At 44.5% G+C, this 144179-nt stretch overlaps 2 protein-coding genes across 3 annotated transcripts; one reads left to right on the top strand and one right to left on the bottom strand.

The window, feature by feature from the left end:
* The first annotated feature begins 47119 nt into the window (after positions 1-47119).
* ODC1 (ornithine decarboxylase 1) lies at positions 47120-56285 on the top strand. Its single transcript, XM_030447143.1, is given in 15 exon segments — positions 47120-47407; positions 50208-50353; positions 50517-50690; positions 50858-50905; positions 50907-51031; positions 51322-51456; positions 51594-51675; positions 51981-52014; positions 52017-52063; positions 53279-53292; positions 53294-53350; positions 53352-53436; positions 53523-53636; positions 53936-54149; positions 55811-56285. Coding segments are annotated over 14 exon segments (1374 nt in total). The 5' UTR covers positions 47120-47407; positions 50208-50251; the 3' UTR covers positions 55954-56285.
* Positions 56286-73239: 16954 nt separating this feature from the next.
* HPCAL1 (hippocalcin like 1) lies at positions 73240-139169 on the bottom strand. 2 transcript variants are annotated; one of them, XM_030448250.1, is made up of 5 exons: positions 138850-139169; positions 122563-122609; positions 78645-79047; positions 77392-77497; positions 73240-74457 (listed from the first exon to the last, which is right to left on the bottom strand). In XM_030448250.1, the coding sequence occupies exons 3-5, from the start codon at positions 79020-79022 to the stop codon at positions 74360-74362; spliced, it is 582 nt and encodes a 193-aa protein (XP_030304110.1). In that variant the 5' UTR covers positions 79023-79047; positions 122563-122609; positions 138850-139169; the 3' UTR covers positions 73240-74359. The 2 variants fall into 2 exon arrangements, with proteins under 2 accessions (XP_030304110.1, XP_030304111.1); XM_030448251.1 differs by lacking the exon at positions 122563-122609 and having other exon boundaries at positions 73257-74457; positions 138850-139005.
* Positions 139170-144179: the final 5010 nt, after the last annotated feature.

Raw genomic sequence — 144179 nt, 5'->3', positions numbered from 1 at the left:
TTTGTAAGTCCCTGTATGCATTCATTCCCCCTCTCAGCTACATTAATTTCTATGTGAAAAATTACATCCCAGTTCATTGAGTCACTAACCATCATGGTTTTCAGCACCCTGGAGTAGGTTGTGATGCTTGGTTTTCCCCCTCTGCTATTGACACTTGCTCCCCCTTTTTCCATTTGCAAGCCTGGGCTTTGCTGTTGCTGTCTCTGGAGCTGCTACTGCCCAACTTCTCCCCTCTGACCCCCACACAACTCCTCTCCTGTGCTTTTTCCTAGTGCCTCACATTTTCCCCAACAGGGAGGTGCAAAGCCTGTTCTATACACAGGGTGCTGGGCCACAGCAGTGTCTTGAAAGCAGGAGGAAAAGACTGAATGTGCCTACTCACTCATCAGAGATCTTCCAGAGGAGCTTTCCAAGCTTAATTCCCCACCTGAATGGGATGGAAAGTGAGATAAGGAGAACTTGCCTGCCCTGCTTGCACAGCATGAGCTCAACATGGAGCTGTGGTCTCTATGTCAGACTGTGTCATTCCTCCACTGAATGCTTCCCTGTGTGGGCTGGGGCTGATGGTAACACTGGAAAGGAGATGTTTATCTCCTGAAAAAGATGTAGATGGATTCTGGATTGTATTTACATTCCCAGCAGATATGTAATGTGGAAATGCTTTGAAATAGGAAATAGTGTCTCGGCTGAATGAGTAAAAGGCATGAGATTAAAAAAAAAATTAATAAAAAAATCACTATCATCATTTCCGAGAGACTTGCCAAATTCCTCATTTTTGCACTTGAATTGCACATCCTGCAGATATGTCTGCCTGAATTTCCCTTCTGGTGTTTTCCTCTTACACGGTATGTCAAGCACAGCACATCCACATGAATGAAGAAGGAGTTCAGTTAATGATAAATGAAACCTCTACTGTCAGTGAGGGTGTGTGAGGAAGGGACATGGCCAGGTGCACACACACGTGCCTGCAGACTGCATGAATGAGCACCCTGTGTGTTGTTCTTACCTTTCTAGATAATGGCAGATGGTTCACTGCTGGGGACAGCAGAGGTTTTCCAAGTGGGAACCAGTATACACAGAGTTCTGAGTGCTGTTATGTGTCCCCTGTGGGATGTTAAGGGCCACCCCTATCAAGGCAAAGATGTGCCTTTGTGTCTTGTCTGGGACCTGAGCTGTGAGATTTTTGGCCTGCAGACCATTTTCAAGTTGATTTCCAGATCTTATTTAAATGGAAAACACCCTTCTTCCTTGTCTCTTGGAGGATATCAGCTGCACCTTCAGTGCAGGTAGTGCAGGTACCACTGGGAAACATTACAAGGGAACTGAGACAGACTAGGAAAGCAAAGAGCTTCCACAAAAATAGACACTGTCAAACCACAATTATTACTTTTTTTATAATAACCTAGGCCCAGAAGAACACAACTTCTACCCCCTATCAGTCCAGATTTGGACCCCAGCCAGATGCTTACTTCCACTTACTCTGGGAGTTTATCTGGATTGAGCTCAGGGCAGAGGACACCTAAGTGTTCACATAGAGTGACACTTCTAACAGGACCTTGACCTCACATTGAATCAGTCAGAGTCATCTGCTCAAGTAAAGGTGACAAGTCAACAGGCTCAGCAGCACAGGACCTGGAGCCAGGGCAAGTAAATACCAGCTCCTTACAGCCACAATATCCCCCAAATCAAGATCAGTGTTCCCACAACACTGCTTCCAGACTCCTGCTTCTTGCAGGGATCATTCTTATTTCCTTGCTCTGTGTTTTATTTGGAGGTGGGACAGCACTGTGGGGTATCAAGTGAGGACTGGCATGGAGTGGAAGTTTCTTGGTTTGTGAGGGACAGCAAGGACTTGGATGGAGTGAGCAACTGTAGGGAAGAAATCCTTGTTGGCATGGCACAATATCTTGTGCACAAGCAAGTGTGGTGGGATTACCACGAAGAACAGAGCTGCCCAGCATGGCAGGTCTGGGTGGGAGTCAAACAGATCTCCTCAGTAGTCAGCAGAGAGTGAGGGATGGGCAGTGTTGCATAACTCTGTAACAGATATGGTGATAGAATGGGATTCTCCACATTTCTCAAAAAAATTTGGTTGCAAGGCCTGTCAAAGGCAGGAGATGCAATCTGACAGCTCAGTGGTGTGATCTGGTGTATTGAATCCCATCATTCCTGCTACTGCTGGAGAAAGGAACTCTTTGTCAGAACCACTGTGGTTATCAGGACAAAGAAATCACCAAGAAGCACGAGGAAGATCATATCAAGGGAAGGAAATAAATTAAGGAGACACATGTTGAATATTAAATTTGAGTCTTATGGGCTGGAAATATCGAATCTAATATTGCCTCAGGGAGCTGGAGTGCAAGTCCAATGCCAGCCACAAGTGGAAATTAATTCTTAGGGTAGCTCTCTGCTCCTCCAAAGGAAGCCATGCACCTCACTGCCATTAGTGCTTTTGGCTGCCATGAGGCCCAGGCCAGGAGGAACAATAGCAAGAAGAGATTAAAAAGAGAGATTGAGGACTTGTCTGTACAAGAAAAGTTGTGTCGATTTATCTGGGTGGGTTTGGAGTGATGTAGTTAAACTGGAGAAAACCCCAAGCACAGGCTGCTTCATCTTCAGGCTGCAATTGGTGCAACTCGAGATGTGGTGTAGCATGGCCTCAACATCTTTGAAAATCTGGGGCCAGATGTCTATCTAGACATCTGAACACTCCTGAAAAGGCCATACCCTCAGTGCTCTGAAATGGGACAATACCCTGCAGAGCTGGGGTGAGGACAGGCACATTGGAGACTGCAAGACACCAGGGTGTTGCAGTGGCTGGGGCACGTCAGGACACACCATCCTCAGCATGTTCCAGGTGCAGGTGCTGGGGGTGAGAATCTCTGGAGTACTTCAGGACATCTCCCCATCCTCCCATCCAGGCACGAGGACCATGGGGCAGGTGGTGAAGCACAGCATGGGCAGCTGTGCTGGTGCATGGGGAATTTCCGTAGCAAGTCCTTTCATGCCATCTGGCTCAGGGGTTAGAGGTTTTTTTTCTCCTGTGTCCACACAGGAAAATGCTGTCAGAGAGGTAAAGGATCAGGCATTCCCTGAGATGTTGAAAGAGACATTGCCCTGCTTGGTGAAGTTTCCACACATCTGTGCAGACCTTTTTTCATGTTCTGTGTGGTTATCCACTGAAGGTGATTAGGATTTTATTTTGCTTTCCAAGCTAACTAATTAATGAGTTACCCTCTCGTATTCTGCCAAAAAGGGCAGTATTCTCTCCTTTAAAATAATGCACCAGCCATTCATTTCCAGCAGCTGAGCCTTGGGCTGTTACAATTAAGTTATCTGAACGCAGTGGGCAATCTGCAGCAAAGGGGACAGCACAAGTCACGGTGACCTCATTGACAGCTCTGCATCTCTCTGAGAAAACGATTCACTATTTTTCTCAGTCTGTTGCAAAGAAAAAAACTATTTTTGGCGGGCTTGATCCTGTCAGACGCTGAATATACATTTGTATGCACAGTGCTGAGGGCTTGCACCTCTACTGACATTAATTACATTAATGAGAGCATTGGCTTGATGGTAAATCACTGAGCGACACTTGGCCCTGGGCAGAGGCCAGCACCCGCTCCACTTGCAAGCACATACAGAGCTTGCACAACTCCTTCACAGTGAAAGCAAATGCTATTATTAGTTTATAAAGCAAGTTTTGTTGAATTTGGCAGACAACATGCATGTGTAAATTCCCCCAAATTAATTAAAACGTTTAGAGCGATGGGGGAGATAGCAGCACTTCTCATCTAATAGATAGTTTTAACAGGTTCACAAATGCTTTTATGTAATTAATTAATGCTTGGCTACCTCGGGTGAAATAATCTGGGCACACGTTTCCTTAAATCAGAGCAAAGGTAGAGGGGCAAATTCATGTTCTGTTTAAGCAGCTTCCATCAAAATTGGTCTGAAGCCCATTGCGGGCTCTGATTTATCTCTGGAAGACAAAATGTGATCTGAACTGACTGTACAAGAAGAAGAAAGAAAAAGCATGAAGTAATAAATAAGGCCATTGAGCTTGCCAGGACAGAATGCCAGAATTTTCTTCTTACCTGGTTTTGCTCCTCTCCTTTTGTATTCACAGAGTGCAACCAGGCTCAGACCTGGTTGCTGGGGAGTTGTTCTAGCCTGGTCACAGGCATGGTGGCATTGTGGAGGTGCTCAGCAGTGAGGAGGAGGAGGCATGGGTCACACGAGCTGCTTAGCATTGGTAGCTTCCTGCAGGTGAAAGTGTGGGATGTTTGGGTGCATGAGCCAGCACGGTCCATGTGGTGAACAAGACACCTCAATTTTACAGGACATATCAGAAGTGCTGCAGTCCCACGAGGGCAGGTAATAAATATGAACCTGCCACAACTCAAATGAATCTGCTTTGCCTTCTACCCAAATTCCCTGGCTCAGGACTCTAGATCCTGATCAGGATCTAAAGATCAGGACACAGTCCTCCATCTGCCCTGTGCATGGGGATATGAGTACATGCAAAGCTTGAGATGCTGCGAAGAATGAAGACCTCACAGAGAAGAAAACCCATAGCTTAATCTGTAGAAGACTTGCTGAAATGACTGGGTAATTCTAGTGTGCCTGCAAACATGATTGAGGAAAATAACCTTTTTTTTATCAAAACCCAACTATATTATGAGTGTTACATAAGTATGCACTTATTTGCTTTCTGTTAGTGCTCACTCATGTCAATTAATACTCATGGAGGATTGCCCCTATTCTGATAGATAGAACACTCTATTTTAGTTTATATTTTTAGTTCTTTACTGTATCATCAGCATCATTCTTTGATAAATGTCTGTTTTCAGAATTAATGACTGGAATCAACAACCAGCTTAGCTCAAAGGTGAAGGTGAGTGGAGAACTTCCCTCCCATCTTCCTCTGCAAGCAAGTAATATCTGATCTGAGGCACTTAGGGAATCAGCTCAGAGACCTACCAGCCCATTTTCACCTCCTTGCTTCTCCTTGCAGGCTCACACTTTAAAAATCTTTCTTATATAAAGCTTCCCCAAGTACCTGAAACGCAGAGTTATGTGGCTTCCAGAGAAGGGGGAGGTCCCCAGCTGACTCAGACTCACTTCTGTCCCACCAGCCCTCACGGAGATGTAGGCACAGCTCAGAAACACATCCAGCTCTCTATCAAATATATTTCCAAACCAGTGTAATCAGTCTCTGGGTATAGCCCAGTCTAACACAGTTCTTCTTCTAATGTTTATCTTATGACTTTAGGAGAGTTGCAGTCCAGGCTGCATGTGGCCCACCTTTAACATAAAAACATGAATAAATATATGAACCTCTTTCCTGCCCTCTGAACACCAGGGGTAAGGAACAGCCTGGTGGCCAGGACAGCCTCCTCTGAGAGAAGAAGTCAGTGATAGTGAAAGCCTGGTTTCACACACTCACTGAGAAACTGTTCTAGCCACGGGGATATTACTCAGAAGAAGATAAAGCAGGTAACATGCATTCTGGACTGATTTTAATACTCTTGCTATGGGTTTACTTCCCTTGAGCACAAATGCCAAATCAGATCCATTAAAAGTTTTAAGGGTTTCTAACGCTTAAGCCTGAGACCATGTCCAATCTTCCCTACATTTCTGTACAGATCTACATTTCTGCATCATGTATGGCCATGACAATTATTGTAGAAACTTCCAAGTTATCAGATATATTCCCAGTGAATAGTCTGTAAGACTGACTGCTGCTGAAGAGCAACTTTAGGTGATCTGCATTTTATCCCAAGTAGCTTGTTATGACCATTAAGTTGATGCACTTTCCCTGGATGGAAGTAGCTGGAACTCATCTTGTTTTCATGCAGGTAGTCACCTAGGGATATCTTCTCCAATTAATTTTGTTTTTGAATGGATGCTAAATGAGAATGCCAGCATTGTTACTTCCTGCATCACGTTTGGAATTTTGTTTTCCATGACTGTGATGCCTAACAGACGAGCTCACACCCTGGAAAAAAGTCTTGTAAAGTAGATATCCTGCACAGCTGTATGCAAGAGTATTTCCTATTTATTGTCTAAAGAAAATCTCTGGAGTAAATTGTGGAAGAAAAACACTGGAATAAATGTGGGTCAGGTTACTCCCTCATAAAAGACACAACATTTCAAAGAGTGTGAAGCAGAGTGCACACGTTCACCCTTTGTTTCTGCTTTGCTTCCTTTGACCAAATCCTATTCTTGGATTACATATATCCCCATACATAACACAGAAGATTTTATCTCTGCTCACACGAGTACAATTCTGGAGTAACTCCATTGGCTTCAACAAAGTTGTTCAAGTCTGGAGTTGTGAAAGAGAGCAGTCGGTTACCCATTCTCAGTGACCACGTTGGGTGTTGCTGCAGCACGTGGTGGATCTAAATCCAAATCAGAGCCTGTTGTGTTCAATGCTGCTCCCTTCTCTCTCTGATAGAAGGAGTGTCCTGGCCACATGGGCTGTATGATAGAACTCAGATTAACAGTTTCAGTAGCTCCATGGCTTTCTTGATTCTTCTTTACTGTTCTTTGTTTCACTTCTTTCTTCCTTTCCCTCATGGTATTTTCCATCTCTTCTTTCTCTGTCTGTTTATTTATAGAGATTAATGTATCTGTACATACATTTGTATGGCCCTGCATGGAGTTACACTCTTTCTGTTCTCTTGTACTTTATGAATGAATCTCATTCTAACCAAATATGTATACATGTATTTGTATGTCTATTCATATGAACATATAAAGAAATATTTCCACGACACTGCTCTTGCACTGGGAAATGGATTTCTAAAGTATTCTGACTTTGCTTGCCTTGCACATCAAAATTTCAGCCAAGCAACAAGTAAACACCATCTCATTGTGAACTAACTGCATCCAGCCTTTTATTCATTTGAAAATGTTTCTAAGAGTCCACCTTGCTCACCCTAAAGGGATGTTTGTTGATAGGTGCAAGCTCTGCTTGTGGCCTTCTGTTTAGTGGAGCCCAACACACCCCTCAGTGGGGTTCAGTTTCCTTACCAAGGGGAATGTATCCCCATAGCAGAGCTGAGAAGCTCAGTGCTATGGAACAACTTGGAGAAATAAAGGTCTATTAAGCTCAGTGGCTGCTCAGGAAGCCATAATTACCCTCCTACAACTACAGAGTAGGATTACTGATTTTTGATGGTTGGGTATCAGTTGCACCATAGTTACAAATTATAGGGCCTGATGTGCTTGCTACTAAGAGCCCAACAGTTTGGCTAAATGTGGAGTGGTGCAAAATGCACTTTTTGTGGAGATGTTGGAATTAAGGAGACTTAATTACATACTCCTCAACCATGTTTTTGATCTTGAAGTCTGGCATTGAAGAAATTACTCTCAAAACAGCCTGTACTTCCTGATTGGATTAAGAGGAGAGTCTGCTCTACTTTTGGATCTCTCTTCTGTGGCAGCAGTTGAATTTGGCCTGAAATCATGGTAGTCTGCAATTAGTGTAGGAAGCAGACCTTCAGGTTTCTTTTTCTTGGCTTTATAAATGGACCTGAACAGTGTCATTCAGATAGCAATATCAACCATGGGGAAGGTGGATTCTGTACAAAAGGCTGTGTTTCAGCCTTGTGGGGAAAAACAAGGCAGTCCTGAACACGGGGAAGCAGCCATCTCACTCTCTTCACTGGAAGTCTTCCAGAAGAGAGACAATCTGTGGCCGTGTCCTGGAGGGAGACCTTACTTTTGTTCTTTCTTGTTGTATTCCTTCATATAAACACATCCAAGACTGAAAGTATTTGGCTGTTCTTCCCGTCTGGAAACATAACAGGAGTTAGGATGATTAGGTAAGTTAGCTGTGGGGGTGATGCATCTCACTCTGTCTTATCCACATGGCAATTAGGCATCTTGGCTCCACGAGTTTTCTTGGCTACAGGGGCCAAGGGAGTTTTAAAAAAAATCACCTTTGCTGGGCAGTTCAGACCCTGCCTTAAGCACCTGTCTTAGGATGGGATGACTTACTCTCAGGAAGTATTTGCTCCTCTGCCTTACCTACAGAGGGAACATATACAAACAGCTCAGACTGAATGCAGGACTTTTAAAATGGTGAAATTATCTGTCCTTGTATGCCTAGTCCCCTAATCTGTGCTCCTGCTGTCCTCTCACTCTGAGCACTTCTGCTTTATGACCAATTTCAGTGATAATTTCTATCTCCAAGACACTCCATCTAACAGGCAAATTTTCCACACCTCTGACTTTTCACAGACAAGTTCAGTTCTCTTTTTTTTGAGCATGAATATTATGCAAGGCGTCTAAAAAACCTGTCAAACAGGGAGAGGATTCACTCTGAGCTGTGTCTAGCAGCTCTGCATCGAAACATCCTCACATACAGCTTTATCAGCTGCTTCACAGCTGTTGTTTTATATCAGACATTGTTATGCTTTGGGACAAATATACATTGGCGCCTCCTGGACAACTATTTTTATGCTATTAAAAACAGAACTGCTTTTTTTTCCTTTCCTAAAAGCAAGCTCCAGTGGAAGTCTTTTCAAAAAATAGATAAATTGCTGTCGACTCCTCATTAATGCCTGATTTATGCTGTTGTTACTGGGCCTTGTAAAAAAGAGCTGCTCCCATCACAGCATTTCTAGATACATAAACAGTCAAGACCAGCCATTTGAAAGTCCCCTGCTCTGTAACCCAATATTATTCAGCTTTTACTTTGATCTTTCGCCTGGAGAGAAATCTTTTCCTTGAAACCCTGAAAGTTTTCACAATTCTGATAATGCATCAAAGCCCATACAGTATGCAGTGGAGCCAATCCTCAGCTCACTGCGGGAAGCCAAATAAGCGTCTTTCCCCTCCTTCTCTCAGCTTTAATTTCGTGTGTTCTTTGCAGTGATTCTGGGGAGCAGTGTGTGGCTGGTGCTGGGGGAAGTGAGAGGGTGAGAACGTGGCTAATGCCAGGCTCAGCACATCAGATGCTTCCTCCCAGAGGACTGCCAATGCCCTGAGCACCTCTAGACGTCTCGTGAGCACAGACTGTGGCTCCTGCCAAATTGCATGGTGGTTTTGGGGATGGAGACGAATATCCATTGAGTATTTACTTGATGTTATCAAACTCATTTGTCTTGTAACCAAAGTCAGAGTCCCTAGAGGTGAAATTCAGTGCATCAATCCACTGCTCCACTTACCCATCTTTGAAAGGAACATCATTAACATGCCTTACACATGAACAAATGTGGCTTTGTTCCATGTTACTTCATTAATGCATTATTTAGGATGATAGATTCGAAAGCCAGAGGCACCTTTGTGATCACCTAGTCTGATCTCATGAGTACCACAAACTAGTAATCTAGGCAGTAACCTGTGGTTGATCTGTATCATGTATTTTAGAAAAATAGCCAGTTTCCCATGGCAGTTTGGACTGATCTCCCTTGATGTGTTGATTTCCAGAGACATTTGCCAAAGGGAGAGCAGAGAACACAATAGCAAAGCTGGTGTTTGCTGTGCAGATCTGGAAGAGGAGTTTCACCCTAGGAAGCCAGACAGGCCCAAATACAAACAAAGATGGAAACAGCACTGTTCTGTAGATCTGGATTTAGATCTAACCTTTGGCTAAGGGCCTATTTCCCCTTTTAAGTCAAAGTGGAAAGCAGTCTGATAAAGGAAGAGGATTTGCTACTTGGATAACATGGGTGGACTCTGAAAAAGTACATCCTTTGGCACTTATTTGCCCTGGAGGAAAATAAATGCTCTGAGAAATGTTTGCCATTTTATGTTTCAATTGGGAAGTCTGTTCTGAAGTGAGTTCAGAGGAGGGCCACAAAAGTGACCAGAGGTCTGGAGCACCTGTCCGATGAAGACAGACTGAGAGAGTTGGGGTTGTTCATCCTGGAGAAGACCCCAGGGAGACCTTATAGCAACCTTCAAGTACCTGAAAGATCCCTACAGAAAAGCTGGGATGCACTTTTTACAAGAGGGCACATGGTGATAGGACAAGGGGTAATGGCTTTAAACTGTAAGAGCATAGATTAAGATCAGATATAAGGAAGAAATTCTTTACTATGAGGGTGTTGAGACACTGGAACATGTTGCCCAAAGAAATGGTTAATGTTCTGTCCCTGGAAGTGTTCAAGACCAGGCTGGATGAGTCTTTGGGCACCCTGGTCTAGTGAGAGGTGTCCCTGCCCTTGCACGGGGGTCGGAACTAGACGGTCTTTAAGGTCCTTTCCAACCCAAACCATTCTAGGATTCTATAATTCTTGGTGTTGTATGCACAGTCAGAAAAGACTGACCTATGGAAATGTATTTGTTTCAGTGAGGGACTGATGAAACATGCTTAGTCTCAGGAACCTGCCTAAGGTTTTTTTTCCAGCTCACTTTGTGGATTCCTGAAAGTACAGGATTTTTTTAAAGGAGGCTAGGGAAGAGTGAAGAAGCCAGTGTCCATCCCTGGAAACAGCCACCAGGAGGTGGCTTGCTCCAGCAAAGTTCTGCAAGGCTTTCCTCACCTGGCTGATACCTGACATGTCACACCTGGAGCTGGATACTGGCTACCTGGTCCCAGCCCTGGCCTCAAAAGGCTGCTTGGGGAAAATGATGAGCTGACTGTAACACAAGTGTGATTTGCCATGTCAAATGACTGTTTAGGGACGGGGCAGAAGCACTCTTTAAAGGGATGCTCCAATTAATCTGTCTTAATTGGTCAAGAACAGCTCAGTAATTTTATATTCCACCAAAATTCCAGACAAGCTGTTGCTGAAGCACTGTGGAAAAGTAAGTGCTGGGGAAAAAGGCAGAGGCAAAGTTGGGAGGTGGGGGACAGGGCAGGGAGGGAGCTGTGGTGATTAAGTTCTGGGAAGATTATTGATTTATTGAATGAAGGTCAAAACTACTCAGCAAAAAGGCAGGAAATCTTAGCACAAAGAAGCTCAGTGTGGAAACGAGGAACTTCAGTGTTGAGCAGGAAAAAGCAATGCACACAAGTGTAAATGAAGCATTTAGAAAAACTAAATAAGGAAGGTCAAGGCTTTCCATGACACACATGGACTGGTACAGCACAGCAACAAGCAAACACATCTCAGCAGGCGTGACTGGCAGCACTGCTCCTTGCATGATGAATGACAGGGAAAAACGGAATGACGCATGATGGATTAGCTCAAGTGCCAAAGGAGGCTGGAGCTCCTGGGATAAATCTATCCAAAGAAATTAGACAGGCCAAGGTCTGGCCTCTACCACTGGAGCTGCCTGGCACGGACATACCACAGCCTCCTTGTTAAGTTCTCTTACTTTCCAAACCACAGTGGCCACATCCTAACTGCCTGCTCGGTATGATCCCTCATGTAAACTCCCAAGTAACACTTGGGAAAAGACAAGATGGTTTGGGTCAAAATCTCAGCAGGGATTATGTTAGTGATTCTGACCTGTTGCTAAGTATGGACACAGGGGGTGTGAGGACAAAGAAAGCCCTCTCTCTGCAGCATTGCTCAGCAGAGGTAACACCAAAGCTGCTTCTCTCCTGCACAGTTCATGAAGATTTCCTCATTGCCCACTGCACCTGGGAGGTTTGTACACCAGGATGAACTCACACATCCACTCAAAATCCAGCCAGGAGAACATCAGAGGATTCCCTTGGTGCTTAGATAAAGCAGAGGTTGCAGGTGCCTAAACTCTCTCATAGATTCCTTTCTGCCACCCATCAGCTCCAGGTTTACCAGGCTGTGGCTTTCCCAAAGTGAAGGTGTGGGACAGCCATGGGAAGGTGGTTCCAGCAGCACCAGAAGCTGGGGTTACAGAGCAGCACACAGACCACTGCAGTGTTTTGGCATGGGGCTCCTCACTCACATCTTCTCTGTTCTCCAAAAGCAAGCAGAGAGTGTTAAAACCTCTGTGGTTACTCGCCTCAGCAGTTCTCAGGACAGGCATTCCAGGCTCCTGCTGTCTCCCTGCAGCAGGCAGGCTTCTGCTCCAACCCACCCTGCTTTCCTCTGGCCTGTCTGGTTATGAGTGTGGCTTACCTGGCCACAAAACTGTCAGTGTACATGCAATCATTTCTTCACTTGTGTGCATTCATGAAAAGACAACACAGAAAGTAGCTCTGGCACAGGCAGAGAAAAGCTGGCTTTAGGGGAAAGCTGTGTACATTTATTTGCTTGTGTTTTATTATGCAAAGTTGTACTGGTGATGCTGAGCAGGGTACAGAGGAGTTCACCTGAAGGTGCCTGGTGCAAGGCAAGAAGGAGCAAAGCTCTAGAGGAAATTTTCTTTGCAGTGCTTTTTACTAGAACTAGTAAAGCATTCATTGAAATGCTGCTTTGTTGGGCACAAAGTGCTAAAAAATACCTTTGGCTGTCAGAGCTGAGAGCCTGAGAGCCACAAGTGAATGCTCATGTGAAGAGTTTAGGGTCCAGAGCACACACAGAGGACATAGCAGTAGCAGTCAGTGTTTTAGTAACTCACTCTTTCAGAGCTCGGGACAATGGGGTGGGTGGATCTGTCCCTCATGAATTTGTCTCTCACCCTGCAAACTTTAAATCCCTGTGTTGAACCCTGCTTTGGGCTCTGCAGAAGCTTGTGGTAATGAATTCCATTATGCAATTAGTCAGTGGGTAATAACGTGCTTTTGTTTGGTCTGAACCTGCTGCACAATGATTTTTCCAGATGCCCCTTAGTTCTCACCTTATGAGAAGACTTACTCAATACTTGCTCTTAATCTATCTGCTCCACAAGATTATCCTTTCAGAAATCTCTGTTTTCCAGCACCATTTAACCTTTCCCCATAGGCAAATATAGGTCAGACCTATGTTCATGTCTGTAATCTTTCTGGGGAAGCTTCCTGGTCCTACAGAATCTTTTCCCTACAGGTGACTATGACTGCATGCTTACCAAACACTGAGATAACATTTTCAGAAAGCTACCAGCAATGACTCCAAGTTATGTTTTCTTTGTGGGAAAGCTGAGCCTCCTGCTGCATGTGTATAGTTAGAGCTTACATTTCTGTGAGTGCCACTTTCCTTCAGTCAGCACTAAATTTTTTGGCCAAGCCATTGTCCAGTCGGTTAGCACCTTGGGGTCCTTTGGCTTGTCTTCATCAATAGCTTTAGGGTGAAAATTCTCTGTTTTTCCATCTGAAAACTTTATCATTGCACCTTCCAAAACACCTCATTCAAATTATCTTGGGTTTGATGATATTTCACTGAATCTCAGGTAAAGCATCCCCCTGCAACTATGGCACTGACCATCAGTCTCTGGCCTTCATGCAGTGACTGACAGATCGAAAGAGGCCATGGCAGTGATCTGCTGACAGGTCAAATATGAGTCTGGATCAGCAGGGGAGAGGGTCAGGTGTCAAGGGTGGGGTTGTCCCTCAGCATAAGGACATAACCAGGCTGTTTGCTCCTCCAGCTCTGACACATGTCCATAACTGGGACTGCTTTTTCATCTGTATGGTTTTTCTAACATCCCTGTGTCCAGCAGTACTGGAAAAATGCAGAAAGGGTCACAGGGTTGATCAAAGGTAAGGAATGGCTGCTGTTCAGAAGGTAGAATAGACTGGAAAGAAAGAAGGAGAAAACATTACAAGTCCACAAAATCATGAGTAGCTGGAAGAAAGCACCTAGAGGATCATTGTGTGTTCCAGTAATAGAACTGGGGGATGCCAAATGAAACTCCCAGATGGCAAGGTCAGTGTGAAGGAAAGAGACGGTTGTGCTCCCAGGGAGGAGGTGAAGGTGTGGGACCCAGAGGCATCAGGGGTGGTAGGTGCTCAATGTTTATATGAGCTCAAATTCATGGAAAAATATCCATTGATAGTTATTAAATACAAAACCGCAGTCTCTGCTCCAGGATATCCATGAAGGTTGGTAGAACATCCTGGAGCAGCAGTATTATAAGCCTGTCCTTTTATACTCTTCCCTGGCATCTCTTTTTTGCCAGGAAGGGAAAAGATCCTGAAATAGATGGATCTTTGATCTGGCACACAGGGGCCTTCTCAGGAATGCAGGTGTGTTCTTCACATGAAGGTAAGAGAAGTCACTTTTGGCATTTTGGACGATTGGATCCTGCTAATCTTACAAGTTCAGTGAAATATGGTTACAACAGTTCCTTAGGATACCAGTGCACAAATAACATGTCCCCTTTGTTCGTCTTGGCCCAAGATGGCTGCTGAGTTGCCTATGTATAACTCAGATCCCACGGAGGAGTAACATCTCTGTCTAAAGGAAAGAGTAGAACCTGAGACATTAGTAGAGCTTGTCTAAGACAGCCAGATGTGTTGGATGGCCCTGGATGTTAGTGTCCCCTCTTCAGTGCTCAGGTTGGTCCAGTTGTAGGAGATCATTCTACTCTGCAAATCAGTGTGTGGGGTGGTGTGTCAGTAGTCAAATCGTAGCCTTGTTATCCAAAATCTGTTACCAACTATACATATACGAGACGTGCAGCAGTGGAGCTGTGCACTCAGTGATGCTGGGTGTAGCAGCTCTATTTTTCGCAAAATAATAGAATTTTCAGGGTTAGAAGGGACCTTTAAGATCCTCTAGTTCCACTCCCCTTCCATGGGCAGGAGACCTCCCACGAGATCAGGTTGCTCAGATCCCTGTCCAGCCTGCCCTTAAAAAATTCCAGGGATGGGTCTTCTACCACCTCTCTGGACAACCTGTTCCAGTGTCTCACCACCCTTACGGTGAAGAACTTCTTCCTCCCATCTAATCTAACTCTACCCTCCTATAGTTTGAATGCATTCCGACTAGTCCTATCACTACCTGACATCCTAAAAAGTCCCTGATGGGGTTTTTCCTAATGGAATTTTGTTTGGAAAGAAACACTGTATGAGATGACATACTTTTTAAGGCTGCTGAGATATTTCATGTGTTTAAAACCAAGTAGATGCAACATAAGCAAAGATCAAGGTCACCCAGAGATGTAGGCCACCCAGCCTGAGAGCTTGGCTCAGGCACCCAAGAGTCATTTCCTCAGCCTGCCAAAGCATGAACCAGGGGTTAGCATATGCTCATCTGTGTCATGCTGTTCATCTGATAACACTGTCTGATGATTAATCTCTATAATTATTTGCACACTAATATAGCTCAGTGCAGCATATTGAAACAATGGAGATTCCCTCCTAAGCAAAACAAAAGAGTTCTATGGCTCATAACAGAACAGGTAGAAAAAATTACCTTATTTTAAACTTGTGTGATGCAACATGGTGATCCCATGTGTCAATTGTGTTGTGGCATCTTCCCCTCCCTACCTCCCCTTCAGTTTGTCCCCCCAGTTGTGAGACTTGCTCATTGACATGGAGAGACTGCGGTTATCTCAGGCAGTCTTCTGAAAACAGAAGGCTGAGTAGCTGCACCAAGCCTCCTCTGCAACCCTGGGCAGGAGAGCTGCATTTCTGTTGCCAGAGTTGTATCATGGAGCTGCCATGGGGTGGGAGACTGTCCTGGCTGTGTGCAGATAAGGAACCATGCTCAGCTCTGCCAAAGGGCTGTGAGGCTGCTCTTTGGGCATGTGCACCACTTCTTCTATGGTTCTCAATGAGATTCTCCAGGAGTTTAAAGTCATGATTCAGTCATTTCTTCCTTGAGCTCTCAAGGTGGCTGGCAGTTCTTCACGCTGGGCTGTGATTGGACTGACTCTGGTGGAAGACAAAAACCTTCCTAAACCTTCCTAAGCTGCATTTATTTCATCTATAAATGAAACAGTGAATGTCAGGCTGGGAGAAAGTGAAGTTGCTTCCTGCAGGTGACCAGCCTGTGCCACACATGTATAGTAACAACACTCTTGGACAAACATGCTCTTGATAAAAAGGGATGGAGCCAGAATTGACTAGTGTAGAGAAACATTGTCAACCAGGTGCCTTGAGTTGCCAAAGAGTGGGTGTGAGTCCACCTGTGCCTGATTAGGACAGGCCCCTCTTGGGCATGAGCAAGACCAGGGGGCCAATAAAGGTGGGACACACACCCACAGAAGGCACCTCAGCTCACTCTGGTGCGAGGCATGGAGAGGCCAGCAGCTCGTCGAGCCTCTGGAGCAAGAAAGGCTCTTCCCGCTGCACTTCTACCCTGGAAGCGCTGTGTGGTGGCTGGAGTCCTGGAAGAGACCAGCAGCTCGTCGAGCTTCCGGAGCAAGAATGGCTCCTCCCGCTACATTTGGTGGAAAATGCGGGCAACATAAAGAAGCAGCAGTGTGAGGAGCTGGCGACAGGAACATTCTCCCTGATTTGAAAAAGTGCCTGGGCCAACACTCTCCCTGAAAGGTATGACCAGCAAGCTCTTTGGACTGGAAACCCCTGAACAGAGGGAAGCCAAGATAAGGATTCTCTCTTTGGAAACCCCTGAGCAGAGGGAAGGAAGCCAGGAGGATGGAATCCCACAGAGGAACCAGAAACCCATGAGGGACCCCTGAGCAAAGTGAAGCCAAGATAAGAATTCTCTCTTTGGAAGCCCCTGAGCAGAGGGAAGCCAAGAGAAGAGCAGATACAGGAGGGAGAAGAACAAAAAGTGCCTGGGCTGGGAAAGGTAGAGACTTTGTGGCATTGAACAGTTGCCTGAGGTATTCTGTGTATTCTGTAATCAGTGTTGTAATCAGTGTTAAAATGTTTGTAAATCCTGTAAGTTATAAGTGTATTTTTGTGTAAAAATCCTGTAAAAATCCTGTGCGTCTGCCTCTCGGCACCCCCTCAATGCTCTTAGCTGAGTGTCCCGCGGGGCCCAAAGAAAAATCCTGTGTGTAATTTTGTGTAAAAAATCCTGTATGTCTAAATCCTGTATAAGTTATAAGTGTATTTTTGTGTTAAAAATCCTGTAAGCTAGGGCAAACTGGGAAAGCTTTGAGGGAAAAAAAAAAAAAAAAAGGGGAAATGTAGAGAAACATTGTCAACCAGGTGCCTTGAGTTGCCAAAGAGTGGGTGTGAGTCCACCTGTGCCTGATTAGGACAGGCCCCTCTTGGGCATGAGCAAGACCAGGGGGCCAATAAAGGTGGGACACACACCCACAGAAGGCACCTCAGCTCACTCTGGTGCGAGGCATGGAGAGGCCAGCAGCTCGTCGAGCCTCTGGAGCAAGAAAGGCTCTTCCCGCTGCACTTCTACCCTGGAAGCACTGTGTGGTGGCTGGAGTCCTGGAAGAGACCAGCAGCTCGTCGAGCTTCAGGACCAAGAATGGCTCCTCCCGCTACAGACTAGGTCTGTGAAAAAAATAGCCATGGTACAATAGCTTTGCAATATTCTAATCCTCTGCAGCTCTTTTATTCATTTAAAGATTGATTCTCAAGGTTAGGTGGCATTTTACTGAAAGACAGTCAGATAGAAACTTCTTAAGTAATTGTGAAAGACTTATCAAAATTATATATGAAAATCATGTGAGGCCAGGAAAGGCCTCAGATGTTTTTCCTGACCCTAAAAGAAGGGCAAATTGAAGTACTGAGGAAAGTTCCCATTGTGAAAAACACAGACCAGCTGAATGATAGGGCCCATGTTAGATATGCAAGAAGATGGAGTCCCTAAAACAAGGCTGTGCTAGAAACTTTTGTCTTCTGATTCAAGAAGATATGCACTCAACCAGGTGATCCTGCACAGCCAATCTATTTTTTCTAAGTGGTATCTTTAAGCACATTGCTCTGAAATACAGACTTTGACACAAAAACACCAAGCACAATTATCCCCAGTCCAACTAGGTGGTGGAAAACCTATCAAACTCACAGGAAACAGCTGTAGCAAGACAAAGAGGAGTGGTGGGAAGGCAGACAAATGAAGAAGAAATGTGGGAATGCTTGACAGTTAGGAAATGGAAGTTGTCAGTTTGGAAGGAAACACAAGCATTCCATATATTAGCTAAACTCTGAAGTAGACTTCATCAGGTGGTGAACTAATTAGAGAACTAATAGGAATATAGAAATTCATTTGTGTGGAAACAGGAGGTAGATTTTAGAGAGATGTATCTTGAGGAGACCAATGTACATCTGGGAATCTGAGTCAGGGATAATTTCATTGCAGAGGGACAAGTATAGGAAGCTGCTCTCTGAACATTTACTTCTCACTCGTGAGCAGTTGCTATGAGCAGCAACGATTGTTTTACCTTTGTGGTAAAAAAAAAAAGTCCAATTTGTCCCAGCAAGGGACTTTCTTTCAGTTCTCATCTACGATGCTTTGCTTCACTAAAACTGAACAGTGTTGCCTGGCTTGCCAGAAACCAAGAGCAGGGTCACTGCATAGAGAGCAGAGACAAAAGCAGCTCCAGGAGAGCTGAGGTTTGTGGGACTGCTGCTTCTCAGGGGGGGAAGATGCAGCCTGCCTTTTTGGGTGGTGCAAAAGAAATGCCACAAGCAGCCCTGGAGGTCCTTGGTTGGGTGAGGTTATCCCAGAGGACACATGGAAAACAGGCAACATCTCCTCCAAGGTCAGAACAGAGCCCTCAGCTGGCTGCTTTGCCCAAGAAAGCCTCAGAGGAGCAGGAACCACAGCAGGCTGAGAGAGCTGAGCCCTGGGGCATGGCACAGCCAGAACAAGGGGATTTCTGGTGCATTATAACAGTGGTGCTGATGTCTGGCTGGAGTTTCCTTACATAAGATCTCAGGATATGTACAAAGTACACACACACACTCTGCTCTCTCCCATCTGGAGGTGAGTTGTGTGTGGTACATCAGCTTCTAGCAGGTCACCCCTTATATAAACTGCTATGAAACAAGCTCAAGAAGAATCTTTCAAAAATAATAGGTTTTAAAGAAAGGAGTGGGTAGGGACTTCATTCAGAATTTGGTTGCCAGAAAAATGGACAAGCCTGTGAGCTTTTCTGCTTTAAATACTGAACCTCTCTAGGATACAGCATAACTCATTTAACTATTTTGCCCCTGATTCTCCTCTGTGGAAAACAGACAGTGAATTATTGATGACAGGTGACTTTATTAAGAGTGTAGATTATTTATAACCACCATCAGTGTAGTGTCAGTGCTAACCATGACTGTGGAATGGCTTTTCTGCCAGTGTGAGCACCAGCCCTAAGTAACCAATGCTTTTGAGACTTCTCTAAGCCCCCAAATTCACATGGGACCAGGGGAATAGGAATGCTAATTGCAGAATCAGCAGCAGCTTCACTAGACAAAGCCTTGCACTCCTTTTCTTAGTTTCTTCATCTGTAAAACTAGGATGTCTGTCTGTTTTACAGTCATGTAGTGAGGATTGATTTATTGTTTAATGTGTGGAAAGAATTAAATAAGTGCTAAGTATTATTATCATCAAGCCAGAAGAGTGGGTGAATGACCCATTTCCTATCTGAGTTTGCCTTCAAGGTGTTGATGTTTCTGGCAGATTACAGAAATTGAATATCTGCCATAGGTTATATTCATATAGTGATGCAAATAAAGCACTTTTTGTGGACATTGTGTGGCTTCAGGCCTTGTGATTACAGAAGAAAGATGCATAGATTAAAACTGCTTTTAGATGAAAAGCATCTCCACAGGTTATGCCATTCAGCCTCTCTGGGAATCACAGCAGTAGGTTCCTGCATCCACGTGAAGACAGAGTTCCATGGGGCAGATAGGTAGAATGGAAAATCATGGAATCATAGAATGTCAGGTTGGAAAGGACTTCAAGGATCATGTGATCCAACCCTTCTAATATTATTGTTGATATGATAGATATAATATTGTTTATATCATATAGGGTTTATTTCAACTCCTGCTCTACTGCAGATTTCCTGTAAGTCTTTTGAAGGTAATCTGGTAAAATCCTCACAGACCCACTTAGAAAAGCTCAAATGTCATCCATCTGCTCTGGCTGTTAAGGTAAGACCAGGTAACTGGAATTTACCCCTGTGTCATCTAGACAATACAGAACTGCTGTCTTCTGTTCCTTGACCATAACATCCAGGAGATGTCATCCACCTACCTTTGCCTTTTGGTCACTGAGTATAGCAGTAATGCCAAGGTCATTTATACCGATCATTCATTATTCAGTGAGAAGAATAATTGTTCTGGTATCAGTTACTAAATTTGCTGAAACTGATGGAATGCTGCCTTGAAGCATACCAGCTCACACTCAGCTGTTCATTGGCCTTTCCTGTGTTTTCACTTGTCCCTTTTGGGCATGTCCGTTCTGGTGGGAGTGCTGCTGCTGGCCTGATCTTGTTCGCTATCATGGTTTGACACTGGCCCAGCAATTAAACTGAATGACAGATGCTCTCTATTAATCCCCCTCTCCTCCCTGATAAAGGAAAGAGAGAGAATAAGGGAGAGAGACTTATGGGTTGGAAACTAAACTACACAGCTTTAGTGGAACAGTAATGATAAAAAGGAAAAATTACTAAATATATACAAATATACAGGAAAATTGATACCATGTTCCTCCCCTCCCCTTCCCCAGTAACTCTCATGTCACCAGCGAGGCTGCAGGGCAGCCCTGGGAAAGTCCAGGCTGGACTCCTGGAGTCAGCAGCAGTTGGGAACTGGAGGCAGAAACACACAGATTCAGGTTGGCATGGATCAGGAGCACAGGCAGATGAACGGATGGAATCCTCTCAGGATGCCAAAGCAAACAGGGACAGGTGAAGAAGGAGAAGCAGGAAGGTGTTTGACTCTCGTGATCCCTCAAATTTATACTGAGGATGATGTGTATGGGATGGAATACTCTGTTTGGTCGATTTTGTTTATCTTGTCCATTCCTTCCTAAGGGAGTGTTTGCAGGTGTGACCTCTTTACTCCTTTTCTCCTTCCAGAGGGCAAAATGTTCCTCAGAACTGAGCAGTGGCCTTGGTTCTGCACACCAGTCTCTAGCAGTAAGTATAAACATCGAGTGTTATCTGTCTGAGAAACATGCTGTTAATTTCAGCAAGTGCAACTACTTAAAAGAGACAGCTGAAAGCAAAAGTACACAACAGAAAATTAGCTTTATCCTGGCCCAGACCAGGACATCCCCACTAAAAGCCACGTGATCTTTTACACTGACTTAAAAGTGAGTGTCCTGAAGGTCATACAGCAAGAGGGAGTTTATCTGGATTAAGGTAGATTGTGACATTCAAAGCAGAATAGCCTCTTTCCAGAGGAAAAATATCCAGTCTGAGTACTTGTATACAGGGGCAGCTGAGGAAAAATATTTAACTTAGTCTTGCTCTTTGGGAGTAGGGCCTCATAGAAGCTTTTAGTTGGAGAAACTGTTGCGAGTATTATTTCAAAACTCAAAAACTCATAATTTGTCACTGAAATAAATCTTAAGGATTTTTTTCAATTGTGAGTGCCTAAAATGAAGTTCAGAAGCCATTTCCTAGTAATTTAGGTAACTAAATAGATTGCTGAATTTGTTTTCTAACAGCCTACTGAAGTTTAGTTACTGCTTTCAAAACTCTCAGTAGTTGCCCACTCACATCTTTTGGCACTAAAGTGCCTGTGAAAAGCTGCCCCATGACTGCCAAGGGCAAGAGGTAAGTGGTGGAAGCTGACAGACCACCTGCAGCTTTGGTAAGATCTCTTCATGCATCCTAGGTGTTGAAACTCCTTATTTAATCAAAATAACCAGGTTCTGTTTAGAGAAATATGAAACCGGGTGTTTCAGAACTGACTTTTTTGTTGTGTTCCTTTTCAAGGCTGAGTTTAAACTCAAATACTGAATTCTGAGACAACATGTCCTTGTCAATGGGATCAGCACTGGCACACAATCTTGCCTGATCCTGTTTTTTCACACTCACCTGTTGCCCATGTTTCCTTTAACCACTCCCTTGGCTTTGTGTCTCACTGCTGACTTGGCACCATCATACACACTGTTTTTCCTACAACAGCCTTCCACCTATGCCTGTCAAGTGCCCACCATCCCACATCAAAAACTACCCTTATTGCAAACAAAGTTCTTCCTTTGCAATCTTCCCTCAATGTCTTGAGGTGTGATCATTGCCTTTGTGAGATGGCATCTGTTTCAATAAACTGATGTATCCTGTGGTCATCGAAGTCAGTAGAAGAATAGTAAGATTGATGTTTACTAACTTTTTTTTCACTAACTTTTGTTGTAAGTGGATCTGTAATGGTCTTGTGTATATGTTCTGCAAATGAGTTTTGTGTAGTGTAATAGAGCTTTAACACCTTTTTCCTGTGTTAAGTCTATCAGTATCATAACCATTAGTAAAAGTAATCAAAAAACATAAAAGGGAGAGTCATCTCATTTGGCAAATACTGATGACAACTACTGAGGCAATGTTAGAAGTCACCCTAGAAAGATAGAAAACAATGAAGCTGGAAGTGTTTAAATTCAAAAGCTGCTTGATAAAATAAGTGGAACAAAAGACTTATGGATCTTTTGGAGACTTGGAGACAAGGACATAATTAGGACAAGAATCTGAAGAAGTGATTTTCATCTAAATCTGCCTTCACAGCTGTCCTTCTTTCTAACCAGAGCTCCATACCAATAGATTTTTTGGTGTTACATCCTTCTTGTCCCTGTCCATCTGTTTGGCATATGCCTGTGAATAATAAAGGCAAAGAAGAAAAAAGTCACCAATCAGGAAAAGAGGAAAAGCATTGAAGAAAATTAGCAAACACCAGCAAAACAGAGAGAAAGAACTAATGGAGACAGCAAGTGATCTGCCAATAGAAGGAAGAACAAGAAGATATCCAAAACCTAGGACTTATGTGTGCAAGTGGGCACTGTTAAGCAAGGAGAATTGTTATTCTGGTTGTCTTTGTGTTTTCAGAGAACAGCAAAGCATGCTGGCTTGCCACATAAGTTGTTCTGGGAGTGCTTTTTTACAGATAGTTTTAACATTTGGTCAGAATAAATCACAGACCTGTCAAGCATAATGACAGCTGAGGTGAGATACATGGTATTAGGAGTCAGCAGTAAGCCTACAAAGCATGGGAGAAAGCATGGATCAGCAAGGAAAATGGTGCCTGGGCAGCTGCCAAAATCCAACTGATTTCAGCCTTGTAAGACTGATTGAAACAAACGGAAGACTTCTTTGCTCTATAAATAAAAAGAGAACAAGGAAGAGGAAGTGGTTCTACTTTGCAGTGGAAAGCGGTAGAGATGAAAGATAATACAGGTTTGGCTCTGAAACTAAATGAATAACCTTGCTTGAGTTTCTCATTAGGACACCAGCATAAAACGTGTGGGCAAAGAAAACTTGTCTAATGGGAGAGTCTATGTAAATGGAAATTACAACAGTTGTGGTGGAAGCAAAATCCAAAGGATTTGCTGTGTACAAACCAGAGACCTGATAGTATTTTTCTGGCAATTTAAAAGAAGTGTTTGGTGCTGGGCTACCAAATCCAGCTTGGTGTGTTCTGGCCAGGGACTTGAAATCATAGCATTTATTTTGAAGAGCAGACCAGAAGCCACCTGGGAACTTGAGTCAATAGTCTGAGCACAGAAGTAAATAGGCTTTTGGAAAAAGTGTGACAGAGGAACTAATTAAAGTCGTGCCGGTAAATGGAAATGAAAAAATTTTACAGAGATTAATCTAAAGACATAGAGTGTAGAAATAATATGCTATCTTTTTAGATGAATGATACATTAGGGAACTGCAACAGATCTAGTCTACTTGGACTTCAATAGGGTTTTAGATGTGTACCAGAAGGGATAACATTAATTATAATAGGTTGAAAAATAACTGATTAAAAAGAGAATGGCAACCAGGTATATCAAATGGGGAGGCTGCAGGGAGAAGCCCTTCCATGGAGGCTGAGAATTCAGATGGCAAATACTTAATATCCTTATGAGTGACTGCAGCAGGAACAGCAAAAATCCATAGATAATTATTGAAATAGGATGATGGCCATCACCAGTGCACACAAGGACACTCCTCCCAAGGTCATTTTGCAAATTTACAAGTACTAAAAAAACGGATTTTTTCCTTCATCCATTTCTGCAAACTGGCTAAGGCACCATCCCATTTCTAAAGGGTCTCTCATTGTCTTCAGTGACAAAGAAAGAAGTGGTACTGCAAGAGGTATATATCAGAATGTAGTTTAGCTTTGCTATGTTGGCTTTGCCACATTACCCAGAGGAAAAGAAAGGTAAACATTTATTTTGGCCTCTGTGTGGGACTTGTATAGCATATCTGAAAACAGGATGATATCACTTTTCATTTTCTGATCTCAGCCTGGATGTAAAGGTAACAGTTAGATAAACAGCTCTGAGGCAGGTCTGTAAATCTCTGCAGTGAGATGACGAAAGCCACAGAAAGAAGGAAGAAATGGAGAAGCAAATTTTGTCTGAATAACAGGGAGATCTGTCCCACTATGGGAATAGTCACCGGGGGGTAGACAAACGTGGAGTTTAAGACCAGGCTACCCCAGCGCTAGCTTGGAGTGGCAAGGGGAAATTGCATAAAAGCAGCCATGGCCCCTCTTGGCTTCTATGAAGGTCCTTGGAAACTAAGCCAGCAGGGAGGAATGTCTGAGTCCCATCACTTGCTTTGGCCTGGACTTTCACTGTGTCTTCCTGTGCCAGAGCAGCCAAAACCTGAGACATCATCTGTGGAGACGTCATCAGTTTTGCCTCAACTGATGGAAAGCCTTGGATTAGCTCGGTTCCAGACAAATCTGTATTGAGCAGGCTGTTATGCCAATTAATGTTACAGTATGGGCTATTTTCAGTCTCAGACCTGCTTAATGCTGTTGTCAATACTGAGTATACCTTCTGAAGGTCAAAGGAGCCAGTGATAGCACAGCACAGCACAGCACAGCACAGCACAGCACAGAACAGAACAGAACAAAAAGAATCAATAATAGGCACTGCCCAAAGAACCAGCCTGCACATCAGTGACTGAGCACAGCCCAGCCAGAAACTGGAGAGAATGCCAAGACCACCAACCAGTAGGAGTCACCAGGTGCAGGTGCTGCAGGATGATAGAGATGGGCAGCAAGGGTTTGTGGAGAGGGAGGCAGAGCCTCTTGGGCCACAGGACTTCTGAGGCAACATGGTGCTCTCTGGCTTCCTCTTTGCTCTGCTCAAGGGGAGGATGCTTTATGAACAGTTTTACAAATTCATTCAAACTTTGGCAAGCACTTCTCAAGTCTATGTCCCTTGAAACTTGGAGCCATTGTCCTCCCTACCTACATTATCACTGGAACAACTTGTTCTATTTCTTGAAGTCGTCCTGCAGCAATAGGTGTAGCATTTCTTAACCTCTGCTGGCACTACTCAACAGATAAACTGAAGAGCACCAGGGAGGCTGGCAGGCAGTACACAAAGCAGCTCTTTAAAGGCATGTCAAAGAATGAGTCATTGTCAAGCCTGAAAGAGGCAAAAAGATTGATTACAGAAGAGCTGAGAAATATGTTGTGCTGATGAGTCACCATATCCCACCCTTTCTGCATTCACAGACCTGCCAGCTGATTCATAACTTGTATTCTTCCCTGTCCCTGTCAAGGCAACCAAAATAAGGGTCAATCCATTGAAACTTCCTCTTTAAAGAAGGGTGTTGTGTAAAGAAGCACAATTCTCTGCATCCACACATAGTAAGCCCCTTTTTCTGCTCTTTAGCCTTGGAGCCCATCATTTTGGGCAAAGGAGGTGGTACAGAGTCAGCACATAGGACACCATGAAAACCAAGGGTTAGGAGGTGGGATGGTCATAGAATTATAGAATGATTTGAGTTTGAAGGGACCTTAAAGATCACCTAGTTCCAACCTCCATGCCATGGGAAGGGACACCTCCCACTAGACCAGGTAGTTCAAAGACCCATTCAACTTGGCCTTCAACACTTTCAGGGAGGAGGCAGACACAATTTCACTGGGCAACCTGTTCCAGTGTCTCACCACCCTCACTATAAATAAATTCTTCCTTCTGTCTAACCCAAATCTACTCTCTTCCAGTTTAAAACCATTCCCCCTCATCCTACTACTACATGCCTCTGTAAAAAGTCCTTCCACATCTTTCCTGTAGGCCCTCTTCAGGAACTGGAAGGCTGCTATAATGTCTTCCCTGAGCCTTCTCTTCTCCAGGCTGGACAACACCAGCTTTCTTAGCTTTTTCTTGTAGGAGAGGTGTTCCAGTCCTCTGATCATCTTAGTGGCCCTCCTGTGGATTCACTTCAGAAGGTCCATGTTCTTCCTGTGGGGGGGCTCCAGAACTGAGCACTACTCCAGGGAGGGTCTCAAAAGAGAAGAGTGGGGGGTAAGAATTGTCTCCCTCAACCTGCTGGCTACAGTTCTTTTGGTGCAGCCCAGGATACAACTGGCTTTCAGATTCTGCTGGCTCATGTTGAGCTTCTCATCAGCCAGCACCCCCACGTCTTCTCCTTAGGGCTGTTCTCAATCCATTCTCTGCCCAGACTGTATTTGTGCTTGAGGTTTCCCTGACCCAGGTGCAGAACCTTGCAGTTGGTCCTATTGAACTTCATGAGGTGGGGATGGGACCACCTTTCAGGCTTGTCAAGGTCCGTATGGATGGCATCCCTTCCTTCCAGTGTGTTGATCACACCACACAACTTGTCACTATCAGCAAAACTGGTGTTTCCTTGCTGAGGTTTTATTTTATATCAAGTGAGATTTACCATGATCCCTATCTTCACCATTCTTCTCAGGTCTGAAGGAGATGTTCAGAGGAGTTTGTTTATAGTTCAACAATTGGCACTGAAGCTGCTCTCATGGTCCTCAAAGCTGCATCTCTCCACCTCAGCACTCCCACCCTGCCAGAGGACAGCCCTTTGCCAGGGACATCCTACTCTCCCCATTGGGACCATCCTGAAAAATCCCTCTGTGAGCCCACTTTTGCTTCTCACAGGACGTCACTGAGAAGCCAGGAGATGATGTGGTGGGAAGGGTCAGAGAACACAGGATGGGGAAGCCAGAGGAGCCTCTGCCCTTGGCAGAGCTTTGCCCAGGGGATTTGTTTGCAGGCAGCATAGTGTTGACCAGCTGAGTGCCAGCTGGGCAGGTCCAGACTGGAGCATCCTGCAGTGCAGCCAGCAGCGTGTGGGCAGAGGGCTGGCAATGACTCGGAGATCCCTGGTAAGCGTGCCAAGCCCATCAGAAAGGGCCTTCTTCTTGGCAAGGGGTTTTATCAAGTGGCAGTGGGAAAGAGCAAGCAAGAGCAGCACCAGGACAGGCTAGTCACAGGCTCATTTCACCAGTGTCCACTGAAAGTTGTTGAATTCCTCCAGCAGAAATGCTGCAGAAAGGAGAGGTATATGGGAATGGTATTGAGAAGGAGCTGGATCACTCACTGCTGGCTTCTGAAATCAGAGGAGATGTAAGGAATCAAGAGCAGAAAGCTAAAAAGTGCAAGTAATTGTCATCAGTTGCAACTTGATAGGCAATACAGAGTGGTTCTGAAAACACCAGCCTGCATTTTTAGTATTTTCTGGGGCACCCAGAAACTGGAGTAGACATATCTTAAAATCAAAATTAAAAAAAAAAAAGAGTCAAATTTATTTTATTTTGTTAGGCATAGCCTTTTTGATCTTTTGCCTACTTGCCTGAAGGCTTTCAGAAAAAAAAAAGGTGAAACAGAATTTTCTTAGGGAAGGGAAAATGTGTGTCTTTAACAAGAATCAGTAAAACAAAAGCAATCCTTATCTAGGAGAGGACTCTAAAAATAGTGCTGTAGGGTTTCAGGAGACTCTGAAGAGGTCTTAGTGACTTCACCAGCCTGTTTGCTTGGGTTTACATTTACAAGTGGTGTCATCTGCTAACACTTTTCCAGAACACTTAGAGTCCCAAGACTCAGCTGGATTCTCACTGCCAAATGCACCGTCATCAGTTACACAAAATCCACAGGGCAGATTCTGCCACCCAGTACCCTGACTCGGTACAGGAATATTGAGGGGCTCTTGCAGGTACCAACGAAAGAAGGAGTTGTTCCTGTAGCTGGGACGAAATCAGCAGTTAAATTTTGAATGACTGAGATTTAGTGATGAGTCCTGAATATTTTCAATTTCTTTTCACCATATAATTGAGCAAGACAAAGGAGAACTTGAGTCACAAGAAGAAAAAACAGTCAGGTTTACTTTTCTACAATGCCAGACTTCCCAGGAGACTGGAAAATGCAGCAAAGACATTAGATGAACACAGCTGACAATGCTACTTGTGTGAAATAATGGTGCTTAGGCAAAAGTGGGCTGTCTGTCTAGGAAAGGGCTGCTTTTCTTGGTCACTACAACTGTATGACCATGTTTCCTCCACCATCATCCTCTGCAGAGGCTTCAGCTGTATGACTAATACAGAGACCCAGAGCCTCTTCATCTCTCCAAGCTATAAACCATATCCATCTATAAATGCAAAGACCTGTAGCTGTTATTAGCTGGTATATTTACATGTACTATGTACCCATCAATATATATTTAGATGGAACACCCTACTATCAGCCAGAGGTTTTTGCATTCATAAATTCTGCATGGGACTGTTTCTCTGGATCTCCCTCATTTCTCTCCTCTCACACTGCAGCTTCTTCAAGTTGTTTGCCTGGCAGAAGCAGCAGGCCTAAGGCTTTCCTCTTCTTCCCTGGACAAAAAGAAACAAAAGAAAAAAAAGAAACAACAACAACAAAAACAAAAAAACACAAAACTAAACAAAACAAAAAAACCCCAAAAAACAAAAACAACAAAAAAACAAACAAACAAGCAAACAAAAACAAAAAAAAAAAACCAAACCAAAAAAAAAGATATGATCTTTTGCCTGATTGGTCTTTTCCCCATAAAGAAACTGTACTGGTGCAGTCAAAGGGCCATGGAAGTCAAAAGACCCCAAAAAAGTTGCTCTTCCAGTGCTGGTGTAACTCCTTTGCTGGGTGTTTGGAGGGCACCAAGCTCAGGGGCCCCCTTACCTGTGTGTGAGGGCTGTGAGGTGCAGGGCTGTTCAGGGCAGGTATCACAGCTTGAGTGATGCTGTTGGTTGGGGAGTAAATGAGTTCAGGATCTTCTCAGTTAAATGTGAACAGGCACTAGGGACTGGACCCTGGCAGAATGTGTTGCTCTGGACATTTGTCTACACCACAGATCTTCCCACTTTGCTGCACAAAACATGTTTATCAGAGTTGGTGCTATGTCACAGCTCAGTGACAAGAGGATGGTCACCACTGTCCTGAGGAGATTTTCAGGGGTGAAGTTCTCCTTCCCAAGGACCTGCGTAAAGTCTCTTCCCAGCCCCCTCGCCAGTCCCAGAGCACCCTGCACACAAGAACAAATTTCATCCTGTATTTTGATGCTTATTACTTAATACTTCAATTGCACTTAACAACGTGTTGGATTTTATATGCCATTTTACTTTTATGACGTTAGGTGGATTAATCTGTCATTAGTGCATCATGCTTTAAAGGCTTTTCTTTTCCCCTGTTAAACAGTTTAATAGGCTCAGGGAGACACTCCTGGGTGTGTGCTCTACGTTCTGCCTGCTCAGGGCTGGGGTGCAGCCGGACACCCTGCACGCACCCTGCAGCTGCCTCAGGGGCCCATAGCCCATGGCTCTACAACCACAGCTCAGCTCTGCTAGCAAATGGACCTCACAGAATGTAGCACCCAGCAGTAAGGCTACAGGCACACCCTTGTCCCTGATGCCCATGCCACTGCCAGGGTGTCCTAACCATGCCTGTTTGCAGCAGAGGATGCTGAGCTCCCCTGGGGTGGGACTGTGTGTCCCATGTGCACAGGACAAGTCTCCACTCTCCCACAACCCTGGGCAGACCAGGGGAACACAAAAGAGGAGCAAGGATCCCCTACATGCCTAGGTAGCATGAAGTCAGGCTGCAGACAAAGTGGGGGGCAAACCCAGGCTCCAGAAATGGTCCCATCCTATACACACTGATAAATACATACATTAATTTTTAAAAAATATGTTTATAGCCTGTGATAACTAACACTACAGCCATCCATGTATTACAATAAACCTTATTTGTGCTTCTTTTATACAGAATATGAAAAAAAAATCAATAATTGTCAGATTTACACACACAAAAAAGAGGTTTATATAATAGAAACACTGTGATTATTTAGCATTCTATGATACCAGCTTTGCCTCTGATCTTTTCAGAGAATTACAGGGCTGGAGAACCTGGTCCCTTTTATTGCTGCTGTCCGGAAGAATGATTTGTTGGGGCTGACAACAGGCATACATCTTTTCTTATTCACCTAAATGAATAAGAACATGATGGAAAAACTTACAATGCATATGCTTTTACATTTTCTTTAAACGCATGTATGCATAGAGAAGGGTGAAACCAAACATCTGCCAAGGAATAATTCATACATCTGCAAATACAAGAGTACACAAATCTGCTGACATGTGCAGAACAGCAGCATGAGCTCATTCCAAGAGCAGCATTTCCCTTTGGTGAGTGCATAGCTCCCAACAGTCGGAGCGACTGGAATTGGGCAGAAGCCTCCAAGCAATACCACACAGAACCTGATCCTAATCTCCCCTGCACTTGAAGGGCCCTGATCCTGCAGATGTTCGAGTAGGAAGCAGACTTCCCCAATGACAAGATCCCTGCACCACCCAGATGTACATCCTGAATTTCACACCTGACTGCATATGTGTGCCTGGTCATGCGCCAGGGAGATCCCCTGGAAGTGTGAAGGGGCTTGCACAGATACAGAACCTCCTCTGTGCTTCTGGCTGCAAGACTGAGGGGAATTTTAGAGCTGCTGTAAAGCAAAGTTCTCAGAAGTAGCTGGGAAGAGGAGGAAAGAAGGTAGCACTGATGTTTGTCCAGAGATCCACCTCAGGTAGCCCCACCAGTGCACACTTGCTCTGGATCCTATGAATTATTAGCTCTGATGAAATTGAGTCATTCTTGCAGGGAACTGGACAGGAAGGAAGGTTTCAAAGCTTGATATAATCATCATGAAGGTGACTATCTCCAGGGTTCTCTGAGCTCAGATACAAAGGCCCCAGTTCAAGCCATTATTCACAAGTGTGCAAAACCACTGGAGCTTCCAAGACTTCTACTCAATAAAAAAGAAAAGAGGAATATGGAATGAAGTGCTCTTCTGCACCAAGACTATGGCTGGTTGATTAAACAGTTGAGCAGGAGAGACCTTGCTGAAATCCTGACAAGGGGAAGGCAGAAGGCAGCAGCATTGCTGCTGGGGCTGGCTTTGCTCCCAGTGAGGAGTAGGGGTGGGGGGTTGTGCAGAAACAAAGGACAAGGGACATAGGACATGACACTGCAGGGAATAATTGATGCTTGAACTTGATGCAGAGCTGGAGAAGATCTGTTTGAATGAATCTCTGTTTGGATATTGCTAGTAAAAGTCCTAAAAATTGTGCCTGAATGGCTGGTAAAAGGGACAATAAGTATAGCAGTAAACTTAGAGATCACCATGCCCATGCAAAGGTCTGCAATCACTTTGGCACTGGCACTGATGAATTTCTGACCATATTTATCTCCTACTGCAGAAATTTTAAATCTTTTCATATTTCAAAGCAGCTTTCTTTGGAGTAAATGTTGACAATGGAAAGGATGTTTATTGTTCAGTGCTGTGTGCTTAAATTTCATTCTTTTCTTGAGAGAAGTAAGCTTTCCTGTGGGGGTGCTGAGACGCTGGCACAGCTTGCCCAGAGAAGCTGTGGATGTTCCCTCCCTGGAAGTGTTCAAGGCCAGGTTGAATGGGACTTTGAGCAACTTGGTCCAGTGGAAGGTGTTCCTGCCCATGCGGAGGGTTTGGGACTAGATAATCTTTAAAGTTCCTTCTAACACAAACCATTCTATGATTCTATTATTTGCTTCTGTTTAAGAGTTCAGACATCTCTGAACTCATCTGAAATAGGCCAGTAAACGGCATAACTCTAAACAGTAACTCGAAATGTTGCTCCACAGTCTCAATAGCACTGAGCAGGGGCTATTTAAGTTCTTGAAGAAAACTTTCAGATGTAGTGAAGACCTGAGGTCTGTTGATCTGGGGACATTAAAGATTCCTACTGCCTCCTGGTAAATAACCACATGCTGCAGACAAATCAGTTACTTGCTGCCATCTCAATTCTCTGCTTCCAGGCTGGATGTGCAACTCTACATTTCTCCCTTGTCACTGACATTCCTGGTAGCACTGTGCACTGTTACTACCCTGAGTCCAGGGTCCTGGAGGTATCATTGTGGATCATGATCTCATTTGACTATGCCAAACAAAAACCAAGGAGAAAGTCCCGTTCTTTCCTCAAAACCCATTTGGTCAGGCAAGAGATGAGACAGAGGAATAAGAGAAGATAATGAAGCAGAACTGGTCAGAACATCAGACCATAAATGACTTCAATACATCAAGAACATAACTATGGTAAATTTTTTTTGCAGGCACATTGTCAAAGGATAAACAAGTTTGAAGGACAATTGGAGAATGAGTGCAGATTAGCATTATTCTGCAAGATTTTGTATCTTTGTGGTTTTTTGATTACTCGGGGAATACTTTGCCTTAATCATCTCTGCCTTGTACTTGCTTTTTCCAACACTCTCACCAGCTCACAGTTCTCCTAGCTCTGGCAAATCAGGAGCTAACAAGGCAGACCATGGATGAGGCACTGTCCTTCGGCACAGGTCAGAATGCTTGTCCCCAAGTGACAAGGCTGACATGGACATGCAGCTTTGGTGGGGGCAAGTGGGAGAAGAGTGAGAAGACTCAAGCAGAAGGAGCCTCAGGAGTAAACTTTGAGGACTGTTGCTAGTAATCTGTTTACAGCCTTATAGTTCTCTCTTCCCCACACCATCTTCCATTTAGCAAGCTCCCTGCTACCTTGCAGTTCATGTACCAATCTACAGCATACCTTCAGCTTCTCTCAGAAAAGCACCTCCAAATGCAAATGGGGGGTCAGGAAGCAACTGCTTTTATAGCCATTGACTTCAGTAGTGTTCAAGTGAACTGCACTAAAATGAGCTACCAGACACTGATACCATACCAGAAGTGCTCTGTGGGGACACAACAGAACTGAAAGATTAAATTATTTATTATACTGTTTATCAGAATGGAGAATTAATTTCCTTACAGCAGGTTTTGCCCTGTGATCTTCAATCAGGCAGAAGAAACGAAAAATTGCTTCAACCAACTTCCTCTTTCCCTCCAAAGTTTCGTTTAGTTCTTGTAATCCCTGTGGATCACCCTATGGATGTTTATGGCGGCTCAGATGAGAAGGCAGAAAGCAGCAGTGCTGGGGTACAATGAAGCTGCCAGTCCTTGAGCAGGAGGACAGTATTGCCCAGAGCAGTTTTGCAGCCAGAAATGCTGTGACATGGAGCAGCACACTCTGACCCAAACCTCCCTCCAGCAGCCACTGCCACTTGTGCCAGGGGCTCCCACAGCTTAAGGCATGAGTGCCTGCAAGCACATTTTTATCAGCTGAGTTGCTAGCCCAGCAGGAAGACTTTAAGAAGAAACAAAAGTGTCATTATCCTTTTCTTTCTCCTTTTCCCACAAAGACTCCCACAAGCAGCCAGACACTGAGGTGAGCTATGTTTTTTCCTGAGTCACAGCTGTGAACTGCAGTTGCTCTCTTGTTCTGCCTCGTTTTACCTCATCCATATAATGTAAGCCATCCCTCATGGCAGAAGAGAAAAGCTTCCAAAAGGTGTAAAAGATGCCACATTTATCCCAGAAACTTAAACAGGGGCAAGGGATGGGCCTGGGTTTTGTCACATGATTGCCCATGTGGTGGCACAGTCACTGAAGGTTTGGGTTAAGACTCAAGTATTTATCCCAATAGAGGGCAGGGCCAGCCCTAGGGTGGTATGGGACAGGGAACAGCAGATGACTTAATCTGGTTGATTAAGTTTCAGAGACTTGAGCAGTTTTACCCTCTGTTGGACTCAGAATCCAAGAACAACCCACAGCCCAATTTATTCTTCAGTGCAGATGTTGCTGATACTTTTGTAGAGAAAACTTTCATTCCTCTGTGCTCCCCCTCACCCACATTTTCACTTTCTCCAGTACCATGAGTGGAGAGGACGATAGTGGCCATTCTATTAAGGCTTTCAGAAAGTTTGATGGTGAAGTACTTCTTTTGCAAACGTTCGGAAAGTTTCATTCAAATCTTGCTATGGCTGGAGGTGGGCCATGTACATAGATCCAAACTTGAACTAAGTTTAGGCCAAGACTCAGTGATTAGGCCAGAGGATAAATCAAAGTTTTGATCTTAGATTTGAAGGCACCTATTTTCATGAGAGTTTTTCTTGCAAACTTTAACCTCAGAGCTCTTTCTAATACCTCCTGGCAGTGGGATACCAAAGATCACTAAGTATTACTGAGCCAGTTACATGTATATTATATTTCACATTTAGTTCATCCAGTGGTCTCCCCTTGTCGTCTATTTACTAAGACATTTCTGCCAAATAGTCTTGCAGAAATAAAAAGATTTTTATTCACTTTCATAATATCCACATTTTGCAGTGCCTTCTCTCCAACTGCAAAACCAGTGGCCACGTACAACATTCAGCCCCATTAGTGGAGTCAGTTATTATGTAAATATCTTGAGATCTGGTTACATCATGATTCACTTTATAACCTAATTCAACCCCAATAAACTTGCTCTGAAAATGGAGGGAGTGAAGATAGCTGATGAAAGACTCTGAAAAAAAAAGGAACTAGAACTGGAACTGTGTAATCTGTAGCCACGGGCTCTGAATGGATCTGGACTCACTTCTCACAATCCATGGGGAGCTGGAGAGGCAGATAGTGACCACTGGGCCAAAAAGGACCTTGGGTCATTAACTCATGGTGACAGGTCCACCAGTAGATACTAAAATGACTGGAGGAGTTGCAGGCCTGAATGTGGCAGTGGACCAGTAAGGCGACCACACTCATATGCAGTCCTTAAATACCATCTCCTGCTGCTGTCCTCAGACACTGGCTGCTACCTGGGTGGACCACTGGTGTGACAGCGCAGGTCCTTTCTTACGTCCTTACACTCCTTCTGTCAGTATGTGCTGGGGTAAGATCTGTACGTGCATGGGAAGGAGACATAATACAAAGCTGAGCCCAGTCAAATCGTTTCTGGGAGACCTTTGCTGTCCATGTTCCACTAAAAATCAGATGGCAAAATATCCTACCTGGAGTCAAGTGTGAGCATCCCATACTGCTGAGCATAGTTCTCATGTCCAGCTTTCTTGCCAATATAATAACACTGCCCTCCATAGATCAGCAATTCCATTTTCAGACTTGTGTTTCTGAAATACCTTAACCTGAGTATTTTTTTTACAACATGAAAAAGTTCTGTATAGGTTGAATTCAGTGGAGTTTTGATTTCAGCAGGAATTACAAGAGGTGTCTGCTAATGTTTTCTTTCTTTCTTTCTCTCTTTCTTTCTCTCTTTCTTCATCTTCCTCTCCCTCTCTCTCTTTCTCTCTTTCTTTTTTTTCTGTAGAAAATACAGAGGAAAAGAAGTAAGCCAAATTATCACTGCCAAATACCACAACTAAGCATACTCTGTTGATCATACATGTCATTATCTTTATTATGGCAGCATTTCATGTGGATTGTAAAATGTCATTGCTCCCTCTGTCTAAAGACATATAACAGTAATAATAGTCTCTTACAAGTTTATTTTTTCATCTGTGGATGTCAGAAGCTCTTTAAAAAGGTCAAGATCATTATCTTCCTTTTATGGTAGGAGAAAAAGACAAAGACTAAGCTGTTCCTTCTAGCTCTAGGCGTCTAGGATTCTTCTACCAGGAGCAAAGGCAGAGAGCAAGAAAGGTATGTGGAAGTAAAGCTGAGCTGCTTTTTGGAAGGCATGTGGTCTTCCCAGTGACTGCCACAGAGGACTTCTACCCAGGACACACTTGGTGTCTTTCTGAGGCCTCAGTCAGATCCCTAAAGTCATGGGATGTGTTAGAGCCAGCTCATCTGTGCCAGGTTTCTAACCACGCAAGGACAGAACATAAAGCAGAACCAAGCTGCTGATTCCTGCTGTCATGTTCTTCCCACTCTTTTCTTTCTGATATAATGACAACAGAGTGCTTCCAGCATTGCCCTTGCTGTCAGGCTAGCATGGCTCTGTGTGTAGAGAGGATTTAATGCTTGGTTTGTGCCACAGCAATTTTTGCCTGCCCATGCATTATGGCACAGTAGATAAATCACAGAAAGAAATGTGGACTGAATGTACTCTGCAGCCCTGCTTTTCTAAACACCCAAATCCTACACTGTACTTCAGCTGAGGAACCTGATCTTCCCACTCCTGTTATGTCTGGCCATGGCTCTGTTTGGAGATGTGCTGGGGGGATGTAAGGTGGAAGCAGAGCAGTGCTAACATGCTCCTGTTCCAGGTACACAGCAGGCAGAGCCACAACTAAGAAATTCATCCAGCCCACAGCCTGCTCTGCTTCCACCAAGGACAGTGTAAACCAGCCACTGATCATGAATCATTCTGCAGCATGATTGTCTTTGGCCATGAAAATGTCCTTGAATTTATTTCCTCCCCTGTGAAAACAATCCTAACATCACCAGTGTTTCCCTTAATTGCCTTTTTTTCTCTCACAGCAGATGATGTCAGCATTATTGCCAGTGATTTCATCCACAGCACAGGCTGACCCAATGTGATTGCCATCCTTGGGTTCTGATGGCATGATTTTCTCTCCTCCACCTTCATTAGACTTTAGGTCCCCTGGGAAACCCTATCATAAGTGTCTTTTAAATACTGACTTCCACACAGGAAATGTTTAAGAAACATGATGCTTAGAATAGAGAAAATAATGGAGTTATTAATCTAATTCTACACTTAACTCATGTTACTATTAATACAAAAGTTAATGCAGGCATTTGTAAAACACACAGAGGAACCTAACTACCCATAGGAAAGAGGAGTTTGAACCTCCTGTGCATTCAAGCACGCTAAATGGCATCCAACATAATCAGCTGTCCTCAAAACTGGGACTTAACTGGGTTATGAAACCTACTTGACTTGTAGCCAGCTATCCTGTCTCCCTGGATAATTCTACATACAGCTAAATCCATGCTTGGTCTGACAGCTCTCTGGATGCTCATGTCCAGCCTGGAGATCTGTCTTCTCAACTGCTGTAAAAGAACTGATCTTTGCAGAGGACCAGAACTCAAACTGAGTTAATTTTGGAAGCTCCTCAGACTCTTTGGAAGGATGGTGCTGCAGTGCCCTCCTTGTGGACTCAGGCTGAGTGGAGCAGGAGGTGTGAAGGAGGGGTTTTGTGCTCTGCTCAGACCATGAGAGATGAAGGCCATGGCTGTCTCACCTGAGAACACCAAGATGACAACTGGAGCTAAGTCACTGTGCAACCAGGGGTAAAAACAGGAAGGAGAAAGCCTGACTCTAGCCTTGTGATTTGGGTATCTGTCTAATTGGGGACAGGGAAACCTAAGCAATTAGCAAACTGCTCCAACCCCATAGCTCACCCTACTTTGGAGGTTAGAACAGATGACCTTAAATTGCTTCCTACCTGAATTATCCAGTGAGATTATGCTGCCTACTCCTGAAATTGCTTTTATTCTTATGATGATCATATTTAAAAGCAGCAGATTATGCAGCTGAGTTTGTCCTGCTTCTAGCTGGTTGCTCGAGCCATGGGCAGCAGGTAAGCTCTTGGGCTCCCTTGCTGGTCCCACAGCTCTTGATTTCAGCAGTAAAAGACCAAAGGCTGTTTTGTGCTGGTTCCTCAGACTCCAAATAAAGGTGCCCAGTGTAAGCAAAAGAGGCCTAGAGGCATTTCTGTTGTCAGCAGAGAGGGGAGCGGCTCAGCAGGCAGCCTGGGGCTCTCCAGTGAGGGGATCAGGCGTGAAGGAAAGCAGAAACACTTTCCCTGGGACCAAGCTCTTGAAATTGCAATAATACAGAGTCTCTCTGATGCCCTGAAAACAGTAAAGGTGGATCCAGCCCACACCAGGGACTCGGTTGCTCAAGAAGAGCAGGTGGGCTGAAAAGAGGGACTGCAGGTGGGAGATGGTTTGGGGTGATGCATTTGCAAAAAAAAGAACTTCAGGCAGACCTGCATGCTGAGGTTCAATCAGCACTCTCTAAAACGCTTTCATCTAACAGATCAGAAAAAGAAAGAAAACTAGAACAGAATGCTCTGAGGATAAATAAATAATTTAAGATAAATCCAAGGCTTTTTCATTCCACCGTAATCAAGTTGAGGGGTTTCATTGTCACACAGGGAAGGACTCAGAGAAATAACAGCAACCAGATAACTGCAGTAGGGTTCAACAGTGCAAACAAAGCTGGTTATGCTGATTAATCCTCCTGCTCTTTTTGCTTCAATAGATTAATACTCATCAATCAAAACTCCAAGCATTTCTTTTGCTGTGCAACCCTCTGTTTGAGGCTGCATTCAAGGCACTTATTAACAACAACACTGAGCAGTGAAGACCATTGCCTGAGGTGGGATGAAGGTGGCCACTTGCAGATGTATGCAGGTTTGCAGGGCACTGCAAGACTGATCAGAAAGACTCATGGAGAATAACCCCCACATTTCATTTTTATTGTGTTTTTTGTCTGTGCTATGCCTTTTTGTATGAAAGAGTATGTGCGTACGAAAAGCTAAGTAGCTGTTGACTGACATGTTTTATATTAATTCGTACCTAATACTAGTATCTTCTTGTCCCACTGAAACCTGGAAGACTGCAGAAAGAGTAAGGTACAATTTGATGTGGATAAGAGCAGAGGAATCAAGATCTTCATTCCTCAGAAGCCTACAAAACACTTCGGTCTCTCAGCACACTTCTGCTCTCCCTTGATAACAGCACTGTAACAACACTGATAACAACGGGCCTCATGCTGTACCTGTTACACAGCTATGAATGCAGTGAAAACAAAAGCCAAATATTACCTACCCACCTAAGGACAAGGTCACCCAATCACAATTAGTAGATGAAAACACAGCAAGGGTTTGACTAACAGCATAACACGATTACTGACAGGTCCTGGCATTGGAATTTGTACTGCCACAAAGCCAACACCATCAATCCATTATTGTACTTAGTCATAAATAATTTCTTTCTGAGCACCTCCAGAGCTCTTTTCAATATCAATTGTTTGATCTGTACACTCTTGCAGTGGTGAAAAGGAGGCAGTGCTGATTTCGGATGCCCCAGGCCGCCCCTGGCTTGAAGCCCAGGCTCTGCTCTAGCAGCAGACATCGCTGCCAGCCCTGCTGCAGGCTGCCTGCATGGTCACCAGAAGGGTTTCAGGTCTGCTTGGGCCACTGGGAAATGCCTGTCTGCAAAAGGCAGTAGATACTTTCATCCAACTTTCTTGTCTCCCCTTGGGCATTTAGGCTTAGATGGTTTTTGTGAAGGGCTTTCCTCTTTGAGCCTATATCTGAAGACTGTGTGAGGAGCAGAGTCTCCCTGGTCTTCCATTTCAGATAAAATCCCCTTTTTTAACAGCCAGTTCCCACTGGATCTCACTAATGACTCCATCCCAAATGTTTTCAACACTGCAGATGCTATCTGTTCTATATACTAACCACATGTCCTTGAACAACATTCCAACGACGAGCTCATAGCAGATTTTACAAAACCTTTCTGAGTCATTTTTGGACTTTGCATTATGTTTATTATGGTTTTTTTTTAAGTGTGGCTTAAGAACTGTCACCAAAACACAGTGCCCTCCAAGCTGGGGAGACTGCTGCCATGTCCTAGCCAAGGGCTGCAGCATGCTGTGGGTATGAGGTGGGTGACGTGGGTGACTTGCCATGGGGTCTGAGTCACAGCCAGAGGCCCTGGGACGAGGCTACAGCGAGCAGCCCATAAGCAGTGGGAGGCACAGTGCTTGCTATGGGGAGAGGTGCCGAGCGGGACCCAGGACAAGCATGGGCCACAGGCTCCTCCAGCTGAGAAAGCATCCCTGTAGGCTGTAGCAGCCTAAAACCACCTGAGTCATAACCCCCTGTCCTCCTCCTCCGATCTGGGAGTGGCAGCAGCTTGCTATCAGCCTTACCCTGCCAGAGCAAACGCTCACCCTGCTGCGCGGGCAGGGGACAAGCCCCCGCCCTGCTGTCCACCTACACCTCACCCTCCTCCTTCCGGAGGAAGGGAACAGGAAAGACTCTTGCTTTGTCCTCCACACCCAGGCCCCAGATCTGAGCAGCTCTAAGTAGTCAGAGGTGGTTTTTCCTTGGCTGGCTTTCTTCTTTTTTTTTTTTTTTATTTCTTTTTTGGCGTGCAGATGAAGGATTTGTTCTTGCTCTCCAACCCTAATGCGGGCACTCTGCCAGTCTCTGGCTCTCCAGCTGTCCTTGGCAGCTTCTCCTTAAAGGTGATATTACACCCATGACACTAGACCATTTCTGGGGCGGCTCACCCAGCCTTTTCACAAAGGTTTTAAAGAGTAACTCTCCAAAGGGGGTAATACGTCGCTCTTGGCAATTTTGTCTTCGAAGTGCAGCTCTTGGAGAAGGAAACTTCCATTTAGAAAAGCAGGCCACCTCCTGAACTCGCCTCAGTCACCTATTTAATAAATAAGAGTGCATAATGAATAGCCATTTACCACCTTGGAATCTCCATCCTGCCAAGTCATGGAGAAGCAAGCGTCTATCCCAAATTCTGCATTTCCCTCCCCTCTGGACTAATGCAGTGTGTGCATTAGTTCATCCAGGGATATATTCCTGGTCTCCCCATTTAACCTACTTATCTTAAACTATCTTATCCTATTTGCCACACAATTTATAAAAAGATCCTACCCAAGGACAAGATCATGCTTGTGAAATTTTTGTGTGTATTGGCTTAGTTTTGGCAAAGTTAGGAGGTAGTTAAAATGAGACTTATAATGGAAAGCTAGCTGCTAGCGTGTCTCCATAATACATGTCTACCTTGCAGGAGAGTTGTGAGGATTAATTAATTTATGTTTGTTAAGCACTTTGAGATCCTAAGATCAAAGGTTCTATAGAAATGCAAATTGTTATTATAATGATAAATTCTTTATATGAGCTCATATGTTTTGCCTTAGAGGCACAGTCTCACCCTGAGTTGCGTAGTTATACACGTAAATCTTCAAACATTGTGATGAAAATATATCTCTGAGGGTCTGATCCTTTCTTTTGCTCTAACACTTCATGCACAGAGCTCCTCTTGACTTCAGGCAGGTCACATCCACGGGACAACAACTGTGTTTAGGAAATGAAAAGCCCATTATGTGCCTCTGGGCTTCACATTGAGAACATAACTTTCTGTGTGAAGCTGAAGCTGCTTCCAGTAGTTACATCCATCTGGTTAATGGAAGGACTGAGCAGATGACAAAATTTTGATATGAATTTTGACTCTCCCAAAGCTCATGTTTTCAGAGGTTTATTTCACCTGCTGCAGAAGAAGGGAGGTAAAAGCCTAGCTCTGTTGCCACTTGCTGCTGTCTCTAAGGGATATAGAATCTCAGCACAGCCAAATGTAATTCCTGAAGCACAAGATGTGGCTGTTTGGCTTTTCACCGTGTGTGCCTTTGCAAGTGGACGAGGACTACAGGTTACATGCGTTTGCTGCACAAGTAGCCAAAGGAGAGCAGGGAGCAAGGCCAGAGCTGCACTAACCCAACAGTCCCCTGTCCCTAGCCCAAAGAAGCTCTCTGATTTTCCTTATGCCTTGCACAAGCACAAGTGTGGAGCACCACACTATCCATCTCCTGCCTGTGACAGTGTGCAACCATCCTACTCAACCTGTGCACAGGAAACACACGTCCACCACCAGTGCTATGCAACAGTCAAGAAGCAAACCCTCAGTAGAAGTGGTGACCAAGAGAAGTTCACCCACCTTCTATCACAACACCCCTCTGTGCCTTCCATGCCATGTCCCTGGCTCACAGACCCTCTCTATACACCCTTGACTGGGTCAGAAAAATGCCATGAGGTTTGTTTGCATCATCCATGGGCTTACATTAATGTAGAATGCAGAGCCAGAAACACCAGCTGGAAAAGGTCTCCTGTCCAACCTCAAAGCAGGACTGTCACCAGATACCAGATCAGGTCATCCATGGCTTTATTTGGATCAAGTTTGAAAATCTTGGGTGACCACCCCACCTCTAAGGTACCTGCCTCAGGGTTGCAATACTGTCCCGGAGAACAAGTTTCTCCTGATGTCCAACCTGAACATCCAATGCCACATTTCGTGGCCACTGTTCCTTGCTATAGTATCTGGCAATACTGAGAAGATTTTTGCTCTATCTTTTTGGCTACCCTTTATCTTGTCACCTATTAAACTGCTCTCCACCAGACTTATCTGGAATTAAACTGCAATCATAATCCAAAATGAATCTCAGCTTTTGGTTGAGAGGTGTTACTTCATGCCTATTTGCAGTGGACATTGCCTAGGTGAGATTGAAACTTCTATATCTCCCTAAAGATGATTTAAAAGTAAAGAACCAGCACACAATCTCTTTGAAGTCTTTTACTATTTGTTGTGTAGTCTCAAAAGATTTCAGTTGCATGAAAGGGGTGAAAGGTAGGATCCAGATACTGTATTATGCCATTCCCCTGATATGGAAACCTTCAGAAGTTCTCAGCTAATCTGGAAAACTGTCTTCTACACAGCATATACCTAGTATTTTCACAGAAATGAATTAATATTTGTCATGTTTAACATACCCATAATTTATAATCTTCCAAATTTTACAGTTGTCTCTCCCTCCTTGTACACTTGTCTCCCTCCCTCCTGCATGCACCAAACATGAAGATCTGAGATGTAGAAAAGCTCCTAGGCATTTAAGGAATGACCAGGACTGCAAAGCATTAATTTCTGCAATTCGTACCATATTTTGGGTTTTGTCTGTCCTTCCTGAGAGGCCATTGCAGTGTATGCCAGAGAAGACATGCACCAGGGCCAGATCCCACACCAGTATCATCATGGTCATCATCTGATGTGACACTTGATACAGCTACAAGCACCAAACATTTCCTCACTCAAAACTTGAAACCTATTACAATTCTGAGGTTGCTTCTGGAGTAAATCAGTCTTGCCCACATTGGGCTCAGAAGCTGGCTGTGAATTGTGTGTGACAGAAATGCTGTCAAAGATACCCCTTGGTCCCAGTAACACCTTTGCCACAGCAGAAGACAGCCATCCACCTGAGAGAGAGATGTAATCTCTGGTCTGAACACCGCAGTACTCTGCTAGCAGGACTGGCCATTCCCTCCCCACTTTCTGGTGCAAACAGCACTCCACTGGCAGAACACAAAAAAATCCATCTGTTGCTGCCAGGGATTGCACATTCATTGATTTCACAGTACAGGCTGACCTCTGTTTTTCAAACTACTGCTCAAGAGTTTGTAATAGCTCTTCTCAATCAGAAAATTTTGATACTGTCTTCATTAAAAGCAAGATGAGATGAAGAATCTATTCAAATGCAATGTATTTTAAAAGTCCTTTGTACCATTATATGTTGCCCATAGAATCATGTATTAAATACAACAGGTGCTAGAGCCAAATGTTATGATCTGGCTCACCTCTGAAGGGTGCTGAGATCATGCAGAGGATGATGATACAAATGCCTTCCTGTATCAGGTATATTTAAAAATGTGCAGGAGGGCACTGACTCTTTTCAATTTCTTTATTTTTTAAAAAAATCTTCAATCTGTAAATGTGAAGGACTGGAAATACCTCTGACACAAAACTGGTGCTGTAATGTCAGTTATGTGCTTCACCTCATGGTATGTGTCTCTGAATGACTCATTTTGAACACACCGGGGTACTTTCTCCTAAAAAAGGCAAGTTAGAAAACAGACTTGTAAGCATTTCTGCACTGAGCTGCAAAGCAAAGGTTTCCACAAGGTTTTCACTTCACAAGGCTTTTTTGGTCACTCCATTTACTTCAGTTTTGCAGTCGCAAGGAGGTATTTTAATTTGGTGCTTTGACTCAAAACACATGCAACACTGAGTGGCAGAACACCTAGAAAATGTGTAATAAAGGATGGAAAAATGTGCCTGGAAGTACGTTGTTTCCTTTAATGGTGTTTATGGTGTTTTCTGAATGAAAGAGGCAATTTACAACTTCTTTTCTCCACACAATGGCCAAATAACTGAAAGGGAATGAGGAGCTGCTGCCTCAAGAGAGCTGGAGGCAGCCCCCCATGTGTACCAAGCTCCAAGCCTGCAGATCTCCACCTTGCAGAGATCCATGGCTCAATACATCACAATCTGGATTTATTCTGCAGCCCTCAGTTAACCACTGAATCTCCCTCTGCGTCCCTTTTTTATCCGTAAAAAGGAGGTACTACTTAAAAGCTGTTCACAAGGCTTAATTTATTAAGAAGCACAAAGCCCCTGGATAGACTCAGAGGGAAAGAAAGCAGTTGAGGAATGTGAGGCATTACCTCGAGGTTTCCTCCAGGTGCTGTAATGGCTCTGGCCAGAGACCTTGTCTCTCTCCTGATGAGTAGCTCTCACTGCCTGGCCAGCAGCTGAGAGGACCTGGGGCTTGCTCCAGCTCCTCCCAAATCCAGGGGTCTCAATACCTGGCAGACCCATCACTCAGCAAGACCAGAGGCCACCGGGTTGCTGCTGCAGCGAGGTGCAGGAGATAGACAGCAATGGGCAGTCAGAGTGTCCTCCCCATCTCCTGTCCCTGCACAGTAGCAAGGGCCCTGCTTGGAAAGAAAGTGAGAAGGGGAAGCATCAGGAAAATTTGGCCACACTCTTCTGCCAACAATGCTTTTCCAGTGCCCTCTTCTGGAAAACATTTTTGGCCCATGCAGCTGCTTTTGTAAGGTAGGATGAGACTGGCGGTGACTTGCAAGGAATTGCAGGAGTGTCTCCCATCTCTCAGCACCAATATCAAGCACTGTTCCTGTCACTCATGGACCTGTGCAACTCCTCATGCCCTTCAGAGCACATCGGCCAGAATCAAAAAGCACCGGCCAGAAAACAGGCTGGCAAGCCTGTGCTTCCTTGCTCCCACCTGACATGCCTGAAGGCTATCATTGGCTGCCCCCCCGCATAGAGACCCAGAGCTAGACCCCTCCCTTCCCTGTTCTGAGGCACCTCCTGCAAACCTCATATGCCTCACAGCCAGCCCCTGCCACCAGTAGCTCCCAAAGAGCTCCACAGCCAAAGAATGGGAAGGGGACAAAACATTTTGGTAGCCCCATCCTTTTGAAATTCTGATATAACATCATTATTAATCACCCCACAAACAGCTAATGAATGTATCTTTTCCTCAGATAAATGCCCCTTAGAGTGTTCTTACTGCATCTTTTTGTTCAGAGTCAAGCCCAGCTCTGCCTTCACTCTGCAGGCTTCATGTCATCCCACATCTGTACCTGAGCAGTGCTGGTACCCTCTCACATAAGCCAAGGCTTGTCAACCCAAACCCTGTTAGGGACAGAGCTTTGGGCTCTCCTTCAGCCCCACCTGGAGCATGGAAGGGGAGAGATGGGACAGTGGCCAGTACAGGAGGTGTGAGGGTGGGTTGGGGCCAAGTGATGACCACCACCTTCATCCTGGCCTTGGCTCCCACTTTGGTGATGACACAGCACTTCACTTCCCCCTCCAGCTGCTTCTCTAACACCTAAATGGCATCTTCTGACTATGGAGCCTAACCTAGAGGCTTATGAGCCCTATTAACTGCTGAGGGAGGTGATGTGAACTCCTCTGGTGTTTTTATGAGTTATCTCTTCACAGGCAATGCTCATGCAATGATGGAAATAGCTGTTGAAGAAAGGTAGTGCCCTGGGAACAAGCTGATGTGGATGGAACAGGCTGGGACAGTATTCCCCACTGCCTGCCTGCTGTGATTCAGAAAACTTTCCCCAGTTCATGCTGCATGTGTGGCCACATGCACACTAAATGTATCTTTAAAAATCGTTTAGGGCCTTCTTTCATTTCATTATTTTAACCAAAGCCAGTTCTGTCCCCAGAGACGCCTTTTGGCTGTGGCCCAACTTGCCTTTTGTTTCTTATCTGCTTTATCTTGGTGTTTCCCTTTATTTTACTTCTTCAAGGGATTCTTGTGCAGGCCCAACCTTACCCCCTCGGGGGACTACGGGGCACAAGGACATCAGTCTGCTTCTGCACAAAACATGTCAGGTTTTTCCAGCTGGGCTTGGTGAGAGAGGTGGGAAAATCAGGCTTCAGAGGCTGGTAGGTGCAGACTTTTTGGTACCCTCAAGAGGATACTGTGCCCCACACTGGCCAGCGTTCCCATCAGTTTTTCCCCTTGTGGTTGCCGTTGTTTTCCCCACAATGCAGCACCCACCCAACAGCTCTGCAGAAGTGAAGGAGCTGGCCAGATGTCTCTGCCTCTGCGAACCCGTAGCCCGCTGTTAGCTCTTAATTAAAATACGCATCAGTGATTTGGAGGTGGGTAGCAGGAGTGCCCCAAGGTCCCTCCTGCAGTGTGGACTGCATGAAGGTTTCCTGCCTTACGTACAAGAGGTCCCAGAGCTGGCAGGACATAAAATTCCCTTCTTGGCATCTTGGGAGCTCCCACGTTCAGCGACAGGACTGGGACTCAGCCCTCGCGTGGGGCTGTGTCTGCTTCTAAAGAGTGGGGCAGAAAGCTCGTGTCCCCTCCAGGGTGGAAAGCACAAATCGTCCCAGAGCTTGAAAGTTGTTCCAGGACTGAAGCAGACAAGGGTTAAAAAGAAGTGTGTCCCCTGCTTACAACTTCCCCCAAGCTCATTTTTCCAAACATGTAACCCGGCAGGGAGACAAAATAACCTTACAGCAGAAACAGGTATCAGCGTCAAAGCAAAAGCAAAGGGTGGAAGAGATGTTAGTGAGTCAGTGGTCAGTGTTATGAGAAGTGTTTTGGGTAATACCCTCTGCGGGCAGGGGTGGAGGCAGGGGCAACACGGCAGCGGGCAACAGCCAGTGGCCGACATCAGAACCACAGCGACCGAGAGCTCCTGAGCCACGGGGGACAAAAACGCTTCCGAAGTATCACCCCACCCGATGCCACACGGTGACGCTCCGGCTCCCCCGGCTTCAGAGTCTCCTTTCTCTGGAGATCCGCCAAAGCATCCTCTGCAGCCAGGGTCCTGCAGCCCCCCCCCCCCAACCCTCGCCTCCAGGCTGGGCAGGAGGCGCAGGGGTACCAGCAGCAGCGGCCGGCGCGGTGAGGTCTGAGCACTTGCTGGCCGGGAGGGGGGCTGGGGTGGATGGGACAACTCCCCCCTGCAGGAGCATGAGGGTTGGGCGGCCCGGGTCTGGGGTTCGGCAGCCACCGGTACCGCTGCAGAGACCCGACGTGCTCAGCGCATGACAGGGCAGTGAGTGGGCGGGGCCGGGAGTGGGCGGGGCGCGGCCGGCGCGTGTTGGGCGCCGACGTCACAATAGTGGCTGCCCGGAGTCCCTGCCCGGTCCCAGCCGATCGGGGCTGGTTTGAGCTGGTGCGTTGCCATAGCGACACCGGCTGCGCTATATATAAGGAGCGCGGCGGCCGTGGCGAAGCTTTGTCAGCCGCGGCGCCGCGATCACCCGCCCGGCCCGCTCCTCCTCAGGCGGCAGGGCGCTCCCGCCCGGCTTCCCGCACCGCGCCCGGCTCGCAGGAGGAGGAGGTGGCTCGGAGCGAGGGGAGCGGCCGCCGCTGAGGCTTGACATAAGCTCCCGTCAGCGCTACCCGAGGCGAAGCGAGGTGAGGCGAGCGTCGGCCGGGGCGCGGGGAGCGGCGGGGAGGCGGGCGGCGGAAGCCCGGCCGGCGCGGAGCCACGTGTCTGCGGGGGCCGCTGCCAAGAGGCCCGGGCTGGGTGCCGGCTGCTGCCTCCGGCACGGGGCTCCCTCCGCGCCCCGGGGAATCCCCCAGCCGCAACGGGGCGGGCGTGAGAGAACAGGCTCCGAGCGGGCTGCGAACCGGGCGGGACGGCTTGCCTGGGGAAGCGTTGCCGGCGGGGAAGGGGACGGCTCCGCCCGTGGCCGCCGGGCTGTTTCCGGGGTGGGGAAGAGCAGGTGCGTGGCAGGAACACGAATCCGGAGCGGTCCGGCCCGCAAGCGTGCCCCTCCGCACCCTCCCCGCGTCGGAGGCGGGAGCCGGCTCTCCTGCGGGGCCGCTGGTCCCCTCTGGGGGGCTCGGGGGTGGTCCCCCAGCTGCAGAAAGGTGGTGTTCATAAAGGGCGACCCTCCGGGCAGCCTGAAATGGCTCCTCGGGAAGCCGCGAGGGATGGAGGCTGCAGGGTTCGGTGCCTGCTTCCCGGGGACTGTATGGGCATAGAGGGAAGGGAGCGGCAGGGGAGGTTAGGGCTGCCGGCTGTTCCCTTCCCCGAAGCTGTAGAGATCTGCTACCTCCTCGGGCACTCTTTCTGCACTCAGTTTTGGTATTAGAGTGCAGAGCCTGCAGGATGACTCAGCCTGAGGCTAAATACAGCTGCTGAATGAGGGAATGTTCTGGACAACAGCTTCTAAATGAACTCAAATTTACTTTCCTTCTGGAAAAGCTACTGACACTTCGCACACAGTCCAAATAGAAAATACGCACTGGGAGGCTACAATTTACATCTGAATTACCATGTGTTGTCTATATGCTGTGTAATTGCACAGAAAATTGTGCAATAAACTAGAGATGGAATGGTTTGAAGAACTTCTTAACAAAGTCTTGCCGTGACCAGTAAAAGTAATACTCATTTTATGTATAGTAAGAAAAGTGGTTCCCATGTAAGCTTTGGTGCAGAGGGGACTAAACTAAATTCTTCCTGATGGTGCTGACCTCTTTTTAAGTATAGCCAGACATCCCTGAACTGCTATTCTGCAAAGCTGCCAACATCATTTTGAAATCGTCTACAATAAGATGCAGCTTCTGCTCAGTAGCAGTTTTCCTTAGAAGTGTTTAATTTGCTGTTTCTTAAGGTCCTTTCAAAGAGGCTTTTAAGAGAAGACTTTAATCCAGCTTCTGGAAGAATTAACATTGCATGTGAATGAGAGCAGGGGGAGAATGAGGCTTTGGTGGATTGTTGGGTATTATTTCATTAGACTTAAGCTTTATCTAGTTTGAATCTTAAATCTGTTTTTTCTCTGGTAAGTGGGAGTTGATCATAAGATGTGAAGTATACTTACACCAGCAGTTCAAATGCCATATATTTCCAAAGGCTGAAATGAAGTAGTATAAATGGCTGAGTTTTTCAAAGCATTCAGTAGATTACAATTTAATGGGTTTTTAGTATACACAGTGTATAGAATGAAATTATTCAGGTGTCTTAGAACCCCTCTGAATCTGGAGCAAGCTTAAACTGTATGCACTTGTTTATTATACACAGCTTTAGAAAATAGAAGGAACAGTGATGTAGCTGAGCATCAGTAAATAATTTAGAATTTTCATGATCTTCAGTCCAAATCTGTACAACTAGATTGAGTTTAAAAAAATCCTGAGAGAAGCTGGGGGCTGGACCTGATTAATGAAACCATATCTTCCCTATGAGTCACTTGCAGTGCTGAGGTCTTTAAAAGGTAGCACACACTTCTGCTTGAGCTAACAGCATGATAGAGCAGACTGTCATTCTCTCTTTGGACTGGCCAGTGAAAGGATGACCCATACACTTTGCTATGAACTTCATAGGTTTTGGGTGGCAGAAAAATGCACTTCTGCTCTTCAGCTCTAGTTCTCAAGGGGCTTTCTGCTTGGCTACATTTGTTAACAATTAAGATTTGTCATGAATGACTGAAGTGTCAGTTGGGATCACCGTTAAAGCTTTTTCTGCAGCCCATGGTGTTTTAGCATGCATGTGCCACTCTTGACAGCCAATGTTTGCTTTTTGTGTAGCCTGGAGGTCATGGGTGGAATAGGGAAGCTCTAACCACCACAGAGCAACTTCAAGGAAAGCCTTGATATGTAGCCTGAACTGTAGTAAGAATCCAGGCTTTCATCTGTCTTTGACCTAGTGAGAGTACTTACTACTCAGAAGTCAGTAACATAATCAGATTCTATCTGTAGTAACATATAATAAGCCTTTTTCCCCCAAATGGTGAGCTACAATAGTGCTTAAAGGTTGTTAAAAAAAATTAAGTAAATTGGCCAGTAGATTGGCATTGGCACTAGCCATAATATTAACAGCTCCAATGTGGAGGTGGAAGGAAAAGACAGTGGAAAGAAACTTCCAGGGACTTAATAATACCTGACAGTATTTAGTTGTTTATTGGGTTGGGTTTTTTTGTGTGAAATAGTTTTAGTACCTCATAGGGTTGCAGAATATAGGAGAAACTTGCCTTCAGGGCTAGCAAGGCTACTTAACTGGAGTGCCTCCTTGGTTCTGATTAAATTCAGTCTGTCGTGTAAGTTCCTAAATCTTTGCCTGTTATTAGTGCTCACTGTAGGAATTGTATAATTGCAAATTATATGACCACAAACATTGTGGTCGTATAATAGCTGTATGAATTCAAGAGATGTGAATGTAAAACTTCAATGAATTAAATGAAGTAATGAATTGCTTTTGGTTTTGTATCAACAGGTTATACTTAAATCCTTTCACGTAAACGTCAAATCTTGGGAATCATGAGCAGCTTCATCAGTGAAGAATTTGAACTCTCCTTTCTTGATGAAGGCTTTACTGCCAAGGATATCCTTGACCAAAAAATAAATGAAGTGTCATCTTCTGTAAGTATGATTGGAGAATCAACTGCATTTTGTGATGCAAATGTATAAACTACTGGAAAAAGTTGTCTTTGCAGATTTGCTGCAAGGCAACCTCCTCAAAACTGACCTCTAGGCTTATCCCGTTATCTATTGCTTATAACTTTAAGATGTGTATTTGCTTTAGGATGATAAAGATGCCTTCTATGTTGCTGACCTCGGGGATATTGTGAAGAAGCACATGAGATGGCATAAAGCCCTTCCTCGAGTAACTCCCTTCTATGCTGTAAAATGTAATGACAGCAGAGCTGTAGTGAAGACACTTGCTGTTCTTGGTGCAGGATTTGATTGTGCCAGTAAGGTAAGATCTTGACTGTGTTCTGGTATGTGATATTAGTGTATGCTTAGCTTTACAAGATGTGTTCAATATAAAATTAAACATAACCAGGTGCTGTAATTTTTGTTGTTCTGATTAGTTTGGTAATCTATGTAGAAATCTTTACCAAGTGTAATCTCTTCTTTCTTCAGACAGAAATACAGCTGGTACAGAGTGTTGGTGTGCCTCCTGAGAGGATATATATATGCAAATCCCTGTAAACAAGTATCTCAGATCAAACATGCTGCCAGCAGTGGTGTACAGATGATGACATTTGATAGTGAAGTAGAACTAATGAAAGTTGCCAGGGCCCATCCAAAAGCCAAGTAAGTTATGCTAATTGTTTTGAAATTCCTGCTTGGGTTCCTAATTTACAGATACATCTCCTGGTATCTGAAACTTGCTCTTCATTAGTTAATATGAGCTGCAGATTTCTCAGAAAATAAACCTATTTTTAACTAGTGGTATCTAGTCCTGTAGAGTTCACTGGCACTTTAGGAGAAGAGAGGCAGGAAAGCCTGTGCATTTAAGTTCAGTCTCACTCTAAGGTCATACCTGCCTGATAATGATGTCTCTCATACTGGACCTGAAACCCTTATTTTTTTCTTATTTCTAGGTTAGTCTTGCGCATTACAACTGATGATTCCAAAGCAGTTTGTCGCCTGAGTGTTAAATTTGGAGCAACACTTAAAACTAGCAGGATTCTTTTGGAGCGTGCAAAAGAACTTGACCTTGCCATTGTTGGAGTTAGGTGAGTTGAGATCATCAAAATTAAGATTTCTTTAAATGGTCTGCCTGACAATAGAGGAGTGTATGGTGACTTGAGTTTTGTACAGACTTCTTGATGAGTCTGCCAAATAGCAACTGATGTTTTGTATCTCTTTGTAGTTTCCATGTTGGAAGTGGATGTACTGACCCTGAGACCTTTGTTCAAGCCATTTCTGATGCCCGCTGTGTGTTTGATATGGGAGTAAGTAGCTCTGCTTTCTCTGTTTCTGCTACTCAGCTGATGTGGCGAAACTGACTCTTACATGTTTTAAAGCTAGCTAAGTTACTAATTTCATGTTGGAATTGTTGAGTCGTGATGGCTTATCTTGACCTGTTCTGCAAAACTCACTTCTATATGTAGTTAAAATAATCAGCTCAAACTGAAGTGACTTGAACATGATGAATTAGCTCTGTTCCAATATTAATGAAATTACTTTGCATTACTTTTTAAGCAAAAATGATAACATAACTGCTTTCTTGACAGTATTGCTGTTAATCTCTTCTCAGGCTGAACTTGGCTTCAACATGTGTCTGCTTGATATTGGGGTGGCTTCCCTGGATCTGAAGATGTCAAGCTTAAATTTGAAGAGGTATAGCTTTTGCTAAGAACTTCTCAGGTTGTGGAGGATTTTTTTGAAATGTTCACCTGGATTAAACAATATTTTTTTATTATTATTTATTTGTATGCAGACACATTTGCATGAAAATTTGTCTGCTTGGTCAGAAATTTAAGTTGGAGGAAAAGGGGAATTAATCTGAAAACTGGAGATTAGATGAACCCATTAGATACATAACTTAATGCATAACTATGCAGAGATACCAAACTTTTAAAGCGTGTTCTAATTGCAGACTTGATTCTTACAAGCACAGACTTCTTCTAGTTGATGGTGTATTTCAGACTATCTGGACTGGCAGTGCTCCCAAACAGGGGAGGAGTCCTGAGCCTTGTGGGTGGCAGTGAACTAGATCAGTGTCTGGTCCAATTTACAACTGGCTTTTGGATTTATTTTTTTTTTTTAAAGTCGATCAGTGTTCACACAGTAGTTCTGCTTTCAGAAGAGACAAGGTGGCTGGTATTAATAGAACTCCACTTAAATGTTATCAGAGTACCTGTCAGTCCACCCTCGTGTTAAATGACATTTACACAAGTAGATAGCAAAGTGAGTTTTCTACTAATAATGTGGGTTAAAGTTGTCTCACATCATACCTCTTAATGAAGGCTGGTTGCTCACAGTGCTGCATTGGCTATATGAGGCATCAAGGGCAAACAGTGTTGTCATTGGGCTCCATGACATAACAGTCATGCTGTGGTTGGAGGCAGCTTAATAATAACTGATAACTTCAGAACCTGGAAATAACTGTTCACAAAGACAGCTGAATTTCAAAGGTGATGACAAAGCCTTCTGTATTCTCAAGATACTGTGAGGTGACTTCTTAAGGATATTGTATTGGGGGGATATTGTAATTAGCAGAACTACAATGGAAATTAAAATCGAAGTGTGGGGACTTAGCATTAATACTGGTTTAATAAGTCTAGGAGGGCTGACTTCCTTTGGGCTCAAACATGGGCTGTTTAGTGGCTTAAATTTTTAGGCTGCTTTTGTTGGCTTTGTGTACACTTAATAGCAACCAAAACTTTGGGAAAATAAATCAAAAGCAATCAGTAGATGTTACAAAATGCTAATAGTTATTAAACACATGAATAGTATCATTGAGAGCATAAAAGTCTGACTTCATCTAAGGCTTCTAAAATAGGACCTCAGTAACTTTTGATGTTCTAATTTTGACAACTCATTCTTCCCTAGATCACAAATGTGATCACCAGCACTGGATAAATACCTTTCCTGTGGATTTGGCATAAGCATTATTGTGAACCAGGAAGAACTATGTTGCATCAGCATTTACCCTGGCAGTCAACATCATTGCCAAAAAAATTGTGTTAAAGGAGCAAACAGGTTCTGATGTATGTAATCTAAACCTAGTCTTACTTCTAGCCAACTCTGTGTTTCTTTCCAAGCATTCTCTCACTGGTGTATCAATTTCTTCCAGATTGAAGATGATGCAAATGACAAAACTCTTATGTACTATGTAAATGATGGAGTCTATGGATCATTCAACTGCATCTTGTATGTCATGCGCATGTTAAAACCAGTTCTGCAAAAGGTATGCTCAGGCAGAAGGGCCGTGCTAATTATATCATGGATGTAGGAGAATGCTTATCAGAGCAGTCACTAAGTTCACTGCTTCCTTCATGTTGCCAGAATTTGGCATTTGACCCTTATAAAGTATGCAGTGGAATTAATTCAAAGCCAGTGATAGAGAAGGATTTCCAAACAGCTCTTCCTCTTCACTGCGAGGTGCAGTGTTACAGTATAATTATTATATTTACTTCTGGAAATTCTGTTTTGATAGTTAAACAAATTACCACTCAACATTTTTGTTTGTTTTTTGTTTTGTTTTAGCACCTAAACCAGATGACAGCTGCTATTCCTGCAGCATATGGGGACCAACATGTGACGGTCTGGATCGTATTGTTGAGCGTTTTAATATGCCAGAGTTGCAAGTTGGTGACTGGATCCTGTTTGAGAAACATGGGTTGCCTACACTGTTGCAGCAGCTTCTACTTTCAATGGATTCCAGAGGCCAACATACACTATGTGATGTCAAGGCCAGCTTTGGTTAGTAATCAAGTATCTTCATCTGTCAGTGCTTTTGATACAGATCATTGTAGTGGTAGTCATGTCATTTGGCTGGCCCTTAACACACAGGGCTGTAGTCTTGGTGCTGTTGTTCCATTGCTCTTGGAAAACCTCCATGTTTGGAGGAAGGTAATACCTCTCAAGGTTTATGCTTAGAACAATGCTAACACTGCCAGGTACTCTTTTCTTCTCATGCACTCACGTTCAGAAGAGGTGATTCTAAAGGACTTGTGTTAAGAATCTTTTCTTTAAACTGTGCTTCTAGCTGATGTTTTCCACTGTTGTACATCATGCAGACTCATAGATTCTTTACCGTTAGCTTCTGTGACCAGTAATTAGAGACCAGTCAATCACTGTTTTCATAGTACACTGTCTTATAATTGCTATCTTACTAAATCCTGACAGGGGGATGTAGGAACACTCAACATATGTCTGTTTATTTGAGAGCTGTCCCTTGATTTAGGTTGAGCTCTGGCTGATAGCTTAGTGCAGAGTGCTAGATCTCTACAGGAAGTTTCTAAACAGGCAAGCAAAGAAAGCAGGGCTACCTCGTGAATGCCAAAGACTCTGCACAAGACAGGTTCATCCATCTTCCTGTAAGAGGAAGCCTCTTACCCTTCTGTATTGAATTCTGTCTACAAAACTGTCAGAGCAGTACAACCCTCTAAAGCTTGAGTAACTTTGCTGTAAGTTCAGGGGAATTCCTGCTATAAAAGTATAAAAGGAAGCTTCCCCCATTCTTGTGCCAACCTTGCCTCTATAAGTAATGCTTGTATAGTTTCTTCCCTTTTGTGAAATCTGCTGTCAGTTGAAGCATTGTTCATACCAAATGAAGCTTAGATTTTCCTGTAATATTCCAAGCTTGTGTCTTAAATGGCTCTGCAGGATACTTAGCTTTTTAACTAGAGCAGTGTGTTTCTGTTAGAAACCTAATTCTTGGTCTGAGGCATGCTGAGCTTAATTATGCAGATATATCCATAATCCAGTCATCCTTCAGCTCTATATGACCTCCTGCATTTTCTGTTTTGGCAAGTAAATTCTGTGATAAAAGATGGCCCTTAACTGGGGGAGAGATCTTTCTAGCACAGGAAGGTGCAGCTTTTTGGAATGAAATCTACATATGTAAAGGTGGATTCATATTTACAATTAAATTTGTGGCCAGGTAACTGTCAAGACTGGGACAAGATGATTACATATGTCAGTTAAAGTTGGTAGTATATGGGGAGCCATGCAGTAACACATCTTCTTGGCTTGCATATAATGTGAGATAACTCTATCCAAAAAACCTCAGTCAGCTGAAGTGCTTCTGAGATTGCCTTTCAGTACATCTCCTGTCATGAATGTGGAAGAAGCTGCATGGTTCTTGCTGGTCAGCTCATTCCCAATTGCAGATCTAGATCCTACCCATAAATGATGAAACCAGCCTGGTGTTGGCACTTTCCCTGAAGCCCAGCCAGCCACAAGTCACTTGCATAGACTCTGATTTTTTTAATTTTTTCTTTCCTCTGTTAATACTGTCTGTATTGTACACTATGTTCTCTAACAGTAAAGCAAAAAAAAAAAGTACTATGCTTACATTCTTTTCAGCACACTGTAGTGAATCACTTTTTGATTGTTGTTTTTTCTATTTTCTTTCTAGGCAACTAATGCAGCAGATCAAGGAGCAAGGGTTTCTAGGTGAAGTGGAAGAGCAGGATGTTGCTAGTCTGCCACTCTCTTGTGCTTGGGAAAGCGGAATTGAATATCCAGCAACTTGTGCTTCAGCTAGTATTAATGTATAGGTAATATTTAGTATCAAACTGGCAAGGTTAGGCATTGAATTTAGGGCATTTGGGGGGACCATTAACTTAATTCTTGCTAGAATTTTAAATGAGTTTTTAAGTTTAGGTTTGGCATAAATGCAACAAAAATGTCTAGGAGATGGGTCACAATTATCTGTGTTCCTATGGAAACTATTTGAATATTGTTTTATATGGATTTTTATTCACTTTTCATGTATGCTACTAAAGACTGACCCTCAACTGTCAAACAAGTATTTGTAGCTTGTGTATGACAGAATGGGCTAAGCTTAGTGTTTTGTGACCTACCTGTTTTAAAATAAAGTATATTGAAATAACTGGTCCTGTGTTTTGTTAATATGTAGAAAAAATAATCTCGTATATGAATCTCTTGTAGCATATATGAAGTCAAACCAGATGCTCTCAGCATACTTAAAAATAATATAATTGCCATTTCCTCCCCTACCCTTAGCCTTCCACCTCACTGAAGTGTAGGCTTCCTACTTACTTTTAATGTGATTAGGGAAAGCTTGACGATCCAGGTGTTCAATACTGTGTGAATTCTTGTGGAATCACATTTGGTTTTCACTTTTGAACACGGGCTTAACACAGTTGCATGCTGCAAATTCAGTGCAGTGCCCTTTTTTATCTGTTGGTCTTTAACTGCTGTGGTCAGGATTGATGGCTGTTGTTTAAACATGTCTTACCATTAATGAGAGAATACAGCACAGGCTGCATGGCTAAACACTGGCAAGCAAGGATTGAAAATTGTCCTGGGAAAACTAAGAACCTGGAACTGTGGATAAATAGTAGGTGACAGGTACTCTCTGACCCTTGTTGCTTAGGGCCTAAATGTAAACTGGATTATTAGAGATGGGAGCTCGACATCCTTTGTGTTTGAAATATAATTAGAAGTTCTTATTAACGTAGATGATACCCAAACTTCTGCCCAGATTAAATGTGATGGATGACACCAAGTAGGGTGTGTCAATGATGGAATCAGTCTGCTTACTGGAGCAGAGTATTCTGACTTCTACTTCACCTTTGCTACTTTGCTGCCACTTTTTGCTCTAAAATTGTAAAATATTTCTGACCAACTAATGGATCCCATTACAGGTCTGGGATCTGTACATTACATCTCTAACAGAATCTGGGTGTGTTCTGTTTACTTGGAAGGTCCTGGACTGCAGGCATCCCTTAGCAAATGCCTGACCTGAAAAAAGGAAACCTTAATGTATCTAGGAAGTAAGTATGTAAAGCTTAAGCCCATCTTAGCATAAGAGTTAATTTTTTAAAGGGCCTTAAAGGGGGTAGTATTGTTGATAGAAGCAGTGGGTCTGACAAGATGAGAAACAAAGCTGTTGTCTTTCACAGCTGCTTGTAAAAATATTTAATCTTCAATTTGCTTTCAGCTGAAACTGCCCTGTTGGCTAGCTGAACTTGCAAACAGAAGCCCATGGTACCTTTTCATGATCATCTTGAAAACATCCTACATGACTTAAAAAATGTCTTTGTTTGCTGCCCTCCTAGCTTCAAGCTTGTGATTGCAGAAGCACTGGGCTTTATTCTCCTGTGTACAGCAGCCAGCTGCTTTTAGCTACTGAACTTCACTGCTGTGAACTTGAATGTGAAGCATGAGCCTTCATCTCAAAAGAAGCTCCCTGTATCCAAACCATGGCTTCTATGAGCTTCTCCAGATTTATGTGGAAACCTAATGATATTTAGCATGAAAGCAAAAGTAAGGAGAATTACCAAATGTTGACACTGTAACAATTTCACATCCAAATCTTGCCCTGTGAGGGCTAACTGTTTGAACTGAGGGGAAGAAGCATACTAATGTATGCCAAAAAAATGTTCCTGAAAGCCTGCAGTTGTCTAAAGGAAATGTAGGTACTTTTAAACCTGTCAGAACGCTGGGGATTGTTTAGCCAGATGGGAGTATGGCTGTAGTGATTCTGTATGTGATATCAACACATAAAACTAGCATCCCTGTGACAAGGGGTACAGGTGGTTTCCTCTGCTTGCAGCCAGTGCAGACCATCTCCAGCAGGTAGTCTGAAGGCCATTACTTACAGAAGCTACTTAGTAAAGCTTCTGGGAGAAAAAATTGGCAAGCTGCCAATTAGTTCCTTGATCTGCGTTTAGCTTGACTGGTTGTTTTAGTATTGAGTGTTGTCTCTCAAAAAAAAATCACATCTGTTCCTCTGTTGGAGGCCAGGACAGTGGCAACACACTAAGCATTGAGATTAACTTCCAATGCTCCCCAAAAAGAGAGGCAGGTGACCTCAGTTCTTCACCTTCCTCTTCCTTGGCAAGGATGTCATAGCCTCAGCTGGTGCTCTTTTGGTCATGTCTAAAGAGCTATAAAGTACTTAGAAAAAGAACATCTTGCATGTATTCTGTGTAAAAAAAAAAAAAAAAAGAAAAAACCAAAATAACCGAAGAATGGGTTTTTGCTAGCTTAGCTGACTTTCACTACTTGTGGGAGTAAATCTTTACAGTAATGCCAGTGTGTTTTTAAGGGAGACAAGTTTCATTTTAAGTTGGATTATCATAGAATCAAATGCTGAGCAAATATTATAGGCTTTGGAATTTGGAATATTCTAGGCTATGGAAGCCAGGCTTCCACAGAATCTTAGTGGTCCATTTCCACTTTGCAAATTGTTTTTCAAATACCCCAACACAGGAATCAGCCATATGATTCTCTTCCATCCAAACTAGGGAAACACGTTTAGTGTAAGCTGAAACTTACACATAGGACAGTGAAGATGTAAACAAGTAAGCAGTGAACTCCTATGGCTTAGTTTGACCTCCATTCCCCAAGTCAAAGGCCATCAAAGCCTTTGCTCTGTTTTGCCATGTTCATTGATCAAATCCAGTTGTTCCATCTGCACATCTTGATTATTCCTCCTCTCAGGAGCAAGCTTGCCTGATATGGGAGGGAGGAGCTACATGCCAGAAACATTGAGATCACCTGCATTTGTCTTACATAATTAATTCAACAAATACCAAAGCTGGAGCCAAGAATACCTCTGCCTTTCAGCTTACATCTTCCTAACCATGCTTGGTATGGTGCTGTGTGTGTCCCTGTGAACACTGCTGGCCCATTTGCTGGGCCCATGGTGTTCCTGTTCCTGCTGTCCCTGGCAGGTCACTCACCTTGCTGGCACCTCTGATGGTGCTGTTGGATCTCTTGGGATCACTCTTGGAAAAATAAATACCTGGTGCAAATACCAAGACCTCTCCTGGAGATGAGGGCATGGCTTCTCATCACCTCATTTCTTTCTTGAGTGGTGAGGCCACTTAAGATCTGAAATAGGTCTGGCTCAGACCTTCCATAAGTCCACCTATGGTCTGAACTCCTTTGATGGGAGTGTAGTTTCATATACCCAAAAAAGTTGAGAATCACTGGTACTCTGAAATTACATCAGATGAGAGACTAAAGGTGGGAACGTTTTAAGGATAGAGTGGAGAAACTGAAGTAGGAGTGAACTGAGAGGAAGTAAAAGGCAAGGAGGGAAGCTGCTTGATGGTAGAGCTTCATCTGCATGGGGCACATTTCCCTTGTGTGACTGCATGTGCACTTACCTAACAATTTAATTTTTTAACTGCTAACTTGTAGGCTAGAACACAGGCCTTGCAGACAAACGGTGTCAGTGCATGAATCCCCTTGGAAGAGGCAAATTTCCAGCCCCTTGTGCACAGGCAGAAATTCCAGGCTGTGAGCAGTGCTGAGCTGAGACCCCGCAGCTCCACCTGCAGGGCCAGGGCTTTGTACGGGAGCAAACCTGAGCTGGAGGCAGAGTTTCTTTTTCTCAACCTCAGCAAGTACTGTCACATAGACAGATCTTTTGTAGCTAAACACCGTATCAATTTTCAGTAAGACTGAAATTAAATCTTTCTTTCTAGATCAAAACCAATCCTCTTCCACAACAAACCCCAACCTCATTATCCACAAGTATTTGCAAGGAGGGCTTAGAGGAATATGTTATTTGTCTGAAAGTAAAAGGTCATAAATTATTGCAATAATTATGATTAATTTTTATTTTCTATTGAGGTAAGCACTGATACATACCAAAAGAAGTGGAAGTAATTTGTTTTAGAGAAGTATCCCTGGTTTTGACTTTCATCACCTGGTTTTCTTTACAGCTTAAAGGCAGTTGCTATCTCAGTGACTAGGTCTGGTTTCAATACCCATGTCACAAATATCTCGAGTTCAAATGAATCTTTAGCTAGTTAAAACACAGTGTATCCTGAAAATACACTGAGACCAAGGAACATATATGGGTCTGGGACTTACACTTTGTCAAGCATTGCTATTGTTCTTCAGATGGTTTTGTAGTCCTCAGCATACAGGAGATCTTTAGAGCAGCTAAACCACAGCAATGCCAGTTTGGTAAAGCTGCCTGTGAGTGCTCCAAGATGTCACTGTCTGTGGGGTGAGTATGAGTACTAAAGCAAAGGTGAGCACTTTGGGCAACCCCCTCGGTTTCAGTGAGGAGAGGCCACCCTCATCAAATGCTGGAGCACTGGCAAACAAAAGGAGCTTCCTCAGGGGAGCACACTGCAGCCTTGCATGTGTCCACACTGTCTTATGAATACTGCTTCAGTCCAACAAGTGTTTATGCTTATGCTACAGCAGCAGTTTTCTTCAGTCTGTGTGAAGACAGAATCATTAGCACATTGAAACCAACCCCTCTCTCTTCTCCCTCATTTAGGGAGCTGGTCCCAGTCTTGCTCACAGTATTCCCATTAAAAAAAAAAAAAAAAAAAGGTTTCTTCCAGTTATATTCTATTCAATTCACAGTGACAGAGTGCTTTAAAAAGGGCTAATTGGCTTGTCCAGTCTTTGTGGTTCAGAGCCAACTCCCATGTTCCAGTCCAGAAGCCAGGCTGGCCAGAGTTCAGGAAAGGAAGCACAGGCAGTGACACTTCCAGTCTGTCAATACAAGAAGAGTGTAGCACCCCGCTGGATTGCTACCAACTCCTTCTCATTGCTGGGGAAGGACAGGGTCAGTTTACACACCTTAACCTTGATAACACACCAAACATCTTGTACAAAAGATCAGAAATGGCAAACATTTCTGCAAAGGATTCCTGAAATACTTTTTAATCACAAGTACTATTTTATCCATCCTTAAAATGCAGTTCCCTGCTTTGGGAAAAGAACAGATTTTAGGCATTCACTAGGTTTAATCATCAGCCTTTTATATTTGGTTACTAATTTCCAAAGAACAAGCTATTAGCTCTAGGTTGGCATTCTTGCAAGGAATGGGAATGGAATGCTTGAAGAGGATGGCAACAGTATAATTTTGAGTAAAATAATGGAGGTACTGTTGCCCTTGTGATAAGGAAAACACAAAAATAATCTATTGTGTTACTAGTTAAAAAAAATTCCTTCTTAAAAACTCCAGTTGCTTGCTGTTCAACAGCAGCAACAGCATTTTGCTGTAAAGGCTCAATAAATATTTCTCAGCAATGATTCCCTTTCTTTCCTTCAGTCAAAACTTGCATTAAACCATTAAAGTGTCTGACCAATGTGAAAAGCAAAGAAAAATCCAGCTCTCCATGGAGACTGCTGATTCAGGGGAGGGAAATTCCTCCTGCACCCTGCCAGGGTGGCTGGCCAACCTCCCCAGGAGGCAGGTGCTGTAGGACTCATCTGCTTGTGCCATGCAGGTTTCATCTCCCTGTGGGGTTATTATCCCTGACTGGAAGCAAAGCCAGGGTGTTCCTCTGAGTGGGGCCAAGACAGATCCTCTCAGAGATAATGATGTGGTGACTAATTAGCCAAGCAAAAGCCCGCAAAATGGAGCTCAGCTCAAAAAAAAAAAAAAAAAAAAAAAAAAGCATCAAAAAAACCCCCTGTCTGACAGAGCCAGGAAAGGCAGGAAAAATGGAAAGCTTTCAAATAAATCCCACACTCCTAATGTTAGACCACAGCATATGCAAGGTGTTATTAGAGAGAACAAATGCAAATAAGAAAGTACAAGGGAAAAGTATGTACTAAGTAATATTTAAATTGCTGCACATCTTAAAAAAAAAACACCAAACAACCCAGCCAGACAAAACTCCCTTTCCTTCTGTTCACAGAAATGGGAAACAGAGGGTTTGGGTTTTTTAATACACAAAACACTTCAAAACACTTTTTTTTTTTTATAAGGCTGTTACCTCAAATGTCCTATCAGCTTCCAGCTTTCTTAGGGCCCAGTTCAAGGCTCAGCTCTTCCATTAACAATTTCTGTGACATTTTATTCTCCTTTATAATTTCTAGGGTTAATTTAGGTTGCCTGTTGTCAAGGGTTTTATTGGAGGGTAAGTCCATGGACCTGATCTGTGGTATCTTCCGCAGAGCAGCTTCGTAGGATTGCTGATGTTAAGTGACACCTGACAGAACCTGGAACCAGGGAACCAACTGACCACAGCTGAAAGTTCATCTGGGTGCAAGGAGAAACTTGGCCCGTGAGGACAGCCTGGCAAAGGTCAGGTTGCTGCTGAGGTTGGCTTAGGCTCCATCTCTGGAGGCTTTCCACACCAGGCAGGACAAAGCCCTGAGCATCCTGGGCTAACCTTGCAGCTTGTCCTGCTTGGAACAGGACACGGGGCTAGGGGACCTCCTGAGGTCCTTTCAGCTCCAGTGTGCTTGTATCTGCTGTGCCCTCCAGTGGGTCTGGCAGTGCCATGGGGCTGAGCCCAGCAGCAAAGGCCCCTGCGTCCAGCAAAGGGTTTTGCAGTTTGGATTGACACCACCTCATCTGCCTTCTCACTGGGCTGTGCTTGGTGAGATGCTGGTGCTCCAGTGCTAAAATGGACCAAAGAATAGGGTCACCAACCTGCCTCTCAGGAGCAGAGGCACTGAGAGGAGCTGACCCACTCCTGTCTCACAAAAAGGGGGGCAGTGGGAATGAATGCTAAATCATTGCCACAGTGTGGCTCTTGGAGCAAAGGAAAGAGCCACATCCTGCTCCATGGGGGTGAAGAAAGTTTCTCACCCAGGAGCCCTGACCCTCATAAGGTGGCAGCTCACCCTCCTGAAGCAATTTCCCTGTGTCTCCAGCTGAATGTGCTGCTTGTCAGACTTGGCTCTGCCATTCATGCCTCCTCCCAGGTCAGGCAATGGTTACAGACATAGCAGGGAGCAAACAGCTTCAGCAGCAGAGACCCATTTCCAGTCTCAGGTTTAAGAGCCCTGGGCAAAGTGGTGGGACATCTGCAGGGTCAGATTTCCAGCATTAGAGCATGGAGGGTTTCTTCCTCAAGGGGTGGTGGATCTTACTGGGTGGAAGGATACATCAGTAAGCATGGACCCATAACACTCAATACATGAGAGCCCATGGCCACAGGGAGCAGGGGAAAGCAGGTGGCATGTCTCCCTTTGGTTTGGCCACTGAGCTGATGCATGTCCTGGCCCTAAGTACTGCAGCAGCTATGGCAGTCATCTCAAAGAGGGTGGGTTACACAAAGAGCCTTAAATATGTTGTCTCCTTGGTGGCTTGGAAAAGGAAAGATGCAGAAAACCAGTTCCAGGGGAAGTGGTGGATTCACCCACTCTGGAAAGTTTTAAGTCTCAGCTCAACAAGGGTGCTGTGACATCTCACATAAACAGTAATATTAAGAGGATTGGATCCTTGAGGTCCCTTCCAACCTAACATTCTATGATTCTATGAACTTCCACAGAAACTAAACCTAAAAAGAGCCACGGATGTGCTGTGCCATGGCTAGATGGCAGCAACAGCCCACGTTACAGCTTTGCTTCACTTCCTGCTCAGACCCAAATCCAGTTTGCTGCCACCGGCTCCTCAGCAGACCAAGGGTTCAGCTCTGCCACCTTCCCACGGCTGCCAGTTACACCTGCCTTGGTTTTGGGGGGGAGGCCAAAGAAATTTTGTTGTTCCCAGCAAATATGTTGACTTGCACTGAGAAGTGCAACAGGGAAACCGTGCTTGCTGGGAAAAGAGAACTCCCTAAATCTTTGGCTTTTTTGAGTTGGAGGGAGGATGGTGGAAGCAGGAAGGCAGGAGCAAACAGCAGCATCTTACCTTGCTTAGGATATGTCCCTCCAAATAGGTCACCAGCAGCCCCAGGCATCCTTCCACTTGTTGCCAGCAAGTCCTTTGGGTTTGCAGGACACAGCAGAGACTCCCTGGAGTACCTGCAGATGCTGAGAGATGAGGGCAGGCTGGTGGAGCAATAGCTCCCTGAAATCTCCTTGAGGCAAACCTGGCTGTGCCCAGCTCCCTGCACACCCTCCATGTCCCCTTCCCAGGGCCAGACAAACACCCCAAGGACTAAGAAAGGCTGGAGCCAGGTGCCTTGTGGTGCTTGTTGCATGTGGGAAGTGGAGGTCACCCCATAGCCAGGGCTGGGTGGTGTAGTCTGGATGTAAGCCAAGGCTTGGATGCACCCCAAGATGTGCCCTGAGTAAGGCCCAAGTTTCTCCAGCTGCTGTCCCCTCCTGGAGAAGAAAACCACCCTGCTTGGGCAGATGGTACCAGTGAGGCTGCAGTGAGGAACATCATCTGCCCACTGGCCTGGCTTCCCAGTGCTGTCCCCAGTTATGCCCAGGGACAGTGTGCAGCCACACTCTGCCACCCTGCCAGCTGCCCTGTGCTTCCCAAGAGCCAGAGAGCATGTGTGCAGGAAGGAAAGGGAAAAGGGAAAACCAAGTGGAAAGGGACAAAAGGCTACCCTGATCAACCCATTTATTACTCCGACTTTTAAGTGCTGAATTGCCGGGACCTAATGAGATTTTGTTCTGTCCTGAGCAATACCATGCAGTAAAGTATAATTTATTTTTGGGGCAGATGGATGCAACTGAGCAGGTACCAGACTTAAGGCGAGTATTGACGTCACTTTCGGGAGTCCAGCTGCAGAGGTTTAATGTCATTTCCAGCCCCAGGCCAAAGGTACAAGCCTCATGCACAAATTACTAAGGCAGATTCGCTGACCTGCATTAGCCACAGGGTCAAGGCAGGCTGATCAGAATGTTCCCTGCTGGCATTAAGCAGCTGTGAAGCTATTTGCCATCAGTCTGCACGAGTACCACTGATGCTGTACTTGATTCAGCCAGGCACCAGCTGCCATGGGAAGAGCTGGAAAGTTTAATTTGTCAAGTCAGGAGCTAAGGGCACGTGGGTTGCACAGGAGGGACTGTGCACACACAAGAGGCCACCATAACCTCTGTGCAGTGCCTGGGGAACCCTTTTACTCAGCTCAGTAACATCCTAAACCCAAAGGCTCTCCAAAAGCTAATCTGTGGTGAAATTTGAGCACTGAACTGACATTTTCAGACCACTACCCAAATATCTTGGTAATTTGATCCCCAAAGCGTAGAATAGTTAGAACTATTTATTTTTTCTAAACCCTTTTAAATTTTTTAGCCAATAATAGGTAGCTTAACTAACAGTTTTACAGCCCAGTCATCAATATGGAGAAACATTTCTGCAATGTTTTGCACAATCTCTGGTGATCCTAGACAATCCTGTATTATTAGCAAACTTCTTTATCTCACCATATCTATCCATCCCTTTTCAGACCATTTAGGAATGTTATTTCTCTGTTCCTGCAGGGATCACAAGCAGATAAATCAGGTAAGACTTCTATTTGTTAAAGCATGTTTTGTCTTTTCCCCAGTACATCACATATATCGTAGGATCTGTGATACTTTGCTACAGTTTCCACCAATTTTTTTTCTGGTTCAGACATCAATCTTCCCAGTCTGGAAGTCAAACATGCTGGTGGCATAAATAATAAAATATTACTATTCTGAGATAAAAAAAATGCTTGCCCCTCTAACATACATAGATAAAGGTAAAAAGCTGCCTGGGTCAAATCCATTCACATTATCTTTCTTACCTGTATGAAACCTAAAGTCACAGCAGGTGTCTTTGGGCACTGGTTCCATCCAGCCCCAGCTTACCCAGGTCATCACTGCGTGACTCCATCCTTTTTCCCAGGATGTGGCAGGGGATGCCTGTGGTCTCCAACTCACTAATTAGTTATCCAAGATGTCCATCCAGCCTGGTGGTTGATCAACCGTGGTTGAGTCTCTGAAGTACCAAAAATCCTTTTAATCCTCTGAGCAGAACTAGTGACTGCCTTTGAGCTTGGCTTCTGACCATGTTGCCTCCTGCATCTGGATCTTAACACCCCCAGCATCACTATTTTTTACATTATATATCATTTTCCCCCTATTTTTAAGGAAAAGGCATGACTTGGAAGTAAGCTGAAAGATAAATCTCACCACCACCATTCAGAGTTGCACACTGGCAGTGGAGATCAGGCTCCTACATCCTTCAGGTTGTAGTTTCCAGCTACCTTTTGACTTGGCAAGTTTCAGAAGGCACTGGACAATCCAGAAAAAGGTACCCCCTGTGGCTGTCAGCTTCTGGTGCAGATGAAGGCAAGATGCAGATGGAGGCAGGATGCAGGCAATCACAGTGCCCCAGTAGCCTACCCAAATCCCCCCTACACAGCACTCAGAAGGCAGATCTCTGTTACCAGTGCATGCCCAACACAGGAATGTGCCACTTTTTCCTATTTGTGTCTTTTCCTTTATTCATCCACAGCAAAGGTTGTCAGCCCCTTCTCAAAAGTCTGCTAGAAATAAAACTAATTTCATAGAAGCACCTTTCTTTCATTTAAAGTGCTAATTTGCCCTCACTGCCATCAGGTGTGGAAATGACCAGTGATTGAGGGGTTATTTAAGTCACATTACTGAGGAGGGAATCAGCTAGCAATCTTGCTTCAGAAAAAGTCTGTGAGACAGAGCTGTGCAGCTGATAGAAGTGAAAACTTTGAAGTGACTGGTGCTCCAGGACAGAGGTGGGAATTGCTCATCCCAGGGGGGAGCAAGACAAACCCAGAGGCAGGACATTAATCTTTATCCTTAAGAAAATGCTTGTGGGTAGTATAAAGTTATGCAGCAAAGAACTATGCTGGTTGTGCCAACAGCTCCATGCTGTGCTGGTGGTTGCTGAGATGTGGACAGTTACAGGGAATTCAAATCCCCTTGCTTGGTGGTTTAGGGGGAGAATCACCTCCCTTGACTTGATGCAGCCCAGGATGCGTTTGGCTTTCTGGCCTGTAAATGCACATTGCCAGCTCATGTTGAGCTTTTCATCCATCACTGTCTCTGAGTCTTTCTCCTCAGGGCTGCTCTCAGGGGTTACCTTGCCTCATGTGCATGACCTTGCCCTTGGCCTTGTTGACCCTCATGACGTTCACATGACCTCACTTCTCAAGCTTGCCCAGGTCCCTTTGGATGGCATCCTGTCCTTAGGTGTGTCAACTGCACTATTCAGCTTGGTGTCATCTGCAACCTTCAGAGGGTGCATTCCATTACCCTGTCTATATCAGTGCCCATGCCTGTACTCATGCTTTCACCCCTGGTGACAGCTGCTCACAGCTCACGCTGTGGTGGACAGAGCATCAAGGCTAAGCAAGTGCACATAGAGTAGAGACTGTACAGAAAAGATTTCTGGAAGTTCATGCCACTCAAAATGATGACTGCTGACAACCAGGTATGTCCAAAATTGCCATATGCACATAGGAAACCCAGGAGCAGATCTTCCTGGCAAGACATTGGACTGTCACTGGTGCTTCCTGCTGGCAGGCAGGGTCAGCTGTGAGGAGGGTTGCTGAGATTTGTGGTTCACCCTAGCCAAGCAAGCATGGGCTGGTGGAGGGATTTCTGTCAATTGGTGCTGGCTCAAGTGTGAAGAGGATGTTTCACAACACAAGCCAAATAAAAGCACTGAGACTTGTAGCTGGATGGGAACAGCATACAAACCTGGTTGGCACAGAAGAAAATAAAACCAGAAAAATGATGGTTGAAATGCAACAGGACAAATCTTGCTGGCTGATGGAGGAATGGTCTAATGTCAGCTTTGAGACTCAGTTACTAGAATACAAAAATTCATTATAATTGTCCTTCACAGTGCCCTTCATCCCTTTCTCTGTATTCTGGGAGATGTCAAAAAAACCCCAAGAACGTAGGGGAGTGCAAAGCAAAATTGCCCTTAGGGTGACTTTGCCAGATGATTGCTACAATGGAGAACAGAAAGAGAGGGCTTTTGTCTCCTTCTTTGCCCCCTCACCTGTCCCATGCATGGTTGCACACATGCTGCTCAGCAGGGACTTTTTCTCTTGTTCAAGAATCTTGCCCAGTACAAGTGCTGTGAACTGTGCAGAGAAGCTATTTGAATGCTGGGGGCTGCAAAGTCACCCAAAAAGGAAAGTCACGTTTTTCTTCAAGCAATTTGCTTTGCCTTGAGGAAACAAAAAAAAAATTTAACTCCTGGCTTTGAGTGTTGCCATAACAACTGAGGCAATCCCAGCCTCTGCTGCCTGGGGAGCATCAGGAGGGTACCATGTGGTGGGTGTAGGAGGGGCCACATGGAGATGAAGCCAGGGTGGCCTGCATCTGCCTTCACAGGCATCACACTTGAGGAAAAAAAGAAAAAACTTTTTTTTCTTGTTTTTTTATCTAGCTCCCAGCAGCAGTGCTGGCAGTTGTCAAAGGACTGAGCAGACCTGGACTTGGTGTGTTGCATCAGTTGAACAGTCCTGCAAATTTCACCAATGTGACCTGTGATGCCTTGGTCCTAAAAAATTTAGGGATACTTGCAGGAGAGCTGTAGCCCCGTGGGGGCCTGCTTGGAGAGCCTTGCTGAGCCTTCCTACACTGGGCAGAGGTCACTGGGTCCTACAGGGGGCTGGTGGAAACATACCATGGCATGGCTCATGGACAAGTGGCTGTGGTAACTCCTGCCAAGTAGCTCAGAAGGGCTCAACAACTGCTTTTAAGATGACTTAAGCCAATCCTACTTAAAAAATGAAGTTCTTATATACAGTTCTCTTTAGCCCATAGGACTCTCCCAGGTGGGGGACAGCAAGGGCTACCAAAGCCAGTTTCCTCAAAGACCCCATTATCTTAGTGTGGCCTGGGTGGCTGGCAGCAGCAGCTCACTGGGGCATCACAGAGGGTGATGTTGGTGACATGAAGGATGGCACAGTGTGGAGTGACCCCTAGCACCTGAAACCCATTTCTAGAGCATCAGTACAGTTCCCAGCATGCGTGCAGCCTTGCTCTTTGGTGTCACTACATGCATGCAGTACTGCTGCCCATGTCCTTCAGCAGCCATTAAACCTGCTTGCTGTGAGCCTAGCAAGTATAAATAATTCAGAAGGAAAGAAACACAGGAATAACCAAGGCTGTGCAAACCTAACATCTAAATTAGCTGAGTTTATTTTATTTTCTCCAAGGAAAGCACATGCAGCACTTATGTTTTGTTCCTGGTTATTAATAGCATATTAAGGCTCATTTGTTGCACTCACTTTTCTCTAAGGAACTGGCTGCCAGCATTGTGCCTGCTGCCCATGGCATCAGCTCAGCAGAGGAGTGAATGATTTGCCCTGAAAAGGGTCCAGGAAAATATTGAAAAAAACAATAAAGAGAAAAAACATATGGGTTCAGCAGCAACGTGGCTCGTGGTGGCAGGTTCAGTCATCACCACGGCCCCAGAAGCCATGTATTGGCTGGCTCCAGCTGGGTCTGATGGGAAGAGGAAGGGTCTCTTCTCCCACCAATGCTTTGTCATTGCACCTTTGCAGAAATGGGGGAGAGCTGTGGTCCTGCACAGCATCCCTGTGGAGTTGGATAAGGGCATCCTGCTTCCTGCAGCAAGCAAGGACTCCCAGCGTCCCCGAGGGACCATGCTGTGGTGCTCAACACATGGCCTTTCCCCTGGCTGTTCACAAAAGTATTTTTAAAACACAAAAAGATACTTGCCCCTGGAGAAGCAGTCCAAATGGCAGAAGAATCCCAGCTTCAAGCACAGGTTTATCTATATTGGTCCTGTGTTTCTTCCTAAGAGGGGATGGGTCAGTATCCTAATCATATGAGTTCGCTCACACCCTCCTCCAAGTCTGGGCCTTTCCTTCACCTGCTAAATATGTGACCTTACCATAGAAGAATATCAAATTAGCTAAACAGGACTTTCCCTTTGTGAACCCGTGTTGACTGTGCCTGATGACTGCATTATTCTTTCAATGCCTTTCAATAGTACCCAGCATGGTCTTCTCCATGGTCTTACAATAAGTGGTTTCTGACTTGTCTGGCACGGCCATCAGTCTAGGATTAATCCAACCCAGTGTTGTACTGCCTGCCCTTTAACCACAACCACCACAAGAGACTGTTCAGAAGTGTCAGCCCATCACACTTGATGCAGACAGGCAGCAGGGAAGTTCTGCTTCCAGACACACACAGCTCCTGGCCATGCAGGCACATCTCCAAAGCTTCTACACATGGAGATGCTCTGCTCTTTTTTTCCTCCCACTTCCTTCTTTTCCAATGAAACTTCTCCCCTCCCAAAAGAGATAACTACAATTATCAGGTTCATCAGCCACCATGCAGCCTGTGGATCTCCAAATGCCAGCCTGCCCACTCCTGCCCACTGGGTCATTAAAGTCGATGGCTGTTCCTAACCTTTAAATATGAGGGTGCCCTGCATAATGGATCTGCGGCTATCCATGGAGACCATCTGCCCAGTGGCTGCAGCAATGTTCATGTTGTTCTTCACAGGAGCTTATTACTCAGAGGCTAATGCTAAAAATACATTGAAAAGGGCCTTATTTAAAAAAAAAATGCTAATGCAAATGTGGAGAGAGAAATACAAGCCCAAACCCAAGCACCTCTGCCATTCAGGCTGGAAGTTAAGCTGCCACCAGGCAGGCACTAACTTAATTTGAAAGACAATGACATAATTCTATATTAGTTTAACAGGACCTGCAATTCTTACAGAAAAGCCTGAATTTATGTAGTAGTTTGCCAGAGCTTTCACAGTGCTAGGTATTTCTGTGGTAATTACATAGCTTATTAAAGTGAAGTGGACAGGCTGATGGCTTTTTTGTGTGTGCTAGACTCCACTTTTGCTAAGGTAAGCCTCTATTTTTGATTAAACATACAGTTTCTTAAAACACCAGTCACTTCACAAGTTGAAGTCTTCTATTAAGCACTTGGACATCACAAGTGATGAACCCCTCCTACAACCACTCCATCACCAGAAGATATCCCTGGAGCTCTTCGAGCTGCTCCTTGATTTCTCCATCCCCTTTGAACACTGCCTGGATCAACTCTCGAATGACACAGCCTGGAGGACAAGCCCAGAAATAGTTCACCTCTCCTAGTCCTCATTACCAGGCAGGAAAGATGTAGCCTCAGAGGGACTCTTCAAAGCACAGCCAAGATGTTCAAAGTTACCCAGTGGCTATATATGCACAACTTCAACCTCTGAAGCACATCTGATTTTAAGAGAGCTGCTTGGTAGCAGCAGACAGAGCCCTTTCCAGTACTTAGCTGGCCTATAATCAAAAAATTCCTGGTATCAGAAGCCACCACTGAAAAGCTCAGCCTGGCTGGGCTTCAGAGCATGTCCACAATTGCCCCAAGATGCTGTGTGTGACCACCTCTCCTGGGCACCTTCCTTGCCTGCTTTCCAAAAGGCAAGCTGAGAGTGCCTCATCTGCACACCCTGTGTGACCCCTGTTCTGAAATGGAGCTGACCCACTTGAAATGAAGAAACTCCTTAAAATCTGGGAAAGCAGTAGGGAACAACCTGAAAAAAACAAAAAACAAAACAAAACAACAACAAAAAAAACAAAAACCAAAAAAATCCAACCAAACAAAACAAACCTGGGGCTGAAAAAGTTAAAGAGGCAAAGAGAAAGGCAGAAGAAATTAGGCCTGATGTAACAGGACGCAATCCCAGTGTCTGCATGGGACTGCTCAAGGGATCGTCAGCCTACGGCAGGCAGCAAACTCCATCATTAACACCTTTGCACATTTCAGAGCAAAAATGTTGAGGCCAAGGAAATGGAAATTTTTTGACCACTAAAATTCAGCCTCTTGCAAGAAGATTTTTTTTTCTTTTCAAATGGTAAGAGTTCATGTTTTGTTAAGCAACCACTTAAACTTGCTCTTCACTACAGATGGAAGTAGAAAACAAGAGGTTTCTGTCAGGAAAAGGTGGAAAAGGTGACTGACAGAAGTCCTACTTACAAGAGCAGAGGAATGACGACAGAAGAACCTCTGCATTTATGAATGCAGAAGCAGAAGTTTTCACACCCTTGGTACCTCAGAAAAGGATATTGTGCAACACTTGACTAAAAATATGCCTGACTCATTTTAAGATCTCACAAACAAGACTCAAGTGCTGCCGTCCCTCTCAGAGGCACCATCCCACAACAAGGTCAGAGATGGTTTTGCACATTCTCCTGAGTGCAGAGAGATGCTAAAGCTGACTTGTGTCTAAACCTTATGCATCTCAACAACTGCTACCCAGCCCATGCAAAAGGAGCCACTTGTGTAAGAACATCTGTAGCATCTTTAACATCAGAGCATTGCCTGTGACAGACAAAATTGAACACAAACAGTTTGGAGATGGGCGATAAGCAACCACAGGTTTATAATTGGTTTTTTTGCTGGGCTCACTCATGGAAAGCAGGCAGGGTTCTGATTAACTCTTCTTTCAGGGTTGCACTCATCAGCAGGGTGTTGCAGTTGAGAGAACTGGTTTAATAGCTCAAATTTGAATTTCTAGGAAAAAAAGTGAGTGTACTTTTCAGCACTGAGATGAGCCTGTGTTTTACATGAAGTCTGACCTACAACACATTTACACTTGGATACTGCAACCATCTTTCTCTCTCTCTCTCTTTTTTTTTTTAGGTATTGAAGCATTAACACCTAACAACTACTAGATCATTCTACACAGCAAAAATCCCTTAAATATATGATTAATATTAATCTCAGGCCAAATAATTTGTTGCTACTTAATTCTACAGAGAGATTAAGCAGCTACCTGTGGACTTGGTGAATATGTGCAGTGTTACCAGTGTCAAATGTTACTCTAACAGCACATACCTGGTATCTGACAGGCATGAGACACTTTTTGTTTTTAAATGTTGTGGTCACAACAGCTCAGCCAGTGAGGCTGGCAGCTTTCCTACTGGTGCCTTGAGTTGCTCTGCATCCAGCAGAAACCAAGCTGTCACCTTCTTGTGGTCTTCACCAAGGAATTGCCTTTGCTCAGGACCCAGCTGGCATGGAGCAGGATCCCACAGGCTGATTTAACCCAGCCACAACCACAGGCTCCCCCAAAAACCTACCTACCTGCAAGGCAACATGACTTGGAGATGACGGGGACACATCCAGGCAGGGAGCCAGCCTCATCCTTCCCCCAAATATGCAATGATAGGAACTCGCTGCATGGGTTAGACCAAGACAGGCAGTGACAAGAAAAGTAGTCTTTTATTTCAATTAATATTTCTTGGCATTAGGCAGATATTAAATAACACTGGAATGCACAAGACTATTAACATATCAACAGCAAAAGGGAGGAGGTGTAGCCAAGTCGAGAACAGCAGTGCGAGTCACATCACCTTGGGGCACTCAAAAGCCATTTAACATAGCAACCACCAGAAAGTAGGACTCCACTGAGAAATACAAAATGAGGATGGACTCCTTTCAGGTCTTTTGTTAATACAGCAATGCTGGAACAATCAACAGTAAAAATGAACAAATATTTGCATTCAGGAATTAAACAGAGTGAAATATCCACAAACTGCTAGTCATGCATTTCTTTTGGAACGGCAATTTGCTAATGCATAAATATCACAAAAAAAAAAAAATCTCCAAGATTTTAATAAATCACAAATGACTAGAAGAAACAAAGCTCGAATTCTATTTTAAGCCTTAAATAGATGACCTAAATATTTAAAATTTTACTTCACCATATATATATAATTTATATATATATTAAAAGAAAGTAAAGACCAATAGATAAGTGCAAGCAATTTTCCTCAAAAAGAAAATTGGAACCATGCCCAGGAAAGCTGCTTTTTTTTTTTTTTCTTTTTTTTTTTGCCTTTTTTTTTCTTTTTTAACTTTCTACTCCATTCAGTCCACTTGTTTTTTTTTTTCTTCATAGTAATTTCTGAAGCAAAATAAATTATCTACTATCTGCTATGTCGGGTAAAAGTCCTACCTAGCATCTTCTTGGGAACTACAAGTACATCACCTTTCTTAGGGACTAAGTGAAGTGGTATCTCACCAGCGACTGGAAGGAACTCTTTTGCAGCTGCATGTAAACACACCTTTCCATTCATGTTTAAAATGTGGAGAGCAAATCGCAACGTTATGGGGAAGCCGAAAGGGAGCTGCCGCAGGAGAGCTGCACCGGTGTCAGTGAGGGGAGCGAGGGCCGGTCCGCTCGGACACACGCACACACACCACGATCTGGCAATGGGATCTTATCCGCAAAGTGTGGAGGGATGGTTGAGAAGGCATCCGTTTGCGAGCAAAGCTTGAAGGACACGAGCCGGGATTCTCTGCGCGCACTGTCCGCTTACATCAGAACTGACTCGCGCTGCTGGGGTCGCACTGTAACAACCGCACGATGGAGGGATCGCTCTTGGCACCTTTGATGAACTCTTCCAGTGACAGTTTGCCTGTAAGGGAGGGGGAAAAAAAGAAGGGAAATAATTTGCTTAAAAGCCTGTCGTTGCCACCACCATTGCTATAGCTTATCCCCTCCTTACTGAAGCAGTGTATGTGTATTTCATCTATCACACAGGCATCAAAGGGAATTTAGTGCGATGCTCATCAGCCAAATCCTACTCAAGCCCTTAAGCCCAGACACATTTTTCTTCTGCAAAACAATCTAGCATAATTATTGTGGTTTTTTTTATTTTAAAAGACAGTGCCAAATATGAAAAAAACTGTCCTAATATCGTTTGGCAGCTTTTTGTCCAGAAACAGAATACACAAATTCCATGACACACGAACAAAAGGCATGGTACCTGAACAACTGTACAATTTGAAAACTATGCTTATATTACTATGACATTTAAACCAAATATCCCAAATTTCCTCAGTTTGTCCCCTTTTTTGTTGTGACATGTAGGGTGAACAGTGACAGCTTCTCCTGTGATCTCAAGTTTAGGCTGGACAGGGCCCTGAGCATCCTGGTCTAGTGAAAAATGTCTCTGCTCACTGCAGGGGGTTGGACTAGGAGACTTCTAAAGATCCCTTCCAAACCAAACTACAATTCTACGATTCTACAAGCCCCTTGCTGTGCCCTGATGAGTGTGCAGGAACAGGACTGGTTTAACAGGGCAGCAAGAAAATTTTGTCAGTTTTAGGGGAGCCACCTATTACTACGTGTCACTTCTGAGTGTTTCTGTTTTATACATCTTTGGTTTAGGCCAGAGGCACTGACTTGGATGGACTGTAACAGTCTGTAAAGGTGATCACTGAAGAGTGACCACAAGGAGCAACTCCCCCAGCATCCCCTGGCTCCAATATCCCTGTGGCACAGGATTCCATAGTACAGCAAGGAGGGATGATCCCATCTGGTCTCTCAGATCTCATCCTGGGATGACCCAGCCTCCAGGCAGGTTTTTCTCAAGCTCAGGACCAGTATCCTTCACAAATGCTATCAAGAGCCTATTGCAGCCTCTACCTTGCCTGCTAGCAGTAATACCCTCCTGCTCCAGCACTCCAAACCATGGCAGAAATTAGCCATAGCAATATTAATGAGAAATGAAGCCATTTCCCCTATGAACCCAAGGAGAAAAGCATTTGCTGCATCCATAACACTGTGTCCAGTGATTTCCCATCTACCTGGTGCTCCCAGCATGACCTACTCTCTACCCTCACCCAGCACTCCATGGGCATCCTTACCCAACCCAAACTGCCCTGCTCCAGACATCTTGTACTTCTGCTGCCACTTTAGGCCACATTCACCCAAAGGGAGGGAGGTACAAGCTCATCACACTGGTTTTCACCAGTCCCAGGATGCTCCAAGCCTGCCACGGGGATGAGATGACTGAGCTCAGTGGCCAGCACCCAAATCAGGCCAAATAGGAAGGAATGAGCAAACCTTCCTCTTGCAAAAATCACAGAAACTCAAAACCCCATCACACACTTCTGTCCTAATTTCTGGCTTTTAAGCTAATGTTCCCAAGCCAAGCATTTTCTTAAGTTTTTATCAGCCTTAAAAAGAGTACTTATAAATATCAGGACATTTATTAGTTTTTCCCTCTCCCTGCAATACTTAAAAGCAAAGCACAAATCAAAATCTATTTGCAGGGTCCAGTCAGATGGGGAAGAAGAAACATTTCCAGCCACCAAGTGCACACACTCTTCCCTGTGTGCAGACTTTATTGCTTGGCTTGTAGGGCTGGTATTCTACAGGAAACAGGATGGCTTCATTTCAGCAACAAAGCACAACAGATAGAAGATGTATGTAGCAGGTTTTGTGGCCACTACTATGTCACACATCTGCACAAATTGCTGCTTTCAACAGAACAAAAATATTTTAATTATGTTTCTTTAAAGCCCTCCACATGTGAAGCCAGGCAACAAAGTGCTAGGTTTGATGAATTCAAAGGTAAAATATTTGAGGACTTGAGCAAGGCCATGACTTTGTACCAGGGGCTACAGCAGCAGAGGTCAAAATGCAGCCGTAAAATTCTCTTAAATAAAACCTTTCTATGCATAGAAGTATATTTTTCCAGGTCTCCATATGTAAGCGCTAGAAGCAAATTTTTACTCCCACCAAGCACATCAGTAGGATACAGCTCCTGCTTTCAACCTGGGCAGCTGCCACCTCAGCCACTTCCAGGGTAATTCCCAGGGAAAGATCTGCCTTGGCTAGGATGAGAGAAAATGCATTGGCAGAATGATGGGCAGAAGAAATTGCTCATTTTTGCCCATGGATATTGAGATGAAGGAAATGAAGCTCAGGTGGAGGGGTTGTGATGGATATGCTGTCAGGTCTTTTATCCAACAGCTCCATAATTGGCTTGGGAGCAGTTGCATCCCCTTGATGCACTCTGCAACAAACACTGCAGGATGCTGTGTGACCATGTGCATATGCACCCACATCCATGAACATGCCCAAAAAATAAGAATTATGGACCTTGGGGAATTTTCACTTTCAGGTACCCAACCACAACCCTGATCCACATTACTGATGATAAACCCCAAAAAAAAGCCCTGTCAAAGTTAACAGGAGCAAAACCTTGTGCTTAGGTCATGTTGCACGCAGAGAAAATAACTGAGAAAATAAAATTGGACTCAGAGGAGTTTCAGGGAGCCTTTGCAGAAGGGGCTCTACATCTGAAATGTCAAGGAAAGACTTATCCTCTCCTATCCCTTTCTTACTCCATCAGAAAATGTCTCACCTGCTGCTCACTTATTCACCCTGTTTGTTAGAGGCTGGAGATGTTCACTGAGGCCAGGAAGAGACCAGGGATACCAGTGGGGACATCCCTGTCCTATATGACTGCTTCCAAAATACCACCATCTACTTCAACCACAACTGGGCTTGAAAACCTGTCTTTTTAGAGCCCAAGAAGAGGTGCCAGTGGACATCCTACCATCATTGTTTGTGTCCATCTGTCTGAAGATCTTGTCTGTTCGCTTCTCGGGAGTGGATTCATCTTCTGGCATTTTCATTACTGATGAAACCATTTTGTAGATTGCCTGAGTATGAAAAGAAGGAAAAGAAAGAAAAAAAATATAAGAAAAACACAACCCAAACAATAATACATCAGGACTAAGAAAAGAAATTTAAGCCTGTAGCAATAAAAAAGGCAGCTGACCCTGGCAGGCAGCTGTGGGACTTTCTAAACCAAAACAAACTGGAATTTCTGACTGCAGCTTTTTTTTGTTTTTCTTTTCTGTATATATTTGCACTTCAAAAGAAGCTCCTGCATTGCTGGGTCAGTTTAACTGAAAGTCAGGGTATAGATTAATGTATGAGCAGGACGGAGCTAAAATGCAGGAGGCAAAGGTGTGTACTTCTCTTCTTTGCTCTTGGATTAAGCCATCACCTCTTCTTTTTACTTTCAACATACACTCAGTTTCAGGTATGTGTGTGAGGTGTTGTGTGGGTTACAGGTGAATATGAACATATTCAGGGGTTTGTTCTTTGTGGATGGTAAGGAAACACATTTTCAGACTTAAAAGAATGCAAATAAAGATGAGACCTCTTTAGGATGTCTGCAGTCCTAGCCCTCCTCCTTAATTATTCCTGCTCATCCTTGAGGACCAACCACTGGGGCACTGGCTGGATGCATTATGTGCTTCCCAGTGCCCCTAGCAGTGCACTGGAACCCTGTCTCAGCTGCAGAGGAGATGGCAAGCAGCCCACTCTCAAGGCTGAGACTCAGCCAGCATGTAGGGCAGGGGCACAGGGAGCTCTGCTCCATATGTCCCCTTGGTACAGCCCATGGGCTACATGTCCTCAGCTTTTGGGAGATAAAGACATGCTACAGCCTTTCCTTTGCAGCTCAAGTTTCAAAGAATTAATTTTCAGATTAATCAGGTCAGTAATAATTGCATTTAGGTTTTTTGATCCCACCAACATCCCACTGAGAAATCCCCAGGGAGAGCTGAAAGACTTTCTCAGCAGGCCCCTTGCACATCCCCTGTCATCTCTCAGGCTTTTTCCTTATGAGCACCTGACGGGTCCCCACCACAGTCCCCTGTATCCCAACTGGTGCCCACAGGCTCAGAAGGCTCCTGGGGCAGAAGGGACCCAGCTCAGCACATTCCTCATCTCAAACCGCCTCAAGGTGAAGGGGTTACAGCAACATGAATAAAATCTAAACCAGAGACAAGGCCTCACCTGCACTATTTCTAGCATTTCCCCGCGGCTGATGTACCCATTGCCATCCAGGTCATACATGCTAAAGGCCCACTTCAGCTTCTGTTCCAGTTTGCCCCGGGAGGTGACGCTGAGGGCGATGATGAATTCCCTGAAGTCAATCGTCCCGTCGCCGTTGGTGTCGAAGGTGCGGAAGACGTGCTCTGCGAACTTCGACGCGTCACCGTAGGGGAAAAAATTCGCGTATATTTTTTTGAACTCTTCCACAGTCAAATGGCCCGTCGGGCAATCTTTTAGGAAACCCTTGTACCACTCCTGCAGCTCATGGTCTGTGAACTCGGTGTTCTCCCGCAGGTCCTGGAGCACCTCAGGGCGCAGTTTGCTGTTCTGCTTCCCCATCCTTGTCTGGGTCCGGGTTCAGCGGCTGCAAAGTGAGAGAGCAACTGCCTGAGCTCCGGCCTCACTCGGGGAGAGGGGTCAGGGTCAGGCAGAGCCCTGCAGGAAACATAGACCCTGCCCAGGCCAAAGGGAAAAGAAGAGAAAAATGACACTAAAAATCACTAGGAAAATATTTAATCTGGCCTCTTTTTCTCTTCTCCTAGTTCTCAGTTACCAGTATGCTGCAGAAGGATCAGGAAAGGCAGTCTGGGACAAGGGACTAACCCTTGTTATTAATCCTTCTTATTTAGGAAAAAGTAATCATTATTTAATTTCTCTGCTACAATCCACTTCTTTATTACATGGCTCTGAATCCCAATTCTTGTCTGTTGCAATGACAGAGCAGGAAGGGACAGCAGCAGTGATGAAAAGTAAAATCCATCTATTCAAAAGTGAAAGTAAGCAGGGACAAAGCAAAGACAGGAAGGGCAGGTGGCTCTGTGCCAGCTGCATTCACATTGTCCAGATGATCTTTGAAACCCCTTGGCTCATGCAGCACCTCTTCCCTCCTCCTATGCCAGCAGCACCAGCACAAAGAACTTCATCCTTCCCAGCAGATCACGATCTGACACCCTGGACAAGCAGAGAAAAGTGCTTTTTAAAGCAAAGCATTTGGCAAGGCAACTCCTTCCAGGTCTATGGGGTTTATACTTTTATGTATGCTCATTGAGTAAGTTCAGTATTCCCCTTTGTGAGCAAAAGGGCATTTCAACCTCAGGATTTATCAGGATTTAGTAAGGGTTGGGGTTTGCCCCTCCTTTGACAGTGCCTCTGATGGGCGGGTGACTGTGCAGGTGAGACTGCCCAGCAACAGGAAAGCTCCTTCAACAAAATGAAAGGTGGTCACTCTGCATTTAGGCAACAACAGGAAAAAAAGATGCTGTGAAATACTTTTGGGTTATATCCCTTTCAGCCTTTCACGGTTTCCCAGCACTACCAAACCGAGTTGCCAAGCGAGAGGGTGAGCTGCATCTCCTTCCACAGACTCAAGAGGTTTAATCACAGCCTTTGCACTAACCCCAAAACCCATTCAAACCCCAGTGAAAATTACAGAATAAATTACTTTTCTCTACACAGTCCACTATGCCCACTAGGCTCACTCACAGCCAGTGCAGAAGGCAAGTTAGCAATGGGCAAACAAGGCTACTCGGAAACTGCAAGAGCTGAGCAACAAATTGTGCAGAGACCAGGAAAAACATAACAGTGGCTAAGCACTTTCCAGAGATTAAAAATCTTAGGCATTCATAAGAACCTAAAAAAAAATATATAAAAATGTTAAAGGTCAGCAAAAATAAGTTGCTCTACAGCAAAGAGATTTTTCAACAGCTGAATTTAAGCTCATTTTATATGTATTCCACTTAGTCTCTGCATTGCCTCAGCAATGTGAAAAATCCACATCCTGCTCTGTGGCTTAATGCTCAGAGACAAAAACCAGCCAGCTGCTCATTAGTTCAGTGCATTGGGTTTAACAGAAAACTGTGTTATCATTAGCACTTCTGTTTTCTAGAAAAGCTGCCAGTATTTCAGCTCCAAAGCTTTATTTTTGTCCATTATTTTATCTGGGTGCCTGATGTACCTTTGCTTGCTCCCAACATACAGGGATGCTGCAGCTCTGGGTCTCTGCTAGCATCGTCCCTAGCAGAGCACTGGGCTGCCCTCCAGTTAAACCACTAACTCCCAGCTGCTCCTGCTGTCTCTTCATCTTTGAATCTCCCCTGATCCAGATATTTATCCTTGCAGTACTGAAGGCAGAAGCCAAAACATTCTACTCTGCTGCAGTCAATTTGCAGAAAACGATGCCTTCGAGCAAATAACAGCTCAACCATGGTCCCCTTTTTAAGAGCAGAAATGGTAACATTACATTTCAGTTCTTGGGCAAGGAGGTGTCTTTGGAGCCCATCTTTCAGTGAATCCCCTTGGCTTCATGATGCCTGGGTCCAAAAGCAGTCCTGCCTTGCTGGCAGCTGTCTCAAACTTTCCTGAGAGAAGGGCAGGCGAAGGAGCAGAGCCCACTTCATGCAGGACATGGACTCCCAGCAGAAATAAACTCAGCTTTAATCACATACAGGGTTGGGGAACGCAGAGCAAAACTTCCAACTGCAGTTTGAAGAGGTTTTAAAAGGTTTAATGACATTTCTCCCTGTTCCTATAATGTCTTTATTATTCCTGTTTCCTTAAAAACAGAGAACCCTGGACAAGAGAGAGGTGTTACCTTCACTTACTAGATTTCACTCCTTTAACTAGCAATAAGATATATTCTGTTATTTGGATGGATGTTCATTTAGTATGAGCTTCAAAACCTTTATGTGAAAGAAGTCTTTGCATTCAACAAAATCCAGGCTAATTTAACTCTTCCTTTTGCTTTTACATCTTTTTTATATTAGAAAAGTAATGTTCAATGCTCTGAACACAATCCTGTTTTGCATATGAGCTTTCTAAAAGGCTTCATAATGTGTTCAGCTCAAATATAACCCTGCAATTGATGTAACTAATTTGTTACAAATAATTAAACAACCAACGCTAACAATAATTTATTAAAGCCCATCTAAAGGAATCCAGCTTCGATGTGCTTTGTGTTGCAGGTAGCTCCTCCAAATTGAAATGCCTAAATAACTCATTAATCATGACAGTAACCCCTGCTGCTGACATCCAACTGACATTTCATTCAATTGCTAGAAAATGCTTTCATCAAATCACTTTCCAGAGGCTCAGCTGCTGATTTAGCCACTAGACCACTTGGAGGTTGGCTTCTACTGGAAATCACAGGGAATGGGTCTGGGATACTCAGGTCAATCCAGTCACTAGGGCTGTGGGTTGCTTGGTTATTTTTTGATTGGTTGTTTTTTTGATGGTTTGTTAGGGTTATGGGGTAGTTTGTTTGTTTGTTTTTTAAAATACCCCATACCAGCCAAATCACTTAGTGGAGTGGGTGGAGGAGAAACATTCTTGCACTCAGCTTTGCTTCATGTAGTCAGCAGAGAGACCCAATTGCAACACAGCCTGCCTGTCCCTCCTGTACCACCACGCCAGGGTGAAAGCCAGGGAAGCAATTCAGGGACGCAATGCCAAACATGTAGCAGCAAGGTTTGTCCCTGCTTAGCTTTATGAGCAAAAGCCCTCAGAGTATCCAGCACTATCATGGCAGCAAGAAAAAAAAGAAGAAAAAAAACAAAACCAAAACCAAAACCAATCACAGGAATTCCCTCAAGATGATCAGACAAGGAAAAGCTTGGAAGTACAACTCCAGGCCATTAGACCTTACAAGTACATCATTGCTTATGAAAGCAAGGCTCAGTCATGTCATGCTCAAATAGGGGGAAATGCAGGTGCATTTTTGTTCCAGTTTCACACCAATATTCTTGTTAAAATTACAAAATTTGATTCACAGCAAAGCTAGAAACTGAGATGCCAGAGAAATCCTATTTGAATATGTCTTCTGTCCTCCTAGGTTCACAAGAAAATAAACAATAATGTCATAGAAAAAGCATAGTAATGAGAAAAAAGTTATACTGAGCCCAAGACACATACCAGCACCTTTTGAGTAACTGTAGCCAACTCTGAAACACCTTAAGTAGCAATTCCATGCTTTTACCAATAGATGGACTGGTTGTCATCATCCACTCACTGAAGGATTTAAAAAACTTGTAGCAAGGCAGAGCGCATCCTGCTTTTACATGAACTCTGTCAACCATCAGTTACTGTGGTAGAAGTGTTACCTGAACACATAACTCAGAAAGCTGGAGATCAACCTGTTTTTCTTTTAACTGCAAACCTTCTGAAGGCAAAACCCCTTTGAACTGAACCCCTGATGAGATCCTCTTAGTGGCATCAGTTGCAGCTGCAAAATGTGGAATGACTCCTAAGAGAAGTACTTTCTTGTACAAACCCCCTTGGATACTGATTTAGTGTTAACAAAAGGAGAAAAACTGATGAAATGCCTGCCTGTAGGACAGAGATGCTCTCCAGCAGAGAAAGACAGTGCACAGAGAAATATAATAAATACTTTTTATATTATCTGAGCTATCTGCTTGGCAGGGAAACCCAGCACCATTTCTCTTGCAGTGCTCACATATAAGACAGAATAACCATGTCTGAGATCCATTATGGTCCTGAAGCTATAGCACATTGACTCTGGGTTTGCAGGAGGCCAAAGGAAATGAACAGTAAAGAGCAGGCAGCAAATACTGCTCTAAGTTGGTATGAAATGCAAGAACCATTCCTACAGGTGGAAGATTTATTTTATTTTTTTTTTAAATAGAACACCTAAAGTGTTATATCTGTCACTGATGCCTTGGGGTGTGGAAGAAGAGACAAAAGGATTTAGCCCACAGGGACCCTGTGAGCATCATGTTAAGAAAGGCTTTGTTTGGAAACATTATTTTACAGTGATGGTGGTCAAACACTGGCATAGGTTGGTCAGAGAAACTACGAAATCCCCATCCCTGGAGACACTGGACATGGCCTTGGGCAATCTGCTCTGGCTGGACTCTGCTTGAACAGGGAGAGCACAATGGAAGATTTCAAGAAAGCCCCTGCCAACCTTAACCACCCTGTGAAATAGCCTTCTATATCCTTTTTCCTACAGCCAGGTGAAGAGCCACGAGGAGGTTCTTCTCCCCTGTGGTGTCTTGTCCTGAGGGCTGTAAATTTTAAAAGTTTAATCCTAGTGCTAAAAAAACCCAAACAATACAAAAAACAAAAACAAAACAAACAAACAAAACAACAACAACAACAAAACAAACAACAAACAAAACCCCAAAATGCCACAAAACCCCACAGGTAGCCTAAATAAAAAGCAGTCACTAAAGATCTGAGCTGCCACACTTAAGGAACACACCCTTAGAGAAAAATGTTCTGGTAGCACCAGTGCTCACCATGTCAGCCAAAGCACAGATGCATTTAAGAAGACTCCAGATCCTGTGAGCCAAACTGCAAGAGTGAGATGGGTTCTCACACACCCCAGACAGAAACAAATGTCTAGAGGTAAGAAAAGATCATGTAGCAAACAGGCTGCAAAATGGGATTTCAGTGACACCCTCTGGACTGTGCTTCACTCAGGGTTGGCCAACAGGTCTGACATGAAGTGTGAGGGGAAATGTGTAATTACTCAGACTTGGGGCAGACAATGAACTCTGGAGTAAAAAGCAGATTTTGTTCCATGCTTTAATGCCAGTATCCTAAGCAACGAGCATGGCAATAGAGAAGGCACAGGATATACAAATATGTTGCTATAGATATAGATCCTGCCTGGTGAACTTGTGGAAATGTCTTTCCTGCCCTGGGGTGAAAGCAGGGCCAACACTCACACACCAACTAGCACAGCACCTGCTTCGCCTTGCCAAGGTGTAGACTCGGGGCCAAAACTAATGCCTTTTGACAAAGTTTGAGGGGAAACAAGAAATACTCTCATAAAGGTAGTAATAGAAGCAGCAAGACAAAAGGGAAATCTCCATCAATAATGATGTGAAAACTCAACCCTGAAGGAATGCTGTGGGGTTTAAGATGCCAAAATGCTGGTGTCAATCGGAGATGAAGCTCCTTCCTCCCATGCCTTTGGGGAAACAGAAGGAAAAATGAAACCCCACAAGTGAAGAACAAACCAGACTGAATGAATAAACAGGATCTTTAATTTTTTCACTCTCAATGACTAATTACACATTTAAATATGTAACATCAATTATTTGCCACTTATTTTCAACTCTGATCCTTTTCAGAAACTTATGAAGAAAGTGGGTGGGGGGAAGGACCTCTATCACCCACATCTCCCCCTCCAGAAAACCCAGTAACAATTCAGGTATGTACAGGATCACCTTTCTAGGAAGGTGTAGTGAATCGGTAACAGACCTCAGACCACCTTATTTTTTAAGTTTATCCATAAACATGTACCCAGGATCTGTGTGGTCCTGAAGACCCGATCCCATATCTAGGGTAAAGCCCCATTATAGATAATCACCTACCCCCACGTTGCCAAAGAAAGGTATAATTACCAAGGCTTCAAACCTTCAAATAGCTATGCAAGAAGAGTATTTCCAAGCTGACCCATTAACTTCATGGAGACAGCTGAAAGGGCTGAATCCACTTATAGGTCTATGGATTGCCTCTGTCTACTGAAGTCACTTTACTTGGGCACGCTGGCACCTACGGCACTCACCAGCACTGACCCTCATCACTGGGAGATGGGAGATTGTCACCATAAACACAGTTAAAAATTCACTGCAAAGAAACAGAAGAACCACAACACGCCCCCAAACATTCACAAATTGTTGCTAATGAGGAAAAACCGAGACCTGAGTTGGGACCAGAAAAAAGGCAATTCCTCAGGGAGCTCTTCGTTATGTTCTGCAGCTCAGGGAGAGAGCTTATTATTGCAAAGGGCAAATATTCTCAGTGCAGTAAGAAAAGCACAGAACTCTTTCAAGCAAATTAGGAAATTGGGTTAATTTGGGTGGGAGCAGATTGGGAAGCAACGCAGATTGTGATTGCAGACAGGAAGAGAAAATCATGAGTGGATTTTCCTTGTCTCCTCCCTTTGCCCTTTCCTTTTTGGTTTTTTTTTTTTTTTTTCTTTTAACAAAACCAAGGGAGAAGCAGCCAGCCTTATTTTGTCTTCAGACTTTGTGCAAAGTTGGCAAGGCTTAAAAAAATAACTACAGTTTGTTTACACAATACTGCAGAGCAAGGAAAACATGTCAGCACATTGTCTTAGGTCTTTTTCTGAGAAGGTTGGGTTGCATGAAGAAAAACCTGTGTCATGTTCACTGTAGATACTGTTGCGATACATAATTTAAAATAAATCTCTGTGAATGCAGACCTGCAGGACAGGGAAAGGTGCCTAATGCAAACTGGGAAAATCAGAGAGAACATTGCAATCTTTTAGGAAATGGAAAGAAAGTGGCAGAGATTAGCAAAGGGAATTATTTTTTTAACATAATTAAAATCACAATTACCACGCTTGGCCTGTTTTGTCACTGGATTTTAAATGTGTCATATAAAGCATAAATGTAAATCACAAATTGATTCTCTACGGAATAATTGCGGTCCTGGGAGAAAGCTGAATTAAATTTTAGAAGAAAAAGCCAAAAGATGGCAGTACCCAGAGTCAGCACATGGCACTGGAGTAAACCCTGTAGCATCAGTGCTACTCCTGTGGAGAAGATGGGACTTGTGCAACAACGACACTTGTTAAAGACACAGTAAGAGATGACAATCAGTCCTCAGAGGCTGGTCTGCAAAACCATTCTCACTGCTAATCATATCCAACATCCTGCTCTTTCCCAGCTGCAGGTACTGTGCTGAGGTATGGGGACTGGAGGCAAGGGGATCTCAGGGTAGCTAACTTGAAACAGGAAGAGTAGAGAGTTGGGTTTGTTTTAGAAGAGTAAAAATAAATTTTTGTTTGTTTTGTTGTTAAAAGCATTATTTGGCATACATATGTTTAGCAAAAAGATGCCAAAAAACACAGGTTTGGAGATACACCAATTAGTTACCTTTAATGAAATTTCAGCCAATATTTATTTAAAAGCTTAATTAAACATACTGAAACACTGGGGGGAATAAAAATCATCCAGAAGACTAACACTAAAACTTTCATCCACCAAATTTACAACTTTGCTAACAATTTCTTCTGCTGCCCTAGTTTTTCTCACAAAAATCTAAAATCTAATATAAGTGCCTCCATTTATTTTACTAACCTAGGTTTCTATACAAATTTGAACCCACTGCTTAACTGTCTTCTAAAAACACACTCCACTAGACCAATATTCTTCTCAAAACACTGCCGTCTTTCCACTTCAGTGACAACCACTAATGGTGGTAACTAATTGTTTTACACCTTTATTTTCTGCTTGTTGAATGAAAAAAACCCACTTGAATATAAAAATATGAAAGCAAACCTAACTTTTTTCTTTTTCCTTGTAGAGGTGTAAAACCTGTGTGAAATAAAAACTCTGTAAAATAACTGCACAAAAGCATCCCACCTGTAAGGATGGAACCTGGTTCTGCTGGATGCAGTGACTGAGGCAGCAGCAGGTTAAGCCTTCTGCTGGCAGGAATCAGCCCAAATGTGCCACAAATGTTTTGTGTTTTTTTTTTTTTAATTTATTTTTTTAATCAAGGAGCACAGAGAATACTATAACGGTAGGAAAGCAATGTCCCCACCATACACAGAATTACCAGAGAATCACAGCTTGGTCAAAGACCCCCCCCCCAGCCATTCCTTCAACAATGTCAGCAAGGGGAATCTACAACTTAGCTGAGACATTTGTAGCAGTATCTCGCCAACTTTTTCTCTGAGAAAAGAATTTCTGACTCCTACCTATTTCAGTTTAAAACTGTCCCCCCTATTGTCCTAATAGTACCTGCCCTGGTGAAAAATCCCTCCCCAGCTCTCCTGTAATCCCTTCAGGTACTGTAAGGCTGCTCTAAGGTCTCCCCAGAGCCTTCTCCTCTCCAGGATGAATAACCCCAATTCTCAGCCTGTCTTCACAGAAGAGATGCTCCAGCCCCCTGATCATCTTTGTGGCCCCCTCTGGACTCACTCCAACAGCTCCATGTCCTTCCTGTGTTGGGGGCTCCAGAGCTGGGCACAGGATGCCAGGTGGGGTCTCCCAAGAGCCCCACCTTGACCTGTTGGCCACAATTCTTTTGATGCAGCCTTGAGCACATCTTGGATAAGAGCAGCGTATGAGGAACGTGATGCAAGGTTTTGTGCTCAGGTGAGTATCAGGGAATCCTCAGGCCTTTGTACATTGAGAACACAAACCCAAAAACCTTGAATTACAGCAAAGTCTGTGCTGCTTACAGACATCCATCTTGGGTAATGTCCTGCAGTCCTCCTGGGATGGCAAGGTCTGCCTGCATCAAGGCATGCTCCCCAAAGACAACAAGGGTGAGCACACACACAGATCAAGTGTCCTGGTGTTGTGAACTCCAGACTTGATGGCCATAGGGATGAGTAGGGCACTGGCATTATGTTCAGGATCCACCTAACAGGAAAGTACCATTTTCTAAATCCACTGCAGAGGCAAGAAGGCCATCCTTGCTGTGATATGACAGACCATTTGTCTAGCCATACATGATGCTCAGTGATACAAGTAACACCCCCTCTTACTCCAGTTCCCATCTTTAAAAATGGAGGATCCACAGAAAACAGGAGATGTGACATGATTTTGTGACTAATTCCTACAAATCAGTACAAAATTGAGCATCACCTCTTTGTTGAGCTTTCCAGGAATGTGCTTGCTGGGCTTTCCAAGCAGCTGTGTCCCAGGCAAGCAGAGGCTGAGGCAGCAGCACAGCAGGACACCTCCAGCCCATCCCACGTGCCAGGTAGTCACGACTTTCATCAATATTGAGCCCTTAACAGTTTGATCTGCTTTTCAGTGTGATCTCTATAAATTATGCAGAAGAGCAATATGACTGCCTGTCTCAGAGAAAGGGAGTTCTCCATTTAAGAGAAGACAGATAAAGACCCCCTGACCCAGACACATGATGACATTTTCAGGGGCACCAAGAAAGAGCCCTGTGGAAATCCTTTCTCTCCTCGAGCATTTCTGAGTGGCATTCAAACACTCAAATGCAAATCATCCTGGAAGAAAACCATGCAAGCCACACTCAAGACATCACTTTTTCCATTAACCTCCACCACAGGGCTCCATCCCCGGCAATATCCACACCAAATGTGCTTTTCCGAGCACTGTGGGTGAGGGCTGCCTGGAGCTGAGTCTCTGTCAGCAGGCTGGGTAAGACAGAAATGGAAAATTAAATCATGCTGAACTTTATATTTATAGCTGAATGATGCCAGTAGTGGCCAAACAGCTGTATTTTCTTCCCTAACTGGGTACGGTAACAGGAAGGAGATGTGATGGCTTTGAAGCAGGAAGAACCCAAAAAAGCATGGGATGAGAAGAGGTGATCTCCCCACCCAAAGGACCACACATGGGGCACATCCTGCACCACACACTGGTGCTGCATCAGTGAAGGTCTTGACTGGAGAAACAGGAAATCAGTGTCTTCTCTCAACAGTTATCCTGGAGGAGAACATTCATGGGTGGAGAAGAGGACAAGGGAGAAAACCTACTCCTGATATCATAAGGTCTTTTCAGGTGATGCTACCTTAATGAACTTTGTTTTAGCAAAGATAAAAAAAAAAATCCAATGTAATACGGAAGGTTTTAACATGGCCTGATAAGCTACTCTGGGTCCAGCCATGACAGAATACTGACCTCAGCTACTTTTAAATATTTTTATTTATACTTTGGTCTCTGAAGAGACCCGAAGCTATACCTGATATCAACAGCCAGTCAGCTCTACTGCTAAGAGGGCTACAAGAAAATCCTACTAAACTGAATGTTTTTCACCAACTTCTGCACCTTTCACAAACCAAGATGCATGCTAACCACCAGACCATGAGTTGTTTTATTTTAACCTCCCTTCCCCAACGATGATAAATCTATTTTCCTGGAAATTTTCAGCAACTTTTCTGCACAAGGAGAAGGTATCCTGTGTGAGAAACCATGTCAACAAAGACCTTCCCGTATGAACAACATCCGTGTAACATCAATACAATAATTTATCATTTATTTTTTCCTCTTGAGAGGAACAGGAAAAAAGTGTTTAAAGGATGCAGCAGTGGTTAAAAGGAGGGCTGTGCTGGTGGAGCATGGTACACTAATTGAATTTCAGAAGTAATGCCTTCTCCCAGGGTGTGCAGACATCATTTCTCTGCTCAGAAGAGTGAGGCTACTTCCCTTTGCCTTGAAGCCTGCTAATAGTTTTTGTTGGCAGCACATATGCTGAAGAGGGAAGGCCAGGAAATATATCACCCTCAGGGTCAGGGGAATCAGCTCCAAAACTGATGGAAATGTTTGGAGTCACACTGGTACTGGAGAAGAAGTTCCTGGTGGAGGAAGGTAAAGATTTATCTGCTCAGCTGAAGGCAGTCCCAGACCATGGAAGCACCAGGTAGATTGTCCAGATGATGCTCTGCCCTGGCTGATCCCCAGATTCAGTCTATTCTCCCATCTCCAAACACACACACAATCTGCTGCTAGATTTCCTGAGACATACCAGAAATAGTCCTGCATTTTGTCCTGTGCCCTGAACAGAGTAGGCATATTGTAAAAGCATTTCAGGCCCTCACATTCCTTCAGTTATTTTTTTATTTTAGCTTCTCAACCCTCTGTCACAGAGATCATGACTTGTCAGACTTATTTTGAGATCTCCCTTAAGTTTCACAACTAGAATGCAGCAGCAAGCATCAGGTCAGGCTCCAGAAGGAAGGTCGACCCCTGTATTTCCTCTCTGCAACACCAACATTTTCCAGCTGCAGGGGGGAGGCTGGGGCAGGGGCAGACAGACAGCCATTTATATATCCCATAGCCCAGCTCAGGACAGAGATCTTTGGTATTTTAGTGCCCCAAACCTTCTGTTTGGAAAAGGAGACAAGCCACAGCTGAGGATGACCCTGTTGAACAATGGCCACATCTCCCCGGCGTCCTGGGTTTTGGAGTGACTCCAAGCAGGGTGGGACTGTAAGGAAGTGGACAAAAGCTTTGGATAGAGATCTAGAGGGAGGAAGTGCTTCCTACTTCCTATACTCCACAGAAAGGATGAGAGCTTTAAATAACCCCTCCAGAGCCCTGCTGAAGACCAAAAGGGTTGCCGCTGGAAAAAGTCCTATCTGACTGGGACCCAGCTGAAAGTTGCTGGGGGTCTCCCACGGGATGTGGCTGCTCTGCTGCAGTTCCCACCATGCTGGTAGGAAGGGGAAGGCTGAGATGCCTACAATCCCATTGTGACCAGCACCATCTGGACAAAAAAGCCTGGTGGAAAGCCAAAATTTCAGAGCCAGACTTGCCCTCCAAGAATATACTTGACTGAAAAAGGAAAATCCAGAAGCTACATTTAGACTTTGCAATATCATATTGACATCACACTATTTCTCCATCCCATTTGCCTTCTCCCCCTTTCTGGTATGGCTGATGGGGCTGCAGCATGGACAGGGCTTCATCTGGATGGAGACATTCAACCTGCTCCTCCCAGTTTCCTTCCTCCCTCCCCACCTCTGCAGCCACACCAGACCTTTCCCTCTTGCATGGTTTACACATGTAGACCACCAGCCAGGACAACCTGGAGGCTGGGCAGCAGTACTGATAAGCAGGAATTGGCACTGACCAAAAACCCCTCCCTCCTAATGTATACTGATAGACTATTTACTTTGCTTGGATGTAACAGTCAGACCCTAAATACGTGATACATATTTGCAGACTATTCAGATTTTTCCTCTGTGCAGTATGCATCAGTTATGTAATCTGTCCCATTTAATGTACATATTCAGTTGTCACATCTCTCACCTGCCTTGTTCAACCTGAGCGCTGGCCCATGGGAGGAAGACTTCAACCCATCCCTAATATCCTGGAGTAGCCATTGCCTATTAACCCCAAGAGAATAAGACCTGTACTGTGCCAAAGTTGCTTAAATCTATATCTCAGAATATTTTCAATGGGCTGGAAGACTTAATAATGGAAAACCAGGGAAAGAAGGAAGGAAACGACAGGTTTGCAAGATATCAGGTTAGACAGATTAAGAAGCAATGCAAAAAAAAATTTACTCTAAATTATATTCTCAAAACAAAGACAGTGCCAAGTTGGAAAGAACAGGATTGTGTACACATTTCTGCTATGGTCTCTGGTAAGAAATAGCATTGCTTTGAAATGGGACTAAATAAACAAACTTTACCTTCCTGGAGGAAAAAATCAGTTCATGAATGGCTTTGCACAAAGCAATTACCCACTGGTTTAGAACAGATGGTTTTGACCTGCTGAGATAGTCATTGAATCTGCACTTGGTACAAAACTGAAAGAGATAAAGTTATCAGCTCCTCCCTGGTTTAACAAAGGCAGTGAAAGAGTGAAAGCTATTTCTCACTGCAATCATCTGCCAAGTTCTGGGTACACTGGACAACAAAATGGTCACAGTAAATGGCCTCTTGTTAAAGGGCTCCTGATTTATCTCTACTAATTCACATTATGGCAATCTGGTGAGCACTCAGCTGAGAAGCAGCTTTGTTGGGCTGAAATTAGACAAATTGCAGTAGGAAACAGCCCATGGTGACACTGAATTCACAGCCAGGGAAAGAGAGGGGCAGACCTGCCCTGAGAGTCTGAATATCTACCAGGGGCATGCACTGAAAGGAAGATGCTGACTGACCCATTCCTGCAAAGTCAGGTGAGCTATTACAGGTTATTTCTCCCTTTCCTGTTGCTTCCAAACCATCTTGGTGTTCTGTAAGCTTTATTCCTAAAAATGAGCTGCTCCTCTTGGAAATACAGTCATGCTGAGGCCCTTAGAGCATCTCACAGATTTGTGTTTTTATTTAACACTATAGGTAAGTGTTAGAGGAGTTCACACCCATCGAGATCTCACCTGTCACACCAGAATACAAGTGGCACTGGAAAGCTGTGGCTGTTCCAGTGCATTGCATGTTTTTCCTGCTCCTTGCTGAGATACAACAGCCACTTGTGCATAAATCCAGGTAAGCTTTGCCTCTCCTCATATCACTGACAACACCAAACTAATGGTGCTGGCAATTCCTCTCACTCTGCTAAGCAACATTTGGAATCCAACAGGGGAAGGGACCCCCCTGGTGCAGGCAGATGCAGCATCACTCATTGACTTCCTTCTGGAGCTTTATTCCAAAAGCCATCCAGGCTTTGCACCCATCACACAGATATGGGCCTGATTCCCTCAATAGCTCAAAATAATTTCCTAATTGACAGATAAATGTGTACAGTGCTGCTCTGTTTCTAATGCAATCTTTTCTCAAACGTCCCCTCCACTACAGACACATGGAGAGAGTCACCTTTCTCACATCAGCCTTGGTTTCCTGACTTGGCTGAGCAGGCTCTTACCACCACTCTGAGATATGTTTTCCTTTTCCCATGCTGTAGAAATCCTACTCTGCACCCAGTGCAGTGACAGCCCCCTGACTCCTGGACACCCTCTTGGACTCCATCTTGCCTGAGCCTGCAGTGACACCGCGATTCCTTATCTGCATTGGGAACACAGCCAGGAAAGGGATTTGTCTTTTCACCTTGTGCCTTGGGTCAATCTGTGTTCAGCTTTGCCAGAGCTCTTCTGTGTGCTTCTTCCCCCTTCAGAGACCAACTCCCTCTGCATTTCTTACTTTTTCCATGACTTTCATCCCCAGAGTGGCTCTCTCTGAACCATGACCTAAACTTTCACCATTAATGACAGTAATGTAATGGAATCAAATACCTCATCTGCGTGCTCCCAAATAAGGGGCTTCAAAATCCATCTGCTGAATAAGGTCTAATGGAAGAGATGTGAAACTCGGTGGAAAAACAACATTAAGAAATAATTGATCCCAGACGTTTCTGGAAGATCTCCGTATGTAAACTCAGCGGTTCACTTCAAACAAGGATTTTCAAGTTTCTTCTTCAGCTGTAAGTGTCAGGCAACTGAGGACCACCACTTCTACTGCCCATCCAGTGGGAGTGAAGGGAATAAAGGCATATTTGTTTCATAAACAAAACAGCAGGTTTGTACAAAACCAACCAACCAAATCTAACCACAGCCTTAACTAGGGGAGACCACAAATCACTCTCTATTTGCTATTCAATAGAATCTGTGTACTAGAAAATATTCTCAACAAGTGCAGCTTCTCACACACATGAATTTGTATTTTATCCATAATCCAGCTGTTGAAGTTCTTTCCTCCTAAAGGGGGAGGTTCAGATCTGGCAGTTTGCTCTGAAAAGAGAGAAAAAAAATTCCTCCTTTACCAGAGCAGTGAGAAGTGACTGAATATATCCCTGAAGGCTACAAGCTATGCAGCTCCTTGACTGTGGGGAGCCTCAGGATATGCTGCAGGAGCAGGGGAAGCAGTTTAGCAAAAAATATGTATGTACATGTTTGCAGACAGGCAGTGCTTGCAGTAAATTAAAGTTTTGCCACTGAGAAAATCACTTGCTTTTTTTTTTTGGGGGTGGGGGTTGGGGTTTTTTATAACATCTAGTGTGTCCATTGCTCTTTAGCCTCTGAGGGGACTGTGGTGGTCTGGCATGGCTGCTTCTCTACCTCCAAGCAGCTCTGCACTGCAGCACCATGACAAGACCCTCTGCAAACTAGAAAGGCACCCTGGGTTGGGTCACTGTGCAACCAAATGGAGGGGGAGAAACCACACAAAAATAATGCAGGTTTGATGATTTGCTGTAGCTTTTGCCCATGCTATAGCAGGGTATGGATGTACACTGGAAGGTGCAGGTACTTTGGCCCTGCTCAGCTGGGAGCTTGCTCTGGTCACCCATTGCTGCTGAGGCACAACTGGTGAAAAAGCTTCAAAACCCTGCATGTCTTGGCATGCCACTGGATAAATTATGTACACGTAAATCCCCCACATCATATTTTCCCTAAAAAAAGTGATTGTCTCTTGACTGAAACTGCTCTTCCCAGCAGGGAGGGGAGCTGGGCAGCAGGTTTTCCAGGGTGCCACCACAGAGCCAGAGCAGCTACCAGAAGCACCACAGGCAGAACTTACAGAGGGTCCTCAGCAATAGAGCATCACTCCTTATCTACAAATAACCCTGTTAAAAGACCACTTTCTTCACACCACTGCTGCAGCCAGTGCTTCCAAGCCTCCAGTTTTGACGAGAAAACCATGGCACACACATCCTCCAGCTCATGCTATATTTACCATGAGTAGCCTGGTTTCACCCATCCATACAAGCAGTGGGAGCAAACTGTTTCTTTGCTAAGAGCACATCTAAGGCTGTCAGACATTAAAGTTAACCAGGCTGAGCCTGATGCTCCTGCTCTGTGAGGGGGATCCCATCTGCTGGTGGCTGCCACAGCCCAAATGTGAGAAGCTGGAGGGCTCCTGCCCTGATGCAGAAAAGCGTCAGCTGAGATCTGGGCCTCTGCCAGGCACCACGCACATAGCTATGAAGATCCTGTTGCTGTGACAAAAAGCAAATAATTTAAGTACAAAGGCAGCTGACAGGACTTTCCCCCGCTATGCCAAGCAGCTGGCTGGAGAAACACATCTTGCAGCAGCAAACACCACTCTGCATCAATGAGTTAATCATGCCTAGGCAGGTACCAAGGACAGATGCTGGGCATAGAGAAGAGCTGCCTGATAAATGGCAATGCTTGGCAAGCCTTGAAAATAAAAACTGCTTCCTCTCCTTCAAAAAGGTCGCAGACCTCCTTGTACTGTTGCCTCCCAGCCTATAAAATATCATTAAATTTACCTTGCCTTGAAAATGCTAGGTGCCTCACATTTTAAAACTCGAAGAACGTTGGTTTTTTTCACTCAGACACAGGAATTTCACTTACCTTCATCAAGCAGCAGTGCCAAAAGTTGTTAATGTACAGCAGAAGTATCAGACTTTGCCAGTAACAAATGCAGATTTTGGCACCAGATCTCACATGAATAATCACATAATGGGTTGGGTTCAAAGGAACCTCTAAAGATCATCTAGTCCAAGTCTTGCCATGGGCAGGAATATCTTTCACTAGATCTTTGCTCAAAACCCCATTCAACCTGATCATGAATGTTTCCAGGAAGGCAGCAACCACAACTACTCTGGGCAGCCTGTGCCAGTGTCCTACCCTCTTCATCATAAAGAATGTATTCCTTATGCCCAATCTAAGAGATTATGTAATCTCTTTCATTTTAACAACTGTTGCCTCTTGTCCTGTCACTACAGGTTCTGATAAACTCTCATCTTTCCTATAGTCCTCCTTTAAGTATTGCAAGGCCCAGTAAGGTCACCCTGAAGCCTTGTCTTCTCCAGGCTTAACAACCACAACCTCCTCAGCCTATCCTCATAGGATACATGCTCCAGCCCTCTGATTATCTTCATGGAATCCTTATCCCAGACTTGCTCCAACAGCTCCATGTCCTTCCTGTGCTGGGGCTCCAGACCTGGGACACAGCACTCCAGGTGGGGTCTCACAAAAGCAGAGCAAAGGGGGGAGAATCACCTCCCCAGCCTTCTGGCCATGGTTCTCTTGTGCAGCCTTGGACACAACTGGGTTTTCTGAGCTGCAAGCCCACATTGCTGGCTCCTGTCCACCTGTATCCCCAGGTCCTCAATCCATTCATCTTCCACTTTATATTGATACTGGGGATGACTTGACTCACGTTCTGGGACCTCATGTGGTTCATATGGGCCCACTATTCCAGCCTGTCTGGGTTCCTCTGGATACCACCTTTTCCCTCAAATGTATCCACTGCACCACTCAGCTTGGGTAACATACACAACTATGGATGAGGCACACTCAACCCCACTGTCTATGACACTACTAAACTATAACACACACACTGGCTAGCAAGGAAAAACCAGACAGGGAATGTCAGTTGGAATGAGCAAACCTGCATGTGGGACTGAAGGATGTACACAAGCTAAGCTGGACTGTCATATCTTGAAAACTCCACTTCCATGCTTTATTTATTTTTGCTTAAGAAATTAAAACACTAAAGCACCAAACTGAAGGTTCAGTGACAACTCATACTAAAGAAATTGGCTACTCGACCAGCCAAACACTTGAGAGCTTCTTTACATCCTTCTTTTTTAATGCTCTACTGATCTCTACGTTTCTCTCAGTCTGATACAGGAACTGAAAAAAAAAAAAAACAACATTCATTCCACTCCAGTTTCTGACTGGAAAAGTCATCAAAAGTTCAGGGCTATACCAGAACTTTTTCGAAGTGACATACATTGTTCCCCATATGCTTCTGGTAAACAGCCCCTGTGAGTTTAGATATGAAGCAGACCTGCAAAATTAAATAGGCAAGAATGTAAACTTGGTGTCTGCTTTGAAACACTCCCAGACTCACCTAGGGAGCTGGGAAGTTATTTATTGAAACAAAGAGGCCGAGCGACGCACAAGTGCTGAAGACACAGCAAGGAGAGCAGGGAGGGTAATGCCTAAGCCGGTTATGCAAGTGGGGAAGCACAGGGTGAAAGGACAGGAGGACTCTGTGGGACACACGGGCAGCCAGCCTCGAAAAGCTCATAAAGAGCTTTTGCAGGAACCAGCAGCCCTGCTGGTGAGGGTAAAGCCGGGCTCCGGCACCGCCGGCTGTGGGACCCCAAGCGCGGCTCCCTGAGCCAGAGCCAAGCTCCCTCCCGGCACTCTGCCCCGAGCTGCTGCTTGCTGGGCACACACATGTTTTCCCCATGGGCTGCTGGGGAAAACAACACGAGGGCTTTGCTGCTTTCTCTGCCCTCTGTTCTGGGCTTAATACTGATTTATTTTTTTTTTCCCCTCTAGGTTTGCTGCTGAAGTGTCCACAGACAATGAGACTATTAAGCATTTACTCCAGCATGAGATTAGCTTGGACTTCAGTTTCTGCTGAGCCAGCTCATTTCCTTCCACATTCAGGAACAGATGTGAAAATACAAACAGGCAGTCATCATCATAACAGCAGAAAAAGGAAGATGCTTCATATAGCAAGCAGTTAAAATTATTCTTTTTCACAGCTTTAGCTATAAATTATCAGTACCTTGTTCCTCTGTCTAATTATATTAGATTAAACAGGCAAGGAGCTATTTTGTCTTTAATAATAAGACAACCCACAACCCACCTCAAAATATTAAAAACCCAACCAGCCATCAAAACAACTGGCCAAACTTGCCAGACAAAAAAAAGAAGCCTTCAGAGGAGCCAAATAGAAAAATTACTTTTGGCCCCTCCCATCATGCAGTGATACCTTCATACACAGAATTTGATTGCTGAAACAATTAGTCATAAAATTCAAAGAACATCCCTACATTACAACCAGTTCTTGTTCCACAATGGAAAATCAAGTAGATGAATAACACAAGAGTCAATAAAAAAGCATCTAGCCACCCCTAGGCTGTGACACCATCAAGGGCAATAGGAGACAATAGGAGCCCTCATTAAGCAGACAGTCCTTGTGCCACCACTCGAGTCCAGGCAGAAGCAGCTCCTACCTGGGTGCTTTGATACCCAGCAGCCACATTTCAGACCATCCCCACCATGCACAGGACCACAAAGCAGAGACAGAGCCACAAGGGCTTGGACTTTGTTCGGGGACAAAGCCTGGAAAGAAATCCAGGTTGGTTTGTGACTCATCACAGCCCTGCTCTGCTACAATAACCATGTTTCCCTTTCCACCCACTCCCGTCATGATTACTTGTACAAAACTGCCACAGTCTTGCAGAAACTAAACTGTATGCATCAACTTTAGTCTCAGGTATGGCAAGATGCTTCCCATGCAGCCCTGCTACTTATGTTTCTCACCAGCTAGATGCTCAATCTGCAACCCCTCCGGGCACTTTTTAAAACTTCTACATACTGATAAGATATCCACCATTCACTAATGCTCTTAAAATGCTGGGTGTTCTCATCAGCCACCCCAGCTGGGCAACTCACTGCTCAGTAAGCCTGTACTCCCTGGTGCTACTCCACCAGCCCACGGCTGAACCTGCAAGTGCCATCTCCTCTGGACTGGGGGAAAAATATGTGATAGAGGTCAGAAACCAAAATCATGAAAGACCAGAGCACCAATGCCCCCACCAGGCTGCTTTTATTGCTCAGTGGCAAATTTTTCTAGAAGGTTGCTAAACCTCTGGTAACGAACAAGCTGTGAAGTATAAATACGCAGTGACAGATAGGTCCAGTTGGACTAATTCAGGAGAAACCACTAATAAAACTTAGGACTTTCAGAGAAATCTTTCCAAATCAACCATTTCTGTATTTGAGGTAAGTGAAGCAGGCTCAAGGAGGTAAAAAAGAGTTCGTGATAAATGGATTTAGCTCACACAATAAAGGTCTCTGCTGGCAGCTCAGATGAGAAATTGGCTCTGCAATATCTTACTCACTACAAGATAGGGGAGTTTCCAATCCTGCCTGTAAAGAACAGAGAAACTATGCAACTTCCTATTGCCTTAGTCAGTTTTATTTGTAACACTTCAGCGTCAGGAACAACTTATTCACCTGTGCATCCCCTCCACAGTACCATTATGTTTTCTTTAAAAAGAAAAGCAATATATTAGGAAATGTTGTAGCATCCTCAATGAAAAGCTCCCAGGCACCTCCCGGATGAACACAGCTGTCCTGGGGCCTTTTCTCACCTCCCCCTGCAGCCTCAGGCTGGCTTAGCACAGGGCCCAAGTGGCTCCATGGGCTGGCATGGCTACCCTGCAGAGCAGCCTTGTGGCTCTCCAGACAAGCTTTGGTGCCAGCCACCCCACTGCAACACCATGCTGTGGCATCAGTATGACAAAGCTGACATTTGATGGCTTCAGCTTTTCCACCCGTCTCACCAGGAAGCTGCTTCTTCACTCTCTTGGACTTAAGAGGTGAAAGCCAAGCACCTCCCTCACCACCAAAACTCATTCGCTCAGGACCAGCAGAGGACTCACACTCGAATAGCAGCAAACACGAAGTTGTTGTTTCCTTTGGAGAGGGATTTCATGCTACCCCACCCAGGCAGGACAGACACTCATGGGCCATACCTACAGACAGACAGCACGACCCCCCCTGCACCCAACCAGCCTCCTGCCATCAGCCCTGCTCTGAGGCTGACTGCCTGAGGGGTGCTGGATGACCCCACTCACCCCCTCACCTCATCCCCACAGCCACCCGGGGCTCAGGCTGGGCTTCCCTGGGCCAGGCTTCCTGCCCCATCCCTCTGGCTTCTGTTGCAGCCCCACATGAACTAGGAAGTGAAGGCGAGTGGGGAGTTTTATTTTTAGATGTGGTGGGTCTTTTTTCTTAAATACAAAGCGAAAACACACGCACCAACCACACATTCACCCTTGCTCCGCCCAGCAGTGGGGCTTATGCTTTACAACTTTCCAACACTCAACCTTTCAACCCAAATTCCTGGGTGATGGTGGAGAATAAATGGCACCAGATCACCCCATAGGTTTACCACTGTCCTCCCCCAGTGTCCCCATTTCCTACACAGGCAAAACAAGAGTCTCTCAAAACCAAGTTAAGTCTCTCCACAAAGCAGACAAAGCCCAAAGAGAGAGTTCAAAAGAGGAATGCACCCTTAGCACTGCTGCAGCGTCAAAGCAGACAGGTAGCTCTGTTCTCAGATCATCTCCTGCTTTCCCACTTCTCCAAAAGCCATCCAGGCTCAGAACATCCAGGAAGACGCAGCAGAAGACACAGAAGACGCAGCTCACACCCCCAAAGCTTCACCACAGACATTTCAGAGAAAGAAAGCTAGGTATTGTCCATTTCCACAGTTTGAAAACAGTTTTCACACCCCTACTAGCCCCCAAGTTGGCTGAGGCTTTTTTTCTGCAGCTGCTCAGACATCATACTTAGAGTAGCTTTGGGTGTTCTTGTTAAACAAGATAAGGATCTCAACAGATATCAAAGAGAAACCCAAACTTTCATTTCAGAAGTGCAGGCAGTAGAAAGGGCTGAAGGGCTTTCCAAGCTTTAGCAGTCTATGGCTGTCCAGGTTGAACTTTTGGAGCTGGTCCCTGGAAGGCTGGTTCATCCTTCCATGGTAGGAACTTCCAGTACAATTAGTTTCCCTCAAAGGTAAAATAATATTAAAAAGTTGAAATATCCCCTGGCTTTCCAAAATGGTCTATTAATAATTCAAATCTTTCTTTTAAAAAAAGGTGGGCACTAGCTAGCATACATTATCTACACCCACATCAGCAAGACTTCTGCATCAAAGAGAAGAAAACCTTCAAGCACAAATACACAAGACCTAATTTGTGCCCACCAGCCTGGTGTGGCTACATATCCAGGCTCTAATAGCAAAATTACCTGTTCCAACATCTGTTCAAAATGAAACCCCCACGCCAGTGGGAAGATTGCTTAGACGTGAACATATTAATATAGAAGTGACTCTTTCTGAGCTCTGAAAACCCTAATTAATCACAGCACTGGTTCATTAGTGACCATTGCAAATGCCATACCAGCTTGCACCACCCTCTGACATCATTGTTGATGCCTAATACCACACAGGAAAATGCCCTCACTACTTGCTGGGTACCATACTGCTGAACAACCATAAGCCATCATTTTGATGAAAGCAAACTTCAAATTTAAAATTAAAGCCCCCTGAAGTCATAAACAGCATCTTAGTTTACTATCTCAACACTGATTTTTACCTCAAAGAACAAGAAAGATTTTGGGTGGTCACTGCACAGCAGATCACAGATAGACTGGACAGCTTCAACCCTACAAGACTTGAAGACACAAGGTTTGCTCACAACCTCAACAAGGATAAGATGATGTAATATAAAAGGGTGGAAACTTGGGTCACTCACCCACTCATTAGTTCTCTATGCTGGGATAAAATGTACATTCAATGCAGCCTTGCAGATTGCCTTCATTCAAAATATTTTGGAAAATCTGGCAAGAATTTTTGCATGTTTCAAGAAGCAGAGCTGATGTGCAACATCTTTTCCCAGTGCAACCCAAACAAACACTTGGTAAGCACACAAGCAGGCTTTAGGACAGCAGATTACATTAGCTAACAGCCACCCTTGCTTTACTGTCACCCTTGGCCCGTCTCAACTAGACAGACTCAGTTTTCAAACTGGGTCAATGCATTGGGGACACTCAGAAGGGACTAAGCAGGCTGCAGGCTGACATACCATCTGCAGCTCAATCCACCTTGGTCAGGCAGCTGAACTTGTTCTGTCAAAACAGTATTAAAAAATACACTTCTATCCTGTCCTGGATGGAGTCTAGGCCTCTTCTGGGATGCCAGGAATGGGGACATGAGCACCATCGTTCTGCTGCCCCAAACCACCTCACCCTGGGTGTGCCAGCAGCAACATTCTGAAGGCACCATCAGAGTTCAGAGCTTTCCACAGACTCTGTTTGTCTTATTGTCAAAAGCTGTTACTATACTGCTAACAAATATCAAATCTTTTGCTGTAATTAAAAAAAAACATATTGGTTGAGAAGACCCCCTGGCAACACATTGCTTAAAAAAGGGAAAGTTATTTATGTGGAGCCTTATGCTGGTGCCCCCATACCCTGAAGGAGACCTGAACTTAAACCTACTTAATTAACAAATTGGCACTCTGCAAATAGTGCTTAGTTTCTAGGAAGCATCGCAGAAGCATCTCAGCTACATTCACCATTCCTTTCACCTCCAGAAGCAGCACCTTTCCTCTTGCTGCTGCCTGAGGCCTTGCCACACCACTTTGCTGATGGGCAGCTTTGTGGCTGCAGACACACCAGTGTCCTGCTCCCTTCCCACCCAAGACCACTTCACATTAAGGCAGCTCCTTCTCAGCTCACCACCAGAGTGGGACAGAGACCATCAACACCCAGACCCAGATTTCCAGCACCAGAGAGCAGCACCAGCAGGCTGAAACAGGCTGCCAGCATCCCCAGGGGATGATGCACATACCGCCCAACACCAAACACGGGCAAGTTCCCAAGGGAAAGGCATTTAAGTGTCAAGACCCTCTCTTTTCCAAGCTCTAAAGACAGCCTAGAGACTTCTCCAGCAGGCCTAATGGACTGTGTTTATTGCCTGCATCCTTCACTTCACAGGTCAACATGATACCAGAGAGCCAGCAATTCTCGGCTGATCAGATTTCTGTGTGGACTGACAAATGGCTCCCAATAAGAAATAAAAACTCCATAAAAATCAACAGTCCCTATAATCAACTCACTCAACGTAATGCAGTGAGTGTGCAGAAAGCTCATACACTTATTAACATTTTGATTTCACTTTGTGGCAGCATCCAGAGGGACTTGTGGGGGGGATCCCAGCCCAGCTGCAGAAAGGACCATGTTCTTGCTGGACTTTGCCTTTTTTGTGTTCCACTAATATTGTGTTATTTAAAAACTAAATTAGTTGTCAATTCTGTACATAACACCAGTGTGCTCAACAAATGGCCAAAGGCTGTGAACACATGGTCATGAAGGAGGTCCTCACTTCACTGCTGGATTACCCCAAGCTGGGAACTTTTTACAGCAGTGTCACAGAATCACAGAATGTAAGGGATTGGAAGGGAACTCCTGAGATGAGCTTGTTTCAAGTCCTCTGTCAAAGCAGGTTCACCTAGTGCAGGTTGCACAGGGTTGTGTCCACAGAAGTGAATCCCACATCCTCTTTGACATCCTGTTCCCATGCTCTGTTACCCTCAAAGTAAAAAAGTTTTTCCTAATGTCAGATGGAAATTCTTGTGTTCCTGTTTGTGCTTGTTGTCCCTTGCACTATCGCTGGATATCACTGAAAGGAGTCTGATACCATCTTCTTGACACTGCCCTTTATGTATTTAAAGTCTTGGTTCTTCTATCTCCTCAGCCAGACCCCAAAGCCATGAAAATACGTAGCAGATGGGGTGCATGAATAATCTTTCCCAATGAAGGCCAAGCACATCTGTTACCGTGTCCCTGCAGCTCTGCCACTTAGTCCCTCCAACCCTATCCACTTTAGCCCCAAAACATTTTATTACTGATAAGTGCTTGAGAAGCTTAATGACATTGCAATCACACATATGGCATCGCTCCTCTGTAGAGAAAATAAATCAGGTGCCTTGAGTTGCCAGCTTCTCAACACTGCTGCTTCTTTATGTTGCCCGCATTCTCCACCAAATGTAGCGGGAGGAGCCATCTTGCTCCTGAGCTCGACGAAGCTGCTGGTCTTCAGGACTCCAGCCACCACAAGCGCTTCCAGGGTAGAATGTAGTGGGAAAGCCTTTCTTGCTCAGAGGCTCAACGAGCTGCTGACCTCTCCATGCCTCGCACCAGAGTGAGCTGAGGTGCCTCCTGTGGGTGTGTGTCCCACCTTTATTGGCCCCTGGTCTTGCTCATGCCCAATAGGGGCCCGTCCTAATCAGGCACAGGTGGACTCACACCCACTCTTTGGCAACTCAAGGCACCTATTTATCTTAATTTCTCTACACTCCTCCTTCCCATCACAGTGCTCATGGTGATGGTGGTGACTGTACACCCGAGAGATGAGCCACTAAACCCAGTGAGCCAGGAGAGGAGATGCTGTATGGAGAAGTAGGCAGAAAAATCACAACTTCTTCCTCCATGATGACTGTGAGATGGTCTTAGAAGATGACAAGGATTTCCAGCTAAAACACTGATGTTCTCAGATGTCTGGCAATCAAGCTGCTAAGCAGGTACACAGGATGGTAAAGGTCCTTGATTAGGTGTGAAAGAAAAGCCCTGGACATACAATACTCTTACTGAAGTTATAAATAACTCTCTCTGAAGCAAAGTTGTACACATGGTATCGACACTCCTGACTTAATAGGATTTGCTAGGTAGCCCAAACCAGCTCCAACTGTTGCAGGGAAGCTTGTCAAGCAATTTTCACAACACATGTACACTGTACAGTGCTGCAAATGGGGAGAGCGCAAAGATAATCCCATGTTTTCTGTGTCCGGGTCACACTATGGCAGGAGGAGATTGTGAGAAATTCCCAAAGGGTCTTAATGAGTTCACATGCAGAGCACAATGGGGAGAACAACTTCGATGGAATGACCTTATCTCACAGCTATGTTACAGATTCCCTGGTTTCTAACACCAGTGCTATTCCTTTCTCCTTCGAATTCATCCTCTTTTTACAATAGTAAAGTAGGATGGAAAACGATGATTTAACAAAATACATATGACAATACCTTTTATATAATTTCAAACCATTTCCTACTCTGTCTGGATTAGTCTGTCAACCTGAGATGCTGACCTGAGTACTGAGAGTCAGAATCTTTTACAGCATCATTTCCACCACAGCACTTTTCCAGAGTCTCACAGCCCGCCAGTGGGGCTGGGAACCAGGTGCCAGTTGTGCCTTGACCCCTTGAGCATATACAAGATGTGCTACTCCCTGTCCTTGGTCCCAGGGCTGGGCTGCACTGCTGAGCTTGTGCCTGCCTTCCCAGGCACAACCACAGCATCACTTCATCTTCCAGACCTGAGCCCCATCAGTCCTATTGCCTGAAAAAACACTCCAAAATCTGTCCACTCATTTGCTCTGAGGAAAAAACCCCAATATTGGTACTGAAAATGCTAATTTTTCCCAAAATGAAAAAGTATCAAGGACTGTTTATATTAGAAATGAGCAGACTGATTCTCTTGACTACATCACCATTTTTATGTGTGCACCATAATATATATATATATATATATATAACCATGCTCCACCATTGCAAGAGTTGAGCATCACCTGGCAAAAAACATCACCCTGAAACCTAAGGGCCTGCACACAGATCAGGAGGCAGCACAATTCTGTGTTACACAGATCCAGTACCCAAAAAAGATGTCTTCTGGTACATTATCACATCATCTTCAGTACCCCCACCTCACAGGCAAAAATCCTGAACAAGGAATGAAGTAGGACAGTTCCAAATTACATATTCTGTACCAGCCCCAGCTTCCTTCCACTGCTGCGTGACACACACGAACCAGGCAGGACAATGGTAAATGTTCAGCTATGTGCTAAGTATTGCAGGTCACTGACCCAAATTGCTCAGGACAAGCTCTAAAATTGTGCTTGTTGCTTCAGACACTCCATGCCTCTGGGGCTTAGGGATGAGGACTCTCCATCCAGCACTTGAGTGTTTTTGTAGGATGAGGTTTGGCTACTGGGGAGCACTGTGAACTTGTAACACAGGAAGAATTAATAAAGTTGACCTCAAACTAGTTTTATGCACTCATTCTGAAACTAAGGTAGCAAACACATGATGCATCATATTTTCCTACCACAGTCTTAACTGTTGTGGTAAATGCAGTAATGAAGAAAGGAGTTGGCTGATGAGCTAACTTCACCTGTCTGCATCCACTTGTTTCTTCAGTATGTACTGCACACCACAGCAATGACATACACAGTGTCTGCATGGCTACCTCAGAACCCAGGCAGAAGGGATTGTAAAGAGACATGTAGTTTAAAATGTCATTAAAGCAATGGCTATAATACAATCACAAGTCACTTGATGCACTGGAGGCTGAATGTTGCTAAGGAAAATTATGTGCCTCCCCCTGCAGATATCCTTATCTACCCACAACAAAGAGTTTAACAACATTTTTATTCAGCACACGTACTAGACCAAAATAAGGTGATCATTATATAGTTTAAAACAAAGACACTTACAAAATTTAATAAGCCTCAACAAACCAAGTGAAAAAAAAGGCTGAGTCTCTACCAGCTACACCTTATACTTAGCCTCCTCTTAGGAAATCTTCTGTTGGAGATGGAAAGACAATCTGCTTCCACCCAGAATGAATGACAGACAGGTGGCTCCTTCTGCAAAACTGATTTTCTTTATTCTGCACAAGTGGGTAATTCAGCTCAAGGGGAATGGGAGGTAAGGAAAATGTTTGAATGTTAGAATAGGCAAACTCCTGCGCTACAAAATCTAGATTAAATTATGCATTATAACAAATTTGTAATAGAGAAATGAATGGCTCCCATCTGGTAGCTCAGCAAATTAACTTGGATCCTGGTTAAGATGACTGCACCAGAGCCCACTTCCAGAAACATAAATATCCAGTGTGCATTTGCAATCCAACCACAGGCTAAAAATATATGACAATTCAGAATGGAAATGTGATTGTGTGCCTACCTTCTTAATAGGAAATAACAGAATCACTCTCTGTAGACACAGCAATCTAGACTCATTCTTCCTGCTACAGAGATGCTGCAAGATGTCTTCACACCAGGAAAGTCTTTCAGCTGCTTTTGATTGTAAAGTCAATGCTGATGTGTTTGGAGCCTGACTCTTTTCCATCATACTCTGCTTCCTCATCTCTTTTTCCATCTCATGCCCCTGGCTGCTTCACTATACGGTCCTCAGCTCTCTGTTTACTTACACCACTTTATTTGGTCCTTATTATTAAGAGTATTCCAGTCCCTTGTTCCCTGACAGGTTTACCTTTGGCCTTCCAGTAAAGCTGAAGTGCTCTTGCTCTCAGTCTGCAGATGGAGAACTCCACCACAGGCAGGAACAAGGCTCAGGACTAAATTTAGCCCAGAAGAGGACAGTCTCTCTGACAGTGGGAGAAGTAGACTAGGAATTTTTAGCAGGACCCTGCTTTAAATGCTCCCTGGTGGTGCCTACCTCCCCCTAGGCTAACAGAGAATGCCTGGGGATATCAGGCTTAGCCTCTGAGCATCATCCCCAGGGACTTCCTTTGAACGCTGCAAAAGGAAGGAAAAGCCATTACATGTTAATGTCATCCATATGGTTTAAGAACTGATGCTGCAAGGGAAGTTTTAGGGTGCTCCCCCAACAGAAGGCATGCATGAAAAAAGGATGTTTCTCTGTGGATGAGAGATGGATGGCCTTCTGTGATCACAGCAGAGAGTTTTAAACTAAAGAAAAACACCTACAGAGAAATAATCAGGAAAATCAGTTAATTCTTACATCTGGTTTTAATAAACAGACAGGGGATTAGTAAATGTGGACAAGAAAGCACATATCCAAACTTAGAAGAACAAAGAGCATATTAATATCAATAGCAGCAGTCAGATAGAATGGTAGATAATTAGCCAGAAATTCACAGAATATGAGTAAGAAACAAGACCAAGCATTAACATACTGGTCCTGGGAGCCAGGGCGATGCAACAGAAAAGTCAGGAAGCAGGAGAAGAAACTCATAAGGACAGGAGTAATAGAGCCTATGGTGCTATAAGGGTCCATGCTACCTGGGAGAAAGAGAAAGAATGGCATGGGCTGCTCTACACCCAACAGTTTGCATGGGAGTGCAGTATAAATTGCAAGGTGCAGATAGCAAGACAGAAGTGTTACCAGGGCTTATCTGTGGGACTGTAACTTCCCAAAATACTCAACTGAAGAAACTACTGTTAACATTAAGAGCTGACCACAGATATTCCTGGAAGCAGGAGACAGCAGCTGTAATCCTCCAGCTGCTGAACTAGAAAAGGGTGATACTAATTTAGACACAGTAAGTAGCTGTAAGGGCTCACAGAAGGTAACTCTGAAGGCGATTGTAATCACTGAGAGGTGGTTTACTTTGAAGTGAAACACAGACATATTTTCATTTTCCTACAAGTTTGAGGAATCAAAGGAGCTCAGCATGGAAGTCAACCAGACTGAAGTACTCAAGGACACACTTCTAAGAATCTTAGAATATTTTTATGAGAAGGATGACTTTTTTTTTTTTAAAAAGAGTTGGTATTGTAACCCCAAGCAAACTGGGGGAGATGTCTATGGAATCATTCTGAACCTAACTGAAGAAACAATCTCCAAAAAAGGTATTTTAGGACTGAGCTGAGTGCTTGTGAGGAACAGAAAGGAAGGGCTGCTCAGCAAAGACAGCTGCGTCACAGAGGTCAGGAAGCAAAGGGGTAAAGAGAAATTGCCAAAGTCAAGATGAATCAGATCATGCAAATAAAATAATGAGTGAAGGCCAAAATGTTCTTCCATGATATGAATTAAAAATAAAGACTAAAGAAAGTGGCAGATGAGCAGCAATTGGCTGATGCATCTTAAAATGAAAGCACAAGAAGGGAGAGGAGCTTTTGTTCTAAGTGCATCAGGAGATGGAAAAAAATAAACTCATAGCACTGACAAAAAAAAACCCTCAAACTATCAAACAGCTTGTAAGTTAAAACTGAAAGCTGGGGTAGTTTCTAGTCAGGGAGGGAGGCAAACAGCCTCTCAGCAGGGTGAGCACCCAAGAGGCAGACCCATTTGTAAGGCATTGCAAGTCTACTCACTGCTTGCTGCAACAGCAGGAGATTGGGCTTTGCAAGCACAGCTTGGACAACTCTGCTATAGTGAATCACACTGACCACCACCAGCTCACAAAGAAATCTAAACAGGATGATGAGAAAGTCACATCATGCATGGAGAAAACTATCTTAAGAAAAAGATTAAACAGCATTAATTGTGAGCTGGAGCTCCATTCCTCTTGGTGCTCTCCTACAGTGTCTGCACACCTATTTTCTGACCTCAGCACATCATTACCCATCTCTGGTCTCCTTCAGCAGGAGCTGCAACACAGACTCACCCACCCTGAGGTCTGGAGGAGGGGAGGGTGTTTGTTTGTAAACACTACTCATCAGATCCAGTTTAGAACAGGCACCAAAGCTTCCACCAAAACAACACTACCTGATGGTGGTGGGAGCAGTCTGTCTCAGGTTTATCTATAATAATTTGGTAGCAAATATGTTAAAAAGAAATCCAAATTTTGCTCTGGACAACCTTAACATAAACACAGATGTCTGCCTGAAGTTCACTCCTGAACTTTGGTGTCCTGACACCACATAGTTTATAAGCACAGCCACAACTGTTTCTTCCTGCATGTGTAATTAAGAACAGGTGATCACCTACCTGGGAAAGGTGGGGTTAAAAAAGCATACAGTATGATTCAGTTTTTAAACCTTGTCTTCCTACAAGTGTCACTATCAGAGCACAGGGTTGCCTTTTAGGGACAAGAAAACATTCCCAACAAGGAGATGCAGTTATTTCCTAGATCAACATCAACTGCTTTCTAATGAGCCCCACCACTTTAGGGGTCTTTCACCTCACTACCAGGCCACAGGTGTGATCTGACTTGTAGCTCCATCGAGCCAGTACCTAATCATAGGCACAGTCATGGGCTTTGTGCCTGAGCTATATTGAAAGTTACAGTCAAAACATGTAGAATTGCCAGAGTAGCAAAACATGCCAGAGTAGCAAACCTATTGTTGTCCAGAATTATTATTTTATTATACTATCATATTAATATCAATTCCATGGCATCAACATTTTTCCAAGTTACTTGTCACTATGCCATACCATAATATTATGACTTGTAACTGTAAAAATATTAAAAATGTACACCTTTACAGAATGTATAGGAACTGGAGTCTTTTCTGTAGTCTTGCCTTTCCTCTCACAAATCATTGCATTTTCAAGTGTTTATCCATCTCCTCAAATTCAGCTCCTTAACTAAGCCCTGGGAACTTCCCCTCCCCCTCCTCTTCCCAATTACTAAGCCAAAAGAAGAGACTTTCTGATAAGAAAAATAGGATGTAAACAGGTATTTCCAGTACATGGACTACTCTAGACAGTAAAATGACGGATGAATATTTTCACATGCTCTGTGTATGATGCCACCAACTCACAAAGAAGAGCACTGGTAACCTCCCATAAACAAAAACCTCTCAAGCATCATTATTCACCCAGATTAAGTATGCATCTAAGTGCACAAATAAATCCATCCAACCCCATGATAATTTAAGGATATGACTCAAATGAAACACAAGATTGAATGTTCTTCTGGCTCAGGGCAGACTTTAAACCCTTTTCATTACATGCTTTTCAGTATGAGACAGAAGAGCAATGCTGAGGCAAAGGCATAGATGGAAAGAGAACTGAGCTACAAATCACAATTTATTTTATTGTCAGTGCCTTATCTCTAAACTAGTCTTGCAGTGAACGAACAGGCTCAAAAATTGTTTCAAAGACACTACTGTGCTGGCTGTCTGCTAGTATATTAATCATTGTTGTCCACTCAGCAACAATAATTGTTCTGGAAGACATTCATATGGCAAAACTGTAAGAGCATATAGTAAGAGTCAAGCTGAATCTAACCCTTCTTCATTGTACATTTGCTTTAGACACCTTAACTCCAGTTACTGGAGAAGCTACAGTTTCTCCAGCAGAGAAAGAACCAACTTGAAGGGAAAAAACCTGCCATGTAGATTAAAGTTTATCGATTACCCAGACAATTCCAGACCAGCAATTTGAGTTCTGACCAAGGAGAAAGAAAGAGATGGTATTTACAGAAATTGCTTCTAATGGGAAAACCTTAAGGTAAGGAAGGAAAACCCAAGAGAAATTAGTATCAATTTTATACATTATAAACAACTGTTTGCTCTTTTGCTTTTATAACTGGATTTCCCTTTGTAACGACAGTCCCTATGCTCTACCTTCCTCCAGAAACACCCATTGCTAGGCCAGGCTGGCCAAAGCTGGGTTATGCTGCAGTAACTATGAGCAGAGCATGTTAAGACTTGCTTGAGGTAATTTTGTCAAGGAACAGCCTTAAGTCCACCAATTTAAGAAAAACAACAATCAGTGTCACCGAGGGACTCTCCCTTTCCCTCCCGCCCTATGATTTGAATCGCACAGTTTAGCACTAAGTTCCATGATAAGGGAGTGTTTTATTTCTACAACAAATCTCAGTGTCCAAATTACATAAGTTAATTTCAGAAAGAGCTCTAATTGCAAGGAAATAACTCGAACAAAAAAACCCAAGCTACTTTTCCCAAGTCTCTTCCTGACAAGACAGTTATGCTGAGGTAATGATGGTGAAGGCTCCCTTGTTGGCTGAGGACCTGGGGAAGCAGCATGGGCCTCTGATCCTTTGAGAAGCTTCCCATAGTTTTCTGCAACAAGAAGAAACTCACTCCTGCAAGGCCAGTCCTCATTATGCTGTTAAAGCTGCATAATACCAAGAGTGCTGAAGCTCCAGCACTTGGGGCAACCAAGAAAACCCAACCACAAATCTGCTGCAGCTGCTAAAAGCCCTCAGCTCTGCAGGTACTGGATTTGTCTTTGTCAGATATGAATTACCTGCAGTTCCTCCATCGTGAGAGAACGGAGCTAAAAAAAGCAGAGTACAAAACAACTATGGTTTAGAGAATCCTCTGAACTGAGCTGTGCATGCACGCAAACAGATTGGTGTTTCACAGACAGGCAGCAATGATAGGAAAGGAATTAAGTAAACAGCCATTTGCCAAATATAACTTTCTAAAATAGTTTGTCAGAAAATGGCAACCTTTGAGGAGTGAAGCAATAGGACATTCTCACAGCATCACGTTTTATTTAGAGAAGATAAATAAGAAAAAAATAAATACATCTTGCAGATGGCCTGTCTCTGAGTGGCCCTGATAAAAGCCTCCACGCCCTTACTTTGAGCCAGCTACATTCCATCTCCAACTGCACAGTCTGCAGAAGCATTAGCAGTAATTAAGAAAAGCCAACTGTAGGGATAAACTGGACCTCTGTAAAAGAAATACACACTGCAATGATACAGATTTTTTTTTTCTTTCACTGTATGACAGAATAACATGGTGCACTCCTTATAAAGACAATTTCCAAGGTCTTCACAAATGTTCTTCCACCCTTGACTCACAGAATCCCAGACATGACCTGCAGCATCACTTATCTGAGAAGCTCTCCAGAATGGTGCCAAGGACTTCATGTATGGCCACCATGTAGATACTACTCTTCCAAATCTCTGAATCAGTGTCCAAAGTGCCACCCCTGGGAATTTGCTGCTCACAAGGACAACTGATCTAGTCCTATACCTCTTGATTCCTAGAATTTCTGCATCCAGCCACCACCCATTTGGACTATACCAGATGTTTTCAGAAGATACCCAAACCTGACTTAAAAGACTCCACAGGATGGAGAAGCCACCATAGTCTGAAACAATTTGCCTCGAACATTGATGTTCTTCCATCGCTGAGCAGGCACATGGCACACAGGCCATTTTTGGGGAAATGTGGGATAAGGGCATTTGATTGTTTCATGTCATCTCTCTCTTCCTACCATGCATAGCTCAGTGCTCACTTGTGCAGCTCAGTGGAAGATTAGATAGCTAGTTCAGGCAGGCAAGGGTAGACCCTTAAGTCGGTTAAGTGATTTGGGGCAGGATGATCATCTGTCTCCACCCTGTCCATAATTAACTGCTACATGACCCCTGCCTGTGCTAGGGCTGACCTCTCCAGGGGCAGCAAGACAGCAGAGGAGCTGAGCTCCTTCCAGCATGATCAGGAGCATCCCTCCTCCTTCAGCTTCCAGGGGTTCTAAGAAAGTTGGCACACTCCATCGATGCTGCTCGAGCCTGCTTATTCCACCTGAAATTCAAATCTTTCAAACTGCAGAGAAATTAAGCAACAAAGCCTTGCAGTACGCTATTAAATCATGTTACAGCTCAGATGGCTGTAAAGAGGATAACAAACTTAAAACAGCCTGCAAATTTCTAAAATTAAATGGGGTTTGGTGTTACAAAGGTCAGCCATCTGTTCAAATGTTCATATCACAGTTAGTTTAACTTTCATTCTTCCACTCTCCTCTCCTGACTCAAGCACACTCCCCAGGAAGGAAATGTGGCTAAAGCCCCCGCAGTGAAACAGCTCTCCTCGTCCACAAAGAACTACCCACAGAAAACACACTTATGGTTAAGACAGATTATAGAAGCACAGGAGAAAAGCAGTGGAAAAAAGTAGTATATTACCCAGGTCTCACAGACCAACCAAATCCTGCAGAGAGACAGGACTGCAGGTGACATTCAGAAGAGAACACATCAGGTTCTGAAAGTTGCGTTCAATGTCCCCAACATGGCAGGAGACATCCAGCCCATCCTTCCCAACCTTTGCTTGGCCTTGCTGGGCTTCTAGAAAAATTAGAAAGCATTGCAACATCCAACTTAGAAATGTCATCTCATGATATGGAGAGCTTCAACGTGAAATACAACTGTTCACCACAAATCTCACATACATTTCCAGTGGAACTGCTTGTTTTTGAAAATAGTAATAATTTTTAAAAAATTAAAATTAGTTTGAAGTTACTCAGCAAGATCAGCTCCAGGCTGAAACTGAGCATGTAGGAAAAAAAGTGATCTCTGAGCTGTGTATGGTATGGAGAGATGACACAAACCAACCAATTTCTGTTGCGCATCTTTCCACAGTCAGGATTATTCTGTCCTCTCCTCTATTCCCTTTAACAAAAGGGAAGGGGTGGGAGGAAGAGAATGACAAAAGATGACAGGTTCTGATCAAGCTGAAGAACAAGGGAAACAGGGAGCCAGAGCCCTAATGTGCTATTTTCAGGAAGCAACCAAGCCTGGGTGGGGAGAGGTTATGCAAGATATGAAAGTGGGAGGCTGAGTACGAGTTGGCCTTCTACAACCCCCAAATGCTCTTGAAATGCCTCTTCAACCAATTGGACAACACACTTTAGCCCACAGGTAGCCCTTGTCTATCTATCAGGATCTCTCTGGCACAAAGAAAAAGGCACTATGTGCATCTTTACAGTCCAGCTCTGGGCTGGGAACCATGGCTTCAAAGGAGACAGTGCAACATCCTGCTTTGCCATGTATCATTTTAAACCAGCAGGAGTTGGAAAAGGTTTTAATAGAGAAATTTAGGTAAAATTTTGTGTATTAGAGACCTTGTGCAGAACTATCTACTGGTAGATAGTTCTAGCAGTAGAACTATCCAGGTCTGGATGGAGAAAAGTGCCTCTGTACTTACATAGAAAATCACCTAGGAACAGGTGTGAATCCTTCATATTGCAGGTGGCCTAATTCAGGGGAATAACAGTGAATGAATTATCTCTAAACATTGCCCTTCATTATTTGCTAACACCTTCAGCTTAAAGCCTATCAAACACTTAGCAGCCTAACCTTTTCCATGAGTGTAAAAGCAGTGCTACAGCACTGAAACAAAATATTTTCCTGTGTTTTTAAATTCAATAGGACCTGTATTATTTGAGGCCTCAGGGAATCTGGTTTACTGCAAAACTGTTTAGGCAGCTTCCATTAGTGTAAAAGCCCATTTTTGTTTAATGACTGCAGTTTTACATTCTCTCATTGCCACACACATCATAACTGCCATCCCAAAAACCTTCAATTTATGAAAGCATCCAGCAGCATCATTGTACTCAGAGGTCTGATAACATCCCCATTATTAGATCTCTTCTTGCGGGTTTTGACTTGGATTTAGGCATAACAAACCCTAGATTCTGCATGAGTGCTGTCACAAAGGTGGATGCTGCTCCACTGCCTCAGGGTGCTTAGGGATCCAGGAGGAACCATGGTCACACCACTGGCCAGGCATCTCACACAGCACAGGGGGCTGGAGGGAGAAGGATGCTTGAGATCCAATGAGAAATAAAAGCCAACTTCCATATTTGTTTAGCTAGGAAAAGACAGAAAGAGTCACTTGCCATCAGAGCAAGGGATGGAGAGCATGGTAAAGGCCCAGTGTTCTACTAGGTCATGCTTTACCCAGGGTGCTGAGAAAGCAAGTGGCTGGAAGGGAATGCAATGCAGAGCTGGTAAATGTCTGGAAACAACCAAAGAACCAAACAACCTGGAAAGCTAAACCCCTTTCCCTAGAGACCCAGCTTATGATCTTTAAAAGCATACTGACTCAAGAGGACAATCTGAAGCACTCAAGAAATTCAGCATTTGGCACCTTCCTGCTTTGAAATGTCTTGAGTAGGTGCTATCCTCTCTCAATCCTCCATTCAGTGGCCATTTTCATTGTGCAGGAAAATTAATCTCCCACCACCATTAGCGTGCTAAGGAGCTGAGTTTGTCAAATATATTTAGTTAAACAAAAAGCCCAAGCCAAAAAAAAAAAAAAAAAAAAAAAAAAAAGCTTTTCTCAAATTTGAAACACTTAAGAAGCATATGCAAATTCAGGGAAGGTACTCCTGGTACAATTTGAAACCAATCTGCTCAAGCTTGAGAGCCTCAAGTTTCTATTTATATACTCTTGTATTAACATATCTATTGTGCTTCTTGTTACAGTGTTAAAATATTTCATCATAATTCAGAGAGAAGGCATTTTAACCTAGAAAAAGACTTAAAAACAAACTGCCTCAATAATTCCAATAGAAATTATCAGAACTAGGTAATTAACTACTCTGACATTAACGCAGTAATGGTACCAAACAATGAGACATGATACACACTCTTAATGATATATGCCTTAATACTAACATGCCATGGAATAATCTATTGATGCCAAATCCTTAAAATTAAATTTGTCCCACAAATTACAAAAATTAACATTTTTCCTAAATAACTTTTTAACTGAAGAAATGTCAAATTCCATTCCCCTTGAAATTCCATGAAGACCAAATGTTATTTTTAATTTGAAATCAAAATTCTGTAGCTGAAGCTACTTCAGTTTTACTGTAGCAGACCCACCGTAGCTAAAGCTATTTCAGTTTTACTGCAGCAGATCCACTGCATTTTGTGGCCATGCTCTATTTGCTGATGAAATCTGTCATGACAATTAATGTTGAAGCTTCAGGTTGTCATGTCACACAGACAGAGAGTGAGCACCTACCAAAGAAAATCAAAGAAAATCTCTCCCACCCCTCCCTGCACCAAAGTAAGTGAGATACCACCTGGAATCTACAGCCCAGTCCTCTTCCAGCTCCCCAGCCCTGTCTGCATGAGAAGAGGCAAAGAGAGGAGAGCTGAGTTGCAAGGGACTTGCAATGCCCATCCAGTCCAACTGCAGATCCTGATGCTTCATCCCAAACAGCAGCAACAAGGGTCTGACAGCCACATCTGCTTCCCCTAGCAATGCAAGTATCTCTCTGGGAGGGACAATTGGTATTTTCTAGTAACCCAAGGGCAGTATCTATAAATACCGAATGCCTACAGAGAAGGAAACAAAACTCTGTGGCTTAGCTCAAACTCTCTTTGCTCACACAAAAAACAGCTTGCACCCCACCAACACCACTGATGCTTCACTGGAACTTTGTTAGAATGCCATGCAGAAAATTTTCCCTGCCTTCAAGCCTGGCTATTGTGAAGCCCACTGTGCATCCCACATCAAAATTATTAATGTATTTCATTATGGTAAAATTGACAATTGACATTCATCTACTCTAAATGGTGTAACAGGGATCAGACTTGACCAGCTGATTTCCATACCTAACATACCAGCATGTGGTCAGCAGGGAATGGGACTGGAAAGCTTCGCAAGACACCAGCTGAAGTACTGCACTGGCAAACTTACAGCATCTTTTCACTCCTTCCAATGAACATGCTGAATCGTGAAGCATCCAGCCACTACCACTGTCTCTTTTTCTGTGTTAGGCAGAAATCAAGCAGCTATTGAAAGTTATTCTGCATTCTTGATAATTAAAGAGAAAAAGCTGTAAAAATTCCCATAATTAAATGTCTGCTTCATTTCAAATGAAGGCCTGAAGGAGATGGAAATGCTCACTCATTTTTTAGCACTCTCCATCTCTGTTCATACTTGCACAACTGAGGACCATACTTGAAACAGCCATGGCTACTCACAGCAGTGTTTCCCAGGGCTTGCACGCTGTGTTCTCACCTGGTGCCTTTGGCTACCATGAGCCAAGCAGACCAATTAAGCTGCTTGACAGCTGGGCTGCCCTGGGATCCAGAGCCCAGGAGGATACCTGCAGGCACATGGACACCAGCACTGAATGGCCCCACCACCATCACACATTGCCTTGCCCTCCAAATATCAACAAAGGCCAGCAAGATGCCCAGAAACTCCCCAAAAGGGGCAGTGCTGCATGTCCTGGAGTAGCCCCCCATCCCAGCAAATCCTGGAGGTGAGAAGTCCAGGGGTGGACAATATCCTTCCTACTGTTCTCCCCTGAAATGGGGCTGCATCCAAACTGCCTATGAGAAACAATTCCTGACCCAGTACAGCATTTCCAGGTCATTCCCAAAGCACCAAAGCGATGTCATGAAACCATTATTCCATCCACAACTAGAACCAAACCAGGCTGACTGCAAACCCTGAGACAAGTCAGAAAGGAAACATATTTTGGTCATATTTTTCCCATTTCAGAGAAAATAATGCCTCACTTCTCATCACATTCCCTTTTCAAGATTTTGGAATTTTTTTTTTCCCTTTTCCCTCTGGAATCCCAACAGCTGGCAGGCTGTCCAACCCACAGGGATCCCACTGGACAAAGGAGCTGTTGGTGGATAGCTCTGATTGCACCCCTCAGGGCACCAAGCTGCTGCACAATAAGGACAGGAGCAAGGAAAAGGTCTCCATACCAAATTACCATAGGTTTTTTAATTAAGAATGATGGGGCCTGATATAAAAGGTGGAGCTGGTATGACATCCATAGGAGGGCTCATCTGCTTGAATTAGACAACCCCATGAGGGCGCAGATGGATGAAACCAACTGCATCCCCTCAGTGGCTGCCCAGGTAATTCCAGGGAGCATCCCCAAACTCACTCACCTTCTTACACCAAAGCTTCTCTCAGTGGGCACCAAGTCCCTGACCATAAGCCAAGCCATCCTCTTACTTTGTTCCAAGCCTGGCAGCCACATCAAAATTAAAAAGTTAACGACTCACTATAGAGGAGTGAAAAAAGTGTTGAGCTCATGACTAATCTTTGCAGCTCTTGCCATGGACAGGATTTGTACAGCCATGTTGATTTTTTATAAAAATAGTAAATCGTATTACCCCCATGCTGCAAGACCAAAGATTCACAATGATACCTTAATACAGCTTAAACAAAAATAGCACTACCTGAGTCAATCTGAGCATGATAATGCTTTGTAATCCCACACTATTACAGGATGAACAGTTGTATAGCAGCAAATCAACATGAGATACTTGCATTAGGAGAGACTCCTTTCCCACACTATATAGCAACATCTATACAAAATGCAGAAGGCAGGTGGTGTTTGTAGAAGACAAGAACACACAATGGGGAGCACAGCACTCTTCTAGAATAATCCAAACCTGGTACCCCACTATCTTCCCACTTAGAGACCTTGGCTAATAACTTACATTTCTATAAGTGAAGCCTTTACATTTTCCCTATCTCAATGAAGAAAAACCTTGAAGTTTTGAAAGCTTTGAAAAATGGGAAATCCCAAAGCCTGTGTGTACTCGGGCAGAAGATTCGTTTACAAAACCAAACACAGATGAGCAGCAGTGTTGCACACTCATTTTGGTTTTTTTTCTTAATATCCTTGAATGAGCAAACAGTATGTGGGAAGCAAACAAGCAACACAACATAGAATAGTCTCAACACTGAAAATACTAATAAAATCTATTTATGGTAAAAATGTAGAAGACAGACTCAAAAAGCAATTTTTAAAGGTGGTAAGAAAGAAAAATGCAAAGTTTGATTAGTGACACATTAAATTGTAATAAATTCTTCTTAATTGCTTTGTTACATAAGCCACTCACACAAAGTAGTTCATTTGCTCTTGTGCTTCTCATTTGTTCTTTTTTAAGGCACATTTTCCAATTAATTGCACCTTTTTTTTTCTCCACTGAGGTATAGTCTTACGTATAGCAGACACCTGGCCCTTGCAGCTTCCTCCAGAGAGTTTTATCAGACTGCAGGGGAGAAAAGGTGACAACACTGAAAGGTCTCTCTTTCCCCAACAGGATCTGAACCCCAAACCAGGGGGTCTCCCAAAGATGCAGTGCAGAGGATACCCAGGAAAAGAGGAAACAAGCCTCAAATTCATCCTTGCTTTGCCTGTTCCCTTCTCCTCCTCCCTAGTGCTCAGTTCAGCCCTGCTGCTGGTTTTCCTTCTCACAGAGCCCACATGCTCACAGAGAGGGTGACCCCACAGGGCCCTGGATATGGGGACACAGGTGGCTGTGGGGAAGGCAGGCAGGGGCAGTAGAGGAGGAGTTGTGCCAGAAGGCACCGGGACTCGGGGATGAAGAAACTCCAGTGATGGAGGATGTCCTAGCAATGGAGAAGGTTCCAGAGCCAAGACAAGGGAAGGTGCCCACAGCCTTTCTCTATGCACAGAATTATTTCCAACAAAACCCCCAGTCCAACAGGAAGAGCATCCAATGATTTCAGTGTTAAGCCACACACAGGTAGGTGGTCCTGAGGCATCTCCAGGAACCAAACTCTCCAAATCTTCATGTGACCATCTCTCTCTCAAAGGTTCAGTTTAGCTTGCACTTTCAAACTAAAATTTTTCTGAAAGCCAATTTGGTAGGACAGATCTGTTAGTCCTTGGCAGTGAAAAGTTTCACTTCAAAACTCAAGTCCTGGATGTTGCCAGTGCTGGACCAGAGAAGTGAGGAGATTCATTTCAGCCGCAGAGCTCCACTCCCCTAAAAGCAACAGGCAGTCTCTGCTGTTGTTCACACCATTTCATGGACTGTCCTCTGCCTCTCACAGCTGTGGGCACATGCACCACTCTGAAACAGAGCAGAGCCTATGGTGGTGACCCTGCTGCAGCCCCACCACCTGAGATAGAGATGTACATCACATCTCCAACCTCCAAGGACTGAGATGTCCTCACACTCACATCACACCTCCAACCTCCTCACCTAAGTGTCCCAGCAGCACCTTGAAACATGCTGAGGGAGGAGGGATCCCAGCATGGATGCAGGCTCAGCCATCCTCCTGGGGTGGCCCCATCACGGGTGCATCTCCCATCGCGTGTCAGGATCCTCAGCCTCCACTGCTCAGAGCTGCTTATGTGCTTACAGGTAGAAACACAGGTAAGCAGCTTGCTCCATCAGAGCCTATGGTACCCTGTCAGGAGAGCACCCAAGTGCCTACTTCCCCCTGCCCTGGCTGGCATCCTCACCTCCAGATGTGTTCAGCTGGACTTAAGCATGAGCTACTTCTAGGCACTTTCATATTATTTTCTCTCATGATGCTATAATGCTACTCTGAAGCCACCCACGTGCCACTGGCCACACATTACACTTTGGAAAATGCCCAGCTTGGCTCAGCACTGGTCTGCCCTCAACCAACACAGCCAGCATAAGGCTCCATACAGAAACTGTTATACCCTGGAGATGTACCTTTTTACAGATCACCTACATTCCCAAATTGGAATAAAGGATACACCTGAATTTTAGAAGGCAACAAGGGATATAGACCATTAAAGTAGTAAAAATGCAATGTATAAGCACCTGACACCTCTAAATTCTGCTTGCAGAAGTTCAGCAGGAACCCGAGTTCCCTGAAAGAACCCAGGACAGTCACGCTTTTGAAAGCACTACCCAAAGGGACTACCCAGGAGAAAAAAAAATCAAAACAAAATATTAAATCTGTCAAGCGCAGAGTTTTAACAAGTTTTTTACTTACAACCTATTCAGGTGTTACCTGTAAGAACAAGGATACAAACTCCAGTTCTAAGTACAATTTCACCTGACAGTTGAAAACTGCCCAGCCTTCACACACACAGTGTTACAGTCATCAACCCCATAACACCCCTCTGCCCTCAGGAAAAGAGTTTGATTCATCTTTTAAGATCTCAAAAAGATCAACTGATGAGTCAGGTCCCAGTATAGCAATTATCAGTACAAGCAGCATGCAGGTTTATAATACAGATCCAATGGCAGCTGCAGGGCTGGGGAAGAGGAGGGGTTCATAAGCTATTACTCACAAGAGCATTTTGGCAAAGGGCACACAGGATCAATAATCTGGCCCTTTGGACTCATGGTTTGTGCACAGAAGCCTTCGTCAGAAAAACTATCTGGGGTTCAATTAGTTCCACATATAGAGAAAACACAGGTAATGTGTATTAAGTAGGGGAGGTTTTTATTGTAAAAGATGTAAATAATGACAAATACCTTTAAGAGGCATTTTAAAAAGACCATTATAGATGTTAAATAAGCATTTTCTGATTAAAATTAACACATAGGTGTCCACAAGGTGGGCACAAGCACAGTACATTGAAGTACAGCACAGTACAAGTACAACCACATTAAACCCCAGTGTCCTCCCTTAACCCAAAAAGCAACAATTGTTGATGGCTACATTTCAACTGTAGGGACACTTCAAATCAATCTGTGACCATCTGTATCAAAAAGCATCTTATCTATGAAAAAGATATTGATTTGGAATATGGAGAAGACCATCAGAGGTTTAAGATATCCAACTGTAGTTCATAAGTCAGTCTGAACACAGAAGAGCTCCCATAGCTCATACCTTGTACACTAGGGTGTGTACATAGCTCATACCTTGTACTAAACTTCCTGGACAATTAATGGGTAATGATATAATCTGGCTAATTTAGAATGAAATCTAGAATTGAAAGTGGAAACAGGGTATGTATTTCTCAAGAAACAACAAAACCAAACACCAGCTACAGAGCAGAGGCCCTGTTAGCATTTGCCAGAAGAGATGGGATGCACCAGAGGGAAAAAAATTGCACTGATTTACATCAGCTCTGCAGCCACAAGACCACAACATTGGCATTCCTTAGCAATCTCATTCTCCTGCAGCTCTTTACGAATTTAATGTTTCAGTTGCTTACAAATAAGGTCTTAATGAAATGCACACAACTCAAATAGACGGAAGTTTTGGGCGCAGGTGGGACAAGATCAGTCACTCACAGCAGGGATTAGAGTGAGAGACTGCAGGTCATGTAACCCTCTGGAAGTTACTCTCCTCTGGATTAACACAGAAGATCAGAACAGAAGGGAAAACCCAAAGGTTGCTCTCTGACACAGAAAACACTTTGCCCCACGAGGCAGTGTAGGCTTTTAGTAAAACAGAGTGTAATTTGTACAGACTTTGTGTAAACTAAAATTTTTAAAATGTAATGTTTATTTCTCTAACCAAGTCTCAGAAAATTCATTCTGGTGCAAAGGTAAATCTTAACATTTTGATGCCAACCCCCTACTCAAAGATTAGCCTTGCCAGCTCTAAAATTAAAGTGTGCCACAAGCTTAAACACAAGTTTCTGCACCATATGCAAAACAAAACCCAACAGTTTTCTTTTTTATTACTAATTTAATTTTTCTATTACTGATTTAGAGAGAGTCTTGAAAGGAGCAGGCTCAGGAAAGTACTCACCGCCTATCTTGGAACCTCTTCAGAGAAAATCCACGGGGCTCGACTGCCTGGAGAAGACACAAACCAAAAATGCTTTACATTACAGCCTTCCCACTTTTTGGCCTCCCCTGTAAAAAAATAATTTTCCCAGCTGAAAAAGAAATCAGAATTAGTCTAAACACATAAAAGCTCTGCTCCAGTTCTTAACCCTGCACTGAGAAACAATTTTGTTGCCTGCATTTGTGTTTTATTATTTTTCCTCAAATACATATTTCTCTCAAACTCAAACAGTAAGTTCTTATGACAATCAAAAATCAACTGAAGCCACCCTTTCTACTTTAAATTTTTTCCATAAAACTAATCTTTAAAAATAATCAAGTATGAAGTTTAGACTCAGAAGGTTTGCTTGGTCTACACCTCCAAATATTAGTATGCCAAGATCTAAAAACAGAAAAAGAAACAAAACATGAAGGAGCCAATTTCATGTTTTCTGCAGCACTACTCTCAATGGCTACAAATCACTTCTCCTCCCATTGAGCATGCTTCTGGAGAAAGCAGAATATAATAATTTGCATCCCCCTTCAGCATCTGCCAGCTGGGAATCCTGAGGTTCATCAGCACTTATGGAGTCACAGAAGAGAGCACCAGGAGAGAGCTCACCTGGTCCTTCAATTCCTAATCTCTTGAAATCTGTGGATTAGAAAATCAATAACAAGTGACTAGCTCTGATTCTCACCCTCCCCCAGAGCCTTCCAGTGTACCCCCAGCAGTAAGGCCAGGCATGGTTGGGAAGCATTCATCTTCTCCAGCCCCATTGCACCAACTTCCTTCCATCCAGACTCTTGTCTGACTCATTAACCCCACAAATTCTGCAAACAAAATCCCACTGGCTTTGGGAAGCTACTCCAAGGCATCTCCAGCCCACCCTTAAATACATATATGGTTTGCCAAGTGCAAAACCCCTGCCATGGTGATCCCAGACAGGACCAAGCCTCCCAACAGTCTCCTTCAATACTTCACCATCCCCACAAGTAGGAGTTTATTCCTTTCATGATACCATTCACAGTTACTACTGCTTGCTATAACCCTCACAGCCATGGGGCAGAGGTTTCATACTTCTCCCCCTGCAGCTGTCTTCCAGACACTGCAAACACATTGTACCAGTCCTTTGCCTTCTCTCCAGACAAAATATAGAGCATGGTTAACACACCTATACTGAACCATCCATAAGGCAAAAGTTTCACTAAAATGTGTTTTCCCTAGCTTCCTTCAGAGAACACCAATACAGTGCCAAAGCCTTAACTAGGACTGAAGTGCATCAAATCTTCTTCTGTCCACAAGATCTATTAGCCTGCTGCAGAAGGAAATTAGGATGTGATTTGTTCCTGACTAAACCATTCTGTTACTCAAAAGCATCCAGAAGATGCCTAGGTGGGAAATCTTTTATTAACTTCCAGGAAAATACTGTAATAAAAGTCATAATAAAAGTAAGATTGATTGTACTGTAATTCCATTTTCTCATTTTTAGAAAATTTAGCACTGATTTTTTTTTTCATTGTTATGGAAACCTCACAAATTCTCCATGAGCTTTCAGAAATAACCACCCAGAAGAAAGTGAAAAGAACCAAATTCAAGCAGGCAGCTGAAATCTAGCTCCTACAAATCCTGAGAATGAGACAAATGTCATGGAAGTGTGGTCAGGGCATCTCAGAATCACAGAATCAGCCAGGTTGGAAAGGACCTCGGAGATCATCAAGTCCAACCCTTAATTCAGTATCCCCTGTGGTTACCAGACCATGGCACCGAGTGCCACATTCAGTCTCTTTTTAAAAACCTCCAGGGACAGAGAATCCACCACCCCCCTGGGCAGCCCATTCTAATGCCTATCCCAATCTCACCCTGCCATGGGGTCACCAGCCACTCCCTGCAGGTTTCCCCTGAACACTGGTGGTGCTGGTTGACCACCTTTTAATGAAGATTAACCTTGCCACATGCCTTCTCCCAGCATCTGGGGGTGTGTTTTAAATAATGCTTTCCCTAAGGCCCAGAGAATGTGGAAGAAAAAATAAAGAAAAAGATAAAAACCCTAAATGATTCTTTTCCTATTTAATCCTGGCATCTTCCCTTATCAGTACAGATGTTAACTACATCAGTCTTCTCCTCACAGGAACGCAGATTGAAGATTTCTATTATTCTTGAGCTCCCTGGACAGGCACCCGCAAGTGTTACAACCTGGCAGCAACACAAGCATTTAAACAAGTCATTTTAGCTTCAACACCTTTTTAGGAAGAAAATCTATTTTATACAGGGATAGATGTTATCTCTAAGCCACCAACCTGATGAAACCCAGTATGAAGGCAAAGTAAGGACTGAACCTGGTCAATGGCAAAATAGGAAACACAACCCAGCAGCTCTTCCGATTTCTCTGCTGTACTGGAGTACAAAATTGTTGTGCCTTCCCCATTCAACAAACCTTATAGGCTAGTGCAAGATTATTTAGCCATATTTGTATATTTGAAATAAATGACAATTCACAATTCTGGCACCCCAAAAGACTTCTGGAAAAAAAAAAAAAAAAAAAAAAAAAAAAAAGAGAAAGAAAAAAGGCTACTTAAATTCTTTTAATCATACAACAGCTTTGCTCCAACATGATGGAGCAGAGAGTAACCGGACAGCACACGTTAATTTCCATGTTAACAGCACATGAAGTATTTAAATCTACTGCCAGTTAAAAATACAGTATAATTGAATTAGCAGAAGCAACTTGTGGCAGAAATTCAATTACAAGGCAGAATTAAAGGAAGAGATGTCAGTAACTTCTGGAGGCCAGGCAGGAAGAGGCAAGTGCATCAATCTACTATTTTCAGAGCTGTTAGCAAAAACCTTAAGGAGAATGCTCCAAAGAATCATTTGTAAGGATCCTCCTTATAAAAACAGATTCATTGACAGACCAGACACCCCAAAGTGACAAATATTTTTTTTCAGACCATGCTTTGATGTAGCTGCCAGGGATTAAACTACCTCATTACCAGTAAGGCATCACCCACCCCTGTCTCCCAGGTAGGCACTGCAGCTCTGCTACGTCATGAAGCATTCTTGGACCTGACTTAGCCTGCACCAAAACTGTTACAGACATTTTTATTTTTCTTTTTTTTTGTTGTTTTCCAATGTGATTTTAAACCCATTCCTCTGCTTTGAGTCACAGACACTATATATTAAGTAGATTTACAGAGAAGCCTCAAGTGTCGTGGTTACTTTAATCGCCACTATTTTACCCTGCCCTGTTTTAGCCTCCTTTGGCTGATACCATCCTTGATCAATACTGATGCAGATTACTGATACGGCTTTCCCATACCTCCAACTTTCACAACTATACTTTTATTAATGCTGCTTCATTTGTGGATGGTATGACCTGCCTGCAAACACCACACATGGGAGTGGAGGTAACTCCCAGCACTATAGGAAATCTCTGCACTCCTTTACTTGTGATTTGTTTTCCAACTAGACTGCTATTTTATAAAAATGTGCAGGGTGCAGGGTTTTTGGGGGGTTTTTTGGGTTTTTTTTGTTTTTTCCTCTTCAGATGCAAAGTGGTGAGGGCTTGTAGGCCATACAGTTTTGCAATTCCCTCTACATGTGGGTAACAATAGTCCATGGGCAGCCAAGAAACAAAGTGTCCTGTCACTTGCTACACAGCTGGACTAGATGATCCTTTTAAGTCCCTTCCAATTGAACTATTTTACACTATTCTAATTTTCTTCCATTCCCTCCCAGTCAGCCAGGTCATCACTCACTGCTGCACCCCACCTTTGGTTGCTGTGCTTCTGCACATACTCGTGGATGCACCAGGCTGTGTGTGTACCTGTGCCAGTACTCATGCCAGCTAAAAACTGCCCTTGAGTCTTCCTTTCTCCATAGCACAGTCTCTTCCTACTCACCTCTCACTCCTTTTATCCCCCTCACCTTTCAATCCAAATCCATAAGACACCATGCTCAGAACACACACAGCACCTCTGAGAGGTCCCACCTTGACATTTAATTCAACCACAGTGCAAGGAAACTCACAGAATTTCACTCTCCAGGTTTGTTTTCTTTAAGGCCCTGACATCCCAGAGGAGTCTGTCAGGTTACCCTGTCCATCAAAGAAGAGTTTCTACCCAAGCTCACTTCCAACCTGCCCAACTCCCAGGGATCACTAACACTGCTCAGCATGGCTCAGAGAGCCCAAATATCAGCCCAGCACAGGTTCACCTCTCTCAGCTTCCAAGCAATTTTTCTAGCCTATACTGAGCTGCAGGATGTTACAACTAGATTTAGATGCTAACATAAAAGCTAATTCAAGTGCTCTCTTCAATACCCTGCTTTGGCTTCGGTGTAGATACACCTCAGGCTGTGCATCCCTTGAGAGTCTGGCACTGCTGAGAGAGATTTCTGTAGTGTCAGCAGAACAAACTGCTGCCTCTCCTTTCTCTGCCTGGGATACTGCTAGGCACCTCTCCCCTTACAGCTGCACCAAAGAAAAGTGCTTGCAACACCCTCAGAAATTTAATGAGATCCAACCACTGCAATGGGGAACTGATGTGTGGAAACCATGACCCCCCCCCCAGGAACATTTCAGGAGGCATGTGGTTATGTCAGAGCTTGAACATCGCTCCCCTGAGCCCCGAGCCATCAGCAGAGCCACAAGTGCATCAACTCTGCTAGCAGAAGGACCTATGTCCTAAACCTCCTTCCAGCTGTCAGCACCACCATAATAGCAGTGACTCTCAACTCTAACTATCAAACTGGACATATGTAGCACAGAAACTATCACAGCCACACAGCCCAGAAACTCTCAATGAAAGTTCCTAACAGTCTCTGTAGCAAAAGCATGAAGGAAACTTCTAAAACCTTGCAGAAGCATGAAGGACACACCAAGCACTGACACTATCAGGAAACAGCAACAGGGAGGAGTTCAAAACATTCCTCAGCGGCTGAATTTGCTTATTTGGAGCACCTCCTGCACCCACTGACTGAGCACACTGAACAGGCTCCCAGGCTACTTTGATTTCTCATGCTGTAAAGCAGCCTGCATTTTCAGGAGGTGTCCAACTTCTGCCAACTCTCTGTCTTCAGGCTTTTTCTCTCTGCAGTTTATTTGGATAACTTTCCAACATAAATTTTTGCAACCCAAAGCTTGTTGCTGGTATCTACACTGGTATCTACACCAGCTTACAAAGTTGCCCTGACATTGCCTGGGGAATTGAACCTGTAATGGAGGCGAAATGCAAAGCCAAGTGCACTTCTCAGCAGAGAATGCAGAACAAAGAATCATGGATATTGTACCATTAAAAATAAAAAACAAAACAAGAAGAATGGTGCGGTTGGTGTTGAGGAATGATGATCTAATCTCTGCACTGGCAGGAGGCTGTTTTCCTTTGGTTTTGATGGCACTCAGGCCTATCTGGTAAGTGAACAAGTCCAGAGAGCATGACATGGTGCATACCTGGGTGTGTAAGTGTAAACTTAACAAGTGAGTAAGAGACCTACATCTGCCTGTAAGACTGACTTGTGCTCATACCCAGGCTGGAACATCCCACCTTAGCTGTGAGACACCAGATTTAGGCTCACCAGAATCACAGAAATCCTGTCAAATGAACACATCTATCTCCTCCATTTTTACTGCAGGATTTCAGGAAACACTTCATGCTGTCCCACACATCTCTGCTGCACATCTGCCATGCTGAAGGTCTCATTGTAGCACAGAAACACTTGGAGTACAATGCAAAAGGCTTGGACCTAAGCTGGCAAAAGACTGGGTCTAAAGTGAGTAACTGTTGATCCACATATCCAAAAACTCCTCTCTGAGCATCCCTGAAGGTTTGTTTATTGAACACATCTGCAACGTACTGGTTACACTACTGACTAAAGAACAGCCTGAATGAAGTGTGCATGACTGAAGAACAGCCCAAAGTGTGCAGTACAAGAACCTTACCTCTGGCTGATGCTATTGTAACATAGTTATCCCTGCCAGACCCAGGGGAGCAAAAGGGAAACCAGCTGAATCCTGTGTGCAGAGGAGAAAACTGGATGCCAGCAAGGCTGTGATGAAATTCATCATGAGCTTCATTGCCACAGATCCACCTCGGCTGAGGCAGATGCAATTCCTCTGGATTCAGAGGAGTTTTGCACACTTCAGTGTAAACCTGCAGACTGTGTTTCTGTGCTACACATCGGGTTTGGCTCCAGTCCCTCCAGCTAAAAGACCCTCCTAACAAATTGTCTGGTAAGCTTTGGCCACTGAGGGTGACCATGCTGCAAAGCCTTGCTCCAGAGGAGCAGGGAAGCTGTAGAAACATCTCCTCTGCCTAATTCAAAGAGCAATTAGTATCTACAGTCCTCAGCACAGATTTACACAGGCACAGCTATTTGGCTTATTAAACACGCCCTGAACTCAGGTTCCACAAAACCAACTAAAAGGAAACCACAACAGGGTAAGGAAGCTTTATAAATTCAAGGGTAAGCAAAGGTTTTTTCAGGAGAGCACTAAGGCTTAGACTAGAATCTAAGCTGGTATTGTCACAGAACTGATTGCCCGAGTGAGCAGTGTTCTGCACTAAATTCCCCTGGAAGTTGCATGCACACGAACAAAGGAAAGGGAGGTACAGAAATTCAAAGACTGCTGACAAAATGCATTACATTTTATTTAATCTAATTTAGAGTGTCAGAACAAGACGGATTATTTTCACTTGAATATTTTTCTCTTTCTGAAATGAAAGGTCGTTTTGGTGGTTTTATTTTTGACAAATGCCACATATACTGCCTGGTCTGACTTGCACACAAGCAATGAGCCTGTAACAGTTCAAAAGGATACAGTCAGCTGGGGACAGAACAGTGCCAGTTATTTATTTCCTCTCTAAAACTTTGTTCCAATACAATTAACTAAACTGTGACATTACACATTCATTGTCCAGGAAGTTTCTCTCTTCCCCTTTTTAGCCTCCTTTTCAGTTGCATTTCCCTGCTTCACAGGATGCCCTAAACTAAACATTACATTCAAGTTACACAATAAAGATTTGGGAGGGATGGAGTGAATAAGGAAGGTCATGGGAAGGGAGGTGTCAGCTAAAATAAGATTTGCTAAGCAGCTACACAGGACATTGTGTCAACTGCCTTTCATTAATGGAGACTGCAAATTTGTATCAGTCAAGATACCAGATCAAAGGACATAGCAGTAGTTAAAGGCATTTAAAAAACTTTCCAATAACTGAACAAAGCCTAAATTTATTAAAAAACCGAAACTACAGCAATAAATGTTATTACAGCACAGCCAAGCTGCTTCCTTAACCCTCTCTGCATATTAAGGCTCTTTTATGTTACACAGGACTACACTCCAGCTACAGAATATGCAGCTGCATTCAAACCGAGTATCACAAACCAGTGCTCCTGGGCAGATCGTTTATTAATTTCAAAAAATTTACAGGCTCTCATCTTTCTAACTATAAAGGGAAAACCACCTTGAAAGCAAAGCCAATACCAGATGCACACGTGTCTTTTTAACCTCCAGAGAGCTGGAAAAGCAACATTAAAATCAAAACTTCCTACATATCTCAATCACAACTTTAGTCTTCAAAATACCAACTTCAGGTGACAAGATTCTTCCAGGCCAATGGATCTTCCCTGCTCTGCCAGGACAGATTGCCTGCAGGCAGCTCCTGCTCAGCCCACAGCTTACCTTGGCACAGGCTGTCCCCCAACACAACCGGGGATAGGGTTCAGATAGCAGCAGAATGTCTGAAACACTGATGGGTGAACCCCTCCTTGGGAGCTGCAGGGACACTCAGGTGACAGCTCTGGAAGTCCCCTCCTCTTTGTACTTGGTGGAAGCCACAACCTGTGTGAAACCAGGCACCTGGAGAAGATCTGATTAGGGATTTTTCCCTCTCCTTCCACTACTGATGGGGTTTAAAGGGAAAACGGGTTTAAAGGGAGGCTGGTGACAGGAAGCAGGAGACTGGTATCTCATCATTTAAGCTGTGGGTGTACCCTCCCTGGAAGCGTTTAAGGCCAGGTTGGATGGGAAGGTGGAAGGTGTCCCTGCCCTTGCAGTGGGGTTGGAAATAGATGATATTTAAGGTCCTTTCCAACCCCAGCCATTCTATGATTCTGTGATTCTATGATCTCCATAGCTTGATGTGGTCAGCAGTGTGAGCTGGGGGAGAAGACAAGCATTGGCAAATGGGCACCCTGCAAACCCTACCTGATGCTACCCACAGACTCCAGACACAGAACCTGGCACAGTGACACCACAAACAGAGATGGCAGTGGTGGTCACCCCAAGGAGCTCTGCCCCAGCACCCCCACATCCTTCTTGGGCACTAGGCATGACACAGCAAGGGCGCTTGCATGGAAAGCAGGAGGCACTTTATAACCCTTATGATATTTAAAAGCCACTGATGGTTCACCTTTCTAATGACTACTCCACCGGGGGACATGCTCATTAGAAACCCCTCAGCAGGCATTAACATTCAATAGTCAACCCAGCCTTTTGCAGTCGTACAGCTCAAGAATATTAAAATTTCACAAAAAATGTTTTTGCAATGCTTTCATGAAACTAAGCAAGCAATGCAGAGCATTTCTATTGGGCACATGCCTCCCCACCAAGTATAAAAAGCCATCAAGCCCATTAATGAAGCATACAAGACCCCAGCACCAGCCACGGGCACCAAGCATCCGAAAACATGGCTTGGCACCAAGATGCAGCTAACTCAAAATGTCCCAGCACAAATGGGACCAGCCAACACCTGGTTGTGAAGCTCCCATTCCCCAGAAGAAGACTGCAAAGCCAGCTGCTGAAAAAGAAAATCCTTGAACATGTCCTGTAACAAACTATAGCTCTGCCTGCAAGGGCATCTTCACTTCCAAACCCTGCCTGCTGAATTACACCCTTAAAACAAGCATTCAGTAAATTCAGCTGTTTCCAACGCTATCAGTTCATAACAGCTTTCCTCACTTAAGGGAATTCTGGAGAGCTGCAGCACACACCTTGTGAATAGCCTGCTGACTGTCCCTGTCAGGGGTGGTGGAAAGCAGGAGCAAACACCAGGAGATCTGAGAGGAGAAACTGCAGTCAGTGTAAGAAGCTTGGATCTGCCAAAACCTGTACGCAGTAAGGGTTTTTGTCTGAAGAGAGACCTCCTTCTTTGATGGGTACAGCAATTCCTTCTGCTCTCTGCTCTGGAGGATCCAGCAGCACCTCAGCAGGTGTCAGTGATGAGATTTTCTCCTGCAAAGACTCACTCTTCCTCCCAGCTGGCAGGGCGATGTTACCCAAGTCACAGATTCATCTTCCTGCAACCACTTTCTGCTTTGGAGAGCTGTTTGGGATCTGAGCAGGATGAGAAAGACTTGCTCCTTTACAGAGTGCTACCAGGGTGGTCAGGGGGTTTGCCATGGAGATAAGTCTGGCTGGACAAGTCAGCCTGCAGGTTCAGGGCATCCTTTAAGGAGATGAGAGAGGAGGGCTAGAGGATGAATTAAAAATGAAGGGTGGTGTGCCCTCACTTTGAGTACCTCCTGAGGGACAGCTCTTAGTAACAGAGTTTTATAGACAGATTTAGCAATGAGTGCCATTTTAAGAAGCATGACACAAGCCAAACAAAGTTGTGACTGCACTCTACAGAGCTCATTCTCATTTGTTTTCAGACCATTACCAGAGCTCCAATTACCCTCAGCTGGAATGAAATCCAATTTCCATTAAAAAAAAAAAAAAAAAATATTTGGATACATCTTCTAAAAACCCTAGAAGAACCTCTGACTGGCACAGGTAGAGCTGCTGCTCCTGGGATGAGCCTCCAGTGGGAGGAGCACGGACCTTACAACACACTTTATGTTGTGCTTCTGAGGGACAGGTATGAATGCAGTGACCAAACTCATGTCCCAGCACCCTGAGAAGGGGCCACAGCTGTCACTGAGGGTACAGCACACAGAGAAATTCCTCAGATGATGAGTTACCAACACCAAAGGAGCCAACTGAAATGAAAAGACCTCCCACAATTGGTTTCAGTGGGTTTGCTCCACATCAAACCTAAGCCAAGGGGCAAAATTTGCCATGGGATCTGTGGGACTCATAGAATCATAGAACTGGCTGGGTTGGAAGGGACCTCAGAGATCATCGAGTCCAACCCTTGAACCACCTTTGCGGTTGCTAGACCATGGCACTGAGTGCCACATCCAGTCTCTTTTTAAATATCTCCAGGGACGGAGAATCCACTACTTCCCTGGGCAGCCCATTCCAATGCTTGATCACCCTCTCCGTAAAGAAATTCTTTCTAATATCTAACCTAAACTTCCCCTGGCACAACTTAAGACCATGCCCTCTTGTCTTGTTGAAAGTCATCTGGCAAAAGAGCCCAACCCCCACCTGGCTACACCCTCCTTTCAGGTAGTTGTAGAGAGCGATGAGGTCTCCCCTGAGCCTCCTCTTCTCCAGGCTGAACAGCCCCAGCTCCCTCAGCCTCTCCTCATAGGGTCTGTGCTCGAGTCCCTTCACCAGCCTGGTTGCCCTCCTTTGGACCTGCTCCTGGACTCAGGCTCATTACACCAGGGACAGGCTGAACCTGCCATCCTCCGCAGGACACAGACATCCAGGCTTCCTTGCACAAACTCAGGAGAGAGGCTGGACACAGACAAATGCTTGTTCTCATTTAAATTGCTCTGGCTTTCAGAGACTGATCACAAGAAGGTGACCGTCATGTACCTGCACTTCTAATCCCCATTTTATTTTTCTTCCTTTAATAAACCCTTACACAGAGGAGCACCTGTTTTCTGGAAAGCACCCCAGAATCCCTCTAAAGCAAAGCTGACATACATGAGCTCAAGAACAACAAACTCAGTCCAGCAAAAATGTTGAGTCTAATCACAGAAGACCTTTTATGCCAAGTCTTCTGTCTTCCCTCTCCTCCACACAGCAGCTCCAGCTCTCTCAGTACAAGAGCTTTAGGAGGACAGACACCAGCAAGGGGACACAAAGAAAGCTGACACAAGGAAAAGGGGTGAAGAACCACTGAAGAAGAAACTCAAATTGGAAACTGGAAAGGAATAGGAACTGAAAAGGAACAGGAGAAGGCCCAGCTTGCTCCAGGATGGTGCTTGGACTACTCTGCAGAGGACTGTGAAAGGCAACTGCCTGCAACACCCACCTCCGTGCCAGGCAGCTCCTGCCAGGCCTGTGCTCCCAATCTGAACTTCCAGCTATGGCAAAGGGGACACAGGGTTTCAAAACTTCTAACATATTTGACAGATGTTACTCCTAAGTGCTTTCCTAAACACTGCAAAGCATGCCTGCTTTCTTTTGAACACACCTTTCACAATTAAAGTCAATGCTAATGGTTATGCATCCACAATGACCTCCCCTGTAACTCCCACTTCCCTCTCCTGCACTTGCAGCTTTCATCATTCAGCCCCAAATTGCCCTCCAAAGAAGAGTTTGCTTCACTCTCCACAGTTAAATTAAGAAAATGCAATGTGATGTCTTTGGAAAAACACAATTTACCTGCTGAAAAAAAAAACCAAAAAGCTTCCATACAGAGAGAAAGGAAAGGATGCCCCACAGATGCTAACTGGCTTTGATGGCAACACTTCGCAGCAGGACCAACAGCAGCAAGTTCTCTCTCCCCTCACACCATGGGCATGCAGCCAAGAACAGAGTATACTGCACACAATGCCCTTTAGAAAGAAAAGAAAAAAAAAAGAAAAAAAAAAAAAAAGAGAAACCTGGAAAGAATCCTGCTACCTGCGAGCAAGGAAGAGCATCCCTTCTGCACAAACATACAAGCCTGTGAGGAACAGAGGTGAATGAGAAGCAGGGTGAGGAAGGCTTGCAGCACACCCACACCCAATCTCCCAGCCCCCTAAAGGCATTTCTTTTCCTCCTTCCTCCCACCACCACCACCCCCGCCTATTCTAAAATGACTTTGCATGAGCCACGTGCCAACTTTCAAGCATCTGCAAGATGTATTTCCTTATCCCATGCCCAAGCTGTACCATCCATCACACATGCTTGTGTTTTCCAGGAATTACAAGAATTTGGGGCTTGGTCCCTCTCTCTGGGCACAAAATGCTTCCTGCACTTCCACTGATGGGCAGTGTTCCCAATGCTGGCACACTGCATGGCTGGGGAATCAAAACAAAACCCCTTTGCCACTCTGACTAGTCCACCGGTTAATTCCTTACGATAAATCCATTGTCCAAAACAAAAACATAATTTAATTGCTACACCAGCTGCCCAAGCTTAGCCATTGCTCTTGGCAAGCATCTCAGGATCTCAGTACGCCTCATTTTCAGCAGCCATCCCTGCAGGTGCACTGCATGCCTCCCACCCTTGAAGTCTCCTGGTTTGAGTTTGAGTCTCCTGTTGCCCAAACCCAGTGTTTCCCAACCTAACTGAATAATTAAAGGGATACTAACAACTCAGAACACCTCTCTGAACACAGTAAGATTACAGCAACTGAAATACTAGCAAGCATCCTTGTTTTTTTCCCAGTTATTAAACCTGTTAAACCTATCCAGCTGCACCTTTTCCCATTCAGGCAGCCCGATTCCCCTTGAAAAGACAGGCAGAAAAAGAAAAAAAGGCTAAAACATATTTCTAGAAGTCACCAAAAAAACCAGCAGATTGTCTCAAAGACTGGTGCATGAACTGTCTGTAACTAGAGCTACACCTGAGTTTCACTGGCATTTTTGTTCTCCTCAGCCAGATTTCAAGTTGATTGTGTTGCTTGATACAGACAGCTCCAGCATCAGGAAAAGTGGCGTGCAAGAAAAGAGAAAAGCTGACCAGGTGGCAGCTGGCATGGCTTTGGCATGGAATACTGCTGGTGCAGATTTTTAGTCTCTACCTCGGATTACCAGGGAAAACTCTTTAAACTACTAACTGCTTTCTTTGATTTTAAAAAAGATCCACAACTACAGAACAAGAAACTGAAACAGTCAAAGTACCATTGCCTTCTCTTCCATCCTGGTTATTCACAGGTATCTACTACCCTACTGTGTGCATTATAACCAGCATTTCTTAATATGAAGGCATATTTGCAATCCAGAAGAACTGCAATAATTCTTAGATTGTGAGATGGATCCACTCCCCTCTCAGCTCCTGCCTTCTAATTCCAGGGCAATCAGTGCAGGAGAATGCATAATTCATCCCGCAATCGATCCTGTGGGTCTCCCAGTCATTAAGCAACATAACACTGAACTTCCAGAAAGGTCACATATCCAGGAGGTTCAGCTGAAGAACACTCTCTCCCATTCACTGAATGACTCAGGGAGGTAGGGTAAAGAGCTTCTTCATGAAGTATTTTCCCCCATTGTTTAAGGATTCACAATTACTTTGCTACTGGAGCGTGACAGTAGGCAGAAGATATTTATATGGGCAGGAAATGCAGAAATCCATGGGTTATTTAGCAGGTTAGTAAAACAAAACTGAGCTGTGAAAGCTTTTATATAGCAAAAGACTGATGAAGTGAAGATAATTATTTGCATTCATTATACTCCCAGAATAGTTGTGGAATATTGGAACAACAGAAATTTCAGGCATTGATTTTTAAAACATTTTATTTTCATTAAAGCTAAACCCCAAATATTTTGCAAGAGTAAATCCTTCCACAATCCATGGGTAGGATCCCACAAAATACAGTAATTCTGCCAACATGAGCTAAGATAAATCACCTCTTGCCAAAAGAAATTCAACTTCAGTCCGAGTTAAGCTCCATGAAGATGGTGAAGTTGGACACAAACTGTTTTCTAATACAGAAAACAAACAAACTGATCCCACATACAGATACGGGAAACATCCTAGGCACATGAGGAAAAATTTTTTATAAGTCTGGTTTTCTTCCATTCACTAAAAAACATATTGCATTTGTTACTGAGTCTGACCTAAAAGTCATGCTTGAAGGAAAGACCAGCCGTTCTTTGGAAAAGTGCAAGATCCTCTTCCCATGAGGATCAGTACATATTGCATACACAGACCTCATCCCATGCAGTTTCACATCACTAAAAGCAAGAAAAAAATCCTTAATGATATAGAACTTTAATTCAGCTTGCCTCCTTGGTCGACAAGCAGTCTTCTCTTACTCATGTCAAAGTAATCAGCACTGAATACTGTCTTGCTTGAAAAAAAAAAATTAAATCATGTCGCATGAGTATTTTTATATTCTAATCACAGAGCACATACTTTTTTTTTTTTTCTAAACTGTAATCCGAGTTTAATGTTGCTTAGGTTACAAAATAATCTCTACCATTAGCTCCCAACAACTGGGAGCCATGTTCCAGCCATGCCCAAGACCTCAGGTGACAAAACCAGGCAGCACGGTGCCTGCTGAAACACACACAGAGCCAGGCATTGCCTGCACCGACACAGCGACAGCCTCACTCTGTAACTCGGGAGGTTTGTCTACACTTACACAAGTTCGTGCCGGTGCAAGCATCCAGCTGCAGCTGGCAGAACTCTTCTCACCGTTGCAATTCCCTGAACAGACTAAGCTATACCAACAAAAAGCACTATTTTTGCCAACATAATTGACTGCTCAGCAGAGCTGCTGCCAGCATTGCGACAGCCACTCTAGAGCAGCACAAGCTTCCCCCCCCACCCTAGTTTCCTACACTCGAAATTCTACATAGAGAAACTAAATTTAAAGCAAGAAATAAAGAAAAGAGAACAGGTATCAGAAAGAGAGAATATGTGCCCTGGTGACCGGCCAGCATCTCCCCACCTAACTTAAGTGGAGCTGTGGCCAGTGAGCTATGTTTTGCCCCAAGCTTCACCATACTCGATGAAATCAAACAAACAGTGGTAAGATCCTCTTGTCCAAATCAAAGGGCTCCCAATCCAAGTATCTGAGAAAAGCCGAGGAAGCAGGAATAAGGTGGACATTCGGCCCTGAAGCTGGCAGGGTCCCACACCGGCTCCTCTCTGGCTCTGGTTCCCAGTGGCTATGGGAGCTGGTGGGATCCCACACAGAGCAGCAATACCATGGGGCTGCTGAAATAACCCTCGGTCTTTCCTCGAGTTTCATCTCAGGAAAGAAGAGCTTCTGAACCCAAAACCACAACAAATTACTCCTATCAAGACAACTGCATATTTTGGGGAGGGAGTAATTGATTTCTCCTTTCTTTCCCCCACTGAGAAAATTCTATTTCCCTACCAAATTTTTCAGTTGAGAATTAGAGGATAATGCTCAGTTCCAGTGCTTGCCTCTAAGTATTCCTCTGAAAAAACTCCAGATTTTGTCATATAGGTATAAATTACTGAGCTGTGAGCAGGAGACACAGACCCTTAGAACACCCAGCTGTTTTTCTCACAAAACCTTACAATTCCAGATGATGTATTACACGACCTTTTCCCAAACCGAGCAGAAACTTATTTGCACGGAAAATCACTTGTAAACACAACTTGCCTTGGTTTAATCCCTATTTTCTTGTGATTCTCAATACTCCGGCAGCTATGGCGTGCCAGAGCCCTGCGCTCCAGCCAGTCCCTCGGCAGCCCGATGCAAGCCAAGGCTGGCAGACACCTTGGCTGCCACGACCCCCCGGGAGCAGGTTGTGTGTGTCCCCTCGCCTCGGGTTCAGGAGACAAGAATGACCTGGGCCGCGGCGAGCGGCCGCAGACATCTCCCAAGGGTGGAGGCAGCCAAAAAAAGCCTACTCACCAGGGGCAAACGCCAGCATTTTTTGGAAGCCGTTTGGGAAGGTGGCAAATAGGAAGTCCGATCTGTAGGAGCTGACTCAAAGCACTCTGAGACGTTCATGCGGCGGGAACTTCGCCGGGTAAACTATTAACCACCATAAAGCAGAGCTGCGTGGCTCCCTTTACCATGAGGCGACACTCACATTCGCCCTAAATACACACGCGGGCTGTGTGAGCATATATACGCTCACATACCCGTAGCGATACCCGAGCACACACAGACTTACACAGAGACAAAGACGCACAGGCACGCACATCAGTGCTTTTCCGAGGGCACGGGAGGACTCTGGTGCTCCCCACGGCGCGGAGCGAGGCGGCCGCCCCGCAACCTCCCATGGAAACGGCGAACGCTCCGCTCCGCGCCCCGCGGGAGTGTCAAAGAAGCGCGGAGCGCCCCGCGCCCTAAATCTAGCCGGGATCTTTCCAACCCTCGCTCCCCCAAAAATACCCCTCCGAAAGCCGGCAAATCCCCCACCTCAACTCCTCTCTCCTACAGTCCCGGCGCGGGGAGAGAGGCGCGGCTCTCCCGCGGCCCCGCTGAAGTTTCCGCGGGTGGCAGAGGGACAGTCCCAGCCCCTTACCAGGCTGCTGGAGCGGGGTCCCGCGGCGGCCTTGGAAGCAGCGGCGGCTGCACGGGACTGCGGCGGCTTCCCGGGAGCTACAACTCCGCGGCGGCGCCCAGGCGAGCCGCGCGCCTGCGGAGCGGCGGCGAGCGGGGAGGAAAAGAGGAAATGAGCGGGAGGCGCATTGGAGGGAGGGGGAGGAAGGAGCCGTCGCCGAGGGACCGGGGAGAGCGAGGGACGCAGCTCAACTTCCCCGGCGGGGCAGCGGGCGCGGCGGGGGGGGGCGGAGCGCACCGCGCCGCTGCTCCACGGCCGCCCCGCGGCGTGCGCAGCGCCGAGCCCCGCGCAGGGCCGGCCCGTAGCCGGCACTCCCGCCCAGCCGGGCCACTTGGTATCGCCCTGCCCGCCTCCCCGGGCCCCCGCCGCCGCTGCTGCCGCCGGGCAGGAAGTGCGGGAATGGCGGGGCAGCGCGGAGAGGCGGCTCCGCGGGGCTGCGCGGAGAGGCGGCTCCGCGGGGCTGCGCGACCGCGGGAGGTGCACCCGCCCCGCCGGCGACCGCTGTCGGCCTCGCAGGCAGCGCGGGTGGGAGCGTGGAGAGGGGGCGGAAAAAAGTTTGGATTTTTCGTTGTGGGGTTTTATTGTTTGGGGTTTTTTTTCTTTCTTTCTTTCTCTTTCCCTTCCCCCGACCCCACTTGTTTTTTCCTTTTTTTTTTTTTTTTTTTTTTTTAACCCCGAAGCAAATGTGGGAACGATGGAGCACGAGTCCATCCATCCAGACTGTTGGACTCAATGATCTTGAAAGTCTTTTCCAACCCAAACGATTCTGTGACACTGTGACTCCGTGGCTCCAGCCAGGCCCGGCGCGCAGCTCCAGCGCGGCTGGCGGTGCCAAGTTTTCGGTGCGCGGGGAGAAGGGCGGCAGCTGGGGAGGGGCCTCTGGAAGCGAACACTACAGCCTCACAACACACCCCAGCCTCCCCTGATGAGCAGATCGATGCGGACAAGCCCTAGTGCTACCCAAACTAACCCCCTTCCCATCCCAGCCAATGTTCCCCACAAAGGCAATACAGGTGAATTTTGTGCAGGTAAATTTAGTATCAGCAGCTGAGCCTGTGGGTGGGCTGGAGATGGGTGCTCGAGGTGCTGTGTGAGATGTGAACTTGCACAGCCTACCCGCGTACCCCATCACAAAATGGAAGGGATTTATGGATTGATGCTAATCTGCTTCCCAAGGGAGGTAATTGGAAGCATTGCTCAGAAATATGGCCTGCAGCACAGACAAAGAAATTAATCCTCCCGCTAGGATTTTTTTTTCTTCCCCAGCCCTTGCCTAACACATTTTCAAGTAAAAAATACATAGAGTTTAATGCAGTTGCCAGTGTGCCTTATCGATAGCTTTCACTCTGTCTCCCATTATATGAGATGAAGCAAGCACATTCAGTGCAGTCACAAGATAAGAACTGAATAGAGCTGAAATCGAGGTCACACCAGAAAAAAAGATAAAGATTTTAGTGACAAACCTTGTGAGGAAAGCAGGAGTGGGAACAAACAGAAAAATACCATCATCACCAAAGTAGCAGCTTTTCGAAAGCTTATCTCTGTACTAAGTCCAGCAGATTTTTATAAGGAAAAAAAAATCCTAAAATTCCTCCTCCTCTGCCCAACTCCTGAAAACCCCAAACCAAACCTTTCACATGTACTGCAAAGCTTGAATACATTGAAACTGAATAGTTTGGTACAAAGGGATGAAAATATTACTCAACAAATGTTACTCCTCAAAGGCCTTGCAGAAATAAATTCAACCATTTTGTTATCTTTAAAAAAAGCCCAAGGCAAAGAACAAGCTTGGAAACTAAAGAACCTGAGCAGTTAAAAGCTAGAAGCAACTCGACCAGGAACATACAATGGAAACCTGTATGCAACCACCATCACTGCCAGCTTCACATACTTGAAGCTGGGTTCTTTTTGCAGAAGATGATGACATGTGTGTAATCTGTATGATTTCCCCCCAAACCCTTCCCCACACCAGCATTGCCTGCCTAGCATGGCAGCCACCAGGGTGGGGCTGTGGCTCCAGCTCTGCCTCTGCAGTTGCTCCACCAGGGAGGGCAGTGGCATGGGTGACAACACCAGCATCCACCCAGGAGTAGGTGGCAACAGAGCAAGGCCTCCTGTGAGATTTCCAGCTCTCAGGCAGTTTATGGCACTCAGTCCCACGTTCATTTTTTACATGGTTGTTAGCTGGTAGCCCCAGCAGCAGCAGGTTTTCCTCTGCATGGAGCTGCCCTGTGTCCTGCAGTGGACACATTGTGAGCTTGGACCTGCAAGCATTGCTGGAGGCTGCAGTGGTTTCTTGCAGGGATGCTCTGGTTTGATGGAACTCAGTGGCTGTCAGCTTCCTACCCCTGGTTTGGAGTGATCCTCAGGTGAGTGTCCCTCTCACTCAGCACAGAACTCCAACCTTTCTGTCAGGAGATGCCTGTGCTGCAAGAGTCTGGGACATTATGTGGTCAGCAGGCACTTACTTGAAGGTATCATGGCTAATCCTCTCCTCAAGCCCTCTAATATTCTGTATATTATCCCCTGATAAACTGCATAAATACTAAAAATAGTTCTGGAATCAACAATTAGGGGGGAAGGCACAATGAGAACAAAACAAGGCACTATTATCACTTATACCTAACTTTTTTCTTCAAGAATTGCACCCTTCCACCTGTGACTGGTTACAAGATGATGCAATCCAGATGACCAGCCAAAGAAATGGGGCCATGATTTCAGATTATTTTGAGTCCTAATGCTTGATAACAAGCCATTTCTGAGTTACAGAAATCCCAGGGGAAACTAGGAAGGATGACCTTAGGAAGACATCAACTGCTCACAGACAAATTGAGATGAAAAGAAGCTGCAGATTGATACCTGAAATTAGTTTGTGAAGGGGGCTGCTCCTGCTCTGCAGCCTCCCAGCTCTGTTCTCTTCTTCAGAGAACATGTGATGTGAAGACAGTCAAGTCCTGCACTTTCTTTTAAGATCCATATCTAGGCAGTTACCTTCTCATATTGCACACTTTAGCACATACTTGAACATACTACTGGTATTTAATGTCCTGTGAAATACTCTGCTGAGTTTGGGCCACTCATTACAAGACAGACATTGAGGCATTGGAGCATGTCCAAAAAGAGCTGGTAGCGGGTCTGGAGAACAGATCTTATGGGGGGTGGCTGAAGGAACTGGGATTGTTTAGTCTGAAAAAGAGGAGACTGAGGGGAGACTTTATTGCTCTCTACAGTTACCTGAAAGGAGGTTGTAGTGAGGGAGGTGCTGGTCTCTTCTCATTGTTAACTAGCAATAGGTCAAGGGGAAATAACTTCAAGTTATGTCAGGGGAGGTTTAGGTTGGATGTCAGGAAAAACTTCTTTACAGAAAGGGTTATCAAGCACTGGAATGGAATGCTCATGAAAGCAGTGGAGTCAGCATCCCTGAATGTGTTTAAAAATCTTATAAACACTGTGCTTAGGGACCTGGTTTAGCAGTAAACTGGCACGGCTGGGTTACTAGACTTAGGTTGAAGGTTGGACTGGATGATCTTACAGGTCTTTTCCTACCTGAATAATTCTACAATTCTATGATCTTAAGGGTCTTTTCCAACCCAAATGATTCTCTGATTCCATGAAAGCAGGCACATTCAAAAGATTGGGCCCACTGGGTATATCTGGCCTATTTGAATTTCTTCTTTTGATGGTGCTTCAGTTCATTAAGCTGCTGTGTAACAGTAATACTGCTGTGATGACCTAGTGTGAGTCCTCACAAACTTAAATCCACAGCTGCCCTGGCACCTCACCTTCTGTTTGTTTTTTCTCTCTGCTTTTCATTCTATTTCCACACTCAGGAGAGAGAAAAAAAGAGGGATTAAATTAGATTAATCTGGATCATTCCAGATTCAGAACTATGCTCAATTTAAAAATACTGTGTGAAATTCCTTCTGCTGTCTGATTTTTAATCACCAAGGGATTAGATGGAAATTGAACTATTTGAGGCATGTAGCACACTGCTTTTCTTTAAATAACTGCCATAATAATATGAGACTCATAAAACTAGCTAATCTCGAGTTATAACCTGCCTTCCTGTGGTTTGGCATGATTAACTCGAGGAAGAGCAATATTTACCTTTTTTGAGCAATTCATCAGCTTAACCTGGACAGCCCAGCACTAAAATAACCCAAAGGAAATAACTGCTGGCACGGATTAAAGATTCACCCAGCTCTTTCCTCATCGGTGTCCTGATACCTGTCATCATTGTTGGGATGGAAATGCTGGTGCTTTGGGAAAGGCTGGTCAGCAGCAGTGTCCTTGAAGGTAGATGACCACTCCAGCTGCTTTCAGGCCAGGTGTTTAGTGGGAAGCTTGCATGAGTCAGACAGGCTCGAATCTGGCTTTCCCAGGAGAGTCAGGGCTTTCCTTCATTGCAGACAATGGCAGCAAAAGCACATCTTCTGGCTTTGAACTGGGGACATGGTCATCCTGGTCATCCTCACCCTTCCCTTCTGGAGGATGATGGCACTTCCAGGGGGAGCTCCTGGCCAGCTTTTTTGCCTGGGAACGAGCGCCTGCCCCGCCGGGGCATCTGCAGAACAACTACAGGGGAGCAATTCATTACTGAGCTTTCTTAAGACTTAGGTTTGATGGAAGAAAGCAATGTTTCAAAAGACACGGTAATTAATTCTTTTTTCATCCTGTTTTGATCTTGCTTCTGGAAATCCCTCTCCAAGGCATTACTTCAGTGAAATTCAGCAGCACCAGGGAAGTTGCAGCTGATATTATTTCACTGTGATAAGGCCAGGCTGCATGGTAGGTACTTGGGGAAATACAAGGGAAAATTGTTTATCAGAATTATTTTCTTTGAAAAGTTTTGTCTTCCAGTAGTAAAAACCTGGATGCTCATCTATAAAGCTTCCTGTATGTTTTTTCTACAAGATGCAGAGGCTGCATCTTTGCCTGCATCAGTTTAACTCCTGTTAGTGCTCCTTTCCTTTGCATTTCCAGCTTGGACATGAGGCAAACAGACTTGGGAAATGCCAGCTCAGGCATTGCTCTCACCACAGTATGGGCAAGCAGAATTGCCTGAACAAGCAGACCCAGTATTTAATGTATCACCAAAACAAACACGCTAAGGGGTTTTGCAGGTCGTGTGGATCACAAAAACTGGAGGTGAAAAGAATACATAGGTTTTTATAGTGCATTTTTCTGCCAAAGCAGGATTGTTCCCTGCACTATCTTCTAGTGTACTTTCCTGGCCTGTTTTAAACGACCTTGGAGGATGAGGAGAGGTGGGAGGGGGGAACCCTCTGGTG

The sequence above is a fragment of the Calypte anna genome, chromosome 3 (assembly GCF_003957555.1).
Source record: "Calypte anna isolate BGI_N300 chromosome 3, bCalAnn1_v1.p, whole genome shotgun sequence".
Taxonomy (NCBI): Eukaryota; Metazoa; Chordata; class Aves; order Apodiformes; family Trochilidae; genus Calypte; species Calypte anna.
Note: the sequence above shows the minus strand (reverse complement) of the source record. Positions and strands in the feature narration are given on the sequence as shown.

What these genes read in the sequence shown, in the direction of transcription:
- HPCAL1 (XM_030448250.1), bottom strand. Translation starts at nt 79,022, where the DNA reads ATGGGGAAGCAGAACAGCAAACTGCGCCCTGAGGTGCTCCAGGACCTG. An exon ending in AAATGCTAGAAATAGTGCAG is followed by an intron (nt 77,498 to 78,644) that starts GTGAGGCCTTGT and finishes TTTCATACTCAG; the next exon opens with GCAATCTACAAAATGGTTTC. An exon ending in GATGGACACAAACAATGATG is followed by an intron (nt 74,458 to 77,391) that starts GTAGGATGTCCA and finishes CCTCCCTTACAG; the next exon opens with GCAAACTGTCACTGGAAGAG.